The sequence below is a fragment of the Pagrus pagrus genome, assembly GCF_965226575.1.
Source record: "Pagrus pagrus genome assembly, chromosome: 1".
Taxonomy (NCBI): Eukaryota; Metazoa; Chordata; class Actinopteri; order Spariformes; family Sparidae; genus Pagrus; species Pagrus pagrus.
In genome coordinates, this window is record NC_140185.1 from 25,144,165 (window position 1) to 25,287,763 (window position 143,599).

General features: G+C 40.8%; 9 protein-coding genes and 1 long non-coding RNA gene across 12 annotated transcripts in view; 8 read left to right on the forward strand and 2 right to left on the reverse strand.

Annotated features, from left to right (window-relative positions):
- Positions 1-16,407: 16,407 nt before the first annotated feature.
- Positions 16,408-26,202, reverse strand: kif7 (kinesin family member 7). 2 transcript variants are annotated; one of them, XM_084351637.1, is made up of 20 exons: positions 26,086-26,202; positions 24,626-25,018; positions 24,330-24,515; positions 23,830-24,229; positions 23,381-23,728; positions 23,054-23,246; positions 22,799-22,954; positions 22,402-22,560; positions 22,159-22,304; positions 21,908-22,029; positions 21,006-21,161; positions 20,708-20,913; positions 20,326-20,523; positions 19,671-19,796; positions 19,271-19,447; positions 18,963-19,178; positions 18,515-18,721; positions 18,185-18,383; positions 17,780-17,941; positions 16,408-17,183 (listed from the first exon to the last, which is right to left on the reverse strand). In XM_084351637.1, the coding sequence occupies exons 2-20, from the start codon at positions 24,954-24,956 to the stop codon at positions 16,798-16,800; spliced, it is 4,074 nt and encodes a 1,357-aa protein (XP_084207763.1). In that variant the 5' UTR covers positions 24,957-25,018; positions 26,086-26,202; the 3' UTR covers positions 16,408-16,797. The 2 variants fall into 2 exon arrangements, with proteins under 2 accessions (XP_084207763.1, XP_084207762.1); XM_084351636.1 differs by having other exon boundaries at positions 24,330-24,527.
- LOC311256537 lies at positions 25,631-34,397 on the forward strand. The gene is made up of 3 exons (XR_014622505.1): positions 25,631-26,047; positions 32,927-32,975; positions 34,305-34,397. It is a non-coding gene; the product is annotated as an uncharacterized lncRNA (long non-coding RNA).
- Positions 33,402-40,633, reverse strand: LOC311256529 (fibulin-7-like). Its single transcript, XM_084351649.1, has 8 exons — positions 40,445-40,633; positions 38,331-38,490; positions 38,068-38,238; positions 37,340-37,465; positions 35,732-35,917; positions 35,509-35,646; positions 34,757-34,892; positions 33,402-34,664 (listed from the first exon to the last, which is right to left on the reverse strand). Exons 1-8 carry the CDS (start codon positions 40,529-40,531, stop codon positions 34,301-34,303), a joined length of 1,368 nt encoding a protein of 455 aa, XP_084207775.1. The 5' UTR covers positions 40,532-40,633; the 3' UTR covers positions 33,402-34,300.
- A 4,137-nt stretch (positions 40,634-44,770) lies between these two features.
- Positions 44,771-57,282, forward strand: LOC311271088 (C-type lectin domain family 18 member A-like). The gene is made up of 12 exons (XM_084376536.1): positions 44,771-44,905; positions 45,885-45,976; positions 50,085-50,318; positions 50,437-50,534; positions 51,024-51,145; positions 52,293-52,400; positions 52,514-52,606; positions 53,089-53,195; positions 53,317-53,446; positions 53,600-53,696; positions 54,205-54,296; positions 57,151-57,282. The coding sequence occupies exons 1-12, from the start codon at positions 44,779-44,781 to the stop codon at positions 57,186-57,188; spliced, it is 1,338 nt and encodes a 445-aa protein (XP_084232662.1). The 5' UTR covers positions 44,771-44,778; the 3' UTR covers positions 57,189-57,282.
- Positions 57,283-81,534: 24,252 nt separating this feature from the next.
- LOC311255775 (heterogeneous nuclear ribonucleoprotein C-like) lies at positions 81,535-124,127 on the forward strand. Of its 2 annotated transcripts, XM_084350424.1 has the most exons (7): positions 81,535-81,706; positions 88,497-88,572; positions 113,955-114,005; positions 118,401-118,573; positions 119,618-119,731; positions 120,879-121,036; positions 121,921-124,127. In XM_084350424.1, exons 1-7 carry the CDS (start codon positions 81,685-81,687, stop codon positions 121,957-121,959), a joined length of 633 nt encoding a protein of 210 aa, XP_084206550.1. In that variant the 5' UTR covers positions 81,535-81,684; the 3' UTR covers positions 121,960-124,127. The 2 variants fall into 2 exon arrangements, with proteins under 2 accessions (XP_084206550.1, XP_084206551.1); XM_084350425.1 differs by lacking the exon at positions 113,955-114,005.
- Positions 124,128-125,449: 1,322 nt separating this feature from the next.
- On the forward strand, positions 125,450-127,246 carry uraha (urate (5-hydroxyiso-) hydrolase a). Its single transcript, XM_084377056.1, has 4 exons — positions 125,450-125,522; positions 126,449-126,588; positions 126,714-126,849; positions 126,995-127,246. Exons 1-4 carry the CDS (start codon positions 125,469-125,471, stop codon positions 127,082-127,084), a joined length of 420 nt encoding a protein of 139 aa, XP_084233182.1. The 5' UTR covers positions 125,450-125,468; the 3' UTR covers positions 127,085-127,246.
- A 694-nt stretch (positions 127,247-127,940) lies between these two features.
- pdcd5 (programmed cell death 5) lies at positions 127,941-131,575 on the forward strand. The gene is made up of 6 exons (XM_084361591.1): positions 127,941-128,133; positions 129,639-129,679; positions 129,959-130,020; positions 130,281-130,372; positions 130,468-130,539; positions 130,625-131,575. The coding sequence occupies exons 1-6, from the start codon at positions 128,068-128,070 to the stop codon at positions 130,670-130,672; spliced, it is 381 nt and encodes a 126-aa protein (XP_084217717.1). The 5' UTR covers positions 127,941-128,067; the 3' UTR covers positions 130,673-131,575.
- Positions 131,576-132,627: 1,052 nt separating this feature from the next.
- Positions 132,628-136,713, forward strand: mvda (mevalonate (diphospho) decarboxylase a). Its single transcript, XM_084352653.1, has 10 exons — positions 132,628-132,828; positions 133,022-133,092; positions 133,554-133,668; positions 133,757-133,894; positions 134,044-134,243; positions 134,422-134,496; positions 134,672-134,890; positions 135,135-135,250; positions 135,500-135,608; positions 136,059-136,713. Exons 1-10 carry the CDS (start codon positions 132,768-132,770, stop codon positions 136,137-136,139), a joined length of 1,185 nt encoding a protein of 394 aa, XP_084208779.1. The 5' UTR covers positions 132,628-132,767; the 3' UTR covers positions 136,140-136,713.
- A 1,002-nt stretch (positions 136,714-137,715) lies between these two features.
- On the forward strand, positions 137,716-140,455 carry cyba (cytochrome b-245, alpha polypeptide). Its single transcript, XM_084350744.1, has 6 exons — positions 137,716-137,901; positions 138,278-138,347; positions 138,958-139,032; positions 139,143-139,226; positions 139,345-139,426; positions 139,633-140,455. The coding sequence occupies exons 1-6, from the start codon at positions 137,844-137,846 to the stop codon at positions 139,819-139,821; spliced, it is 558 nt and encodes a 185-aa protein (XP_084206870.1). The 5' UTR covers positions 137,716-137,843; the 3' UTR covers positions 139,822-140,455.
- A 2,294-nt stretch (positions 140,456-142,749) lies between these two features.
- The window catches only part of tcf25 (TCF25 ribosome quality control complex subunit), an 18,378-nt gene continuing 17,528 nt past the window's right edge, over positions 142,750-143,599 (forward strand). Inside the window, exon 1 of the mRNA XM_084357030.1 lies at positions 142,750-143,078. Coding sequence (XP_084213156.1) covers positions 142,854-143,078 — 225 coding nt within the window. The 5' untranslated portion in view covers positions 142,750-142,853. The remainder of the gene's footprint in view (positions 143,079-143,599) is intronic.

Consider the following 143,599-nt stretch of genomic DNA (forward strand, 5'->3'; position numbering starts at 1 on the left):
ATCATTGAAAATATTGGTAATTCACAGTTTTATACTTTGTTAAAGCCCCAAATCAGCACCTACAGCTGCTCAGAGTTTCTCTACATCATATATATGAACATAATTATGTACTGATGCATGTGAGACAGCCTCAGTCTGTTTCACCATATTATTCTTCAGCTTTCTACCCTTGATTTTCATCTTCTTCTCAATCAAAAGGCTGAATAATAAAAGGAAAAAAACTTTTTTCTAATTATATGGAATTGAGGCTTATTTAGCTGCTGAAAAGGACCTTGTAGTGCCACAGCAGCCCCTTAAATTTGCCAAAGAAGGAGCAGTGCTGATGAGGTGAGAAGCGGAGAATGCCTAAAACAAACTGCAGAGGGGCTCCAGCAAAACAGCCAGGGGCTTAAGATATATTAAATTACCATGATTGGGACTTAAGGCATGGTTAAAGCCTGTTTGAGAGGCTGGGGAGCCTCAAAGCAGAGCTATTCATGTCTGGGGAGCTGGGTCAATAGGTTGGGGAAGTTCACAGGACCTGATTCTATTCTTATGCAAACGTGGAGTACAAGACCTAAAGCTCAGTGAGTTGGAAGATATAAATGACGGGACAATCATCTGCAGCCCTCCACAGACACAAACCTGGTCTACAGCTGCCTGCTCGTCATTCATGAGGCAGGGCGCCGACGTCTGAGTTCACCCTAGACGTCTCACTTTCCACTTCAAGAGAGAAACATACATGATGATGTTACTGAGTGCCACAGTTTGTCACATTTACACAAGTATTAAATCCAGCCTGTCTCGTGGAAAATGTGGCCCATAGTTCTGTGTAAAATATGGGACGTCAGGGTGAGTATTAGGTTATTTGTGTGTAATAACAGCACATAAAAATCGTGCTTTGTTCTCTGCAGAACAGCCCGAAAATTAATTTCTCAGCTTCTGGTGAGTAATGCGACCTCCAGTGACTACGACCACAATAGACAACATCTATCTCTATCTGCTGAGCAGAATTAATGGGTGAATACACACTGAGTGCCGTGAGAGAGAAACACCTGCAGCCAGCAGCTCACGAGTTCCTCCAGTCAGCTCGCTCTGACACCAGCTTCACATGCATCACTCTCGTCTCTGCAGATCATTTTTTATATGAAATGAGAAGGAATGGTTCATTCATTGTGATTGTGAATGATTAATGTGATGAAATAAAGAGAAAGTGTATTGTTATCACCAAATGTGATTGTTGGACTTGTTATTACAAAACTATAGGCTTTAATATGCTGCTATAACAGCCTCCACTCTTCACTCTGAACATTTTGGGTCCCATTTAGCCTCAAGAACATCAGGGAGGTCCAACACTGATGTTTCTTGATCAGGTCTGGTTTGTTCAAGTTCATGTTTAATGGAGTTAAGGTCAGGACTCCATGGAGGCCAGTCAAGTTCATGCACACCAAACTTTAAACACTTTGGATCCCTCTTTATGTTTTGTGATATTGAAACAGCACATGTCCTTTCAAAGACTGTTGTCACAAAGTTAGAAGCTGTTTAAAATAAAACTTTTCTTTGACTGGAACTAATAAACTAAACAATTAATAAGAGTTAGTCAGGGGCTGAACACTGTCCAGGACAGGACCCTAATCAAAAACATTAATAAATGTTGCTTTATATTATAAACAAATTCTGATAGTGAATACACACATTTATGGGTATCACTTTATCAAACCTAAGTTAATAGTTATTTGTCTGTTAACATCAATGAAACGCTTTATAAACCACCTATTAAACAATTGTAAAGGTTTATAAACATTAGTTGTGGCTGTCCAAAAAATGTTTATAAATGACTACACAGTCTTTATTAACCATTTACAAATTACTATAAACATCAGTTCAAATAATTCCTTCAGCAATTGTTGTTAACCAATAACTTAAGTTTGATTAACTATAAATAAACCTTTTATTCATCATTATTATTATGAAGGGTTGTATGTATGTGATCGTATAAAAATACTGGTGGACTCTTAGTGGCTCATTGCAAATTCATTTCAATGACACGAACTGTCTGTTTATGTTTATAATGTTTATTGTTATTCTTATGTCGTGTATCGGTTGTGTTGACACTGTCTGTGAACCTCTCTGTAAAACCTTCCAATCCAAATTCAATACATTTAGATGAAGAAAGACAGAAAAACTGAGCTTGACCTTTGACTCCTCTAAAAGGCCCTGGGGACACACTCACACCACTTTACTCACAAAACAAGTCTTTCCCCGCTGACATAAAATGCTCTATCAGGATGTGTGAACACAGGCCGACCTCCTACGCGACTATCACACAGTGTGCGAGCAGAGTGCTGTTAAAACGGACACATGTGAGGAAGACGAACTTGTCCGTCAGCTTGTGCCGGGTCAAGTTGGGTCCCAGGAGAGTGAAAGGTCATGATCCCGTCTGTCCTGCAGCAGGTTGGGGCTCTCCGGACACGATGTCTTCACAATGCGATGGACAGTTTACTATCAACTCAGACAGGCCACATGGAGTCTCCACGTGTGAGTCAGACTCCTGTCGTGTTATTAAAAGCAACAGTTGGTATATCATCACTGTAACTCTTAATTAGGCCTATGCTGTTTATTTCTAGCGTTATTTGTCTATTTTATAGTCTTATTAGGATAAAATCTCAATCAGTGAAATCACATTTTTTATCAAACTTGTAAAGGATATGACAAAACATGGAGACAAAGTACGACTGAGCTGAACAAGTTAGTGCGACACAACTTTATAATCACCTTCATTTGAGTCAAGACTTTACATTTAACCATTGCTTTGTTGTTATATTTGCCATTTATGTGAGCTAAATTTATTGTCCTCCTGTTCACCTGTTAACTGGTTCACTTAGTTTATTTTTATTATCAAAAAAAATTGTCTCCTTACTTCTTCTGCCATAGTCTGGTGTTTGTCAAAGAGATTTAATACAGCGCTGCATTGCAAACAATGTGCAACTGTCATTGACTCAATGTGTCTTCATGCACTTTTTCAACCATGGTGTGCTGCCTCTGTCCAAGGTGCTGACTGAGACCAGCCTTTATGAACTGTTTTAACCTGGTAAATAATAACACACTCATATTTCATCCAACATTCATTTTATTTAGCAAATTTGAAATGCCTTTTATACAACTCACAAATAATCTATTACAAAGACAAAAAAAAATTAATAATATTTTGGCAGGAGCAAATCAAAGGTCTAATGACAGTATAGCTGAAGATTTTCTTTTTATTACAAAAATACCTTTCCTGTGCAAAAGGTCAGTGTCAGGACATTAGTCACTTTTATTTCTATAGCCCAAAATCACAATCACATTGCCTCAGTGGGTTTTACAATCTGTGAACGACGACCTCTGTCTCCTCTGTCCACAGACCCTCGATTAAGGAAAAGTAAGGAAGGTAAGAGTAAGGAAAAACCCAGAAAAAAACCTCAGAAAGAGTTCAAAGAGTTTACAAATTTCATTGACAGAATATCTGATACAAGAGATTATATAAAATATAGTGAAGGATGTGGATCCAGGACGACTGAGCAGGTCAAGGCGTCGCCCCACATGTGATATAAGTTACATCTGAAGTCCATGTGGCAGATAACACTGTCATTGCTGCTCCAGTGATCATCAGCCATTAACACACTGACAGAAGCTCCGGAGATCCTCCACAGCGTGGTGGCATCAGCTTCATCCTGATCCTCTTCTGGAAAAAAGACAAAAAAAAAAAAAAGAGAAATAAAAATGAGCTCTGTGACTGAACATTTCCTTTGTGTGCAGGTACAGCCAGATAAAAGGACTCCATTTACACTTTTCCTTAACTGGTTGCATCATCTCTGTAATGAAGTTCAGGGGGTAGCTCAATCCGTCCTGCAGCCATGCCTCCGCCAGATTCACCAAATTATATTTAAAGAGGCTCCTGGACAATTTAATCCCACTGGGAGACATGCTAAGACCCTTTCTTCGCCAATTTTCACCCTCTCTCTTATTCAAGCCTCCTCTTTCTTCCTGCAGCTCCACAATGCAGGATCGTGCTTTACTGCTTTTTTTTTCATGTTCTCTCATATCTTTTCTCAGTATGGCTGCCACCCCCAAACCCCTCCGACAGCGTGCAGTTTATGCAAATGATCAGCCTTTCATGCTCAAAGTTGAATGAGACCTCAACAAAATCTCTCTCTCTCTCTCTCTCTCTCTCTCTCTCACACACACACACACACACACATGGTTTAAAAATGTACTCAGGCATCATTGTTCTTTTTTACTTCAGTGTTTGTTTTTTAATTTGAAATCCTTTACTTGATTGCACAACCCTAGGTGGGCGTAATGAGGCGGAGCCCGTAGAGGAGAGGAAAATGAGGAAGTGTGTGTGTGTGTGTGTGTGTGTGTGTGTGTGGGTGTGTGTGGGTGGAAGTGTAGGTGAAAAGTGATGTTGCCTGAATGCAAGGATGGACACAAAAGTTAGGAGTTGGTTGGGGAGGAAGAGAGAGGCGTGAGGATAATGAATGTGAAATTTTGTGGTGTTCCCAGGGTCTGGGTGGTGTTTGAAAGGCCTGAGGGGGGAGGCGGTTGCAAGGGGGGAGGGGGGGAGTGCCCCTGTGCCCAGCTGTTGGGGGGAACCTGTCTCTCTCTCTCTCCCTCTCTGACAGGCTGTCCTTTTCACCAGCACATAGCCAGGCCGTCCAGCCTGCTGCCATAACAACACCACAGCCCCTCTGTCATAGTAACGCCATGCAGTGGCTGCAGAGCACCGGGGGGAGAGGGAGGGAGCGAGGGAGGGAGGAGGAGTTTGTGGGGGAGGAACGACAGAAGTGAATGAGGAGTCGAGACATTTCTACCCCTGTGAACTTGAACTTGACTGACAGTCTGAACGACTGGCGGGGGTGAATGGAAATCCATTCCTCAGAGACTTTGTTCTCTGGTTTGGTTCCCAAGAATCTCCTCGATGTTATGTCAAAAAATCTGCTGCGTAAGTCATGTTTTATCATCGTAAACACAACTTATTATTAACACGACTTTAGCTTGATTTGTAGCTAATCTGGGAACATTTAAATCGAGATTAGTTAATTAAAATTCTCCAGAATTTTTTTTTTTTTTTTTTTTGTCAAATAAAAACAGAAAAATAAAGATTTCAACACAAATTAAATTGAAGTTATTATAACATTTTCTTAGAATGAAATTAAAAACCTACCTACCTACCCTATGACTAATGATAATAACAATGTAATAATAATGATAATAATAAAGGAAATATTAAGAACATATTATCAATATATATTATATATTATTACACATCTTATACTATGTAGTCAAGTGGTGTCTGCTTTATATATACACGGCTTACAAAACACTCTACAAGACATTTTGAGCTACAGCTCAATAAAAATATGCCTAATATTTTTTAACGCTCAGTGTTTATCTCCATCTTTATGCCTCAGGCTGTGACATCACTGATGTGCTTGTTTGCTCGGGCCTAAAGCCGATGAATGGCGACTGGTCCACATCAGGGGTCTTAGCTGCTCAGACCCACTCGACCATGGGAAAAAAGGAGCTGTGAAAGGTCCCCTGTCGCTGTTACAAAGCCAAGAACAAGCCATAGCAGGATAATCGTGTGTATCCCCAGATTAAGACGGGATCGCAGCTGTGGGAGGGAGAGGAGGCTGCAGGGGACGTAAAACACACAACCTCCCACCTTCAGGAGAGCTCACAGTCGTTCCTGCTCCACACAGGTTCTGGTCGACCAGGACAGACATGCCTGTCTCATTATAAACAAAATAACTGTGTATGAATATTTAAAAATGTGATACAGTATATGAATGTATCTTGGATTCTAGAGATTTTCAGGATCTAGGATTTGTAGCATTGAGCCATTTTAAAGGTCCAATTAGTAAGAAAGTTGATTTTTGAGTCTCGTTCCCACCTGGTCAAATACTGATGCTTTGGGATTGTAGATCGGGTCAGCCGCCTTCTCAAATGTCACAAGATGGGAATTTTATTATTTTCATTTTTTTCAACCTGCTCTCAAGAGACAGTGGAACAATTCTCATATCAAGAGTGCCCAAGTTTAAAATGTATATTAACTTTTGAGTTCGATGCATAAAAACGTATTTATACTGTGTTTTATTTTGATTTAATTAACATTTTTGTTTGCTGGACAAGCGTTTGTTGTTTATGACTACACCAAACCAAACATTAGGGACGATCACATCTTCGAGAATTGTTCGGACTTGGCAGAAAACTGTGTTCCACTGAGTCCCCTCTGGTAATATCAATCAAGTAGGAAACACATCTGACACAATGGCCACAGTCTCTTTCATTAACATTAGCTCTGGCATGAGACCACACGCTCAGAGAGAGAGAGAGAGAGAGAGAGAGAGAGAGAGAGAGTCACTCACAGACATAAAGGGGCAGGAAGACAAAGGGACAACTTTTCCAGGAGACACTCTCATGGCTGCAGCGTTAATGCAGGCATCTGCCACTGTCTGGTCTGACGCGACATTCCCACCTCACTGCCCAGGGTTTACTGCAGCGAACCTCTCACATGCACAATGTTGGGGAGAAGAAGTGGCGGACCTTTGTCAAGTGCTCCCTTTCACAAAGCAGCCATTGTGGAGCGGAGCCAGGATCAGAATGATAATGTGGACCCTGACTACTGTTTACCAACAGGGTCTCCTGCAGCTGCAGTGCACAGCAGCGACCTGCAGCCTCTCAGAGGGCTGCACTGTGCTCCTGCATCCTCACAGTACTTTACATGTGAGCAGCTCACTGTGTGTTCGTCCACTGACGTCTCTTAAATCAAATGAGAGTTTTTCCTCGAGGATTATTTTCAAGAGATTCTTTAATGACGTAAGAAATCATTTAAAACTTGCAACACGGACTATTAAAGATCTTATTTCTCTTCGAGGGATTCAACTATCTGACTAAAACTATATTTATTTTCCTGGCACTTGAAAATACAATATAAAGCCTACTGTATACAAATAAATCAGTATTTTCAGAAACTAAATGTTTAAATCTCCTGTGGTTGTTTTCGATTACACAAGAATGATTTTGATTCAAGTTTACAAAACACACACACACACACACACAGAAATGTTTGAATCTTGGAATAAAATGCTTTTTTAAACGAGCTAACAAGGCTGATTTACACATGTGCTCTCATACAGTATGTTGCTGTATGAGCTCATATTATCACTCAGCTTCACACCTGCCCCTCCCCCCGCAGCCGCTGGTCTAATTACAGCCTGGTGTCTAATAAAGGAACAGTTCCCCCTTTTATTTCCCGAGCCTCGGTGCTGACTGTTAAAATCAACACTTGTCGTCGTCGTGAGGAGAAAACAACGACATTTAAACAGAGATTGTTGCATAAAAGTCGGAGGGGGTGTGGAAGACAACAGGCCAGCAGCATTATACGTCAGATTATAAAACACTGTGGAGTTTTTTATGAGAACACTGTTCTCACTGTATTTAGCCTTTTCAGTACAGGTCTCTTTTTCTGCATCTCTTTATTGTTTTAAATGACATAAGAACAAACAGTTCACTGAGATCATGTCCATGGAGATTTTGGGGAAGCCTTGGAGTCATTTGTTTGCAATTAAGAATGTAAATGTGGTGGGGTTTTTATAGGCTGTTTCCAGGATTTTTACACTTCATATATTTGAATATAACAACATGTAAGCCAACACAAATTGAATAAATGATAAAGGATTTTATATTCCCCCACCAGAATTCAAATCTGAGACAGTTTTCATATATATCCTTCCTTTATATTTCAAAACAAAAATGACCAATGAACAAATTATGATACAAATTTTGGTGGGTCTGTTGCCAGAGGAGACACAAGATTTCAGTATTTCTGAAACCTGCTTTTATTAATCCAGATATGGATATTTTACAGGCTTAACTAGTAATGTGTATTTACTTAAAGGCACTGCACCTTTTCTCCTGCTTTAATTGAGGCCTCTACAGCCCCTGCATCCTAAAAAAAGACAAGCTCATGTCTCATTAGAAAACGTACGTGCTGCCCCTTTTCAAAAAATCCTCCACGTCGATAGAATTCAACCATAAATGCTATCGTGTGAATTTCCTCCCTGTGTAACATAAACACAGACCTTGGTGTTGTTGTGCAGACACGCTGGTGCTGCTGCGCCTTTAAATACTCTCTCTGCTCCCTCGTTTCTATGCAATTATGTTAATATGCAGAGCTTGTCTGGCTCCTATTCATTATCGGCTGGAGTTGCGTGATTGTTTCCTTTATTTCCCATCTTTGTAAGGCCACTCTTGGATTTTTTTTTTTTTTTTTTGCAGGCCTGCTTTTATCCCACAGCGATGGTCTGGCAGAGAGACCAACAGAGAGCGCTCATGTCGGATAAAGACTTTCCTGCGAGAAGCGTTTCTGTTTGCAGCACGTTGTCATGTGAGCTTCAACACTGCGGATAAAACAGCAGTAAGTGGCATACCATCCCCGAGGCTGGGTTTGTCAAATAATCCAGGTTATTTACCTCTTTTTCCTTATATCTGATTAATTATATGGAAGTGTTAGTCCACCTGAGACAATTAAGGCCACTAATGGAGCTCAGCTAAACCCTGCCTGTCCCTGCGTGACATCATCATCATCAACATCTCTGTTCAACAACATCACGGAAAGAAACAAAAAGAGGGAGTTGTTTTTACTGTACACATCAGAGTGTGCAGGCAGTGAAGGCGAGGAGGAAACACGGACAAATTAAAGGGAAGGTTATTATTTATCTTTTTTCACTACTATAAATCTGTATTAATCAGCCCTTCAGTTCTGCTAAATGCTTTGTGTCTCTCCAGCCTTTACTTTAATTCATGTTTATTGATGAATTAACGGAAAAAACCACGTATTGCTGTTTCCACCTCTCTGTGCTTTGATCCAGATTTCATTTTAGATCTTATCTTATTTATTTATTTTTTAAAAGATAAATGTAAATCCATTCCACATAATAAATGATAACAGATTTAATAAGACATTTACGGACTGAAGGCCCGTTATTGTTGTTGTTGTTGTTGTTGTTTTGGCCTTTAATTCTCTGCCAGAAAGAAAGAGGAGGACTCTATCAGACAGAAGCTTCATATAAGGGCCTTATTTAAGGCCTAAGAAGGCACATTTATCTGGGCCAGTATATGTTTAATTAATAGACTATTGCTCCAATAAATTATTTCAATGTAAGCTAACAATATTCTGAACTATTTACTAGAAACTTGTCTTTTGTTTTTTTGTTAATGAAACAAACACATTGGTTTTATTTAATTCACTATTTATTTATTTAATGTTTTTTAAGTGCCTGCTTCTTCTCCATTAAAATTATTGATCTATTTATTTTATAACTTTCATGTGAAGGGGTGAATGGTGACACTGCCTCTGAATTATGATTGCAGGTAGTTCCTATCATTTTTTAATCACCTCACAATGTCCAGAGTTTGGAAGAAACACACAAGGCTGATTAGATATCTGTGAATGTATTCATTTATTTATTTTTAATCGGTCTTGCTTTGTATAACCCCGACAGACAACAATTATTTTAACTTGTACGATCTGAGTCCGGGTTTTAATTTTAGAGGTAGTTTTTTTTAAAGAGCTGCCTAATATCTTTTATATCAAAGGTTAAGTGTAGCTACAACGTGTTGTTGTAAACTCGACTTAACTAATTGGACTAACAGGTCTTTCTACCTGATTATTTCCCCTCTCTTGACATTAGTGGAGAGTCAGGTGTGCAGGAATGTTCCAGCAGCTTTACTGTGGCCAAATGTCATGAGATTATCCACCACCGAATCACTCATTTACTCACTCACTGTTCAATTACAGTAGCAGTTAGATGTACGCTGACTCATTGATTGGCCTTTAAAAGGGCTCAGTAATGTGACCTCACTAATTAACTTCATCTTGACCACACGAGAGCGGAGACGTGCATCGTAAGATTAAAGACGGGGAGGCTTAAAGAGGGACTGATCAGGGTCTGATAGCTAACGATGGAGCAATTAATGCGGCCCTGCTACATGCCAACACAACCATTTTATAGAGGCAGCGGGGAGACTCCGTCAAGATGGCTTCCTTATAGACAACATGATGTCCTGGCAGTGAAGGAGGCTGAGCTCTAACCTGCACAGTCCGACATGTGTCTTCACCGCAGGGAAAAAAGGCCTTTTTTACAGAGGGAAGATGTCACAGTGATGGACGTTTAGATTCAGGAAAATTCCTTTTTTCTAAATTTGCATTTGTTTGTTTTTTTTGTTTTCAGGATATAACTGCTGTGTAATGTGTGACTGTTGATCAAACACTGACTGAAAAAACATTAAAATTGAGTGTCATTCAAATTAAATGATGTTTTCTGTTTGATTAAAAATAAAGGAATTGTCACAATAATAATAATAATTATCTCTTTTAACACTAGAAAAGGGGGGTGTTTATGTCCGTGGTTATTTTGAGCATTTCGCTAAGAAGACACAAGCAGACACTTTCTTTTCTTGCTTTTCTTGTGCTGTAAGTGTTTCGGTCAGATATTTTAATTTATGTTAATAGGCAGGACTAGGGAAGCAATGTGAGGCTGTCTGTGTTTGTTATTTAACAGCTGAAATAGTGGGTGGGCAAACCGTTTGCTTTATCTTTTTTTTGTGGTGCAGCAAAAATCTAATTCCAGTGAAAAGGACTAAATTCCTGCGCACACTTTCTACCTCTTCGTTGATGCATTCATTAAAAAAAACGTTGACGTCTCAGTCACAAAGACCCGTTTAAAAATCTTGAGCCGGGCTGACAATCGGTTAGTTATAAATCTTACAAAGTAATGCCCATAAGGAGCCTCACATATTGTATTCTTACTCTCTGCATCATGGTTAAAGGCAGCAAAAGTACGGGGACATTCGATATAATTATTCCAAGACATTAAAGGTTTAATAACATGCTAGGAATTTTGCAGATAAAAAGCCTAATTTATATTTCAATTTAGACCGGATATTCAATCTAAAGCGTGGAGTTTATCATGGCAGGAGGGAAAATGAGCAGTTCACTTAAAAGTTTTAAATTGTTTTAGTTTTCCTCTACAGAGACTTTAGTGACATCAGAAACTGTGTGTGTGTGTAAAGGAAGTGTAGGATTTTTTATAACTTTCAAAACTATTCTCTCTCTCTCTTTAAAAAAAAAAGTCTGAATAATTATTCACATTTTCTCTGTGGTCAAGGATGACGAAAAAAAAAAATCTCGCATAAAGAAAAAAAGGGAAACTGTAATTATTATCATGTCAGAAAAAAGGTTTTGGGCCTTAGTGTAAGTTAGGGCGTATTAAACATGAGATGTGTGTTAATTATTGATATTTCGAAAGACTCAACAAGAGACCAACTTTAAGCAACTTGTGAAATTCAGTGGAATGAGATATTTACTGTGTCAGCGGGCCTACAGGGGACATTTTCAGTGTGCACAGAAACAGAAAGTATAAAAATATGAATGTATTTTTGATCTATGTTTGTCCGTCTCATTGTGACGAGGGCTGCAACTGAACACTATTTTCATTATTGATTACTCTCGTTCAAAATATGTGAGAAAATGGAGAGAAATGCCCAAAACAATTTCCCTGAAGCCACATATAATGTTAACGAAATGCTTATTTTGTCCAAGAGCATAAAGATATTCAATTTAGCAGCAAATTCTCCAAAATGAGGAGCTACAATTGAATTAATCAGTCATCGAAACAGTTGCTTGTTTTGCTGTTCATTGACTAAATCAGCTGAATCCCCATCAGCTTTTATTTTCATGTCCAGGTGAACAAAACGTCTCAGATTTTCATAACCTACCTGAAAAGACGTCGTGTCCTCCTGTGCGTGTGTTTTTCTTTTTCTTTGATCGCACGAATGCAGGAAGTTGAAGGTTTGGAGGTCATTCCTACTTTCGGTTATCTAGCTTTATGATGGATGATTAACACTCATACAGCTAGATAACCAAAGACAGGAACAGGCTCCGCTGTTTGCAGCAAAATGTAAGTCTGCAGCTTCCTGGAGACAAAGAAAGTTATTATGGAGTTAATGCAGGTTTAATTACAGGCTTCATTTAACACAGCAGGGGCTTCAACTGGAGATTTCGACATTAACCTTAAAATTTCTTCAGCGACTAAACCAGTTTTTTAAGCTTTCAAATAAAACAGAGGTCGTTTTTACATGAAAATACACAGTTGTAACCTTTGAAATACTGTAGATGATACCGATCACCAAGATAATTACATGTAAAGTACACAAACATTTTCAGTTGTAAAACGTTTTAGATTAAACAACTTAAATTGAATAGGTAGATTTAGCAGCATTTTTGGTAATGCTGAAGTTGTCGGTTTTCTGACTTTTTGAAAGTAAAGTTTATTTTACAGTTTATCAGTGTGTGCTCACTAATTGTAGTTAATTCCTAAATACAGTGGACTAACTAAATAACTAAATATGCTTCATGCAAAAAGTGAGACAGTGTGACAAACTATGACGTTTACAAGCAGCTCTATTAGTATTTTACACTCCTCATGAAAACTCCCCCGGCTTTACTCTGAGAAAACAATCACGCTTTAACATTTGAATCAACTCACACATGACGTTTTCTCATAAACCTCGACTCTAAAGAATCTGCTTAACAATCACTATAAAGCCTATAAGACGTGGACACACTCAGGTTGACCTACAGGCCTCAGTGCTCAGGCCTTGTAATTTCTACAATCACATTTTCATCTGTTTTTACAGCCACACGTTGCTGTGACATAACTTCATTATTACATAGTGAACACTGGACATTAAAGTGAATTTACATTTCGTTGTTTATCAAGAAATAAGCCAATAATTCTTAAAAATGCAACATAAATGTGTCACTATATTTATATTACAATCTATACTTTAATATAATAACCTCATGATGAACTCACGCCTTTCTTTGTCAGTACGTCTGACGTCAGTTAGTTATAATTGGGGAGTAGGTGCACTGACAAGGCATGCGTCACTTTCTTTGTATATCAACTCTCACACATATTACTACAATTACCACAGCGTTTTTATGAATTAACATTTTAAAGGCGCAGGAGTCTTGAGACTTTGTCTGCACTGTGTTTATGGCATGTTTGAGACAAGCAGGACACATCCAGAAACCTTCACTGCAGGTGTGAAGTTCCCTTTATTGATCACACAACAGGCCTGTGCACTCACATGATAAACAGCCTGACGTTGTGTGTGTCACACAGGTCACACCAGAGGTTATACATTTTACTACACGAGCCATTTTAATGCGTGAAATGTGAAATATGAACGCAAACGAGGCGCAACGGCTCCCTGTGACTTCATCCGAGGCGTGCGGCTTTGACAATGAACCCTAAATGAAACATGAGACTTGAACGTGACACGTTTAAACAAATACAAGCCTGTCTGTAACATCCTATTCCTCAAACATGTCTAACATGGTAGGCCTGAGAATGAGATGCTTTCATGCACACGTGCCTGTAGATGAAATCTGTGGAAACTAATCAAGAGCATCAAACCCCCCCAAAAAACACTCACTTCCACGTCGTGTGAGACGCTGCTGCCTCCGCGCAGACTGAAAACATCCACATGTGGTGCTGAGGACGGCGGGCAGCGTCATCCGGGCTCCAGATGTGCAGGAGTTTTTTTTTTCTGTGCAGCCTCGCTCTGGCGAACAGGTGAGCGCGTGGATCGGATCGATAAATCCCACACCGATCAGAAATCCTCTGTGTGTTTGTATCCGTGATCGGGATCCAGCAGGTCCGCTGCTTTCCCTTCAGACGAGCAGAGGTGTGTGTGTGTGTGTGTGTGTGATGGCCTCTCATCCGCAGTGTGTGTGTGTGTGTGTGTGTGTGTTTTCCTTTAGTCCGAGCTCTTGAGGATGTGTTGTGCCCCCTGACAGAGCCTCCAGTGATCTCCTCTCACCTCCTCTCTGCCTTTTTCTCCAAACGCTTCCTCCCCCCCACCGGCGGCGCTGACGTCACACCGACGACAAGTTGCTGTCAACCAATCGGATGCGTCCGCCCCGTGTGTGTATGTGCGAGTTTTTTGGGGGGGTGCAGTGGTGTGGCACACACACAGGATGATATTGTTGTCGGTCAAATTACCGATGCAACGGTTTAAATTCTGCTTCTACAAGAAACAGGAGCTTTTTCTTCATTGACGGTTGAATTAGTTTGAGTTTATTTAGCGTGTTGTCATGTCAACATGTGATGGTATTGTGTCGTTATGTGGTTCAAGTTATTCCTATTTAACTCAGAGGATGGAATAATTTATTTAAAAGGAAATCAGGCAACATTTAATGAGCCAACTTTAATAAAGAGAAATAGAAATGATGGGCTGTCAGTCATCTGTTCCCAAATACTTAAAGCCACTATGTGGAATTAAAAAATGTCTGACTCTGGTGCCCCCCAGTGGTAGTAAAGTGTGGCAGACAACACCGCACAGTTAGACTCAATTATGAATGCATTTCCAACTAATATTCATTTTCAGCCTTTAGCTCCGACTGAAGTGTCATTGAGATTAAAAAGACAGGCAGACCAGATGTATGACAAACACAACAGTTAAACTACTGAGTAATAAAACATCTAAACATTCATCGACATTAAACACATCTACTGACGTCTTGCTTCCAAGTAGCCGGGTTTAGAATAACAGCAAGTCCTACCTAGTTACACGTGGTCTTCACCCCTTTTTCACTGGCTTATCCATGTTTAACAGCACATGACAACTGTTGGTTGATATGCATTATAGCCCTGAGCCAGAAATTTGTATCAGGTCACCCGGTGCTTGTGGTGTGTGAGTGTGTTCCCATGCCTGGCCAGATAGAAACAGCATCAAAAACCCAAAGTCATTTTAGAAATAAAAAACACTAGCCTTGAGAAACAATACGTGTTCTTATTATATACGGTCCAACCTATTATCTGCAAAACAAAGAGAAAAAATGATTTAAGAGCATAAGACCATTAAGGACCACACCCATCTTCAAACTTGGCCTTTGAAGCTCAAAACTGTTTCTGTGTTTGCCATGATTACACACACACAAGGAGGATGCACTCACCTCGAGGCAGTTATGACAATAATCTCCTAGGATACACTGTACCCCACCTCCTCTGTTGCTTCTGAGTGTTCAGAGTCCTGAAACCAGATCTTCACTCTCAGCTGGGCTGGATCATCTCTGTCCAAGACTTCCTTGCGGACCTCCAAGACCAGACCTGTTTATGATGCAAAGAACTGATGTTGGAACGATATTATCAAACCACTATTAGATTATCTGTTGCAAAACCTTTTTTATTCCATTAGTGTGATTATTTTCCCCACTTATGGTACCCATTGAGCTCAATTTAACGAAGTTATCATTAAATCAGCTCTGTCCAAAATCAGCAATAACACTTGAACCTCCTCTTAATCTGTTTTTGTTTTTAAAAGACAAGAGTTTTTTACATTTTTTTTATTAAGTATAGAATAAGAATCCAGTGTCATTTCAGAGAAAACAACTGTTGCTTGACCTTCATGGAGATGAGTCAGAAACGTGACAGACTCATGGGAAACACTGAGGATATACTGCCCTCTACTGCTCAGATCGTGTCCACACTCCAGCCTCACACACTCAATTTCCTCTGAACAGTAAGTTCTGCAAGTACTTCGTCTATATTGCAAACTGAGATTGTGAACCAGGGGGTTTAAAAAATATGGGTTTGTTCACCACTATTATTACTCTGTGTCATCTATTGGGGGAACACTCATGCAGTATGTTTTGAAACTACAAAAGGTATAATTTAATGTTAAATTATGGTATAATGTTGACACAGTCAACAAGGTAGTTGTAGGCTATAATTTAAAGTATGCTAAATTAGCTTTGCATTTTATCCATTTATTTACAGACAACAATCACTGGGTTACTTTGATACTGAAGAAAACATAAAATCATCAAGATTCTCAATTAAGTTCTGTCACAAAAAGTGTCTTGTTCTATGATTTCTTAGCAAAGTTATGGTTGTTTATGGCATGACATTTGAGATAGGGATCTACTCTGGAAGTATAAATCATTATGTCGACTCTTTAAGTAATTCAGAATGAAAAGATGCATGTTTTTGATGTTCCAGGTAGCATTATTCATCATCTCTTCAGATTAAAAGGTATGCTGATTGAAATGAGGAGTGTCCGCCATCATTTCCTTTTTCTTTTATCTCCTTTGTGAGTTTCCCTCCTAGACGAGGACTTCAATAATGAGCTGCAGCCTCCACCCTTGCACTACTGATGACAGCTGCACTTAAACCTTCACCACGCCAACACTAATGTAATATATCACAGCAGATTTGAAGCGTCATCTACATCAACTGTGATAACATCCAACCTGACCATCGATTTCTAAAGGATAACAGGGCAAATGGAAACGGAAGAAATCAGAGCTTCATGTTAACATTTCTGAAAAGCTTTAATTGAAAACAAAAACAAAAACTGAAGACCGAGATGGAAGACAAAAACATTTTAATATAAAATACTGTAGGTCAAGACACTACATGATTAGAGAGTAAGAGAATCTCATTCTGTATTGATGCAAATGATTCACCACGTATTGACTTTCCTGGTTGGGAAGACCATATTCCTACCAGCTAATGTATGATGGAAACGTAAACTTTAGTAAAAGTGCTTCATACAAAAATCAGTGGGTGTCTTTGTTCATTAAAAACTTTATATACAAGTACAAAAATTGGAATGAGAGACAGATAATACAGAAAATATTTTAGAAACCACAGTAAAAGAAAATCAATGTGAAAGGTCTGAAGTAACACAAAACACTGATTTTCAGACAGGATTCTTTCGTACGTCAATGAATGCATTGTTTGAAGTCAGTGGTCCGACGTTGAGGCTGGAGCGGCGGGACTCTCGACGAGACTTAACCACAGGCAGGCCGCCCCAGGAACCCACACCAGTTTGAACTACACGGTTAACAGGAGCGTCGCCAGCCGCTGGGAGCCACAGCTCCTCCATGACAGCGGGTTCCTCCGTGGGGAGAGAAGAGCGTCTCCATGTGGACGGGAGAGGGGTGTTCACCAGCTCGCGCATTTCCTCCCTGGATCTGGAAGGGTTCGCAGACTGACCCATCAATCTGCCCCCTGGGCTGTCCTCGGGGCAGCGGTGCAGCTTCTCCATGCTGCCGATGCCTGCTGGTTTACCTTCAGAGGCCACAACTGAGAGACAACACCAGACTTGAGTGCTACTACTCTGAGCCAACTGAATGTCAACACAGACGTCAAGACAGATCTGAGGGCCAAATAGATTGTCAAAGAAATAAGATGTTCGACTCTCTATATGTCTCTGAAATAACCTTTCTAATCTGTGACAAACTGAACTGAAAAGAACCGGTGTGCTTGGTGGAAATGAACCCACTGACATAATTTTATTCTGTTGAACATTTGTGTAAAATTTTGTGATAATCAGCATATGAATTATTGGGTTATGGCCAAAAAACAACTTCATCCTTTTACCTCCAAATTCTAATGAATTCGTCCTTAAGTCTAACTGGACACTTGTGCTAAATCTGAAGGAAGTGTTCCTGAGATACTGCGTTTAATAACCGCATACAGACGGATGTACAACCTGGAAACATCATGCCACCAGCAAGTGTTGACACTGCCCTGGAGTCATAACAGTATTTACAAAACGCAAAGTATGGCTTAATAACACAAATATCTGAAGTCCTCTTGCTGCAAGCTGTAAACACAATGATTACCATAATCATAGATATCATAAGCAACAAACACTTTGATCTAATAATACCATTTACCTTTAGTATGCTCCTTTGGTTGGTTGGCTGACCCACAGAGCTCCCTAAGTTTGTTGCTCAGTTCCACATTTGCCGCCTTGTAGTGGCTCAGCTCCTTGCTGAGGTTATGGATCCATCCCTCATACTGCCGCTGCCTTCCTGCCAGGCCCTCGTCTATTTGCTCTGTGGAGGACATTTAAAGGTAAGTAGGAGAGTGCTCAGAAATGACCAATAACTTTACATGACTTTCTGCACTTCAGTCCAACTTATATTCTCTTTGTAAACCTAACGTATATCCATTGTAGACAAATGATTGAGCAATTCATTTCAAATGGTGCTAGAAGATAAACACGTGCAGGAAATCTTTGGTTTTTTTGGAGGAGATAAGAAATTGTTTTATTCATAGTAAGTCCAAGTGAGCCGCACCTCGACACTGCTGCAATAAAAGCTGCACGCTCCTCTCATGCTCCTTCTGCTGTTGTGTGAGCCGGCGATCTGTGTCGAGCTGTGTGCGGTCGAGGGCGTTCTCCAACCACTGCACCAGCCTCTGCTGATCATCCAACTGCATCTCGAGCTCGGCCAGGGCAAGTTGTAGCTTACGCTCCTCCTCACGCAGAGACACCACCTACGGGAGACATTTATACATATTCTCTTCAGCATAAATATTGCAGAGATTAGCCACAAGGAGTTACGTGCCTCAAGTAGGTGAGAAGACAGATTAAAAATGCAGAATCTCAGGTTCTGTGTTGCACAGACCTTGTCAAAGTATTTGCACAGCAGAGCTCTGGTCTCAGAGGCAGACAGGTAACTGAGTTTGGCCATTAGGTTCATCTCCCACTGCGACAGCATACTGGCAGATGCCCTCAGCTGTCTCTGCCTCTGAGTGATGGCCTCATTCTTGTACTCAATGGCTGCATCCAGAGCCTCGATCGCCTCGTCAAACTGGAACAGTGTTCGCTCCTCCTAGAAACATCAGAGAGAAGAGGTGGGTTTCATGAGAATATTCACACAAACATTTAAGTTCATATTGTTGCCATGTGAGAGCTAAATAAATGTTTGCAGCACAGCAATACCAAAAAATTCTTTCTCTGCCACAAAATTAAAAACATGTTCGTCTGTCAGTGCTATGAAGACACAACAACGTATCCTATTCACTGTTGAGGACATAAAGTCTCAAGTATTGAACCCTGGAGTAATGTCTGACCTCAGGTGAGAGCAGGTTACCCTGCCGCAGCTTATCGTCCAGCTCCACTCTTTGTTTCAGCAGTGAGTCTTTCTCTTGACGCAGGTTAGAGATCTCTTGCCGAATCTGTTGTGAGTCTTGAGCACTGCCGCTGCGAAGAAGACCGTTCCTCTCACTCAGCTCTTGCTCAAGTGTCTCAATACGGCCTGTAAGTGTCACCAGGTCTTTACTCAAGGCCTAGAGTAAATAAAAGAAAATAAAAAAAAAAAATTTTTAGTATTTGCCAGTTTCCTGTATCACCTCATTTAATTGTTTGTGGTTGTTAATACCTGACTGGAGCGGAGCCTCTTGGTCTCCAGGCCGCTGCGTTCCTGTAGCAGAGCTTCTTTCTTGGCCAGGATTTCCTCTCGTTTAGTGAGTTCTCCTTCCAGATCTTCCAGCCCTCTCCTCTGTTCCAGTACCCGCTCCATTTCCTCATCCAGCCAGCGTTTTTGTTCCTCAATCTTCTGCTCACAGCCAGTCAAGACACACGAGGTTGCATCATGCAAATAAACAGACACACAAACTGAAGTGACAGGGGAGTGACAAGCAAAATTCAAACATCTCTTAAAATAAAATAAAAAACCCAAAAAATTCTGCATTTAAGATCAAACTATCATGTGTTTAATTTTCTTCTGGGATTTACAGCCAGTTTGTTTTCTATGAATTCAAAGTTAGTTTTTGTCCCACCTGTTGTTCTTCTAGTGAGATGACAGAGCCGTTACTGCCGCTGCGTCTCTGCCTCTGGAAGGCAGCGATCTCCTCTGTTTTTATTCTCAGGATCTTTTGCTGCTGCTCGTTCTTTATCTCGAGCTCCTACAGAAGCAATGGAAGAAAGGAAGATGGGTCAAATAGAGGACCAATATCAAACACAGTGATCTCTCCCTTAAAGAAATAACATTAATTTGGCATACAGTATACTTTTGATGAGTAGCGGTAACAATTTCCAATAACTGAAGTGGCCTTGGAGAGTAAATTGTTGTTTTAATCACTTTTCAGGTTGGACTGCTGGACTTGTTCAGACTGTTCAACTCAAGCACTACATGAACAGTCACTTTCCACCCACTTGTTTGCTTTTGTAAATACCTTGTGTTTTTCTATTTATTTTCTATTTAATATTCCTATGCATATTTTTCTGATTCTTACTTCGTACTGTTGCACCTCAAGCTTATGTAACGTGTGAATTTCCCCGTAGTGGGATAAATAAAGACAATCTTAATCTTACACTGGAGAGCAATGCTGCTACTAAAGTTTAAGCTCGGTGTTGAAGTATTTGACACAATTTAGACACGAAATATTATTTCTAAACACATTGAGCCCCCTCTGCGGGATTGGCCTGAGGTACCTTGACTCTGTGAGTTCTTCGTTGCATCTCGGTCTCCAGACGTCGTTTCTGCTGACTTTCCTGGCGCAGGCGCTTCTGCAGCTGCTCCTGCTGCTGCCTCATACTCTGAACACTTCGCTCCAGCTCTAACACTCGACGTTCGCTCTGGGCAGGAAGGTTAGCGAGACGAGCGGTATCCCTCTGACGCTGACTGAGAACCTGATATGAAAAACACATTTTGCTTTACAGAAGTTCAAATGTGCAGTACCAGGACCACATAGAAGAATACTTAAAAGAAAGTGTTTCGCATCTTAGCTTGTTTTGTTTCTTGGATGCAAATCAACATCACTCAAACTATAGTTGTCTGTTGCCTATGTGTTCTACAGAGGTGTGAAAGTCAAACCTGAACTTTGCTTTGAGCTGCAGCTATCTTCCTGCGACATTCCTGTGCTCTGGTCTTGTCTGTTGTGCTGATCTCTCTCTCTTGCTTCTCTAGATCCTGCAGCTGCCGCTGGGCCTCCTGCAGCTCCTGTCGAGCCTGCACAGCTTCGCTCTCCAGGGCCGTGATCTTATGGCTGTACTCCTTGTTCAGGGCCTGAGCATCCTTACCTAAAAAAACATCCCCCACAAGCAATTGTTTTACAGAAAGACATGGAAGAGAACCTCAATTTTGGGAAAGTTGCTGAGATTGAAATTTCTACCTGTTTTGACCAGCTCCTTGATAAGTTCTTCCTTCATGCGAATGGTGACAGAGAGCTCCCGGATCTTCTGCTGTGCCTGATGAAGTCCCCACTCAGAAACGCCTTCAAAACTTTTCAGACTTTCACGCACAGATGTCTCCCCGGTACTGGAGTTGGCTACACAGAGATTTTAGAGAGGACACAAGAGGTCAGCAGGATGGTATGATGAGGAAGTTGACCGAGTTTCAGAGAAATGCCAAGGTTCAAGCCTTCATGTGTGATCTTCCTTTACTAACACAGATCAGTACTGAAGTACTAAAGCAGGTGTAATATGAATCGCGGATCACAGAATAGAGACTAAAACACAGGCAAAAACATTATTACAAGCCTGAGGTTACCCTGACTCTACCTGATCAACGTGTAAACATCTGACTGCAAAAGGAACCAACACAATGCAAAAATAAATTAATTATGATCCCACATGTGGCCGGTGTCTCACTTTCTGAGCAAAACAAAATAATCCAACATTTCTCAAACGTGGAAATGCACATGCTCTGTTCACCAAAAGACTACATGCCTAAACATCAGCAGATCAATGCTGTGTTGTGAGATGCAGTGACAAGTTCCCCACAAACATACGATGCAACACAGGAGAGTACACATGTGGATCAAGATGTTCCTAATAGATTTTAAGCATGTGATTTTTTTCTCTCAAATATTTCACAACTTTGGTAGCATATCACTTTTGCTGTGTAACTGAAAGTGGGATTGTTTTTTTGCAAATTGGATTTTAGATTTTGTGGATATGTAAACAACGTTTCAACAATAAGGTCGCGTAAACAATGTTATGAACATTAGTGTCCCAGTGGATCCTTTCATGTTGACTTAGGAAGGTAGGTATAAACTAAGGTTGTTAGACTTACATGCTTTTCTGGCTAAAGCTGGGTGCTGGTATGGTTCATGCAGCTGAGATATGAGCCCTCTACCACCGACAGCTAGTCCTCCTGACAGCATATCCCTCTTGGTCCACGTCAGGTTTACCTGCCTTTTTACACATAACACAAGCAATGTGCAATTATATTAACACTCCCTCATGTATGCATTATTTATATTATCAACACTTCATTTAAATAGTATTAAGCTACAAGCTATGATTTTTATAAACACAACATACTTGCGTCTCTCCCGGATGAGGTTGAAATGACCGCCCTCGTCTTCTGTGTCCTGCATTTCTTCTCCTCCTGGGAAGTCCTGCTCCTCACAGAGGCTACCATCCTGATCACCACAAGGCCCATTTCCAAAGTAGCCCACTGGACTCACCTGAAACAACACACACATTTTTATTTAACATTTTTTAAAACCATTTTTTAACTTTTACACACCACAGGCTGAAAAACTAGCTCTGCTGGCTGGTTACCTGTCTGTATGTGCCTCCATTCTGACTGTGCTGCATGGAGCCCATGGGGGCCGTGTGAGGCCGTGATCTCAGGTTAAGACCCAGTCCCATCAGCCCTTGTGTGGACAGATGACACTGCATATCTGCTATCAAGTCCTGTTGCTCCTGCAGCTTATCGCTCTGAGACAATCAAATAAGAAACATATCACATGAGGCAACATGAAAATCAGTGTAATATGATGATGACAGCCTGGATTGGGGGACCATCACCCTGCTCCAAAGATGGCTCATATTATGCAGCTAAGCTTGGTTAACCCTGCTGTGACCATGCAATTTAATATAATGAATGTGGCATGCCATGACTAAGCTGCGACACACTGCACTGTCAAAACAATATTAGGATTCCACTGCATCTCACCTGCTGCTTGTATTGCTCCATAGCGTCCTCCAGAGCAGCTAAAAAGTCTGTGTTTTCAATCTCCAACCGCTGGATTTGCGCCTGAAGCTGGACGATACTTTCATCTTTCTCTCGTTCATGCTCATGGCTCCAACTCTCCTCTGCAGCCTCTGGATCCTGGGTAACACATTTATAAACATAACAGTGCTGGACATCTACAATTCCTGAAATTTGACTGAAACATTTTGTTTACTTTGGATTGTGAATGAAACACACCTGGTTCCTTACAGAAGGCCTTCCTCTCCTTAACGCGACGCTGTCCTCAGTGGAGCTGTTCTCAATACCGCTGTCTGGCCCTGAGGCGGTGGTCAGCCCGCTCCGTTCCTCCTCCACTGAGCACAGCCACTCTTTCACTCTCAGGCTCTGTTCTGCCGTCAGAGCCCCTTCACTCTGCAGCTCCCGCAGCAACCTGTGAGTAATAGAAGATTTTGGAGGAAGGAATCAATGTTTCTTTAATCAAAAAACACATCTCACAATCAGAATGTGAGACACATTAAAATATCATGCAGACTTAATTGAACTATAATAATCATCTGCTTTGACCTGTAAGCAGTGTCTGTGCACGTCCTGTAGTGGGCACTCTGGACTTGCAGTCTGCTTATCTCTCCCTCTCCAAGTCGAGGCCTCCTGCTAGGATCAGCGTGAGAAATGATGCGGGTCTCTGAACGCTGGCGGTTTTCGAGGGCTCTGCGAAGGGCCTTGATCTGTTGCTCAAGCCCTTCCACCCGATCCGGCTCTCGCTTGCAGTTGACTGTCGCCCGGTTCTGAATGTTTCTGGCCCTTGTGGCATAGTTTAGCGTATTCAGACTCTCGTCAAAGTCTGAGGAGGATGGGCTGATGCAGGCAATCATCAGTGTTTTTGAATTTCCACCCAAAGAGTCTTTTAGGATCCTAGGTGAAAAAAGGATTATATAAATTCAACCAAAGTGATATTTTACAAGAATTTCTGTTCTGGTATATTAAAATATGTCCTGAACTTATTTAAAATGTACCTTGTGATTTTCGAATCTCTGTACGGTATGTGAGAGCCTTTCCTCTTGGGGTCCCCCAGTGCCCCGATAACATTTCCCAGAGCCAGAAGGCCGCTGTTAATCTGGATACTCTCTTTCAGTCTCTCTCCAGTGTTCCCCGTCCTTAAGATGCGCTCAGACCCTGCCAGGTCAACAAAGTGGAACTTGGAAGACAACATTTGTGGTCCAGAACTTGTAGCAGTCCCATAGAGGCGAGAGCTTCCTCTGCGCTGGTCCATATACACGGTAAAAATGGTGTGCGAGCGGCTGGAGTTCGGATTCATCTGGGTTGCACCAGTGTGCCGGGCTGTGTTTCCTGACTCCAGTAAACTCAACACCTCGTCGAGACCCTCCACTTCACACTCCTTTACCCCACACAGAACTATGAAGTTACACAGACAAAAACATTAAATCTCGATGAGTGCATAAAGTGAAATGCTGCGTAACATTTCATAGCATAACCACAGAAACATGCTTAATACCAATGTTGCCTTTATCCTCCCGGATGTGGATGTCCTTGCTGGCTGTCTCCACCTCCAGTAAGTCCTTGAACTCCTCTTTGTAGACCTCCAGATACGAGATCCGCACAGAGAAGTCTGTGAGGTCATTTTCATCCAGCAGCTTGAAGATATCTGCAACAGCCCTGGGGATGATGCCCTGCTCCTCATCTGTAAAGGAGCCTACAAACACCATCAAAACATCCAGAATTCAGAATAAACAGTGCTGGCAATAATAACTGAAGAGCAAAATAAAATAAAATAAATAACAATTAACTTACAAATATTAGCTTCTCCAATGGTGTACGTCTTGCCGGAGCCTGTCTGGCCATAGGCAAAGACGGTAGCGTTGAAGCCTTGAAAGAAGGCATCTATGAGCGGCTGGACTGACACAGAATAAACCTCCTCTTGATAGCAAGTTTCCTCAAATAGGTAGTCGCAAAGAAAGTGCCGGTCGTGGCCCAGTGTAACCCGACACAGCTCCGAGTCCACAGTGATGCAGCTCTCGTGGCAGTGTAGAAGCTCTTTAGGCAGCAGTGGACGCACTCGAACAGCTACCTGCACTGCAGAATAATCCCCTCTGCCTTGGCCACCGGGCACTTTGGGAGACATTTCTGCCGCACAGCTGGAGCTCTTCGGTGTCCCTCTGCTATGTATGAATCATCTTTGGGCCACTAGAAGGGATAGAAATTATTTGTCACCAAAGGTTGTTTTCCAACATCTCATGCAATATTGCCATGAGTAAGAACGTGACCCATTACGGGATCATGCAATGAACCAACCAAGCAGCTCAAACACACATTTTTTTGGTCAGGTATGCAACAAGTTTTGCTATGAGACCACAAAAATGTTACTTTCAGCTACAGCAGAAGAGGTTGCTATGAATAAAAATGTATACTTTGATTACACAACATCAAAATGTAATATATGAGTATTCTGAAAAGTTATGAGAAACTATTTACAGATGAAATAACCAGAAAAAAAGTCTCACTTTGGCTAACGAAGCAAGTTAAAGGTAATCAAGGTACTTCATCACAACAACTTATTGCCATATAGCTCAACCTGCTCACTGATGTGCAACCATGTCAGCATGTCCCATTACAACAACATGTAAAGCTTCACCTTGCCCTCGCCTGTAAGCGGGGTTAAGGCTTTATATGGTGTTGTGAGGGATGCAGCACATATTGATCTATGAATCACTGCTACATCACTATGAAACTTACTGCACGTTACCGAAAGTAACGTGAGACAACGTGGATCAAGCGTAAAGCTACGGCAGTCTTTAAAATCTGGCAGTCCCACAACTTTGACTTCATAGGTTCACGTTAAAAGGCGTACATTATTACTACAGCTAGATAACTTTTAAAACTCCCATGTTAGCGCCGAGTAACTTATCTCGAGCCTGTTAGCGGCGTTAGCTAGCCTCTGTTTAACAAAGTAAACAGGACCGTTATCCGTGTGACAAACACACGAGCCGTCTTTCTCTTAAACTTCTCGAGAAGCATCCCGACTTCACCCGCTAACCTCGTTTTAGTCGCCCGTTTCCTAGGTTTAAGTTCAGCTAAGCTAAAGTTAGCCAGTTAGCCAGCGGTGCGAACAACAAAATCAAAACATGAGGATGAGGCTGGATGTCGCTGTTTAAGAAGTAGCTGCAACGCGTTACTGCAAGAAAAGACCGTCGTCAAACTGCATGAAGTGACCGGGTGAGTTCATGTAACCACTAATAGTTGACATTACTTACTTTAGTGCGGCAGAAGTTACACCATGGGGTTGAGGATAACACTGGAGTGTTTTTTTTTTTTTTTTTGGAGAATGGAAGTTGAGGGGGGAGCCGAGGGGAGGAGCCCGGGGGAAGCCTGGGCTCAGCGCGGGGCTCAGCTCCGGGCTCCGGGCTCAGGGCTGGGTGTGGTCTGTGGAGCGCATCATGGCTGAGAGGTTAAAGGTGCACTGTGAACATTTGGGGAAGTGCCCTCCTGTCACAGCTTTAAAGCTACAGATTGAATAAAGGACGAGTTCACACCCAAAAATAAAAATTCTGTCATTATCTACTCATAAACTCATAACTCATAAACATTTCTGGAGCTTCACAGCAGAAAAGCGTTGCAGCATTCTTCAGGACCGCTGAAGTAGATGGGGACTGGTGATTTTGATACTAATCGATGATTCAAAATCTTACTTGCAAGAATTGTTTTTTTTTTATTTATTTTGTATTTTTGAGCTCTGGGCCACTCCCAGACCCAATGAAGGTTTTATGTCCTGTCCTGACTGTTTGGAGGGAGTCTGTCCTATCTGGAGCGACATTCTTTGTTATATATACATATATACATATGTGTGTGTGTGTGTGTGTGTGTGTGTGTGTGTGTGTGTGTGTGTGTGTATTGGCTCCGTATTGGCCTAGGTATAGTAATAAATCATGAGTGAAAGACTAATTTTATGTTCTTAGTTACCATCCTGGATTCTTTCAAGTTCTCTGTTTTGTTGTAGGATTTGATAAAAAATGCAAATAGTGATGGTGAGAGTGGACATCCTGTTTTGGTTCTCTGATAAAGTGTGAAGCTCGGGGAGGTGAAAATAGTGATTATATGTCCCAGAAGTCTTAATTCTACTGGAAATCCATCTGGTCCAGGTGATTTATTATTTGGCAATTTGGCAGTTTATTCAGAGCTTTATTGAGTTCTTCAGAGGTAAGAGGTGCATCTAAAATGGTTGCTTGCTCTATAGGTAGTAGAAAAGTATCTGTTTGTAATTGGTTGGGCTTTCATGATCTGAGGAATAAACAATAGTTTGCTATTTTTCAAACACATTTTTTATATCCTGTGGATTCTGGGTCATAAGCGTGGACGGGATAATTGCTTTCTCTTTTTTGAGTTGTATTAGATTTCCCAGATTTATGCTTGATTTGTTACCATATTTAAAATTCCCATCTTTGAGTTGTTGGATAAGGAACTGTGTTTTTGGTTTATGATACTTTCCAGTTGGGTTTGAAGTTGGCTCAGTTAATTTTGTATTTGATTAATGGGGTTATTGGCTTGTGAACCATTTATTTTCTCTAAGGTATTTTCCTGTTCTTGTTGCTGTATGATTAATACGATATGGTCATGCCTCTCTTTGCTGCTTTGCCTGTTTCCAGCACTGATGGTGACATTCCTGGAGAGTCGTTCATCTCCAGAAAGGTTGCCCTCTCTCTTTGAATCAGTGAGTTGAAATCAGGGCTACAAGTGATGTATTGAGAAGCCATTTTGCGGTAGGCTCAGAAAGCTAACTGCTGATCATGAGGAAGATTTATGGGTGTCATTTCTCACAAAAACTGCTGGAAACAGAATAACTTCTCAAAAGTTCTCACCTCAACTATTTATTTGCCCCTTTCAATCATCACCTTCAACTTGTGTCATGTTTAGGCCTGTTCTGACTCAAAGGCACGTATACTGCTCACACTTCAGAGATTGAGTGACATACTGCACCATGAAGCTTTGGTCTGTGAATGTGAAAGGCTATAAATTACTGCCAGGCTTAAGTCCACAGAAAGTACTATTCAATCAAGCAGGGTTCAGCCATTGGGCGTAGACTTGAGCTTGTGTTGCAACGTTATTTCAATATCATGGCAGACAGACAGTGCTGCTCTCGTGCTGTTTCCTAAACATTACAACCTGTGCAATATAAGAGAACAATGATAAGATTACAGAAATGAGGGCAGCCCAATAAGTATGATTTATGTCAATGTGTGTACAGTCACATCAGCACCCAGTAAAATGTGTTTTCCTCTCCAGTTTTCACTATAGCAGAAAGAAAGAAAGAAAGGTTTCATAGTTGTGCTAGTGAACAGGCAGTGTGAGGACTTTAAAGACTCAAAGCTACAAGCCAAAACGATATTGTCATATTATCAAAAATAGCCTCAAAGTTAAAGATGAAGGGAATAATCCTCTATATCACATTTAGTTGTAGAAGAGAGTCATAGCCGAGCACAGAGTTTAATTATCTAATCATAGTTTCAAATCAATTTCAATGACAAACCTTCACTCTGAACTGAAAGAGCGTGGGTCATTTATTAGTTTTTCAGATTCATTCTCAATATGTGTTTTTTGACAAACCTGAATCAGATAAATATAAATATATGAGCCTTAGAAATCTGACCCTATGATTTTAACCAAAGAAACTAAAACAAAACATGTAAAGAATAAGTTTTAACGTGAAGTTAGTCCCACCACAATTTGCAAATGTACTTTGGTATTTTTCCGCTGTGCATGTTACAACCTGAGACCAACCCCATCTCCAAAGTAATGACAGTGAACGTTTCTGTGAGGGAAACAACGTCAGAGCGAGTTCAGCATGTCTCCTCTCGGACCAGCAGGGGGCAGTGTCACACCGTGGTTTACATGCACACCAATAGACTCCTTTGCAATGACTTTGAGACATAAAGAAAAACGTATTCATATTTGACTGAACAATAATGGAGCAAGCATTGAGCTGAGACAGCAGAGAGAAGAAAAGGAAAGCATCCGTGACTTAATGGTGCGAGAGCAGACAGGGTGTCTAATTTATAGGATGATGCATTGAGAAGAGTTTGTAAGAATAACCAGGAAATTGAATTAAAAGTATGCATGTACATGTGACTGTGATATGATGTTGATCATAGAGGAATCAATATCTAAATGTAATTGACCGAATTCAGCTGAACTTCCACTGCAACTGCACAGCAAGACTGTTCATCCTGGGACTTTATCCACTCTCATTCCCACTCTTCATTTCCAACTATCCAGGCACAAAAGCAGACGAGTGTGGCAAAAACATGCCCTTAGCCACATCAAAATATGTTTATGATTATTGTCTTATTTTAACACAGGGTGTCTGTTCTCACAATCTGAATAACTTCTCACCTCAACCATTGAATGGCCCCTTTCAATCTTCACCTTCAGCTTATGTCATGTTTAGGCCTGTTCTGACACACAGGCGCATACAGTGCTCACGCTTTATCACAGATTGAGTGACATACTGCACTAAGACTGTGAATGTGGAAGGTTAATTGAGGTCCCGGCAGGATCCAGCCATTGGGTGTCGAATTGATCTTGAGTTGTGTCATCTTTTCATTATCAGGGCTCAGGGTTTGTCCAGACAGACTCAAGTGATGCACCTGCCTCTGACGTCATAAGTTAATTTTAATGTGCTGTGATTCTTAAATATTACAAACCGTGCAATATGATACAAGAACAATCATATTGATAAGATACAAATTCATCAAGATCAATGAGGGCAGCACATTAAGCATAATTTATGTCAATCTTCAAGATGCTTAGACAAATCTGGACATCAGTAGGAACAGACACAAAAGAAGCAGGACAGTGATCAATGAAAACACCCTCTGTGCGCACAATGCTGTAACATCAAGACCCAGTAAAATCAGATTTTCCTCTGCGGTTTTCTCTATAGCACTAAAACATGTGAACAAATGTTTCATATTTGTGATTGTGAACAGGCACAAAGATGTTTAAAGGATTAAGCTACAAGCTGAAATGTTATCATCATATATTAAAATAGCCTCAAAGCTGAAAATGACATGGCAAAAAATGTATTTTACATTTAGTCATGAACTACACTCACTTCTAAATATTACTAAATAGAGCTTCACTGACAGTTACTGTGCACATGGTCAAGAAAAGGTCTACAGTCATAGTCTGTTTATTGGACGTGTTAGATATTCAAAGCCGCTCTACAGTGCAGACAGTTTTCCAGAGCAAAATGCTTTAAACAAGGCTGGTGTGACTCCGGGAATGTAATACACATGCTCGTTCACACCCTGAGCCACAATAATTACATTTATTCACACAACAAAGACAGATGTGACCTGTTATATTATGGAGGCCTAACAATAACAGATAGAGAGAGAAGAGGTGAACGTTAAACAGGAAAAATGTCCAAATCTTCCTGGTAATAAATGTCGAGGTGGCCACAGAAGTGCTCATTCATTTTTATTGTCGACTGTTGGAATCCTTGTCTTGTAGTTTTTTAGCAGCTTTCATGTAAAGTGTTCATTTCCTGTTTCAATACCTTTTCCACAGTCGGCTTGTACATAATCAAGTACAGTCAGAAAGTATTATGACAGTGATCCTTGTTTGCTCCACTCCGTGTTTCAGCTCAACGATGAAATTGAAGTTGTGTTAGTATCATATGAACAGTGTCGGATATGTGATAGTCATAGTGTGGAGTATACAGCCAATAAAAAAACGCATCACTTTCCTAGTAGCTTTTAATTTGCACTGTAGTAAGCAGTTTTTCGAGATGCCCTGTTATTGCTCATCAACAGATTTTGATCGCTAAACCAAGAAAGTATTGAAAATATGTTTTTTTTTAAGTGAGGCATTTCTCCTTTTTGCTTTTCCTGCTTAATGAATAATTCCAAATGCATCTGTGAATATAAATTCAAATTTCAATGACTCTCTTTAGCACCACTATCAGGCCCATATGCTTGCACATTTAATCATTATAGATGTATTTCTGCAGGCCGATGTTGTGTGGTCAGCTTCAGCCTATGAATGAAACATTTTGTCATTTGAGTTACAAAGCTGTGTGTCATGTCGAGTCAATTTTTATTTGTATTGCACTATTTCACAACAAAAGTTATCTCATAACAGTATCAGTCTTAGAAATCTAACCCTGCGATGTTAACAAATAAACCCAAATTAGGTGAGAAATGAAAGCCTCAATGTAAAGCCTTAATCTGAGCATAAATTGCAGATATACTTTGGTCTTTTTCCACTTTGCTTGGAGCCAAACTGAGACTACACTATATAATAAATGAGTATGCATTGAGCTGAGACAACAGAGAGAAACAGAAACAGCATCAATGTTTTAATAGTGCAAGAGGGAGATAGGGTGTCCACTCCAGCCCACTCCACGATACCATCATATCCTGGCTGCTCAGCACTGAACTGACCTGCAGCACAGGCCTGACCACAACTTCTGTGGGCACTACTGGCATGCCTGTTATCCCCCCTCCCTACCTGCATGCCCACATCAAATGGCCCCGAGCCAAACTGACTGTGAAGTCCTGTCTGCACTCTCCGGAGCCTCGGCAAACCCAGTCACACTCTCCTTTGTTCCATTAAACTTCAGACGAGACCGAGGTATTCCCTTTCAAAAAGTAAGTACCATTGATAACCAGGCCTGCTGTCAAAGAGAGAGTGCTGGTTTCTCATGACCATGCCTCACGACCAGACTGAGATCAGGATATTGATTTCAGTCCAGAACACACTGCAAGCACTCATTAGCAGTTTTTTGTTATCTGTACGGTGTGACTCAGCCGCATTGGAGAGAAATGTATAGAGAGGGTGGTGGTGGTGGAGATGGAGGAGTGGGGTTGGAAGGATGAGAAGCTGGATGTAATGTGATATGGTAGAGGTGCAGCGTAAAGGAGGGGACAGTGAGGGGTGAAACAACACAGACAAAACACCAGATTCAACCCAATTGTCAGAATAAATGTTAGCTAAGTAATTTAAAACTGAGCATTTCTATATGTTGCAACTTTATGTTTGCTTTGGGTGAATTTTCTTTCTTGTCACAACGCTGTGCTTATGCTCTGGTTAGGATCACACACATAAACCCCTTGTTTAGGGTAAGGACAACATCACGGTTTGGCTTAAAATACCTGTTTTGATCAGCATGATCACAGAGGGAGATGGTCTGACTTCCAGTGAAATATACATTAGCTGGTTTTAGTCACCACAAAAAGGGCTGGAAAATGTCCCCTGGTCTCCTTAAAAATATCCAGTGGTGTGACTCGAACTGCCATTTGGCAGCCTTGTTGGCTTATCCCACCACCATCCCCTCCACCCCTGATGTGAAAGGTGGCTAATAAGCATTTTGTGTGCACATGATATGCCACATTTGGTACAAATGTCAACCCTTGGACGTATCTGTGGTTTGTAGAAACTGCTAACATTATATCCGGGCGACCGGGCTGCCAGATCCCAGATCACAGTTTGTATATATTTCTGTCAGTGCCCAAGCACTGCTGCAGGGAAACGCTGACAGGATAAGTTGTAGATAAGTGGAGAAGCTTTTTATTTGGGTGCTGGGATGGGAGCTATGGGAGGACAGGAGCAGAAAAGCAGTCTGGTTGAACTTTGGATTCTGAGTCATCACCTCTCCCAGAGGGGCAAACATAAGGACAGCCCCCCATTCACCTCCTGCTTATTCTTCCATTGCAGAGTGAAGAACAGTGAGAGGTCTATTCTGTGGTGGTAATAAAGACAGCAGTTTTTAATTCAGCCCGCACCCCTCGGCCAGTGACTGACTGACTGGCTGGCGTGAATCGTCCTCTATTCAGCCTTCTCTATTCAGCCATCACTCTCTGTCTGTCTCCCTATCTCCATGCATCTTTTTTCTTCACTCAGCGTGCAATCTCATTTTAGGATCCCATGGCTAGAGCACCCCCCCCACCACCTCCTTCCCCCCGCTGTGGCGTCATCAGTGAGTCTCAGTCACAGTCTGGAGCCCCCTGTGCAACTAAAGACATCCTGTTTGTGTCCAGCGAACCTACACTGTGCCTAACCCTCCACAGATGTACTCATGAGTGGTTTCTTTTTCAGAAAGTTGTGCAAGACCAAGGAGACGATAGATGGCTGCTGCAGCACACAGGTGACACGTTTCATCACACGCATTTAAAATGCTACCATTTCATGAAGGGAAAATCACACACATTACTTGCAGGGTACATGTGACACGTGCTTGTTCTGCAAATTTAAAAGCGAAAGTTATGCATGCACTGTAAGAACACAGTGGCCCTTTGAGCAGCCTGTCTTTGGCTTTCTGTCTGCTGAACAGCACTGCTCTGTACTGCGAGAACTAAAGTGTTTCCCAAACAACCCCTGCTCACATATATCACCGCTTCTATATATATATATATATATATATATATATGTATATATATATATATATATATATATATATATATATATATATCAGACTGCTCTTATTGCATAATTCACAAAGCATAGAGTTCAGTGAATTTAAACAACATTTTAAGCATTTGAAAATAAAACACCACACTTCTAAGGGTTTACATTGTGTTTTAATGACTGTATTGGAGGAAGATATAGTTGTAGTGACACCTTACTATAAATTAAACAAAAAGAGAATTACAAAATCTTCACACGTCATGATTACATGTCCCGCATACATAACATACATTTCGACATAGCTGGACTCTCATTTACAAAAATAGCATTTTCTTTCAGGTTGGACTTGGGATGTTGAATGCTGTTTTACTGTTTGCTGTGTCGTTCACCTCTCCTACACTTCGTGCAATAAATATGTTTTAGGTAATCTGTACGGAACACTTGCTCTTATGGTGAAGTCGACAAACTATACGTCACTCAGTTTTTACTTCTGTAGCTTAATATCAGTGGCCCGAAAGAACCCATATTCAAAAGCATTTATTGCACGTTGCAAGACAGATGTTAATCAATCCATCACTTGAGTCAGGTGATGCTTTAGGATCAAGGATCATCTTTATAGTTGTTGAGACTATACACCAGACAGGTACACAGCAGAACGAAATGCATCCGGCTCACAAATTTATATCAAGGACCTTGAAGTAAGCATTTGTTAATAAGTAATAAGGCCCTTATAAGTCCTCTTTACATTGTTATTAACACCATATATGTTTCATGAACACATAGTAATGTTAATAAGCATCTTTTAATGACTTATAAGAGCCTTATGACCTATTAACTAGTGCTTATTACAAGAACCTAAATACAAAGCCTTACTGAGGGTACACTTTAGCAACCTGGCTGAAACACCTTCTTGAGCAACAGTACAACCAGATTTAAAGATGGCCACCACAATACATCCGATTATCACACATCCATGACCAAATATAGAGTCTTTAGCTAAATCCAGACCAGACTTTTGTTTGGCCTTTGTGCTCTAAGTGTGTTTCCACTTTCACCCCGCTCTTTCTAGAACTCATACTGGGAAACAAACATGGTCACTTTGGTGATGTACCTCCCCAGCTGGACTCGTCTCTCTAGCTCGCTCATCTCCACCTCTGCCTCCAGCGTTGCAGGGCCCTGCACGGGGCTCACCAGCATCAGCTGCCCTGTCACGCGGTCTGAACGCTGGACTGTGAAGTGGCGTCGAGCTTGTTTTCCACCCAGCAGAGAGAAGCGAAGTGTGTCTCCTATTGGGCGCAATGCTGAGACCCTGAACATGACGCGAGGAGCCGACAGGTTGGAGACAACAGCCAGGTAATGGTAGGAGAAGGAGTTTGGGGTCTGAGAACATGCCTTGTTGTCCAAGGGACAGGGGTTACGTTCACAACGCCTGGAAAGAGAAGTGAAAAACTGAAAATCACCCTTATTTGGATAATGGGGAGTTAAGTTGGATATTAAAAAATGATTAAGGATGATGCTCACATAGGCGACGTCTTGACATATGTAGCATTAGGGATTTTAGGGCAGTCCACACGGACACACTGGAAACCACCGTATGTGTTAATGCACATCTGGTCCTTTGTGCAGTTGTTTTGTCTGCTGGCACACTCATCGATGTCTGTGGAAAAAACAACAACAGACACTTTTTAAAACAGAAAGTTAGTTAGTTGTGATATCATTCATACTGTACGCAAAGTAAATCTAACTTCTGGAGATTTTTACATTTTTGATGAAATTTGCAGTTAAATTTACTGAAAAGTTTGTTGTTTTTGCTCCTTAAATCCACTATAGAGGATTTGACAGTCACTGTTTGTAAATAACTGATTCTATGGGCTGGTGAGCCACCATGGGACCGATGGGAGGAGAACTCAGGGATTACTTTTTAACTTTCGGGATTAAAAAGTGGATTTATCTCCACTCCTGTGTATCAACCTGATCTCCACTGACGGGTGTTTAATGTTGACTGATGACTGGAGCTGGAGGGGAAATATACTTTACTTCATGAACGACATTACAGAGAGGAGGGGGTAAAAGGAGAGAGAGAGAACTAGAGTCTCTGGTGAGTGCTGAATTTGTGTGTGCCAACAAAATATATAATATAATAATATAATAATATGCAAAGCTCTGGTCGTTTAAATGCAGAATTCCTATGTATTATATCTATAAGTTATATTGAGGACAGATTTTGAACATTGAAATGAAAAGTAAAACAAAGCTCAGAAGAAGAAAAACACCTTTACAGCTGCGTCCATCGCGGGTCACATTGTATCCGACGGGACAGGAACAACGGTAGCCACCAGCGGTGTTAACACAAGTATGTAAACACAGTCTCCCAGCCTGGCCATTATGAAACAGCTCACATTCATCTATATCTAAAGTGATCAACACACACACAGTTAACATCCTGCATGTAAATGTGTATATCTGATGTAGTTACAGGACACATATTGTTCGTACCAGTGCAAGTGTTGCTGTCCCTGCCAGAGATGGTGTATCCCGGCTCACAGGTGCAGTGGGTGGTCCCCTGCGTTATAGTGCAACGTGATGGACGAACAAAGGGCCCGGTGGTGGCAGCAGGCAAGGTGGAAGCAGCAGCGGTGGCTGGGGAGGTGGCGGCAGAGGTGTTTGTGATGGTGACAAAGACTGAATGAGGAGGACAGGAAGGAGAAGAAGTAAGCTGCTGTAGAGTGTTTTCATTCCCTGCTGTAATACTTTCAGTGCAGCAGCTGTGTATAGGCTCAGTTCAATCAGTGAGTCATTAATAGAAAATGTGTGACAGGCATTGTTGATGTGACATTGTGGAGTGAGACAGAGTCAGTCACAACTGCCAGTATCAAATGGAATTAAAGAGGAAAGTGACTGAGTTTTATCAGCATAAAGCTCTCGTATATTGCTTTGAGCAAGAAAAGTCGCCATTTTTCAGTCCATCAGAGTATTGTGAGCTTTAATCTGATGTGCAGCTCCTCTACTTGTGTAAATTCAACAGTGGCCATGTCATGAAAAAGACAACAACAACTATATGCTTATGATTCATGTATTACAGTTGGAGGTTTTATACTACCAACTTGTAAGAATTCCCATTTTGTCAAATACTGACTCTTTGGCGGCTGACCTGACCTGCCATCCTAAAGCATCAGTATTTGATAAGATGGGAATGAGACACTTTCCACTCAGTACATATCATTATCAAAGTTTTAAACCAATTTAAGGAATCTTATCAATACGGTTTGGATTCATAATGTGTTTAAGTCTAAAAAGGACTTTTAGTTGATGTTTTACCGCCCCAGGGAGGAGAGGAAGAGAGATGGAATAAGAGACATGCTAATTGAGCTTTGACATAAGTCTGCTCCTGACTACGGTCCGGTCACAGGGAAATGACATGAACAAAACTGAACCAAACAACAGGAAATCAGAGACTGTTGTGCCCACATCTATACAGAGACCATAACAAAACACTGCATATTAAGCTGTTGCACTCCATGGTCGAGTGTAGGACTCTGGCAGGTTGTGGAGAAGATGACTATGTGTTTACGTCATTGATGCTCGTTGCTCAAAGGCAGTACAGACAGCAATACCCTGATGTCAAACTTTTAATGTGAAGATCCAGACCATATTATCACCATCATCTTTTTGCTGCTTTATTATCAATACATTATCAATACATTATTATTATTACGCATTTGAGGTGATCCACAGTAACAAACTGTATGTTAGTGTGAAACTATTTTAAAACAAGAGAAATACAAAACAAACTCAGGCACCAGCTGCCTATCAACCATCATCGTCTTGGACTTAAGGCTGGAATTCAATAAAACCTACTTTGTGGTAGCACCGACGTGTATTGGCACTGGCCGATGTAATCTCCTTTAGCAGACTGGGAGGATTTGGATACTAGCCTGTAAATAATGTGCTCTCCAGTGAAGTACTTGTCAAATGTTCAGTAGGTCTTAATATTGAACATTTGGTATGAAAACAGTGCTACATGTTACCTAGATGTGAACAGCTATACGGCTGTGAGGCGAAACTATGTGTGTGTGGTCTGAGTACGTAGTGCATAACACCTACATGTTGGCACAGGGCTCTGACAGGTGGCTCCAGACCAGCCTTTGGCACAGACACAAGAGAACTGGTTCACTTCATCCACACATGTCCCACCGTTCGAGCAAGGAGAGGACACACACTCATTGATGTCTGAGGGAAAAGGCAAAACGAGGGGTTATACGAGGAAACTCCGCTGCGGCATCTGAACCTTTAAGAGAGGACATATGCAACCAAATATCTCTGATGCTGAAAGATAAAAGAACGTGACATCATGGTATATGTATGTTAGAGAGGGAATAAGGATAAAATGGGAGCAGATGAGTTGATATGAGGGGCAGGCGAAGAGTAGCGGACGTCCTGTCTTGATCAAACAGCCTTTGAGCTGTTATCTTAAAGTCAGCGAGCTGTCAGACGATGGCTGGGGACGAGGTTGGAATATCGCATGTCACAGCATTCAATAAGCTCTCTGAACGACGACCAAAGTACATAAAGAGGAAATATGATCATGGGTCACATATGAAATGTATCTCTACATGGAAAAACGTTGGTGACATGCATAAAGCACAAAAAGAGGAGCGAGCAGGAGAGGTTACAAAGAGGACGATGACAGGGTTGTAAAAAGTGATCAGTGGGTTAGATAACAGCGTCAGATTGAAGAAGAGGAGAGACACTGGTGGAAAGAAGATGAGGAGGAGGCAGTGGAGAGAGTGACCACCACAGTGAGGACAGGTGGATCAGTGCTTGTCTCTTACCTCTGCAGGTAGTCTGCTGGCCACTCCAGCTCAGGCTTTCCTGACAAAACCTGCTCTCTGATCCTACAAGATCATAACCGGGGTCACACAGAAAGTGAACCTCATGGCCCACGCTGTGTGACTTGCCAAGTTTTCTCCCATTGGTGGGTGCATCCAGTTTCGGGCAGGTACCTGTTGGAAAAGTAGAGGCTGATAAAAAAAAACAAAAAAAAAACGAAGCAAAATGGCAGATATTCAACCATCGTTCTGATGGTTTTGCTTACTGTTGGTGGCTCTTGTAGTCTGTTTTGCTGCGTTGCTCTGCAGCAGGTTTATTTTCTTCTTCAGGTTGCGAAGACTCTGCAAGTACGAGGCTTCATGGGCTGAGAGGAGCTTCTGGACCTGCTTCAGAGAGCCTTGAATTTCCTGTCTACTAGGACAGTCCTGGAACAAAACAAAGGACGATTAATGTCATTAGGTGTGGATTCACGTTTCAAAACAACTTGCTCAAAGCTGTAATTCACTGACAAAAAGAAAAAATCTATATTAGAGTGTATTAATCATCTTTACGATATGACATGATATGATATGATTTGATATTGCTCTATATGTAGTGCTACTGTTTGGATGTTGAAAGCTACAGATGTTGTGGTGAAACTATTTATGAATTTTCTTACAAAGCAGCGCTGTTTAGCTGAATTTATGAAGACAGAAAAGCTATTCCTCTGGCTCAAGCAGGTTAAAAATAAATATTTGTCAACATGAAAAAGAGACCGCAGCCACAAGGACCACAGGCCAGTGATGTCATTGATGTATTAGCTGGAGAGCCAACTTTCCGTTCGCTCCAACATTTCCATTCATTTACAAGATTTAAAACGATGCTGAAGATTTTTGAGCTTTATTTTTGGCAACTAACCACACATTCACCTTTTCAACACACTAAATCGCTCAGTCATCCTCATCAGTTTCCAGCCACCACATTCCCTTTCATAAATTACACCTGTTTGTTTTTCCGCGTGCATACTCTTGACTGTTGCTGAAAGGACAGAAACATTCTGATCGCCTCAAACACCTACTGATATCTGAGGTTAAACTACAAAACTAAATCTATCGCTTCATTACTCAATTGTTCAAGTAGATGGTTTAATTAAAGGCAAAACAGACGTCCGCTCCTCTGTATGTAAACAAATAAAGGTCCGCTGAAGGAGTGCACTTGAGGCCCTGTGCAGCAGCACAGAGGCCGGGCTGTTATGTGAGTGAGTAAATGCAGCAGGATCAGAGTATGTTTTCCTGTGCAAGCAGGAACCTCCTCCTCTCAAAGCTAGATACTGTAACTCAGTCATAACACTCTGAAGGTAATCAGTTACTATTCTTGTGATGTGGCGGTGACACTGTCTGGAGTCGGAGTTATGTAACTGAAATCAGCAGAAGCTATTTGGCTTGCATTACGTGGAATCACTTGCTCTTTATGATGTGGTGGATTTGGAGCTCGGGGTCAGTCAGTCAGGTATATACACCCACAGCATAAACATCACCTGTGTCACAACCTCCCTTTCTATTGGCTGGAGGGGCGAGGGAGTGGCACTGTTTTCTATCCTCGTCCTCGCCTTCATTCAACAGCATCACCCTGTCCTCTCATGCATGTTTTCAGACAACCAATTAGTGTTTTCGTCCAGCCGGGGTTATGTAAGAAGAGTCAATATTTGTTGAAAACACCTTTCTGATTTGGACAGGGTTTGGAGGGACTTCAGTCGGTCGGGGTGGGTTGGCTGGTGTTTATAGTGTAGTTGTCAAAGGCCTCTTTCTGCCCGCACTGAGCAACATTTCACATGGCTCCATGTTAACTGGGTGACAGGGTGTAGGAGGCATGCAACACTGGAGCTCAAGATTACAGTACAGTACGACGAAATTGAATTCTTCTAAATGTGCAACAACTTTGAAATACTAAAATGCAACTTAAAACAGACCTAAACCATGTGTTTATAAACACATAAACATTCTGGACATCTCTCAGAAACACAAAAGGACATGCATGCAAAGGCAGATGCAGTGTTCTGTATCACAAAGTCTCTGAATCAAACATCTGGCAGGATTGCAGCAAAGCACCACTTAGAGATATTGAGTGCATTCATTCACTGAATCCTCTTGTTCCTGTAGCTTGCATGCAAAGTGAAGGTGCGTCAAGGTTTGCTCTGTCAAAAACATTCGATGTGATGCAAAGCAAGGACATTCACAGCAGGACCTGTTATGTACTTACAGTAAGAGGAGAGAGGAGCCAGATTTGTGCAGTTTTCCAAGCCATGAATGGTAGTTAATGAATCAGCTCACTGGGTATAAAAGGCTCTGTCTTTGTAAGCATGTTTCAAGGCTTTCAGCTTGAGACATTGCACTCACTCACCTGCCCAAAAGTAGGATGGAGCGAGCAGAAACACAGCAAGGTGGTGACAATCACAGTTGGCGCAAGCATGTTTCCACTGATCCCCATGCAGTCGACGATCGGTCCTCAAATGTGTGGAAAGGTGCAGGCGGTGTGAACTTTGTGCGTGCGCAGGGACTCCAGGTGAGAGAGTGACCACGGTCGGCAGTGGAAAAGCTGCTGCAGCAAACCGCTGAGGAATGTTGGGTTTACTCTTCAGCAGCCAATCAGGGAAAGAGACTTCAGGAGAAATGTGGCCACATTATGATCCCTTTACTTAACTTGGTTGCACTTCCTCTCTGTATCTTGTTTGTGGAGAAGTGGAAGAAAACTGAACTGCAGCATGCACGATCCATCCAGAAATATGTGTATGGCACTTTGACCAGTTTGAAAAAGGTACTAACACAAATCTTCACAACTCAGATTTAGAGCCTGATGTTTTCTGATGTTATTAAAGGCCTGTTTACAGGAAGGATATTTGTAAATGTTGTTCATTATATTTAGATTAAAAAATAATACTACTAAACATTCACTCAGCTGAAATCTGTCAGCTGAACTTGCTATCAGATTGCTGCATTTGTCGGCAGTGATAGACATCATGATCATTGTCAGTGATGGAGAGAAGCTGCAGAGAGGCTGTGCCCTCTACAGGAATGCATTCACACATGCATTCCTGTGCTTTATATTAGTTGCACTGAACTAAACCACACACATTTTTCTCAGGTTGCATCATGACAATAGACAGTAGGGGTCAGGAGATACGATAAAGATGAAAGGTAATCTTCTTCTTCTTCTTCTTCTTCCCTTACCCCTTTTTCAAACCATATACCACCACTTCATCAGAAGAGTCCCACCCAGCTCCCTCTTTCTGTTTTGAAACTCAGCGCCCTTCACAGTTGGACAGAACTTTATTTGTGCTAGGGGGGAAATTTCTGTGCAGCAGTAGCAGTACAATGTAAGAGTGTATATACTGTTGTGATGAAACAGCAGTCGGTACAAAAAGACAACATTATAAAACATGAAAAAAAGAAAAGAAAGCCAGAACAGTAAATATAAAAGTTTAGTAAAAGTTTTGTTCCAGTTTATTTCAGGCGTGTGTTTGCTCACTTCAGTTCAGTTTTAATTGGTTAAAATGTTCAGGTTGAGGCAAATTTTTACTAGATTTCCGTAATTTATTTTAAACAAAGTATGTCTTTATTATTATGATATGGGGGTATTTGTCAGGGGCAAGATTTAAGAAGCTCAGAAACAACAACAACACTTTGTTTGAGAAATTGAGAAATTGAGAAAGACTGAAACCAAAGACATTCCTGTATCTTTATTTATTTTATTTTTGGTGGTTTTGTAGTTTTACAATATTGTTTAAATGTGCAATATGTCAGGATTGTCTGAACAAGGTCACTCCAAATAGATAGGGGGCAGCATATGACCAGTGTAACCGCTAACTGCTGCTAACTGTAGCTGCTGTTAGCTAGCTATCTTAGTTAGTAGTGGTCCAGAAAGCTAGCAGTCCAGACTGGGAGGTTGGAGTGGTATTAAAAGATGGGATGGGCTGGGGTTAGCTGGTTAGCATGCTAACTGCAGAAGATGCCACTGCAACACAATCGGTTTCTGTCTTTGACTTATTGTTATCACATCCTGTTGATAATTAAGGGATGTTTATTTCGGTTAACTAAAAAGAAAAAAATAGACCTAGTTTTAGTTTTCAGTTTAATGTTTTGTTTATATTAATTTACTACTGTTGCCAATGGAGGAAGTGAAACTGCATTGATTCTACAGACAAATCTGTCATTGTGGAGAATCAGATCATTTAAATGAAACTGTAAGGACATGATTGTGAGTTTGCAGCTAAACCGTGCTGCGGAAGAACAAACATTTACTGTGTGGATGTCCTGCGTGTGTGTGCAGCCGACAGCGCTGCAGTTCAAAGAGTAATGAGGAGGCTCAGGCTCTTGAGTGCTGCTTTGAGCTCAGTCTGAAAGGAGCTTACAGCGTTCCTTTGGTTGTTGGATTCACCTGAAATCATCTTGGTGGGTGGCTGTGTCTGACTGAACCCAGTTCAGACTGTGTTTGGCTCAGCAAGGGTCAGACAGTCCCCTGCTGATGCAGCAAAATCAGAGAGATAAGAAATAACTGGGCAGCCTGCGGACAGAATCCTCAGTACAGAATACACTCGGCCCACAGGGGAGACAAACAAGTGGGAGTCTATTGTGTTGTGCTGCAGCCATCTCCAGACTCTGAGTCATCCCAACAATGTGCGAATCATGATTCATGCTTCCCACTCTGGGTCCGGAAAAAAAAAAAAAAGATATTGTCACCCCGTTTAAAACCAGACAGCTTCATCCTGTGCCTCTCCACACTCACACCTGTCTGGTCATTTTGTACAACTTCAAGTTCTGCCGCCTCACATTCTGCTGCACTTGAATATCTGAAAAATATCACGCTGAAAAATAATATAAAAAACTTAACTCTTGCACCTCAGTCTGCCCCTAAAGCTTCATCCAGTGACTCATCTGAATGACAGACACCAGTCTCTCAAAACAAACTTCTCCTCATTTAACAGTGATGAACACTCATGCTTCACAAAGAGAAAAAGCTCTCTGTTAGTCATCAGGGAATGATGATAGAGATGATTCAACTATATGTCTTTGACCACAATGGCTGGCTGGCACTAATAACACACTTGCGTACGGGTGTGTGTGTCTGTGTGTGTGTGTGTGTGTGTGTGTGTGTGTGTGTGTGTGTGTGTGTGTGTGTGTGAATGGTGAAATAGAAAAACGGACAAGGTTATTAAAAAAACTGTGTTTAATGAATGTGTGTTGTACGGGTGGCTGAAAATTTATTTTTATTTTTGTGGAGTATTTATCTGTATCTTCTGTCTTATTAAGCACATTGAGTTTACCAGTGTATGAAATGATACAAAATAAAACTGGACTGTCTGTGTTGGAAAGTAGGCTTAGTATGTAATTTATATTTGTACTCAAGTAAGCACAGCTGTGAGATATTTGTACTTAACTTGAGCATTTCCTGCTTTTTGTTATTACTTTGTTACATGGATTGGTGACATTTTAGAGCAAACACTTCACACTTAAATCTATTTCAAAAGTAAAAGCATAATATAGCGCAGAGAGGAAGTTTCTGTGGTTCAGTCGTGTAATTTATTTAAAGCTGTTTTTGTTCCAAAACAGACATTGTCCAGGATCAAAAATACTTTGCCCTAAATATTGATGAAAACTTTATTTTAGGTCAATCTGAACTTTCTATAATTTCCTCCATGAAGTGATGGAAATTAACTAAGTACTACTGTATTTGGATACCTTTAGAAATTCAAGGTTCTTGTTCTTTACTTGAGTGTTTCCATTTTCTGCTACTTTATACTTTATATTTTATACTATACAAATATTGTACATTGTACTCCACTACATTTGTTCTTCAGCTTTAATTTCTAGTTACTTTTCAGATTACAACCCAGTGAAAACCAGGTCGGCCTCTCATCTCAAAATTTGTTCAATTTCAATTAAGGTTTAATTTCTTTTTTTAATTTAAGTGTTTGTTTATTAGCTGAGAAAATTCTCCTACAAAAGAAAAGATAAAAATAATATATTACAAAGCTTGGATTAGATGTTAACAGTGATGGAACGTAACCAGGTACATTCATTTTCCATTTTCTGCCCCTTCATACTTCCACTCCAATACATTTATTTGATAACTTTAGTTACAAGTTACCTTTGTTCAGGGCCAATACAGAGCATTTTTAAATTAATTTATTTATCGACATTGGATTCTGATAATCAAAAAAATGCTGTATATTGGATCCAATAATCAGTCGACCCAGAGTATACAGTATATACAACATACATGTAAATATGTATAATGCACTTTTAATACTTAAGTGCATTTAATATCAGATACTTTAAGACTCTTACTCAAGCAGGCTACTATCTATATATGTGATATATCTATGATGTGTTGCTGTAGGTTAAACTACCCAACAGCAAAACATTTAATAATAAAACACTGATTGGGGCCATTTTTCTGCAGATTTTACTTTTAAGTACGTTTTTTCTGATAATACACTTCAGTTCTGACTGTTGGCGTTTTACTTGTAGTGGTTTCACAGTGCAGTATTGCTTCTTTTACTTGAGTAAAGTACCTGAGTACTGCAGTGAGTCTACAGTCCTTGCAGGGAGAGGGAGCCCTCTGTGAATAGAGACATGTGCGCTGCGCTGAAGTGGAAAGAGGGAGGAGAAGATGAGGGAGGCAGTGCAGAGGAGAGCGCGCGGCCACTGTTGTTAGAGACTCTTCAGGAGTTCACAATGGAGTCTGTCACTGCTTCACGGTGTGTGGATCTGCTGCTCGTTTTGTCTCTGCTGCCTCTGTTTATCTGTGCGAACCGGATTATCAGCTCATCACCGGACCTGCACAAGTCCTCCAGCACCGCCGGTAAAAAACACACTACAAGTCAGGTGTCAGTTGTCCAGACATTAACTCCATTAACTTGCACACAAAACAAAATGTGTTTTTCAAGATAGCATGTGATGAGAAAACCTAAATTCTATTGTTTAACCTGTGTTAGATCATGTAGCTGTCCTGTAGGCTGTGGACTCAAGTGGACTTTTTCTTAGCTGTCCACATCCATCTGGCAGGGCATCAACAGACAAACTTTTCTGTCACTGTCTGCAGTGCTCCTTTGCCAAAATTATTAACCCATCTCTGGAGCTGACATGCTACTCTTGAAATGTGCTCAGATGTAATAAGTAACTTTAAGGTGGAGAGTGAATTTGTTGGCAAACAGATCAAAGTCTAATCTAAAAATGTTGTTAATCCAAAATATGCCTTTATGATTATAATTTAGGGCTTTTTAGGATTTATTCCGCATGACTTCCAAGACTGCAAAGGACGGTGGCTTTAACCTCTTTATGTATAAGCACTATATAAACCTATATGTGTATATAAACAGATAAAGGGACATTTGAATTGATAATTATTTATAGTATCTCCTGCAAAAGCAAGTTTTATATAATTACAACTGTGTTGTATTGTTTTTCTTTATGTATTTATACTGGCATGTTTAAAAAAGGTCGTTAATCATTTCCCAGTGACTTTTTATTTAATGGAGAATTATCAACAGAGAATTTAATGATATAGGTTTAAAACATCCCATGCTTGTTGATGTGTGTTTGTACATTAACAGCTGATTAAGGCTTTTGATTTTAGGTCTCAGTTCAGGACAAAAACTGTAAAACCATTGTTGAGTTTTGTGTGTTTAACCCAACTGACTCTTAAGGTTAGAGTTGTGAGTGAAACTGTAACACACACACGCACTCAAACATCCCGCCAACATATTTGAATTTGGTTGCCATAGAGACAGCAGTAAGAGGTATACTAAATGAGCGTTACTGTTTTTTTTTTTTTCTTCCAGGGCTCGGGGTGAAGGAGCACTCACAGATTGTTGCCCAGCACAATAGGCTGCGCAGCCGAGTCCAGCCCACGGCAGCGAACATGCAAAAAATGGTTTGTGGCATCTATTGTCTGTCTCTACTGTGTGTTTGAATGGTAGGAGCGCTGTGGCGTCAGTGTGAGTTTAAGGCATTTTATCCACATATTGAAAGTCTACAGTCCAGTTAAGCTCAAGTGTTGTGTACTGTAGACTCTCTCCTTCTCCACAAGTGAAAGATATTGGCCGCGTGTTACAAACTTATGCTTCTGAATTCAAACAAGCTCTCAGCTACCCTGGAAAAAAAACAGTAATGATGATGGTGATGGTGCCAGTAATGATCAGACGTGTAGATCTGGATGCGAGCCAGCAGCTCTGAGAGGCCAACAGTGAGAACAACAGTCCAGAAAGTTGTTTCAGTTTCTTTTTCTCACGTTGTTCTCTCTAACTATTGCCGGTACCTTAGCAGCATGGTCACAGGCAAAGCACGGCATTCCTACAATAACCGCTAGTTATTTCACCCAAAGATATTCCTTTTTAAAAAGCAAAATCACCAAACAAAGGCTGGATGAAAAAAGGGTTTTAGTTAAGCTGTCTTCCTTTGTAGTGCCAAGAGTCTGAACAGTGTGAAATACTAGTGTAAGTGCACCATTTGTTCTGCTCTTCTGCAGACTGAGTGATAGAACAAGGCCAAAATCAATTAAGGCTGCAAGCAGCGTTGAAAGGGCTCTTGCACCCCTGCGCGCGAGGGCTTGCTGCAGCTGCGGCCTCGTTGCCGAACATCAACCGCTCAACACGCTTCTGAATTATCATGTGTGTTGGTCACTGTGCGAAAGAGTTTAATGTGACTTCCTGCGCCCCGTTATGTGGAGCTAGAGAAGGACGAATTAGTCAAGTGTATCGAGGGGAGACCACACCCATAAAATATAAATGAAATGATGATTGTCAGAAAAAGGTTTAGTTTCTGTTGCTAGTTGGTGGCACAACCTGTATGACCCCCGATAGGCATGTAGATGTCCTCAGGCCGGGACTCCTAGGAAATGTTTGAAGTTTAGAGCAGATTCAACCATGTGTAGTCGAGCGACGGCAACTTCCTGTTACATGGTGAGTCATAGAAATTTGCAGCGGACCCAAAAATCAAGCTTTACATCTTTACATTGCAGAGGTGTTAAGATTGTCCAGACAAAAAAGTTGCTGGGGCTCTTTAAGGGGCGGAGACAGGGTGATAAAACCAGTAAAAAGGTTGTGGTGAGGTGTTGCTGAATGTGCAGCAATTCTTACTAATAATTTTTCACTCAGGTTTTTCTAATCCCACTTTCTTCAAAACACTCCAGCTAAATCCCCTCCCTATCTTCTTCCATCTATCGCCCTGCCGTACAGTTCTTATCTGCACAACTGTCTCGCCTGCATGTGATTATGACCGCGAGGTAACGACGGATTATGAAATTCACAATGCTCCAGATATCCTCTGGGCCTAATATGAGATTTGTGCCAGGGCAAACTGTCACTTTGTCATAGATTACATCCTCAAAGCCACCCGTACAGACTGAGCCTCTTTCTTCGACTGCTCTTCAGCCTCGCCGAACTGTTCTCAACTGATAAGGCGGTAATGAGAAAAGGAGGATGTGGATAATCATTCTGCATTCACAACTCTGGTATTACAGGTAATTTCCCTGTGAAAACCCTCAGAGGAAGCTTTGCCGAGCTGAAGAGGCATATTAAAGAGCTTTACTGATAAACGTTAAAAGGCTCAAGGCTTCGGCTCTGTTTGTGAATATCTGAATAAGGGCTTTTTTTTTTAACCAAGAAACCAACCAGTGAGCATTGTGGTGAGATTGTGTTGAAGTGATTACAATATAGTCCTTTAGGCTTTGCTTTCAGGCTGAGATAAAATAATCATATTTTAGGAATGAATGATGCGCCTCTCTTTCTTACCCAATGCCCTGTCTGTGGGTTTTCTTTGAGGGCTAAGAAGCTGAGGTCATGCCATCGCTTTCAGAGTTCACATATTGACTTTTGATATGTAAATCATATATCTTGTATTTTATTAATCTCTCTCACAACTTCACACTTTATTTCCACACAGCGTGAATAAAATAGCACAAAGCCAAATATGGGGCTTAATAATTTATCTAATTCAGTATGTGACAATATAGCAGTTGTTGATCGTGGCACAAAGAAGACAAAGCAGTTTAAACACACATCTGTCTCCGTGAGACATTCAAATCCCACAGCTGATGCAACATGACATGCTTTAAAATGAAACGTCTTGGATGAAATATCGCCCGGTGACCTGAAACTCCTCTGGTGGCATCAAAGTGTGACATCAGAGAGCAGAGTGAACAATGAACTCTCCGCCTTTCTGCACAACACTTCAGTGTCAAATCTCCCAAACTCTGTCTAACCACACAGAAAAAGTTGAAAGGTGAAAAGACATTTGACTAGACTCTGTGGATGTTGCATCTTTAATGCACATCAATGTAAGCACACACTGGAATATGATTTAGGAATATGAATTCATTTATAAAGGGTTTATAAGCAGTACATGCACCTTTCTTATGATAAATCCATATTGCATAAAATACCAATTTCTACATAATGTTGCTTTAAGTTTATTTTAGCAGTTTCACATCTCAACCTTTGTGCTTGTACTTTGCTGTTCTTTTATTTTTATTTCATATTTAACCAAGATATAACCCATATTTTCCAAATATAATATTTTCCAAATATAACCCCTTACTTAACTGTAATGGGTTACTAAGTAAAGCATAATAATAAAATTAACTAACTAATAATGACCTCTGATAAAGTCATTAATAACTTATGAACCTTTAATATACTGTAGGCTGTTGAAACTGACCACTCACCTTCAATCATTTGTTTCATTTAATTGACTTATGATATTTTTTATTACAGAACTTGAATCTGAATCAGAATTGGTAAGTGTACACATACAAAGAATTTGACTCCAGTTTACATAACTCTCAGTGAACTACACCGAAATAGACATACAGCTAGAAACAAAGGCAGCGAGACCTGAACAAATAAGTTAAAGGTAAAGAATCAGGAATGGCAAACGGTGCAGCACAGTACTGTACAGCGTGTGCAGAGAAAGTAGGTGTATATACAGTATATTGAAAACACCAATGGCCAACATCATAATAAGTATACACCAAAGAGTCTGTTTTCAAGTCAGTTGTTCTGTGTGTTGTATCAGCAGTGCAAAGAAGCAATAGAAATAGTGCAAACGAATAAAGAATAAATATTGGATAGATATGCGTACACGACGTGGATCCATTATTTATTCTGTAACCTGTAACTTTCCTCATGTTGTTGCCTCTTTATACAGCAAGAGAACCTGAAGCGATGTTTGTACTACAGCAAACATGGCAGAGTGATTGTGGAAAGTTTGTGTTGTTTATTTGAATAAGCCACTGCAAATCTTGGAAAATGTGCCACCAAGTGAAGTGTTTATACAAGTGCAGCACACAATGAGTGTCAGTCTGTGTTTGTTGGCCCTGACATGGACTGGCAGCTTGCCTGCAGTGTCTCTCTGCCTGCTCCCTGAAAAGGACTAAGAGGGTAAAGCAAATCACGTATGCACTATTAGCATTGACCTTCATGCCAAATAGTTTTTCTTTCATCCACTTTTAATCAGACGGTAAGGTACAAGATGACCTCTGTTTCAAGTTTAAGGTGCTTTGAACTTCAAGTACAACGGATCCCAATATTGTGATCATTAAATGAGGCGGGGATGAAAGTTTTCCGTTGGTAATTATTGATGTATTTGCTAATTAATTTTTCATTATTCATGCAGAATTAAACTGCTTAGTTTGCGTCAGTATGAACAAAATGTTGGACGTGCAGGAAAAGTTTTGTGGGCCGTTGTTGGACTAGTGACAAGGTCGTCTGCCAACTTTAAACATTACTGGTCAAATCTGACAGAACTGTACACAATAAAACATAATCTGAGATAAACTGACAAGGAGAAAATTAATTGGGGTTTAATAGATCCCAATCCTGAATAATAATTTACTACAGCTATTGTGCTATTAAGCATAAGAAACTGCCAGAGAAGACCTTAATATGTGGAAAAAAATTCAATTTTCCTTTAACAAGTTTTATTGTAAATTGTTAAATATTAAAGCTGCGAAATAACTTATAATATTATAATCCTCTCTATAGGAGTGGAATGAGAAGTTGGCCTTAGTTGCAAAGGAGCGGGCAGCCTCGTGTCACACAGACGTCGCCCCTCAGCACTCCTCATCCTTCAGTCACATTGGCTGGAACGCACATCTGTCTGCTTACGGTGACGCCTCATTTTCTGACGCCATCGACTCTTGGTTTGAGGAGGGGGAAGATTTTCTCTACTCGACTGGGGAATGTAGAGAGAACACCTCCTGTCAGCACTATACACAGGTATCAACGAGCAGATACAAACTGTACCTGTGTTTATGTGGAGGCGTACTTTTACAGACACCTGAGATGTTTTTATTTGTGTGTGCTGATGTGTGTGTCTGAATTTGTTGTTGTGTAGTTGGTGTGGGCCACTTCGAGTCACGTAGGCTGTGCCAGCCAGCTGTGTCTGAAAGGAGGAGACCTCTTGGAAATGTTTGTCTGTGCATATTTCCCTGGGTAACAATTACAAACTTTTTTAATCCAAAATGAAAATGTTTAAGTCCCCCTCTGGTCAAAAATGTATTTTTCTTCTTGTTTCTATGTTTGAATGTTGATCTTCACTGTGTAGAGTGATGTGTGTGTGAGTTTGACAGTCAGTCCCTCCTTTTCTGTAAAACCCTGTCAGACACAACATTTTTTTTATGTCGCCCTCCTTATCTGAGAACAAAATACTTAGTTCTGAACCAAATACGACAGTTTAATCTTCAGTCCAGCTCACAAATCATTATGTTGCTGAAAACAGCAACACTTGCTGTATACTGTATGCAAGGTTGCAAGTCCCTGCATCTAGAGAGAAAGAGTAATTTTATTTTTTACTAATACTATTTACTTTGTAAAGTCAAGTTCTATGTGGAGATTAATATGGTTTTAGCCCCCCTGCCACTACTCCAGATCTTGTTCGATTGTTTGTATTATGTTCTGCAATATATATTTGTGTTGCTGCAGGGGTAACTGGGAGGTGAACGGTCGGCTGGTGATGCCCTATAAGACGGGGCTGTACTGCTCTCTCTGCACCTCTTCCATGTCGGGCTGCTTTAGACTGTGGGACCATGTGGGTGGATTATGTGGTAAGACTAATATATGCATATATTGTATGTAAATTGCTACAGAACGGAAACAACTTTTGCAGTAATTGGACATTCACATCTTTCTGAGGGAGCACTTAGTCTATAAAATGAATATGTGTCATTAGAGCGTTCCACATAAAACACTGAAACAGACATACAAGTCATTGTATTTGTAATAGATCCACTACTACTGCGTTCTGCTTATGAAATCTTTTCACTTTCCCCCAGACTTTTTTTTTTTTTTGCATGTTTGCCATACTTTTAAATCACTTTTGAAGACTTATTATTTTTTTTTTTATATATAAAATCAGTGTTAAATGTTTAGGTTATTATTTCTTGTTTGAGTTACAGCGTACTGCACTGCTATATTTTAATTGACACATTGTTTTCACATTTATCCTTGGTGTTTATATAGTTTTATGAATCCATTGTTATAGGTGTTCTTCCTCTTCTATCCCTCGTCCCAGCCTGTATATCCATATCTTACTGTGTATTTTATTGGTGTATTTCTGTGCTTGTTGTAAAGCACTGGTTTTGATAAGTGCTATACCAAGAAACTAATAATAATAATAACTAGTTACTAGCCACTATGAGTGGCTACCAGTAGAGCGCATACCTCTGCCAAGGCCCAACAGTCCCCTTTAATTTAATCAGACCTAATCCAATATCCAGTAAAACACATTTGAATCTGCAAGATCCAGATTTTTTATTTGGACCTGCATCAAATTGTGCCCACTCATAGATAACAACCACCTTAACACGCCTGATTTTTTTTCACCAAGATCCATCTTTTAAATTCACGAGAAATTAAGGAAATGATAAAGAATGGGAGAAAAAACTCACTCAACCCTTTGCCCTCCTTCCAAATTTCATGTAAATTCATTCAGCAGTTTTTGTGTAATCCTGCTGAAAAACCAAAAACACAACCTGCTTGGCGGAGGTAATAATAATGATTCATGAAGTATCTGGAGTGTTCCACAATAATATCCTGTGTATATCCTCCACCTAGAATAGTTCTGCCGCAGTGTTGACAGCTTACTGAGCAAAACGATCAGATGTACAATTTCCAGGTGTTCATTTGGCAATGTTTGTGTTTTTTGTGTGTTAATGTGTGTGCTTGTTGGTGTGCATGCACATTTGTTATCAGAGATCCCAAGAAATCCGTGTCGTATGAGCTGCGGTCAGCACGGCCATCTTAACATCTCGTCCTGCAAGTGCAAGTGTGACCCTGGCTTCACCGGACGCCTCTGCCAGGGTACCACTCGTCACCACACACACCTACAGCACATTTTAGTATCAAGCCTCATATTTGAATACCTTAATGTTCAAAGTAGAGAGACAGAGTGTCACCATGCGTCTGTTTTTCAGTTCGGTGCAGCGTGCAGTGTGTACACGGTCGTTTCAAAGAAGAAGAATGCTCTTGCGTGTGTGATGTTGGCTATGGTGGTGCTGAGTGTGCAGGCAAGTGCAGTGCGTTTTATGCTTCTTTGTGTTTTCATACACCTCAGCAATTTGTACTCTGAGAGACAGATTAGATTAATATTCAATATATTAATCATGAACACATACTGCGGAAATCCATCTGGTTGCTGCTAAATTCTGTATTTGTCATAAGGGAGTGTGGTGACATGATAAAAATGTGGTGAAATCGTGGTTATGAGATTTACAGTGTATATCAAGATGAAGTGGCGCAGGTCTGAACCTAATTGTCTCAAAGTATCTCTGTTGATTCATATCTTCTGGTTAAATAAGAAGCAAAAATTGTTTTCTGCAAGTTGATTTTGGTTTCTTTACTAATCTCCCCAAACATAGTTATTCTGCAGATTTCATCCACATTTCCAATTGCACTGGCTTAAAAGATTAGAGTTCATCTGTTCACTAAAGCTGAGCTATGATGCATGGTCAGCGACATCACTGTTCATTTGTGTCTTGTGTCCCGACAGAAAAAGTGCAGTTTCCCTTCCACAGCTGTGATGTGATGGTAGACGGTGACTGCTTCATGGTGTCTTCAGAAGCTGACACCTACTACGGAGCCAAGAGTCGCTGTCAGGTGAGAGCCAGGTGTGTGTTGCCCACTGAGAGAGTGAAACAAGCTCCGCAGCCACAGTACGGCATATAAATCTACATACAAAGACTTCAATTCTGCCTTTTTCTTTTGTTTCAACCACCAGGAACGAGGGGGTATTCTAGCGCACATCCACAATCAGAAGGTTCAGGACATCCTGGCCTTTTATCTCAGCCAGCTGGAGACAAACAACGAGGTCACCAACACTGACTTTGAGACTCGAAACTTCTGGATAGGTGGTTTTTCATCTTGGTCATCCTAATAAATGTTGAAATATTATAATGCTTCCTAACAGCGGCAGACTCTGCTGTTGCTTTGTCCAGATGTACTGCCAGGTGGAGGCTGTTGTGATGCTGCACGGATAAAACAGCAATGTTTTTGCTCCACAGGTTTGACATATAAGCCTCTGAAAGACTCATTTCGCTGGGACACAGGAGAGATCCCTCTATTCAGCAGCTTTGCCTTTGGGCAACCTGACAACCAAGGGTGAGAGACACATTCACTAACAGACATTGGCTGCTGCAATGGAGCTAAACAAAAACACAGAAAAACTAAAAGGAGATCATCTGAAAGGTAGAAAATTACTTATTTGATGGCAGCTGCAGGCTAAGATCATTTCAAGAGAGTATTATAGTTTGGTCTTTAATTTGTTTTCATCTCAGATTTCACCTCAAACAGGATTTTAAATAGCAATTTGTATCAGAAAAAACACAATAGAAATAGCTAACGTCATTATTAAACATACATTTTTATGTGTGAACTAACAAAGACAGTGCAACCTTCACCCTGACCACTAGATGTCTCTGTCTTTCTGTGTCTCCCTCACTAAGGTCATCTATCTATCTATCTATCTATCTATCTATCTATCTATCTGAGCAGTTACATATTTATACAAGTATAAATGAATTCAATTTCACACCGATGTATACAAAATTACAAAAAACTTCTTCTCTGAAAAAGTTTTCTTACTTCCTCCTTCTTTCTCTCTGTCCAGCTTTGGAAACTGTGTGGAGCTGCAGGCATCGAGTGCCTTTAACTGGAACGACCAGCGCTGTAAAACGCACAACCGATACATTTGCCAGCATGGTAAGTCTCCCTCTGTGAGAGGGTGGATGAAAGTGTTGAGGGGGCGGATGTTTTGCACAAATGACCATCCAATGTTCCAGTGCGATCTTCCTGCTGGGAGGCGGCAGTGCTAACCACTGGGCCACTGTGTCACCCTACAAATGTGGTGTGAGGAATATAGTCAATTATAGGAAATGCTGACATACTTTGGGCATAAAAACAAATAGGTTTTTCTCTTGCCTTTGAAAACTACACACATTTTAAGGCATGGTGACTGCATTTCTTCTAATCCAGCAACATGTCCACAGATGACTTGCAAGGGAGGCTGGCTGGTCCTCTTAAATCTCCACTGAAAAAACAACAACAAGAGATTACTTTTAACTTTTGGCATTGAAAGTAGATTTATCTTCACTCCTTTTTATCAATCTGACTCCAGCAGCGAGCAGTGGAGGTGAAAACTAGGGAAACAGGCAGAAGGATATAAAAAACAAGAATCAAAGAATACAAAACATAAACCAAACCAAGTGCAAACCAAGTTAAAAGTGGGGAACAAACACAGCACACACACAGTGGACACCGAGAATAAAACAAGACAGGAGAAACAGAGACCGCAGGAGATGCAGGACTGACGTGGGGAAATAGACGAACGGACAAAGACTAAGGAAAGAACACAGGATTAAATACACAGGGACTAATTAACAAACGAAACACAGGTGTTCACAGAAAAAGTGCGGGAAAGAAACAAAGACAGGAAGTGGAAAGTCACAACATGACACATGAGGATGAATTCTACAAAATAAAACAGGAAACATCTAAACTGAAAACCAAAACCAGGACAATTTGAATGCAGCACTGTTACATAATATATCTCTAAATTATACTTTAGAGCACTGTTATGTCTGTATTAGAGATGACAGTTTAGAGAATACTGGGCACAGTGTAGCTCATGAGCCAAGTGGGCTCCCCGGTCCAATAACTATGTGGATGTTTGTTTACTGGATATGGTTGTTCAAGTTTTTATTTTTTTATGAGAGCAATAAGAGTCAGACTCATCGAGTAAATGTAAGGGCTAGAAAACTAAAGCAGTGTCTGAAAATGGCTAAAATCCGCAAGCTAACAGGTGGTTAGTTCTGCTCTACAACAGAGCCTTTAACATTACACAGAGTGATATGTTTGAGCCTTTAATATAAAAAATATCATGGAGCTTTACACATTTTGTTTTGTTTGGGTGTTTGAAAGGTTCAGATTTAAAAATGGCTGCACTTTAGAGTTATTACCGTCACTCTCAGTACCTGCTGTGCTCTACTGTGTCCAGATAATTAGCATTACCCATTTCACAGCCTCTGTCGCTGATAATCACAGCAGGGTGGAGTGTAAAATGTTAATCCAGTGTGCCCATGAATGAAGCGAACACAACACTGAAGCCTCTGTGTGTGTGTGATCCTGCCTACACATGTAAACATGGCACTCAGTTTAAATCAATGGCACTCAGAGTGCCCGCCATCAAGAGCCCTTGAACGATCAATATACCTCAGCTACACAAAGACCGGCGGTGTTTAGACACACACATACCACTTAGATTGATCGTAAGGAACGAGGTGGCGGCAGATGTTTAGTTTTTCCCACTTGATTGTGTCTTTGCAAGTGGTCGGTGCATAATCTGGTATTGATCACGCAGAGCGATCGGCTCTGAATGTGGTCAGAGTTGCTCGGACAACGTTTTTAACAACCTGCTTTCTGAAATCCTTTTTAATGTCTCTTTGTAGTTTATGTTAGTGTTAAACAGGACCAATAGATCATGATCAAGACAGGGCTGGAGGGTGGGATTATATCAGCTGTAGTTAAGCCACAGTAATATAGAGCTCATTACCAAAGCTAAATGTGAATATTCTTCAGTCATTTTCTCACCCTTCCTTTTGAAATAAAAGCACATTTTTACTGAAGCAACAGAGTGAAATGCATAAATTCAGCTGATTAAAAGCGTGCAGATCCCTCCCTCCCGTCAGAGTAATTTCCAGCCTTCATTGCTGCTTTTGTGTTAATTGGTAATAAAATGATAAGTGGATATCACACAGCCTGAGGCAGACACTAAGCTATGTTTCTCCAGAGTACTGTCTGTGCGTTATGTGTTGCCATCTGCATAAAAAGGAGTCTTCAGTTGTTTGTCTCGCATGTCGTGTTGAACATTATTAACAGTTTATTCACAGTCTGGTTTGGGTAGAATTCAAGAATTACTGCAGATTTTACGACACCAAACACATTTTCTACACACGTCTCTGTATATATGCAGAAGTATGCACAATATGGATTTTTTTCATTTTTGTAGTTAAAGGTGCAGTATGTAGGATTTGGGCAGATTTAGGAGGATCTATTGGCAGAAATGGAATATTTATTATTATGTTTTCATTAGTGTATAATCGCCTTGAAACTAAGAATACTTTTTTGTTACCTTAGAGTGAACCCCTTATATCTGCAGAGGTAGTGGATCTGCTATGTTGCACCGCCATATTTCTACAGTAGCCCAAAATGGATGAACCAAATACTGACTCACAAGACTAATTTTAGTGTTCTTGTTTTTTGTGTTTTTCTTGAGACGAGGGGTATTTAGCTGGTTGTGATCTGCAACCTCACAGCTAGATACCACAAAATTCTACACTTCTTCAACAATTCTGGTTTTAAAGCTGCATACCGCTACCTACTGTATCTGAGTGTGTAGATGCTGCGCTTTTTCAGTCAATGAAAGCAATTTGGCTTTGTGTCATCGACTCGTATTATCAACCCATAACATAATTTCCCCATTATCTATGCATGTGCATGTGCATCCATACATGTTTGCATTGTTTATGTCATGTGTGTGTTCACGTGTACTTCACAGCTGCAGAGCACATTGCCCGGTGGGAGGACGGCAGGTGAAACTGTTCATGAAGTTCGCATCGCATGTTCGTTGTGCCAGCGGCCGCGGTTGTTCAATGTTTTGTCATTCATTGCACCAATGGACCAATGTAGTTTAGATGTACTGTATATACTGTACATGTTGTAATGTTAAATGTTTTATGTGTTTTATCATTAAATCAAACTGTTTCATTCTCTGCAAATATCTTGTGAGAGATCAGCTTCAGTTCGAACGAAAGGGCTGCCATTCACTGTCACACATCTCTGCTCGTTTCTCTTGTATCTCTCCATCCTCCGGCCTCGTGTGACCTCCAAATCGATTTAGTCAGCCGTCATTAAAGGACGTCTGAGTTCTCCTGATGCTGCTTGAAGGAGTGAGGAGAAAGAAAAGAGAAGTACTCTTGAGGTGATGACTGCGGGCTGCCTCCAAACCGCATCATTTGTCCAATAACGGTGGTCACAGGACAAAAAACAGAAAGAAACATAAACAACACTAAAGCAAAGAACCTGTATGTTCTTGGTACGTAAAAGCAGCATAGCAGACTTAAACACACAGGGGCTAATCAACAAATTAAACACAGGTGCGGAGAGAAAAAGGGCAGGAAAGAGACAAAGACAGGAAGTGTCACCCATGGAGAGGTTTTGAACGTAAAACAGGAAATGACAAAAATAACACACTTTATAAAGTTCCCGTCAACCTCAGCTGTACTTTTAGTACTTTGGTTACCTCAACCTTTTTCAAATCAACATGTTAGCATTGTCATTGTGAGCATGCTGATGTTAGCATTTAGCTCAAAGCACTGCCGAATATAGTACACAGTAGACTAACAGAGCTGGTAGCAGGGCTGCCGACTCTTAATCTAATTATTTGACACTTTTAACCTGAGAAACTTTCAAATACTTCAAAGGCAGAAAGACCCTCAGCACCTCTCATAATGGTCTGACCCCCAGAAAATATTCCCTTGACCCTTAGATAATTGTGCAAAAGAGAAAAAGAGGGTATGTATTTTTAAAGATAGAGAATGGATAGGAGTAGTTACAACAGGATATGGAATTTAGTTTGAAGAGCAGGTGAATTATTCTTCAAGAGATAACTGTTTTGTCACATGTACCAGATGGGCACCAGAGAGAAGAAAAATAGCCATTCAGTGAGCAATACAGTAGAGAGTGCTGTGTTTCATAACGTGACCCGATTTCTCGCTCTGATCACCTACAACTTAATAATTAGACGTTGAGAGCAGCAAAGTGGGAAGTTTGATTCAAAGAAATGGCACAAAAGGTACCTCAAATAATTTTCTGACTGCCACTGTGATACATTTTTACATATGCAGCTGTGTATGGGGTTTTTGTTGGGGCCGGAGGCAGTAGAACAGTTTTAAGGTAATTATTTACAACGAAAGCTGGGAAGTGAAACACACAGGTGAGCAGGTGGAGCTGCAGGCTGAGCAGAGAGACGCTGAGGGTACTGCACGTGAGCTAGGAGAAAACACGAGCATGAGACAAAAATCCAACAGGGACACTAGAAATACACAGATAGCAAAAAACTCAAGAGAAGAGAACGGGTACAGTCACCAAAGGACCATGGAACAATCTGGCACAGGAGTAGTGAGGAGACCGGGTTGGTATAGCAGGAGTAGGTGAGATGATGACATGCAGGTGCGTCTCTCCGCTGCAGCAGTCACGCCCATGGACACAGACACATACTAGGGAGGAGCAGGTGAGGGAGACAGGAGGGGGGAAGACAGACGGCTGAACCGTGACACTGGGGCTCTTGTATTCACTTGTACAATGATTTGGACATGAAAAAGACACTGTGAGTGATTTTACAAAAAAAAGGATAAAATTCCCCCTTTTTTCCCAAATAACATTAGTGATACTAAATCCTGGTCCAAATAATCATGAAAAACTGTGGAAGGAAATTTCCATATGTTGACAGATTGATTCAGCACCTTGGACAGCGAATGTTTCTGTCACAGTAATGCCTCTATCAAAATGTTTACTTTCTTGTGGACGAACTGCAATGGAAATGCAAAATGTATATCAGAACACACGCATACTAATTAGATCACAGGGTTCTGCATCAGGTATGTTGAGGATGCCTTCGGTCTGTGGCAAAATCGAAACCTGAAGGGAGGCGGTAGATTCACCTGACATCTGTCAGAATAACACACGTCAGTTCAGCAAACAGATTCCTCAAGGTGTTTCTGAATCGCCCACAGCGCTCACTAACACAGTGACTCAGCAGCCAGCGAGGAAACCGCATCTGTCTGCATGCAGAGGTCACAAGTAACTGACTCCAGAGGAGACAACATGTAACAACAGAACAATAACGAGCATGAAAGTAGAAGTTAAACAAGACTGGAGGTCTTCAAGTATACTTGAAGTATAAATTGGTTAAATTTTTCTTGTTAACCTCACACAGCTGTTTACCTTAACATCCAGTAAAAAGCTCAATAGAAATGTAATTGTAAACTGTATAACATTTTATTTGATCGTAGCATTCACTTACAGCAAGGATCGTCTAAATACATCTGGCAAAATATGCACATAAAGAATAAGGTCAGAGCAACAGAGCACAAAAAATAAGGGTGCGTTTGTAAATAGTATCCCTCAGTGTCAGAGCGCACGCTGATACAAACTGGTGAATTAACGGAAATAATTAGATTTCCTTTTATGTGTGTATAATGTTAAGCTAACCTCGACCTAGCCTGCATTTGTAGATCTGATTGTTATAGGCATGTTTTGTTCAGTATTGTGTCTCATCAACTTGTCAGGGTCTTGCACAAGTGGCTTTTCATTTTGTATTACATCGATTGGAAAAGTTTATCATTCATCCACTTGACCCGTACACATTCATTTTGGTGTAGAGCTTCAGTATAAATACTACAAGTTGTGGTCTTATAGGGATTATGTACCAGACTATTTCTACCAGGTAATAGCAAAGCGTTTCCCCCTGTTTCTGGTATTTATGCTAAGCTAAGCTAACTGCCTCCAGGCTCCAGCTTTATCCACAGACAGGTCAGTCTTCTCGTCTGACTCTCACCATGAAAGCAAACGTGGATTCGAAGGATTCTTTAATAGTTGTCAAATGCATTTCCTGCTTCTCTGTGTCACTCGAATGACTGATGTTTACATTGAGTAAAAAATTCAAACCCAAGACTCATCACTGTGTACAAACTCTGCCTGATATATTTGGTATCCTTTGGAAAGTTCTGGGCCTCTTCTAGATTATGAAACACATTTCTGTTGGTTTGAACCATTTGTCGCTGCACTACATGCATTTGTTTGGGATTGTAGATATTTTTTTTTACATTTATTTCGTTTCGATGTGGAACAACCATTATTATTTGGCCACGCAGTGTGTCACTAAGTGAGATGTGCTGTATTCTAAACTTTTCTGCTGATGTGTTGGTTCATGGCAGCCTCTCTAAACAAAGTGTGTCCTGAATGTGTTTGTGTGTGTGTCTGTCTGTGAGTGTGTACTGGCTGTGTGTGAATCTTCGCCTCTCAGACGCGGTGCTCGCGCAGCTTCCTGCTGGTCTCATGGTGCCCCCTGATAAGCTGGTGCTGCAGAGGGTTTCAGAATGGCGCTAGTGGCAGTGGAATTAGCTTCCATTGTCATGATAATGACAGTGATACTCTTGCCCCATCCCCGACTCAGACCAGCCATTGTATGGAAACAGGAATGCAATTTCTCCTGCAGCGGCAACCGACAATCCTCTGTGAGAGTGAAAGGTCCCTAAATGACTCTCCATTCAGGCGAGGCTGAGGGGCCAGCAGCCAATTAAAGTGGGAGCAGCAGAACAGCGCCATCTTAAAGACCCAAGGCTGTCTCTAAACACACACATTAAGCAATACCGAGGCACACATACATACACAGACACTCCCATTAGTCACTGTATTTTGCTTTTACAAAGAACATTTAATCCTCCTAAACTATCTTTTGCCTTTCAGACCTGATTCTTTCGGAGGGTAGAGGCAGTTTGTATTAAACAACTCAAGAGGTTTTTTCACAACAATATGTACACAGACTCAGAAACATGAGTTATTGATTTGAAAATGCCTAAATATTTGAGGTGGGGGACAGAGTTCCTGCACAAAGTGGAGAAACTCTCCACCACCATCCATCATGTTTAAACTCTTTGCTGGTGTTTATGGTATCAGACAGTCTCCTCTGGGTGTTTATCTGGCCGCTGAGGCACGAGTCACGATGGGGGATAAAGAGTTTCCAAAGTGTTCTCGCTACTGAGCTGTGAGTAAAGTTGATGTATGCTGTGGGGCGCCGAGAGCCTCGAGCTGAGAAGAAGCCCATTGAGTCAGATACGTTTGTTTTAAGCAACACGGCTAATAATCACTCAGCGCACTGACGATCACTCAGAGATTCTCCTCAGACTCCTCTTGAACGCCTCGTTTATTCTGCAGCCACCTTCCCTCCAAAACATCGTCTTTCTTTATTTCCACAGCTAATTCAGACCCTTTCTGCGTCCTCTTTAGACAGGTTTTTTTTACAATGTGAAAACATTCTGTTACATTTATTTGAAATATGTAAACACATTTAAATGAATGTTTTCAACAGTTGTAGGATTACCAGCCTTACGAGACAATGCACAATGCTCAGTGAGCAAATGTCTGGGTTGGGAATTGAATATCTCCTTCGTTAAGCATTCTGACTTCAACTTTATGATGAAAAACACTGCATGCTGAAAAATTGAGTCATTTCATTTCACCAATATTAGCTGTTTTGGGGGAAATGCAAACACATACAAGTCAAGTTGGCTCAGTTTTATTTATTCATCATCAACATATACTATAACATCACCCGAGGAGCCTAAAAGCCAGGAGAACTTAGAAAAGAAATAGTTTGTGGAACAGAAACAGTTACGTCAAGAATAAAAGAAAAAACTAAAGGGAGAAGTTGGCCAGCTGATGGACTTCTACTGGAGTACACTGGCACCTCTTTGTGTTTTTTTTGCATGCTGTCTTGTGTGTGAAATGCCAAAGTGTAAAACCTTTGCCATACTCATTTTTCTCATGTATTCTGTCTACTTCTGTTTGCCAGTCCTTGAATAGTAAATCTAAGCGCTGTATCGTAGGCAACTGGACTTGTTTCTGAACTGTCTGAACTGAAACGGGCCCAGTTGCCTACGATACAGCACTTAGAATTACCATGACCTGGATGACTCAGAACCTTCATCAACTTGAATAGTTACTCTGTTTTTCCACTGACAGCATGGAGAATGTTAGTTTTCTAATCATCAGTCCCCTGCAAAGACCAAAACCAGGGCTGAATTTATTCCAAAATAACACCAAACAATTGCACCAATTGCTCATGTTTTGAACATCCCGAGGGGAACAGACTTAGACCCAACACCAGCGCTCTCCACCGAGTTAATGCCCGTCTCTTTGGTCTAGCTTTACTTTGGTTTCTATCAGTCTCCCTCTTCCCCTTTCTTTGCCTCCTCCATCAGCAGGTTATTCTTCTTTTTGCAGCGTTTCCTTAGTTATTCCAGTTGCTCCACCGTTACCTGGGGATAGCAACCAGGGAAAACAATGCCTCTTCCTGTTTTGGTTGCACAATGGCAATGACCCACTTCCTTCGTGCTGTAATTTGTCGTGGTTGGTTCACAAGGGGCCAATCTATACACAACCAATCTATTTTCTACAGCTATTACACTGCAATCCGTGTTTACTCTAGAATGAGAAGTCAAATCAAATATGTTCTCTATTGCCGGTTTAAGTAATGGTCGCAAATAACCACAATGCCCAGCTGTTTAAGGAAATCATTAGTTTCTTTAAATAAAATAAGCTGTGTATTTGTGACCAATTGGTAAAGATTAACATCTTCAGTATATGACCACAGATAGTGTTGAGAGAAAAACGCATTGTTCATTTTTTTGTTGATGTTAGATTTGTGAACAAATTGTTCTTTGTGAACGACGAAGTTAATCAAGTTAACTTGATTCACAAACAACAGTTGCTCGTGAGTCCTTTCCTAGTGGCAGGTGAATGAGGCGAACCAGGCTGCTTTAAAGAACCGATCTTAGTCATCACCTGGAGAAAGGTGTTCCCTCCTGATATTTCCAGTTTGATGATGTCAGAGGGAAATATGACAGCCACGCTGAAACAAGTCAGTCATTAACAGGGACTTCACGAAAATAGAGCAATTGGGCACAAGTTCAGTTGGCTTTTAGTGATATGTTGGCTAATATGCATTTGAGGCTAGCAACAGACACCAGGCTTAAAAGATCCATCCATCAGATGATATTACAAGAGGAGGATTTAGATGAAAGCTCTCATCAGACAGCAGCATTTTTTTTTTATTATTCTAAATAGGGCTCTTATGTGCTTAAGCATCCTTTGATAGTCATTGAAGGCTGCAATCAGTCTCCAATTATCACTCTTTACATCTCAATGAGGAAATCCAGCTGCACTGTAGGACGCGATGATACAGCAGGAGGAGTAAAGTGTTTATGAGGAGAGGTAGATGATACTTAGAGACAGAATTACAGGGTGATTTCTAATCATCTGAACAAATCAAGTAAGGATTGCACTAAGTACTCGCTTTCTGTCTCCACCTGCTCGTGTCCTCTGTTTACTGGAGCTGGGACAGTGTTTGTTCCCTGTAGTGGTTTCTGAGTGTTGGCATTGGCATTTCTCTTTTGATGCTCGACTGAAAGCAAATAACATGAAAGCATTCAAAGAGCATCTATTGCGTGAGTGAGATTGAATTACGATTATGGACTCCATTTAATTATTTCTCTGAGCCAATTACGTTTCTCTAACTTCTTTCTCCAAAACTCAGATGGACAAAGACACGCGTTGGTTTTCGGGAAAGACACATAAAACACACTTATCAGAGTTTCAGATACAATTTTACATCAAACCAATATTCAGTCTAGTCAGAGCACTGCAGTGATTATTCTGCCCGTCCTCAATCACCATTAAACCATTATTTCTCCGTCCTTTATCTACACGATGCCCTCTCTCTCTCTCCCTCTGTCTGTCTCTCTCTCTCTCTGTCTCCACCGCTTGCTTTGTCTTTTTCATTTTCTCTTTTCAGTGCAGTCAGTATTGAGCGGCCCACAGCATTTGGATGCAAGATGAACTTTGATAAGAGTTAATGAGAACGCAGCATTGTACGGGGAGAGAATGGCTGGGGCTACACTCAAGAGCCTCCTCACCAGGAAATGGACCGTAAAGCACCGCAGCCACCCACTCCTCCGGGTTTGGAGGAGGAGAAGACGAGAGGAGAGGAGAGTCAGAGGAAGACAATAGAATAGACCAGGGAAAAGAAGGGCATGAAGGAATGGAAGAAAAGGAAATAGGCACATATAAGGAGCCCATGGTACAAATATAATCAAATCAACAAAAGGGTTTGTGTTGTTGGTGAAAAAAACACAGCAAATGAGTCCTCTTTGATGCCACTATATGTAAAACATGATAAAATGCCCTCTACAATAGCCTAATGTGCAAGAAAACATGAGAACATATCCTCCAAAGTGCCCTGGAGAGAAAATGAGATAAAGTGCCATATTGAATGACCTACATGTTAGAGACTCTGTTGGCTTTTACATGTATATTCCTCTAAATGGCTAAAAGTTAATGGTTCCCTTTGTGTTTTTATTACAGAGGTGTTGTAGTTATACTTCTGAGTCACATAATAAAACAATTCATAAAACTGATGCTCCACAGAAAGCCCAAGTCTTCCCCTGAACATAATGACTTTGCTGCATTATATTCGGTATAACTCAACTTTCATTGTATTGCGCTCAGCAACTGTTTGTCTTACTGGAGTAAGATTACACTCCAAACAAAACCAAGCAACAGCAAACATTGAATTGTTCTTTATATATCAATATCCATTTCAGTGTGTTTTCACTCTTCCAGCCAAAATCCACAATGTTCAGCTGCAAATGTTGTTATTGCTGGCCACCGCAATGTAAAATCATTTTAAGTTATGTTCGACTTCAAAATGTAACTTCTCCTGCTGCCTTACAAACGTGAGTTAAGTCAACTGTTCCACCCAACATAGTATACAGGGCGACAAAGGGGGTGCGACAAAGTCCAGGATGGGCCTTGTGCATCTGTATGAGACACTGAGTGGTTTGAGAAAGCAGTGTCAGTGTTCGATGATCTGGGCTGAGCACATGTTGAGTGGTTGCATGGTTAACCGAGCTACATACAGTAGCTAACAGAAAGTAAAAGCCTCCAGGGTGAGAGCCGGGCTTTGAAGACAACTGTCGTAGTGGCCAAACTGTGTAATTACAACGTCACGTGAGGCGCTGGGGCCCAAAAACACTTTTTCTCATAAGCTTACATTGTGAAAGAAGCTGCTGTGAAACGGTGGGTACATTTTTTGAGCGTCACAACCCCCACAAAATGACTTGTTTCACTATAATTTTAACAATTTGTCCCAAAAAGAATTGGGATAGTCTTGAAGAGCCGCAAGATTAAATCATGTAAACTCTATTCAATTTCGCTGCTGCTAAACCGGAAGTTGGGTCAACAGAAGACCCGGGAATTTTTTGTATACATACTGTATATATACATATATTTTCCTTGTGAGTATGAATTCAACAGTTGGCCGATTCTTACATACAGCACCTTTAATTTAATTTGTCTCTTTTGTAAAAGAGATTATAATCTCAATGTGACTTCCCGGTGAAATAAAAGTTATTTACAATTAATATATAAATAAAAGTTACAATTCTGTATTGTAAAGATATTAACACACTGGCTTCAAGAAGTAAAAATAGTATGCACAATACCCATAGAGAATTGAAATGTGCGACATATACGTGAACAAAAGATTTTAAATTAAAAGATCCTTTAGAAGCTGTAAAGTTGCTGTTTCCACTGATAACCAGGAGTAGCGCAAATTATGTTGGTACAACTGTTTTTTATTTGCTCACCATTGTTCCCCTTTGGGACATGATGTGTTTTTAGAGCTCAAAAAGGTTTTCTTGTAATTGCCAAGAAGAGGGTCTTTCTCCGTGCATCCTGAATGACTACAGCACACACAATTTATTTATATATTATTACAATTTAATTTGGTGTGTGCTTATATTCCTGTAAAGTACACAGTCTTGTACATTTGGGTTTTCCTATGTTTTAATGCTCCTAATCTTTTATTATAAGGTCATGTCTTATAGCTGGCCGAACAGCGTGAAAGATTCACATTTCACAGTTCAATGCTTAAAATGCTATAAAGGATTTTTCTGAGAAGGAAATGAGAAAATGAAATGAAATGACTAGGAAGCTTATTTTCAGAATCCTCACAGACATGTCACATTTTGAGCCTAATAAAACAAAATGACAGTGTGCCTTGGAAGCCGGCCATCCTGGATCTTTTTTTGGCTTATGTGTTACAAAAGACCTTGACCACCTACTGCTGCCTCTTGAAAACAGAAAACAAACAGGAAAGCAATGTTCCCAAAGATAGCTAACCGATGATTATGTTTTTTGTTGCATCTCAAACACATTTTGGGAGTGATTTTATTTTACACTGGCTGTTGCAGTGTTAGAAAACTTTCCCACTAAAGTTTGGCTTGGTAGTGTAGACTGTTCTCTAAAGAAAGGATCAGTTAGAGTAAATTATTAAGGCTGGATCTGAGATCACAATTCCCAATCGTCCCTCTCCTCAATCTTTGAAACTCGCCTTTGCTCAAAGACTTCCAACGCTGGAAGTGAAAATTCTCACCCTGTTTGAGGAAATAGCTTCTGGGAGAAGATCTAGATAACTTTGAGTCTAAAAGTATCGATTTTAGAGAAGTCTGCTCCTCAGAGTTACTTGACTTTCTGAACGTTGAACTGTAGCCACTTTAAAAGGTTTAATTTCTTAATGATCCAGTATGTAGGGGTTAGGGGAATGTAGAAGGATGTATAGACAGAAACGGAATATAATATTCATAAATATGTTTTTATTAGTTTAATCACCTGAAGTTAACATCACATCTGCACTGAGTGATTCGATCGCAAGATTCCTGGACCAGACTGACTTTCTTAACCTGCAAATCTTAGCAGCAGTGTCTGGTTCAACGAAGCATTCAACTAGTAACCGCAATATTCCCAGACTCCCTTATAAATCTGTTGATTTTAAGAGTTGTTGTTGAATTCTTGTAAAGTCAGCATTAAATGCAAAACATTAGGATGTTTCTTTCTTTGTAGAAAGTGTTGGCTCTATGTCTAATGTGTGTCTTGCCTCCCAACATTTAGCATCTACACACAATTAATGACGGAAGACAACATTTTATTGACCATAAACGTGTCAAATTTGTCAAATTCAGTAACCAGTAACCAATATAAGGCAACTGCTCCGACGCCCATGGAGAAAGTCCCCCTATTTGCATATAGAGCGGGAAAGTGTTAACCCTTTATACAAACAGAGGGAGCAGGTCCTGGTCCATGGATTCCACCATGTTGCACCGCCATGTTTCTACAGTAGCCCATAGGGGACAAACCAAACACTATCTGTACAGAGGGGGAGCACCTTTACAATTTTTTGCCTTTTTATTGGCCGACGTAGGTGAGGGTGAGACAAGCAGTATTGTTTCTCGCAATCTGCAACTTTAATTCTTTAATTCTTCTTAATATATTTTCTATTTTACATGTGTGTTTTATTTGTGGTGTTTTTTTTAACAGATTCACCTCGATAGTTTCTTTAGCGTTCACGAGATGTGATGTATTTTAGCATTTTGTGTTGTGTTGTATAGTGTCCTGTATATTTTGTTGTACTGCCAACAAAATTGATTCAGTGTATCATGCAATGACAGTTAAATAAACATCTCTTCATACCCTTCATGGACCATATATAGAAGAGAAGACAAAAAGGGATGCTAGGAGAAGGATTAGGCAGAGGAACCAACAAAAGGAACATGAGAAAAATATTAATATAATAAGGGATGAAATGAAATCTGATTTGGGAGGCCCAGAGGGGATTATAAGATGTGGGTGAAAATAAGATATTAAAGACTAAATAATGTAAAGCAGTGGCAGTACTTGACAATAGTGGAGCCTCCGCCATCCTCCGCCGATGAGCAGGGTCCCTAATAGCAAGAGGAGAGGAGAGGAAGAGATCAGGAGGCAAGAGTGGAACATCTTGAGGAGGCTGCTGATAAATGAATAAATAAAGAGTTAAGAGGGGAGAGGGCTTCTCAAGGATGTCATATCTTAATTGAAAATGACAGCTTCAATTAAAAATGTAATCATTCTGTCCGTTTTCTAATTAAAAGCGAAACGACTGATAGTTTTGACTCATTAACTTCAAAGAGTGATGCAGCCTGACAGAGTGGGGGAAGTGTGTCATGCGCTGAATGGAGAGAGGAGCAAGCAGACGAGAAGCGGTGCAGGGGATGAAGAGGGCCGATGTGGCGGGTGGGGGATAATCGGCTACAATGACACTCTGTTAGAGAGACCCTCGGTCAGTGGACGAGTGGTTAAATGATAATAACCAGGAAGAAGAGAAGAAGTGACTATTCAGTACTGTCATGAAGGTTGTTAGGCCTGACAAAAAAAAAAGCAGAGAGAGCTCACAGCAGTAAGTGACAATTATTTTTTTCAAAAAGCGCAGCCTCTTCGTCACCACTGCTTCTCTGAACTAACAGCCAACACTGATTCAATCTCCTAACAAGCTGAGGAGACCCACACACTGATCTGTAGCTCATTACCTGAGTCACTTATTTGATGCTGTCATCAGGAGGAGGCCATCTCAGGTCCAATCCAACTGGTGGGGATTTGTTCACTGTCTGTGAGGATGACTGAATTGTCAAACAAGCTACAAGACAACACACACAACACATGACGAAAGAAGTTCTTAGCAGATTTGACCCAAAAAAGGGCTAATTATTTATTTATTTATTTTAAATTTAGCTTTATGTTTAACTCGTGGGTAGCCAGGAGGATGAAATAAGTTTTGATTGGTTAAACCGTTTTAATTGGTCATCTGTCGGAAGCACAAATGAAGCTCAGTGTGTCTCTCTTTCTTGCTCTTGCTCTCTTCCCACTTCTTAATCAGCTGATTATGTGTTTACTCTTCTGTTCTAGTTAAACCACCCAGGTTCTGCCACGATTAAATCAAACAATCATATCCATATCCCATCACCACCACCAGTGTCTAGGCTCCAATGGGGGTGGGGTTTTTATACCTCAAAGCTTCACCCTCCATCTTGAACTATAAAGGACGTCACGATGGGGCCTAATCGCCAAGGACTCATTTTTCTCATCCGGTGTGCACATTGCAAAAAATATTTATTCATTCAAAACTAAGTATCTCCTGATTGAACAAGGTTTAATCACATTTTACTTTATAGTGGCTTTGGGGAACATGCTAGCAAACAGTGGCTTACCCATCCATCAGATAAACACAAGGGCACATATTTCACTGTTGGTGGGGAAAACCTCAGGGTTGTACCAGCATGTTAAAAGGCACAGCTACTAACTACCAACATAGGCTGCCACAGTAACATAATGTACAAAAAAAAAAAATCTTTGTATAAATCTGTTTTGTTCTATTGTGTAGTAGAAATAAACTTACTACTACTTACTGGAGGTCAGCCACCACCACCACTAATGTAGAGAGACTGCTCCACAGATGCTTGTAGCGAGCAGTAAAGGCCCTGACACACCAAACTGACATGAAATAACTACTTGCGGCGAAGGAATGCCACAAAGACCACAGCCGGTGGCCAACAAGCATGTACTGTACATCCTGCGCCTGCATGAAAGGAAAAACCTCTCTGTGGCTATACAAACCATTGTTATGATTAAGCAGCATTTTTTGACACCACTGCTTATAATCAATAATATGTCTGATAAAAAACAGTAAATGGCACTGGTGAAGAGGCGGAGGAGAGAAATAAGAAATCATGAATACAACAGCGACAGGCTCAAGGGGCTTTCCCTTTTTTTCCGTTTTTCTTTTCTTGCACTGATCCGCTTACCTGAAGCTGAAGTGGTTTCTCTCACTGACGAGCCACGGCAGATTTTACATGCTCAATCAGCCAAAAAGCTGTAGACAAGGGCCGTCCAGTGTGGAACACACCGCAGTGACTAAAGGCTTGTAAACTCACTGAAAGCCCCGACAGATGACCGTCAGCCTGGTGTGTCAGGGCCTTAATGTGTGTGGAGGTGCAGGTTGGTATAGTGGACCAAACCCGATGAGGCATATGAAGGGGGAACCGAATCTTTTAAAACCTAAAAACACATTGTTTTCCATCTATAATTAGCACAAGTGTTTGTATTGCATGTTATTGCATTATTTAAAATGATATTTTTATAATGATAGGCTGTTGAGGGGGACTCTGGTGTATGGATACACAGCAACTTTAACATTCATTTGCTGATATATGTCCAGAATTAGTATGAGCTTTACCAACCTACAGTATGAATCTGACTCTTTAGTGGCTAAATGCTCCACTATGTTCCCCAGCTAGTTGCTAACTTTGGGCCATTTAGGGATATGCAACAGCTGCCCGCTGCTGATGGAAATTACACTAATGAGAGCAGTGGGAACGAACCAATACAGAAAAGTTGTGGGCGGAAAATATGTAAAGAGTATTACTGATGTCAGTCAGGCTTATACAGGATGTTATATTTTCCTATTTAAAATATTAATCTGAATATGGAAGGAACACCATAATATTGATGCACACAGACACACACACACACACACACACAGAAAAATAATTTGTGTCTAAGCAGTTTCGTCCAGTCATTTGTATGAATCGTGATTGCTTTGGTTTCTTCTCAGTAACATCAGTCTTGGTCTGTCTCACACAGTCTGAGACACTTCGATCGTCGTGAAAAGGCGTGTTATCAGACAAAGATGCACCGTGTCTCTCTCTGTTTCATTCCCTTTGATTTCTCAGCCCTAATACCTTGAACAGCCACCTCTTTATCACATATAAAAGCAACTTATTGATTTTTTACTTTGCTCGGTAAAAATCCATCAGAGAGCAACAGAGAGGAAAACAATACAATAAGCAAAATGCATTTTCATATACGTCTTTATATTCAGAAACAAATTAACTCGACAGAAGTACGATTTTAGATCAGTGCCACTAAAAGTTTCACTCTGCTTCGTTTGTAAAACTTTATTCATCCGAGGAAGCTTTTCTGAACTTGTTTGCTCTTTTTTATGATCCTTTCTGCTTCACGTACATTCAGTTACAAACACATTTGTCTGGTACTTGATGCTGAGCAGCTCCGGAGCAACAGAGGAGAGAGGTGGGCTGTGTAAATAGTCTTGTTCACTTTGCCAATGTGATATGTTTGGCTGTTTAATAGCATTTCCAACACTTGGACTGACATAACCTTTGCTGCACTGTTAGTAAAACCATTTTTTTGGAGTGATCGCCACAAATAGATTATCCCAGTGCTCAGAAATATTTAAGCAACTCTAGCAGCTCATTGGCTGATATGGATCTATTCTGTACAAATGTGCATTGAAATTGCAAATAATATGTTAAATCAGTAAATACTATTGCAAATTCAGCAATTTACTGACAAACTGACACAATATTTGAATAGAAAGAAAGGAATAACTGGACGTATTACCTTTGCCTAATTTACAAGATAGTTTAATCGACTGAGAATTTCTCGTGGACTGTTTCACAAAGTTTGTAAAGTTTTCCCTAACTCAACAACTCAGAAAACTGCATGATTGTTTAAGGGAGTCTGGTACTGATGCAGCCACCTCAAGTTACCTCATGTGCAGGTTTTGCTCCGGAGGACAGAGATCTGATCTCAGTGAGGAAAATGAGGATAATCTCATTGTTTCTTAACATAACTGGATACAGATATACACAATTTTATGGCTGTTAGAGCATTTCAAAACACTAAAATCACAAAAAAACCTTTTCTGGACACGGTTAAAACTGTGTTATTTTGTTGAATAATCCAGGCTTGAACAATTATAACACTGAGGTTATCATTAAGCTTTGTTGCACATACAAGTTTAAGTGGAAAAACTTCTTCCCACGCCAGCAGCTGTTCTCATCTCTCTCTGACAACAACCTTGTTTACCCTCCGTGCTGGCTGTTAGGGGAGGGGTGGCTCTGGCCTTCACTTGCTGCACAAATTTTCCCGTCCAGATTTCGTACTGTGTTAACCTCACAAGCTTGTTTCTCTAACTATCAGAGTCCAGCCGCTCTAACATACCCTCTGGTCAGCTTGTCTGTACTTAGTCCTTTATGTACAACACTACTCTGAATGTCTTGCTTGCATGAATTTGATGCATATGATGTTGACCCCACTCAAAGACCAAAATACCACGTATACACTGCCCACACACACATCCACACAGCCTGCAGCATTGTCAAACAAAAATGGGCCTATATAGCAGGGAAAAGCCTGACACGGTGCCAAAACACTGTCCTCTTGCCTGAAATTGAACCTGATGGGTGATCATTCACAACAAATGCAGGAAACATGTCGTTAAACCATTAGCTTGCATTATGTTTCTACATAAGATAAGTAGAAAACAAGGTTGGACTGACCTTCATCTGCCCTGACACACAGATAACTTTAGAGAACAAGAGAGAGCGGAGACAAAATAACTATAATAGTCAGTAATTATCTGGTTAAGTGTCAGTTGCAGGCCAGAGAAAATCACCAGAAACTCGATGCTCAACAGTCATCGAGTCCATCATCTATTTATTCTTCTCTCTACAGCACAAGTAGAGTGGAGCCTAATCTGCCCTGCAGCTAACATCAGTTTCAGTTTGTGCTTTGCAGAGTATCTTCAAGGATGAAAGTCAAAGTTTGGCGAAGATAGTTGGTTACAGACTTGGTATTTGTATGAGCAGCTATAACCACCATTTTCTACATTACAGTCTCTTCAGCTGCTTTTTGTAGCTGAAGCAGGCAGCTGTTTTCAGTATAAAAGCTCTAAAATCTCACTTGAATTACCTGCTCGGCATCCAACAGCAGACAGACACAGTTATAATCTACTGTGGCTGATGAACAAAGAGGAACATTTAGCTAGTGAGACAAGAAAAGTTGTTTAATTCCAACTCCTACTGTACATATAAAGCCAAAGGTCAAATGTATGTGCTCTCACTGCACCGTCCATAACACAACAAGGGGGTCAAGGAATTGAATCCCGGCTGTCCCAGGTCCTTTCAGCATGGAGCTCATATATTCTTCTGCCTGGCGCCCCAGTTTCTTCCCATCATTTGACGTCAGGCTTCATATTTCCATCCGGTAATTTTTCTTCTTCTCTATTATAGGAACCACAGGGGCTTGTTGAATTCAAATGCTCACCGACACATGCCTTGACCCTGAGTCTCCATCCCTGGCTTCCTAGATGCTCCCGCATTTCAAAGACTCTGCTCAACCCTCGTTCATCCCTCAACCCCAATCATCCATCCAACACCACCCTCATTCTATCTACTTTTATGCTATACAATTATGTGGTCTTTGTGAGTGAAGTCTCAGGGATCAGGCTGAGGAGGGACACATGAAGGAAACAGATGACCAGGAACACAGGTTACAAAATAAAACAGGAAATCAACAAACCGTGCCTGGTGGCAAAATAGAATAGTGAAAGCTAGATTTAAAGGAATCCAATTTAAATGCAGATGGTCATTATTTTATAGTCATTACATTGGGCATTCAACATTAACTTCATAATGATGAGTTACAAAAACTTGTCTATGGCCAGTTTAAGTAACTGTCATTGCTCTCACCTAAAATTGGGTGAATTGTCCAGAGCAGATTATATTTTCAGGTCATACCCCATGCAGTAAACACCAGAATAATTTACTTTTTCATTGTGCTTTTGCAAAATAATGTGCACATTATATGTATGTCAGCTCTATCTAGATTCTGGAGTGGATGTGTCTGTATGCAGTATGTAATAAAGGTCAGTTACATCTCTACGTTCTGCAGAAATTTGTTCTGTTGCACAACGATATGTATTTCTGTAGCATCTGGAAAGACGACAGTGACGACAGCAACGTTAACATACATGAGGGCAAATATCTTGCAATCATGCCTCCTAATGTTTCTAATCTGACTCATTTTCATGTTTCGCCTGTAGTGTTTTGTTCTTGACTGGGTTTTTTGTCTATTTTTCAGCGCTCTGATTTCTGTCAGGCTCTCTGGCTGACGCAGAAACATCTGGTTAGTTAAGAGGGTTTTTTTTTTCCCCGTCACAGCTCGGCAGTCCGAGTGAACAAGGCTATCCCTGACGCAGAAAGATAGGGCTGTGGGGGATGATGAATGGGGCTGTTTGAGAATGCTACTCAGTCCAACCGCATCCTCCATCGCGTCTGTCTCAATAAACTAGGAAGGAAAGTGGCGCTAATGCAAAGTTAGCTGAGTTTTACACTCTCGCCATCTCTGAACATAATTGAATCCTCCGCCTAATTGTTCATCAGTGACTGGCCAATAGAAGTTGGATTTTCCTCTGAGGAACCTGCACTGCTGCTCGCTTTCTTTGTTCAATACATCACAATTTTGGATACGGCGTACAGTCGGTGCGTTTATTCTGTATCCGAGAGATGCTCCAGGGAGAGACGGCCCCATCCAAAACTGAGATCAAACTGGATGGAGGAGACACTGTTGTCTCACATTCAAGTCACCAGGATCAAAAACCAAGTCCTAACAACAAAGACACATTCTGATTCTTTGTTTTGCCGGACTGTGCACAAAGCAGAAATAAGATTTGACTCCAAGGTTCCTCTATTAAATCCAGATTTTGAAACTTTAACATACTTTAAACTGAAACTGAATCATTTGTCGCAATAATAACGTATATCTTTCCACATACTGGATGATAAAAGACACACTGGTGCTGAAGAATGTTTTTTATTGACCAAGAGAGTCTGTTAAGTGTAATAGCTGAGTGCCGGCAGCAAAGCAGAGTGAATGAGATGCCAGTTAAAGCTTTGCGAAATGTGAAGCTGGCCGCAGGCTCTTATCATCAGCCCGGCCAAATCACACTGCTGCCACAGTTACCTAATGCTCGGGTGAGGGGAAATCTCACCACCTGGGCACTGTCACACTGATGGAGCCCTTCCTGATTTATTCACCACCGATCACACATACAGGTATCTGTGCACACACAAACAGGCATGTATGTGCGTGCATCCACACTCAAACACAATGCAGGCACATTGGTTCAGACCTGGGCTGTAGCTCTCTGTCCAATTGAGTTTGCAGGTCCAGTAGCAGAACATAATGAGGTTTTCACACTGAGACACTCCAGCTCGAGAGAGTGGCGGGGGAGGACGCTGTGAGGGGGAGTCAGTGGGTGTGACACAGAGAAGGGGAAGGAAAGAGAAAAGGCACTCAATGATAATGTATGAGCTGTCTGTAGTGCTCTATGGTGGGGGAAAAGAGTGCAGTGACGCATTTAAAAAGAAGATTATCATGTCAAGATACAGTGATACCTCGGTGAACACTGATTCTCATTGGGTGGTGGTGAATACTCAAAGTTGCTAATCAGAAGAGGAGGGTGTGTGTGGGCCATGTTCTCTTATGAACTAATCAAGTTTAGCTAAGCCCGTCTAAGAATTTATGTTAATTTACCACGTCTATACACAACAAAATGTGTCAAAAGTTAAGTGAGCATCCTGTGGAAACACAGTATTCCTGTAAAATCATGATTTTGCCTATCATTAGATTACTGTACAACACCTCTGACAGCCAACACAATTATTTTACCACATTAATCAACTGTCAGCTGCAAATCCAACACTTAAACAAGCATAGGCAGCTACACGCAGTAGGCGATTTGAGCGGGGACGCCATCCGCCACCCAGAGTCTCTGGCACTAGCGGAACAGGAAACTCACAGACCGATTGCATGTGTTGTTAATCAATCACGTGACACTACCTAGCCAATCAAATGTGTGTGTGTGTTGCGTGAAGAATTGTGATTCGAGACACAGGCAAGAAAAGAGATGGGAGGACAACAGTCACAGAAAATGGACAGCGAAAGCAGCTTTTAATCAAAAATGGACTCTTGCTTGTTCGTTTTTACCAGGGGCAGTTCAAAATCTGTGACTCATAGCTGAGACAGTGAAGATTATGAAAAGTGGAACGTGAATTGCCACTGCAAACACACCCACTCAAATTTGAACTGAGGGCGCAGGAAAGAAAATGTTTTATACGGCACTAAATTGTACCACACGTTAGAAATTACCTTGGACCTTGGCTTGAGGGAATTGTTTCTAACTGGACCTCCTTGGATTAATTCTCCTTTCTCCTAATCCCACCATAGTGTCGGTTTCACCCTGTTGCAATTTAACAGATGACCAACTGGAACAATGGTAGCTTGACCCAGCCCTGTGCAGTTTGTCTCATATCCAGATTGGTTAACTCAAAGCATTGGTATTTGACGACCAGGGATCAAGACTCAACAATATCTCTCTCTCCAGAATAGCCTTCTGCACCTTAAGCCTGTCTTACCAAAGGAAAAAAAAATGCTGTAAGGAGCACTTAGAGTGTAAGTACAGGGTCATCAGGTGGGGACCCTTTCAATAGATGGTGTAACACTGAAATGGCCGTCATGGCCGCTACAGTACGTACATGTAGGAGTTACAGGTTGCTTTCAGGAAACTCCATAAATCAAAGAGAATTGAGGTTGTTGGGTCTGTTTGCGATGTAGTTTCGAGTCTCTGCCTTGAAGTTACATAGCACAGAAAAAAAGTGATGGGGGGTGGTGACATTAAAATGATTAGGACGCTGTTATTTCAAGGTGAAAGAGCTACATGTAGTTGCTTTAAAAAGCAAGTATGGTTAGTAGTAAATACAGCACATCAGGAAGCAAAAAACACCTTCTGTTTCAATCTCTAGTTTTGAGTGAGCTGTACTGTTTTTATGATATTAGCATTTTGTTATTTTGTCTTTTTGTTTTTACCACAATGGATGTCAACTAGAAAATCTGTAATAAATTAGATGTTTTTTGGAGTTTGTGATAAACAAATATCCCTGTGCTATCAGAAGCTCATACTGAGCTCTACACTTTTGATATCTTATTTTCAGGCTCTCTCTTCAACCAATTTGCATTTCAATCTTTATGAGAATTCAGCTGTGACTTGGCTTTAAATTACTCTGCCTCTGAATGCAGCAGCAGCAGTTAGCGGCTCCAGTATGAATGAGAACAAGAATCTTAGTTATCAGTCTAGTACTGACTTCTCAAGATCCATCACATATCCAGCAAAACTGCAACCTGTTTTTCTACACTTGAGTTTCCATGCAGGAAATGTGTTAACGTTTTCTGGAGGGCCTAAATAACCAGCCAGTTTTTCTATCTTATTTTCAGTCATTACTGGCTGACTGCTGAACCTCAGCATGGCTGCCTGCCTCCTCGTGAGAGTTCATCAACAATATATAGCCCACAGCCGGGTATATGCTTTGCTATGTGGTCAATTTGTCAGTTGGCTAAGCACAGCTTGAGTACGTCAGCTAAAACAAACCTATTTCTGCAGTCATAGCCTACAGTTTCAACATAAATGCATAGGTATTACAAGAATACCTCTATAGGAAATAATAGAACAGTAGTTAGTAGTTAAGTAGCTATGTTTGTCAATACCTTTGTTGGGACATAACAGAACTGAAATAATAGTCTGTTAATTTCCATAACTGCTCGTACTTCCTAATATAAATCTATTCATCAGCTAAGCTCCTGTACATCAGCTCCAGTTTGTTTTTTTCTCTTGCACTCAGAGCTCTTCCATGTTCCCTCATTATTTCCCTCTGGTTTATTGTGTCCATATTTGCTCTGTTCCCTGTACTTTTAAAGTCATTCCAACTGTTTCCTCAGCCCGCAGGCTACTCTTCTCTCTCGTTGCTTCTGCCCTCCCCCTCAGCCCTTTCAGTGTAGGTGAGTCAGTCAGCTGGGCTGCATCAAGGCGGGTTCTGCTCCACTACCTCTTTCTCTCCCCACTGTCCCTCCCTCCCTCACCCTCCTCGCCTCTCTGCTGTTTCCCTTTTCAATACCTCTGATAGCTGACAGTGAACCCAAATGCACCTCGACTATAAAGTCACACAGCGCAGTCTAGGAAGTTATAAATAGTGGGTATGTCTTGTACAGATTTAACACAGAACTGTCTGTGCATGCTCCTAATAACCAGGCTTAGCTGGAAATATGAAGCGAAAGGGAAGTCATATTTTCACCTAGTACAAACCTTAAATTAGTTTTTCTCTTCCTGATAGGCTTCGACATTATCTGAGTGTTTGTACTGTGTGTTTTCACTGAGATCATACCACACACAAAAAGCAGCTTTTCTGTCTGTCCGTCAGTGGTTAACACTGGGTGATCACCTTTGACTGAAACTATTGCAGTGCCCGTTCAAAACATGCTGTTCAGCACAGATTATCTGGCAATGTGAGGGGTTTACCGATCCAGTCATCAGGGCCGCGGCGATAATGTCAAACACGTTTGATATTTATGATTTAACAAGGGTACTTTCCGCGCCGGACCACAACAACCAATGAGTGAGGCATCCCGGAGCAGCTGACGGTGTTGCTAAGCAGCGGTTAACATTCTAGCCCATGAGGCTAACATTAGCTAGCATACTACTGTTGACAGACACTTAAAATCTCACCTCCAGTTCTCGGTGAAGAATAGATCACCTGTGGTGACCCAATCTCCTCACTCCTCCAGAGTAAGTCAACCATCTGCTTTTATTTTCCAAGTTTTTGTTTATGTCTGCTTCCCCATGAGATCACGTGAGGGGGGTCATGTGAGTACAGCTTCAGTTTGCTGAGAGCCGAAGCCATGTCGTCGCTATTGCACAGAACAGTGTCTGCTGTTTATTCAAATTTTGTTAATATTGAACGTGCTGCAAACCAGATTGCTCCAAATTTAACACTGCGCTGCCTTGGGTCCGCAGCAACAAACCTGCCGAGTGTGAAGTAGATCGGATGAATGGTTGTTGAGATATGCGAATAACGTACAGACAGACAGAGATTCCTTGTTTTATAGCTCGATAAATGTGGCATCATCTTTGGATCCAGCTTTTCCAATACGCCCATGCTGGGCTGCTGTGACTATACTGGCATCTTCAGCCTTTCTTGTTGATACTACAGAGCATATTACAAGAATTTAGCCACAAATGCTCAGTCTCCCCATTCAGTCAGAGCTCATAAGAAAATCATACTGCGATTTTATCCTCATGTTCTTTATCCAAGCATTACATATTACATCAAATAGAAATACTGACCAAGTCAGTTAGTTAGTTAGTTACAACCTGTGTTTAAAGGGAATGTCCATAATATATTATCTCTTTATGCAAAAATTGCATGTTTGCCAAAATGGCTCTTTCTGGACTCAAATATTTCATTGATTCTCATGGAAGCTTGGTTTACGTATCGACATATAAACGTAATAACTAACTGCTGAATCTAATTGTACCCATCAGCATTACAATCACAAACAAACTATTCTTCATTTCTAACTCAGTGCTATTGTATCTGCTTAGGCTGACGGCTGATTTAGCTCTTTGTTGCTCTACTGAAAGTGCAGTAATCCAAGGGTTAACAGTTTATTAATGCAATTGTGCCTGAGTTAAGTGTAGTGTGAAAAGAGGTAATAATCATTTTAGAGTTGACTAAGATTAAAGTTTGGCTTACAGCCAGTCTTACCCTGTGTTGGTTGTTAAAGAAGCTAATTAAACCCACATGAAAGCCTCTCCTCAGGAGCCAGAAAGATTAAACACCCTCAGGTGTATTCTCTCTTCAACTGCAGCACAACAAAAAATGGAGCACCGATTAAACGGCATGTGTACAGAGCGATTCTGCTGGGTGAGTTTTCAGTTGCGGCATTAATTATAATCAAGATCTCACTGATGGAAATAATATTGTAATATGCAATAACAGTGATACAACTGGAGATTCAGTTTCTGTTTACATGCAGCTCACCTTTTCAACATAGTTTAGTGAGGAGATTAAGTCACTGTTTGTCTGTTTCCATCTTATTAATGCATATTAGCTAATCAAATATACTGCAGTGAGACAGCAAATGTTGTACTTGTCGTTAATCTCTCCATCTCCCAATTTACATCATCACACTGGACATGTGTGTGTGTGTACACACATGCTATTATATACATGCTAGTCTCAGAATGATAATTTTAATTAATGCTCCATCAGCCGATTATTTTTACAATTGAAAATTGTTTAGGTTAGAAAATGTCAAAACAGTGTGAAAGATGCTCATGATCATGATTTCCCAGAGCCCAAAGTGACGTCTTCAAATTCCTTCTTTTGACCAGAAGAAGCTATTTTCATGTATGAATAACAAAGAATAGCAGCAAATCTGATCAGAAAGTGAAACCAGCAACTGTTTGACATTACTGGTTGAAAAATGAATAAAATGATGGTAAAACTGTAAGAAAACCAGAAAGAAAGAGCAAAATCTTGTAAGTGAAAAAAACCCTTCCCCCTCCCTTCAGGGCACTCCTCCATGAACGCGCACTCCCATACTACTCAGATTGCTCCATAGCTCTCGCTGGCCAGCAGGGGGCGCTCTCTTAGCTTTTTAAGTCAAATAAATACACAAGCAAGCAACTCTGTTAACGCCAGAATGCCACAATCATTTAAACGCAAGCAAAATAGCCATCACAAAATGTACCTCAGTCCAAACCCGCTGCCTAGAAGGACAGTCACTCCTTACAGCTGTCGGTGTGTGCTTTGTGCTAAATGGGTCAGCTTGGCTCAGGTGCTGTGTGCTTTGTGCTACTGAGTTAGCTGCTGAACAACAGTCCGTCACTAGCACTGCTGCTCAGTCATTCTTCAGGTCAGGGGGAGTGTGCTCAGTGCTGCTGAACAACAGGCTCAGGGACAATGAGACAATTGCAACAGCAACAGTTACTGGATTTTTCGATTTTATTTGTCCAAACATTTGCTTTATTAATTACTGGCGGGATGCTGAGAGATTTTCTACAAATAAAACATAAAATGCTTCTAGGGTAACTTACCATCATTAATACATAAATGACTTTTATAAAACATGTCAGGTCTCCCTTTTCCCGTCTGCAAGTGTGCGCATGTATCATTTACTTTCTATGACTATATAGTCTATATAGACTTTGCACATCATCAGTGTGAAGTGGAGCTAGTGCACAGCTGTTTCTTCAGGTTTCCTGCGTGTGTATTAAGATACAGACACACTTGCACACACTCCGGCAGCTTTCTCTTCGCCTGGCTGGAATTTGTAAGCCCTGAGCTCCAGCCAAGCTCCTGTTGCTGAGGGGAAACCAGCTGCACACTCGTCCAATCCTCCTGCCAGTTCTCCTGCTCATGGAACAGCTCACTGCACCCCTGTCCACCCCTGCCAAAGGAAAACATTTGGTACATCCCATCGGTGCTTCTCTAGCTGGTTTGTTACTGACTCAGTAGTATCACAGCAGTCAGCCAAACGACAGCCTGAATATACACACACACACGCACAGACACGCACACCCACAGCAGGAGTGAGGACGTAAAAAGAGTGAGTTACAAGAGAGAAGCGAAGAAATCCTCAGCGAGCATCTCTTCTCTCAGTCTCCTGGTTGTTTGGCATCCCTGATATGACCCTGTTCAGCCCCAGATGTGAGTATACAGGGGTTTATCCCTACGTGTGTGTGTTCATGCATGTGTTAGTGGTTGTTTGCATGCAGCACTGTGTTTCTGAAAGACAACATTTTCCACTGTGCCTCTCATTTCTTTTGCTCCCCCCTCCCATCCTCTGCCTTTCCCTCTACAAGCCTTTCTTCTCATAGACTCAGCCTGTGTTTGCTCGTCTGAATCCCAGGTTCCTTCTCACTTTTGCCTCATAGCTGTTTTTTTTTTTTCTGGCTCTCTCCCTACCTACACATTGATCCAGTCAGATGGTGGTTTGGGAAAAGATCTGTGAGATGTTTGAGATTATGATGTAAACATTAAGCATTAAAAGGTCTTTCTGGTGTGTGCTAGAATAATATATTTGTTCAGGTCTTTCTGACAACTTCATGCGCAGACCAAAACTGCATACGACCAAAGCTCAACCTGTCTCTCCCATTGGCAAGGTCAGCTCGTGAGATGGGAATGTCTAAAGGCTTAATTATGCCGTAGTCCTGCTGTCTGGCAACGGACTAAAGCATATGTTTTCTTTGTCTTCAGCTGTAGAATGAGTCGTGCACCGCTTTTGTGAACAATTCCCAATCAGGGCACTTTAACAGACAGGCAGGCAGAGCGGCTACACCTCCTCTCAACTTCCACACTACTTTAAAAACAGCACTCTACTCACAAAGCTGCATGTCTGCTGGGAAAGTAAAGGCTTCAGAAGAGTTCAATCCAGACAGTGAAAGCAAAACTCATCTTGGGCTCTCTCTGTGATGTGGGATCCTTTCAGGATGTATAACTCAGATCATGTAAAGTCATGGTAGTACTGTTTCTACTCGCTTTAACTCCCTTTTCACTGAGGTGGTGTATAGATTTAGTCTTTCTTTGAGGCACACAACAACATGACATCAATTCCCTATCTTTTCTATCTGCTTTCTTTATTTGTTAGTGTTATAATCCATGTTTATGTTGACAGTGATGCCTGAGATTACACACAAGAGTGGAAACTAAAGCTTCATGGTCGCCGCTTGGCTCCAAGTGTGACCCGAGGTCAGTTGCAGTGCAGCAAATGAAGACGATACATGACAGAGTGCAGAGCCTGTCAGCAAGATGCATGCACGCTGTGATTCTGTATCCGCACTTGACAAACTATCCTCTCTTCATATGTAGGGTGCCAGACTAAGGCCTATGTGTCCTCTTTTCTGATCTAGAACACTTTTGCACAGCAGATTGCAAACAGGAAGTGTGACAACAGACCGCAGATGATCCAATTAATCACAGCTTTAAGGCAAGAATACAAGTGGAACGTTTTATATGAGGAGCAGGTCAAACTCAGGTGAAGAAATGTATCCGGCACAATCAACTAAAAAATGTGTCATTCTTTATAGCAAACAGCGTTTTATCTTGACAACTTTGTTCTCAGCTAAGATATGAAAGGTTTATAGCTTTTAGCAGCATCCTGACCAATTAGATTTAAATAAGTGGTAGTCATAAAGGGACAGTTAAATATATTTTTCACCAAGGTATGAAATAGTTTCCTAAATCTGCCACAGCCAGTTAAATTGAAATCAATTTTGCAGTCTCTGTTGTCCTAGTTAAAATGATTGTCGCAAAGGCGTTTAGTCATAATTGCACAATTGTCTTTTTGTGTGGAAAGATGTGTGAACGTTGAATATTCTTAGATTGACATACCACTGAAAATAGACGTGTCAGTCATCAGCGCAAGTGTTTCTGTTCTGTTCTGAAATTAGTTGTTTGATTCAGACATTAATTGAAAAATATCTAAAAAAAAAAACAAAACAAAAGTTAGGATGCGGCTCAGCCCATCGCGTGGCAAATTACAGAAGCGGGGGGAAAGAAAATGATGATAGCAGATGGGAAATTAAGTGGTGGTTTTATCCGATCATCTCCCACACAGCAGTGACGTCAAAGTACACAGATTAATACAACGTAAATTATATTTTCTGATACGCATTACCGTGTTAGCTATTCAAGGCAAATTATGTTGGCCTTTTTCCAAACTGCAGAAAAGCGTGTGTGTGTTTGCACATGTGGTTGTGCAGGAGCCTCTTGCCAGAAAGTCTGTGAACATAAATTACATGCAGTGCACGAACCCTTCCGCAGAGTCTGACAGTCTCAATGTTTATTCTTGAGTTTTACTGTTGCATACATGAATCACCTGAAGCCTGACTATGAGTAAAAGAGAATTAGTAAAATACTTAACAGACCCCTGCAGAGAAGATGTCTCTTTAGCGTAGACAGGGAGGTGAAAGTGCAGATTCAGACAGAGAGGCTTTCCTGCAGCTGGTGGGAGTTCAAGGACACTTCAGCAGGGTGGATGCTGACTGACTGGGGTCTTCAAAGGCCGTCCGGTCAGCCGTACCTCTCGGGCCTCCTGTGGAGACTCTGAATAATTTAGAGTAAGAAAGGCTTTTCCACGTTGGTGCTGTGTTGTTGTGTTTCCAGGTAGTGTGATTAAGCCGGCTCTCACTTTGGCTCGGTATGAAGCGACACTCTGGCACTCGGCCTGACATCCGCTGATACAAAGCACAGCGACAGACTGTAGACCGAGGCAGAGGCTGAGGCTTTACAACTCATTATGGTTGATTGCATGTGACCTTGATGTGTCCTCTGGTGGCCCTCGCTTCTATTTTACAAACATACGATTTGTTAGATTGTACTGCTGTTTGTTTTCTGTATGATCTATCTCTGCTGTTTTTAGCTGGAGTCTCTTGGGCTTGTCCCTGATTCAGCTGGTCTGTAATGAGAATCTTGAAACACAACCCATGATAATGATACGATCACCATTCATGCAATTTTGCGATATGCAAAATTGTCTCTAATGCATCCAAACATCTGTGTTACTAAAGAGGAAAACAAACCACTGGAACCCCAAAATAATCAGAAATAAAAGGGTTGAGAACAAATGCATTATACTATTCCTGTCGTTTTCACATGGTGTTATGGACAATTGAGATAAAACAATGTACAGGGGTGCAAACCTGAGCTGTTTCAACACACATAAAATGAAACCATTTTATTATACCTTTAAAAAATAATCAATTTTGTAGCCAAATGCCTTTTTCCTTGCTTTTCAGCTAAACAAACACTGCATGAAAAGAGGGATTTTCGGCAGTAAGCGGCACTGTTGATTGCCCTGGAAATCCAGATTAGCAATCTGTTTTTTCATGCAGGGAAAAATCTACATTTTAAAAATGTTGTAAAATGAAAATAATTATTTTTAAAAAGGCACAAATGACAAAGTAACAGTAACACTTACTTTGACACCCCCATTTAGCCTTTTATATAAACATTGAATGAAATTAATGTATAACACATTTTAACAAAGTTGTCGCAAAGTCCTCATAGGCAAATCTTGCAACTTGGCAGCCATCTTGGCAACGCCCTGGACAGTTATTTCAGGCTAACAAGACCAGGCCTCTATCTTAAAGAATGGGGAGAGAGTGAGATCATCACTTTTAATGGTCACCTGGACATTAAATCTGCATAAAAAGCTTAAAAAGTTAATTTTGTGACACCAACTTCTTTTACGGCTCAATCCAGAGTGGAGACCCCAAAGGAGTTTGATGTCTCATCTGTGAATAACCTGAGATTGCTTCGTAATCCTTCTCATTCCCCTCCCTCCATGCTTATTCACCAAATTGGTTGAAGCTGTCGTGAATCTCAACGGTGCGCTCCCGTCAATGCAACAACGCGATTGGCTGATATCTTTCCTGGTTCGGCTGCTATAAAGCACGCTATTGGCTTCCAGAAGGAAAACCTGACATACAGCCACCATCTCTGGCGTCACAGACTTTTCTATTCAAATTGCTTTGAGTGGTGTATCTTCTCTCTGGTTGAAAGCAGATGTGTTTCATTTATTTATTTATCAGAAACAGCTGCAATAATATAAAATATATCTTCATGGGAGAAGATAATAATTTTTGAACAAATGCTGCATATTAACCTTTACATACAGCTGCATTGTTATAAACCATTTATGAATTGTTAATGAAGTGCTAATAAAAGCCATATAAGAGGGTTAGAGTAAAGATATAAATAATGGGAGGGGGAAAATGAATAATTGCGTAACAGCAGCAAACATTAATCACCATTATCATCACATTCATCATCGACACAGTCAACACAATTACTGAGCATAATGTGGGTTATCATCGCAGACATGAAATGATATTTATATAGGTCTCAGTGTTTAAGTAGCCAAGTGGGGAAAAAAAGAACAGCTCAGAGTCTGCAGTAAAGGAGGAGAAAGCCTGCAATGAAGACGCACGTTTTACCGTATAGGATTTTGTTAACCAAATAGCGGTCTGACTACCTCCTGAGGTTTTGCTCCTGTGGAGCGAGACAACTGTGCTCAGCAGCCTCCTCCACCCTCTTCCTGTGTAATGGCTCCTTCACGCAGTCAATCATGCAGTTGTCACGTTGCTCAGCAAACACATCATAAAACTCAGTTTCCTTTCCTTCTGCCCTGCAATCACTTCAGCACCAATCTGTGTAGATGAGGAACTGTCCAACTGTCTGTTTTTAGAGATTATTTGCCTCATTAGGTTTCAATCTTTTGTCATCGCAGATAAACTTTCATACACTGGTGAATGAAATGTGTGGCCTTTTTAGTGGTTTTATCTTCGATACAATAACGTGAAAAATATCAATATTTGATATTTGATACAACAGGGCAAAACTGTCACAACATTGAGGGCATATAATTGTAGATTTTTATAAAAATATAAATATAACAAGGCTTGTGTGGTATGTGTGAAGCACAACAGCTTATACATTTATTTACTTGTGGAGAAGGTGGGGCTGTGCTGCACTACAATGGTGTGTGTGTCCACTCCACAAAAAATGCAGCCAACGATACTGTGAATATGAGAAATGAAACCATTTCAAATATTCAGAATCAATATGTCTTGATATTTTGATACTTTTGTATCACTAGAGGTATTCTGACAAATCTAGTAATCAGAGTGGATTTACAGAAACATTTGTAATGATGACGTTTTAATAAATTGTGCCATTTTCTGGTCTTAGATGCTTCATTACAACTTTCTGAAGTAGTTTTAGACTGTTTTTCCTGAACAATTAATGCCTCTACTTGTTCTGGCATTATATTATAAGTTAAAGAAGACATATTATGCTCATTGTCAGGTTCATATTGTATTCTGGGTTACTATAAGAATAGGTTTACATGCTTTAATGCTAAAAAAAAAAACACATTAAGTTTCTAAGATCCCCCCCCCCTCCAGAATACCCAGTCTGCTCTGATTGGTCAGCCCACAAACGCCTGAGCCAGCTCTGCTCACCATGTTACCAGTTGGCTCTGTCCTGTTGTCATCTTCCAGGTAGTTTCCCTTCTACCGGGAATATAGCCATTCATTATGCAGATGTGTGACATGATGACGTAGTGTGATGTCAAGAAGTGAACTACTGACAGCTCAGGCCCTTCAGGAACAGTGTTTTCTGTGGAGGAGAGGAGCTCCAGATTGCGTGGACTTTGGGCTTTTTAATGTTCAAGATCTTTAACATGCACAAGAACCTATAAAACACTGATAGAAAGGGAAACAACAAAAACGCATAATAGGTCTCCTTTAAACATCCATATAACAGAGAAATGCAGTTACATTATTTGAGCTGAATTTAGCCTCTATCTTGTAACTGTAACTGGTGTGTTTTCTTGAGCTGGGCTCCCTCAGTAAACAGATTTAAATCTCAAGTGGCTTCCTGTTCGAATAAAAGTGGAATAAATAAAATAAATCATACGTATCATTAGATGAAAAAATATGTTTGCTAAACTTATCAAAATACCAGTTATATCCCACCAAAACTTCCACTTGAATGCTGTTTGAAGTATTCACAAAACATCCCCATCCGATTTTCTGTTTGGTTTATATTCCTGTGTGCATGCATCACGGCTCAGGCAGGTAATGGTTAAGGTGTCAGCAGCAGGGGCCAGTTCCTCATCAGCAGAGAAGCCAACCAGCAGGTCACTGTTTGACTATAAACTGTCAGAAAATTATCCCTGCTGCGGGAGGTAAAGGCACATACACGTGTATGAATTTCTTTTCACACATTCAAACCCGTACTTAATTAATTGTAGCCTCCAGCCATTTGACAGTCACGCTGTGTGAGTGTATGTGCAGCTGGCCCAGTCACACTCCATTCGCCACCCATCTGTCCATGTCAGACCGGCCCCCTCTCCTCTCCTTCCCTCTCCTATCCTCACCTCCTCTTTTTACTCCTTCACTTTTCCCTCTCTCCTACACTCACCTTTGGTAAATCACCGCTGAGCTGTCCTGTAATCAACATGGCTGTTGGTTAATTGGTCCATTGGACCATGTGCTTAAGAGGTGTTTGCAGGAGAGACGCAGGAAGACAGAGAGAGATGGGGTTTGGCTTCTGAGACAAGTCTGAAGCTGCACCATGCAGGTTTTTGATGTGCGCTTGCAGACGAGAGACAAAAATGGAGGTGAACAGCTGGCTCGGAGTGGCAGAAGCAATCAACGGAGAGTGATAGATGCGTGTGAAAATCAGCAACTGTCAGTCTGAGCCGGCCCTTTAGTCATTATCGTGTCAAATGATGACAACAACTACAACAGTTTAGCTTAATTTTACTCAAATTAAGAGTGAACTAAGGTGTTAGATCAACATGAGTAGACACTGTGCAGGGTTTACAGGTTAGTTACTCTGAATCTGAACACTCCACTCTGTGCTTGGTACCCATTGCTGTGATGCTCTTTACTGTATCACTACACAATTAATTGGTCGCTCTTCTGCGCAGACATGAGCATGAGTGGAGAGTTGAAGTCCAGCCGCTCCAGGGCAGCGAGTAAGAGGGCCAGCAACACCACTTACGGGTGAGTACGAACCCCACCCCACACACACACACACACACACACACACAGACACACACACACACACATTCCCACCCCCACACACTCAGAGATAATCACACGCTCTATTATTTGCTGCAGCCCTTTATCTGTAACTCAATAGCTGCACCTCAGCGTTGCAATCAATGCAGCATTATTCGTTATTAGCTTCATACCAGCCGTGTATGTTAGCTGCTATCGATTTTGGCCACAGGTGCTGTCTCCATCAGTCAATGTTTTAATCTATCTGTTGATGTAGTGCACACATATGATTGTGGCTGATTACTGTTTATTGCAGGCGGTTCAATACTGGAGTGCAGAGCTACACTAACATTACCCGTGTGCTCAGATAGCGGGTGGTGGGAATGGAGGGCAGTGGGGGAGAAGAGTGTGTGTGTGTGTGTGTGTGGGCTTGTTTAAATTCATTCATGCCTTCATTACTCTTACCTCCAACTCTCTCCTTGAACTGCATCTCTTACTGGAGCTGCAGCTCTGTAAGCTGGAGCTCCTCTAATGAGCATGAACCACAGAAAGAACTGCGTGCGTTTGTGTGTGTGTGCATGGGTGTGTTTAAGATGATTCTCATTTCCTGTGCTGCATTTCATTGTATTCAGAACTAGAAAAAAAAAAAAAATCGTCCGACATGGAAAAGTGCAACAGAATGGTCATCTGAGTTGGAAATTTGGGAAAAATCCACCTAGCGTGACCTCACCGACATAAACACACATGACATCGTGTTGTGAAACTTGCTGCATCAACAACTTTGTAGTCGTCATTTTAATTTCTATTCAGTTGATTTATGCCTGATAGAAGTCTTTGTGAGCATGCAGTCTTCTTTTAAAGGCGCCATATGTAGGAATGTTACTTTCTGAACTAAAAATATCAATACAGTATGAAGTCTACAAAGTTTGGATGCTAACCAGCTCCCGGCCTGAAATGCTCCTCCTTCCGATGGTCCATAGCTCCTATGCTAGTAGTATAACAGACCCCAGTCAGCTAATAGGATCGCTAACTGAGCTAACTAGCTAACAGCAGCTACAGTTATCAGCAGTTAGGGGTAATTCTGGTGATACACTGCCCCCAATAGGGTGCTGTAGGAATGACATAATTTTATAGGCCAACCCGGTTGTTAGCATCTTATCACACAATTACTATACACATTTTTTTATGAATTGATCAATCTACAAGTTGTAAAGTTAGAGTGAGAATAGTTTGCAAAAGTTTGAAACAACAGACTAGTGAGTAGATGAGTGTCCGTGTTCAGCATGATGACGTTTAATGTCCCTGATCAATTCTGTAGTCGCATTTAGCCACTTGCTAGCAACCGCCGTTTTTAAGACACATAAGCGCTTTATTATTCAATTGTGGGATATTTCATGATGTATTTTATGTTGTAAACAAAACAGGCATTTAAAAGAAACCCATTCAAACAACTCATAGACTTTGAGACAAGGGAACCGGATGTGCAAAAATGCTAACCGACTCATTACTACAGCACTGTTTGTTTGGAGTGTGAATTTTGCGAAGGTGGTCAATTCTATAATATTGCACCTTTAAGTGTGTTATCTGTGATTTCAGCTGCTGTAGTTGCTTGTGAAGTTCACAGACTTTCCATTCGAACATCCGTTTGCTGCTGGCGTCCGTGTTTAACCAAGCACATGCTGTGAGACGCATTTAGATTGGAAGTCGAGAATACCGACTCGGAAATATCGACTTCCGACTTGCAATGGATTGCATCAATAGCTCTTATCCCACCGACTCTGACAGTGCATTTGCTCCTACATGTCCTCTGGAAATCCATATAATGTCCTTTATACAACAAAGGAAGTGGAAACAATAGGCAGGGTTCTTAAAAAGCACCACTTCATCAGAAAAGAGAAAGATAAATGTAAGTATTTAAACATACATGTAGCTCCAGCTACCTAATAATAAAATGGTGAAAAGCTGCAACAACACAGGCACACAAGGCTTTTTGCTGACAATGGAGATGGTGAGAGGAGAGATACTCACATTAAAGTAACGGGAATAAACACAATGAATAATAAATAAATACTTTGCAGGACATCCACCCTAGGACAAAATGCAAAATAGGTACGAAAACAAACCAGAATAGGAAATTAATATTAACAGATGTGATTATATTAATGCCGACTTGTTTGTCCCCCGTCTAATCAGCAAATCTCATTTTTCTCCATAACTGGGACTCCACATATGTTTCCAACTCTATTCCTCCATTCCTCCATTCCTGGCAGCTCCATTTACTGTCCCTCGAAGTATGTAAAAGGTATAAATACTGCAGCATGGAACATTTTATATTATGTTCCCAGCGTGTCCTTCAAAACAGTTAATCCAGCTTTCTGCCTGCTCTCCCTCCTCCTCCTCCTCCTCCTCCTCCCCCCCTTCCCCCACTCCCTCTGACCATCTCTGCCTAAACCTTTAACCGCCTCACGTTATTTACCCATTCCACCATGTAGTTATTCAACAGCGTGCAGCCATGCATTAATGAGGTTAGTCATACAACAGACACACACACATAATGACTAACCACAAATGGAACACACCTGAGGTATCAGCCCTGATATATTCCAGGCCTGCCTGATTTTTCACAGAGATGACACGGACTTTAAGCAGACCAACTCGGCTTCCTGTGGCCATTTATGGTCACATCCAGTCGAATTAATGAAGCTCAGAACCTGTGTTGACAGAACAGACCTTCAGCCATGCTGGCAGCACTGTAAGGCTTAATCAGGCACAGAGATGCTGTGAGCTAAATGCTAACATCAGCATGCTAACGTGCTCACAGTGACATTGCTGACATGCCGATGCTGGGTAGGTATAACGTTGACCACGATCACCATCTTAGTTTAGCATGTCAGCATGCAAATTTTTGCTAATTAGCACAAACCACCCATGAACTTACTGTTACTGTTAAGACCTGAATACAGCGGAGCCGCTCAGCCTCCCTTTTTTAATTTTGCCTAGTGGCCGCTTGCACTAATGCAAAGTAAAAATTCCCCTGAAGCCCAAAAAGCATTTCCTTTAAAAAAGACATTGACAGGACGCCTTGAAATGCAAACAAGCTGTATTATAACTCTGTCCGTTATGATTTGTTTATCCATGGAGGTTTTATATTTGTTAAATTTTAATCGAGCCAAGATAAAGTATTTAAATATCTGTTACATAATCACAATATAAAGTCTAGGGTGGGCAGGATCGAGGGTGGATCCAGCAGTAGAAACACTGCTGTGCATATTCAGTGGGCTGCATATCCAGGAAGTAAATCCAGAAGGCTAGAAAACTTTTTTTTGTGTATGCGCCAAGAGAGCAGTTCGCGTTGGATTGAATAGGCGCCATCTTTGCATCCGGTATCCAGCTCTTCTTATGAATCTATGAAACCAACAAGTACAGCAGAGGCTGATGCATTGCAAAATTATGGCAATCCATCAATAGTTCTTGAGAAATTACTATTAAAAACACAAATGAACACCTCATTGTGGCACTCGGGCAGGAACACCAAAGTGTTAAAATACTTCACCTGGACGCTATTCATTTTTGTACGCAAATCTATGAAGTAGATGTTGAGATATTTCCCAGTCTGTGAGATCACCAAAGTCACTAGGGTTAATCCTCTGGGCACCATTAATGTCTCGACATTTCATGGTGACCCATTTTAAAGCTGTTAAGATATTTCAGTCTGGACCAAAATGGGCTGACAAACGAACATCGCCATCATTAGAGCCACACCACGACAGCACTCATGTGTACGTAATGTAAAACTGCAAACATAAAAAGTGAATAAATTGGGTTTGTGTTTATTTGAAGGCAGCATCTGACAGTGTTATTCTTCTCCCTTCATAGCACCACATAGATTTTGAGTCCTCGGGAAAGTGAGAGAAATGAAATATAAGACAAACCAATCTACATGATCATTTCCCGCAAACGGAAACTACAGTACAGCTAAAGTCACAAATGTAAATCATGTCGAGACAGCCACCAAAAACCTCTCTGTCCAGACTCCAATAATCCTGTTCTGTGCTGCTGGCAGCAGTGTGCCCCGATCCTCCCTCCTCCCACTCTTCTCACAGAGCTGGCCAACAAACACTACTGCCTGTGGCCTAGATTACTTTGTGAGCTAACTTTCCAACTCATGTCAAGACGCTGAAGCAACGTAATCTGCTCATGCTCACCGTACGGGTTGCCACCATTTCTGAATTGTCATTCCAAGGAAGTTGGATTATCAATTCACATTCTATCCAGTTAAACAAAGAAAACAAAATTATGAATGTCTTTTGTCATTTCTTGCCTCATGATAGTTAGCACAATGTATTCCCCTTCTCCCTCTCCTCCCGCTGCCTCCCCCTCACGTCTCCACCCACGCCATTTGCTTCAGAGTGACCCTGGCGACATCAGGGTTTTGTCATCATTTATCGCCAGTGCTTTCTTACAGTCACAGGTCTCCTCTAGCTTGGCAGACCCCAGCTGTGGATGGAGGGATGGGGGAGAAAGAGTGGCAAGTGTTTCACGGCCCAGATGCTGCTGCAGCCGCGGCCTCTTTGTGCTCCAGTGCACTGCATACAAAAGCTCAGTGTACTGTGTGGCCTCTGTAAAGGGGCTCAGGTGCCAGACGAAGAGCCCCAGAGGTGTATGTGCGTGTGTGCAACCCACTCGGTGGAATAAATGTTGGCATTGTATATTTCTGTAAACCATGGATATGTTGAAACTTGACATTTCTTTATGTTGCAATTTTATGTTTTATTGTCAGCTCTCTTCTTATGGTCTGTTTAGGTTTAGGCATAAAAAACTCTTTGCTAGGGTTAGGAAAACATCACGTTTTGGCTGAAAATACCTGTTTTGGTTGCAACAATCGTGGCTGAAAATGATCCGAGGTCTCGTTAAAAACACCCGGTTTTGACGCCACAAACATTGTCACGATGTCTCCTTAAAAATACCCTGCAGTATCACACTTACAAATGTTGAAACGCAGTCTTGAACTGACGTACGTAGACTATCACACGCACAAATACAAACATATCAGTGGTAGGCAGAAAACGTTAACTGACAACATTTTATCCTGAGGACCGGGCTGTTCTCTGCCATTCTCCTGTACTTGTGTCTCAGTGAAGAAGAGGCTGACCTGAACACGGAGCGACTGAGCATCTGGTATTTTCGGCTGCGCTTCATTCTTGTCATATTCTCTCATCTGTTTTAATTATCAGAGGGGCTGGTCATGGAGGAGTCTGAGTTAGGATGGAAACGATGCAGTGGGCCCATCTGTCATATAGGCTCAAAGAGGCTAACGAGGGCAGGACAGGTGGAGGCATCAGGGTGTGAGCTCTGCAGTTGCCCGTTGAGCAGCGGGTGATGGTGTCCTATCTGTGTCTGCCACAACTTAAGGACTAATCTGATAGCAGAAATTACAAAGATAGAGGTGAGGGTGACAGGAAATTGGTCACATAAGTGGGCTAAGGCAGCTGACAAAGATCATCCTGGTTTATTACTACTTGGGCCTCTCTCTGGCTAAACGATTGTCTGACCACTTGTTTGTTACCCCCATCAGACTTTGTTAGATGCCTCTGTGTACGGAGGACTGAAACTGCCAAAATAAAAAATAAGAAAGTATAAAAAATATGTGAATATGCCTTTAAATGCACCAAAAATAATACTAAAAACATTGCCATTAATTGATTTATAAAATGTGACGTGAATTGATATTTCTGTTTTAATTTGCTTCTGTATTTATTTACCTTTGTCTTAAATCCCCTATTTATTTACTTTCCCATTTATTTTCCCATTTCATTTATTTATTTATTCATTTTACAAATGAGTTTATGTATTTATGCAGAACTTGCAAAATGCAAAGAGGGAAGAATGCAGAAATAAATACTAATTAATGCAGGAATTAATACATTTAAAAATGAATAAATGAATGAATAAGTTGAAAATTAAATGGGTAAGTACATAAATAGGGGAATTAATACAAAGGCAAATAAATACAGAAGAAAATTAAAAGCCAAATATCAATTTGTCACATTTGCTAGTAATATTATTTTTCTTATACTAAACAGAATTGAATTTATTTATTGAGCCATTTGTTTGTTTTTTTTGTATTCATTTTTGATTTTGGTAGTTTGTGCTCCATTGTTAATGTAATGTTACTGTCACCGACAGAAATTATGACAAACACTTTGAGAATAAACACATACTGTAGGTTGTAATGAACCAGAATGATCCTTTAAAGGCATTATGGCAGTTTTGGGAACAGATATGTAAACTGTACCTTCTATTATCAAAACAGCCATAATGCCATATGCAGCTTTTCTTTTTTTTTTTTTTAACTGAGGTTGTATTTTCAGTCACATCTCCCTCCATCTTATCTCATCTCTTGTTCCCAGCCACACTTGTCACGTATTTTGTCATTTGATTTGTATGTGTGTATCTGGCCTGAGGCTCGTCTGGCTGACATCTGTAAAACCCCCACGAGCAGTGAAAAAGCAAAGGTCAAACGGAGGCAATCTGCAGTCGAGAAAGTTCACCCGTTTTTATGAATGACCTCTTTCTGCCGGACATTTTTCTGTGACATCATTCTGATTGTCACAACACAGCTGTCTGCCAGCTGTTATGACACCCACCCACAGCTAAATCTGTACGCACACACAACATCATGATCATCTTTTAGAAATGACATAAGCAGTATTCAAAAAGAGGGCGTTGCATAATGCATAATGGGTAACAGACTGGCAGATATTGACTCATATTTATTGAAAAAAGCATTTTAAAGCTTGTAAAAACACAAAAATACACAAATGTGAAAAAGATGCAACATAGACGTTGGTCTGCACTTTGTTTTCTTCCCAGTGTAGATGTCGGGTTGTGATGTAAAATGTGCAGAGGTGATCCATGCAGGATTTAATAACTGGGGATGTGTGATTTGTGACTCTCAGGACGTAAAAGTAGTTGTCCTCTGTTTGCTGACTTGGCTAGAAATCTTTTAGCATGATATCTGATAGTTTCTGATATATTTTCAGAAAAATCGACTAATAAAAGAAAACAGGGAGAAATGTGGAGGGGGAAAAATCACCTAATTCAGCATGGCTGTAGTTTGGGTTGTTCATTTATTGTATATTGAAAAGCACTTCAGAGAATACTCCCGTTCACAGTGATGGATTTCTCACCATTTAGTTTCTCCTCACAAATAGCGAGGCCGTTCTGCTTATGTCTGCACTTTTGTAAAATGAAGTTAAATGAAGTGTGGAGAGAGTTCTAGACCTGCGTGTCAGTGTTTTCATTTACAGTAGCAATGTTGTTTCAACCATGTCAGACACCATGTGGCCAATCAGATCCTGTGACTCACTGCAGAGCAAGCATGAAACCTGTTCCCCACACATTTATCAGGGAGTGATTCGGCTCGCGCCCAGATCAATACAGCAGGATTCTGTGTGTGGTTTCAAATAAATATATACATGTGAATGAAAGCATGACCTGTGCCACAGATGCCTTTTGCATTGCAGATTCGATTGTTGTGAATGAGAGCGTGCGGCTCCTTCGAATGGATTAAGATAAGATACATTTTTATCGACCCCGAGCAGAAAAATGAGGTTGCAGCAGCACAATGATAGAAAAAAGTACAGATATGTAAAGAAAGAAGAAAAAAATGGTAAAGGTTATAATAAAGTTATATCAAACTAACAACTAGAATACGAGATAGAAACTGTACAAGAGCATTTGGAGTCAAAATTACGGGTGAGGTGTGGTTAATAGCAGCAGAGTCTATGATAACAGACACAGTAATGATTTCTCTTGTGTTTCCTTACATATATACACTAACTTCAAAAAGTATTTAACTGCTGGAAAGATGGCCCTCGCATTAAACTGGGCTGCCTATGCAGTAGAAAGATGATTATTTTTTAAATTAGTGCTATGTGACAAAAAAAAAATCTTTATGTCCATGGATGCTTGTGGTCTGTAGTTGATACAACAGCCCTACAATCAGCCAGATGATGCATTTTATGTCATTCAGAGGATTTTTGCCAGAAAAAGAGTGCAGGGCTCTCGGTGCAGGCAAAATGGATAGAAATTTAGCATTGTTCGTTTGCATAAACTACCAGAACTGTAGTAATTCAAAGCTGCAAAACTGAAGAGTTGCTATTTCATGATCTTAACTGTACAGAATCAGCGGCACTTCATGCAATTTCTATTATATGAACTGACAACAGATTTAAAATGAGAACCACTAAAATGCTCTTACACAAGGAAGCTGAGGAAGCCTGGGGAGTTAAAACAGCTTTAAACAGATTGAAAATGCTTTTAACAAAGTACTGTTGGATCATCGAACAGCACCTGAATACACACAGAATTGGGGCGTCTGCCTCAAGCGCTTCAGAAAGAGACGATCCGATCAGCACGTCCACTTTACGCAGCGACTGACCAGATGTGCGGATGTGATTTAAACTGCTTTCTTAAGCTCTCTTTTTTATACTTCCTCCAACCTTTTCTGTCTCTTCTCGTGTTCCTTTGAGGAGAGACTGTCCGTTAGTGTTTGCCCTCACCTCCATTTGTACAATTCATCACATCTCACCGCTCTCCACAACGGCAGACTTTTCACCTCACCTTGTCTTTAATCGTGTTCGTATGCACTCGTTAGTTTGAACCCAGCATCCTCACTCACCTTCCCTAAGTGAGACGTGCAAGAAAGAGCCTGGCCGAGGTGTCAGTTTTTTCAGCCTGCTAACTATTCATCAATGCCGACTGTACCTTCCCCTTCCACTTCAGCATCAATTTTACAGTGTAAGTGCCGTTTTCATGTCCGCGGCCAGCTTTTCCCCTTCTGTCCTCTGTCGGCATTCTCTGTGCTTGGATGCACAGACGATGTGCTGTCTGGAGTCCGTTCCTGAGAGAGATGATGGGGGCTACTGTAGGTAAAGGTCAGTGCAGTCAGAGGTGGATGTAATGCTGGGGAAAAGGTCACTGTGTGCAGACGAGGGAGGAGAGTGCATCCGCTGGTTTAAGGGCTACTGCCCGAGCCCTTTGAGACAACAGAGAATAAGTGAAGATAGGAGACAGGTGGATAGAGAGAGAGAGAGGGTAGTGGCAAAGGAGGGAGAGAGTGATATGGTTTCTGTAGACATGATGTTCTGTGGAGAAAGGTCATGAGGCAGCGGTGGTGGTGACACCAATAGCTGAGGGCATGATAGCAAGAATGACCAGGATCTCATAACTAAGACGAAATATATAGTTATCTACCCATTTCACTGTGTGTGTGTTTGTGTGTGTGTGTGTATCCGTATATTCTGTGTGCATTACCAAACCAGATGAGTTATCTGGCCTGTCCTGAAGGCTTATCACTCTGCAGAGGTCGGTCCCTCTGCTAATGAAGTCATCGCTATCCCTCGACGCTGGGAGGAGAAAAGTAAGAGAAGCAGGTGGGAGCGGGAGAAACGGAGGCACGGAAAAAGGATTGATGCAAAAGGGTGAAAGTCGCGGAGGGTGTAAAAAACAGCACAGAGGACGAGTGTGAAACAATTGAAAGGGAGAGGAGAAGATAGGAGGGGGAAAGAGGGAGAGAAAGAACAACAGTCAGGGAGAGTGAGGGGTGAAGAAAGCGAAGGAGGGAAAAGCAAGTGAGCACTGCACTGCGTGTCATTGGCCCCCTGGCGTGAACAATCCATCTCAAATTGATCTTCCAGCTCGGCCCAGCAGGGCATTCTGAATCAATCTCAAATTGATCTCTGTGCCAGAGGTCGGGAAAACTAGCAGTGGAGCTTATCAGAAATATAGTGGTGCTGGGAGGATCTGACAGGGAAACTTATCACACTGCACAACAGGAAATGGGCTCTGAGCCCCCGGGGCAGCAAGAGGACGAGCCTTCTCCCTGTACACACACACACACACACACACACACACACACATGATACACACACACACACACACACACAGATTCAATGTCTCTCCGTGTACCCAACACACCCATACACTGACACATGCTCCCCAGTGTTCGGCACAGTACAGAGAGGCGACACTGTGCATAGACACATTAACAAATACGCTCACACGCACACTTTGAAGGCGTCAGTACACACCCACAGGCTACGTCAAAAAATAAAAAAGTTTGTCAGCACAATATGTCAATACATTTTAAGTTAGACAGGTGAGATTTGAGGCCCGGAGCTCTTAATAACTTATAACACATTTAATGTGTCCTCAGCAAGGCTGTGTGAAAGGCCCGAGGAAGGACGATCAATACCGGCTCGCATTTAGACCGTCAGTCAGCTTAGGGGAGCAAGCTGCCTCTCCGGGCCCAGTAAAAAATAAACCCAGATAAACAATTGTTCAAATGTGACTTTCGCCACACAGTGTCTCTGGAAACACTTACAATCCAGCCCAAGAAGTGCAGGAGCTCTTCACACACATGCCACAGCTTCCTAAGCATGATGAATGTGCACTCATAAACTTATTAACCAGTGAAAAATCATCTGGCTGCTGGTATTTTGTAGACTCCATCGTTGTGTTATTACTGCCTAGTGACCAGTGTTCCCATTTATGTTTCTTTGCGGTGCTTTTTCTCACTTTTCATCGCCGCTCGCGTCACCAGATTGAAGCTGACAGCAACTTTACAGAGCACCACCAGAGACCGGGACAAACAGAAAACTAACTCAAAGTTCATTTTGATGACAGAGAGCGCCGCAGAGTGACACAGAGATTGGGGCGAGAGGGGGAATACAGGCAATGAGAGACTGCAGTGTAAAAAATAAAAAATAAAAAATAAAAAACAGAGAGGAAGGGAGGGGTGTCTTTGAGCATGTCAGCGTTCGGGAGGCAGCAGGAGCCTTTTCTGTGGTCTGGACTGGAAAAGCTCTCTGTCAGCACAGAGGGGTAATGGGGGTTAGCAGGGTGAATAGGGGGAGTGAAGATGAGCGTGAGAGTATATAAATAAGTGTGAGTGTGTGGGTGCAAATGGTATTACAATATATCAGTGACCTCAGTGGCCTCGGGTTTACAGTGAAATAACGAGGACACATACATGTATGCATGCTGGGATGCTGATTTAAAGACAGATCGTTAAGTGGACGCCCTGTTGGGACTCGATCTTCCTCCGCCTTGTTGCCCAGCGCACTAGCACTATTTTATGCTGAATATTTCATTCAGCAAAAACAAGCCAGGCCGTTTTTTGACCCTTGGTCTCCATGAGGGACACACACATGCACACACATAGACCTCTGAGTCACCTCCCTGCGGCTTTATGCTCCATTTATTCTCTCGGTCTCACCTGTGATACCTACTGATGAATGCCCTTCAAGTTCAACACTCTCTCACCGCCCCCACAACAGTGTTGTGCATGTTCACGAGAACTCAAAGTTCAGTTCGCAGAAATTAGAACAATAGTTCATTCTTCTTCTGCTTCTTCTTCTTCTTCTTCTTCTTCTTCTTCTTCTTCTTCTTCTTCTTCTTCTACCTTTTAAACAACCTGCTCCAAGCTATTCTTCTGCAATAGAACCTCTTACTTACCAGCCCCTGTTATAAAAGTAAGAGGTTACATCAATGTATCGCTTTTAGCACTAAAAAAGTTAAATTAATGCTTTACTCATATACAAATATTTTATACACTACATAGTAAGCATCTCTGGAAAGCTGCATGTTAAAAAGCCATATTTTTGCTCATACCGTTAATGCTAATGAGACCTCTGGTGCGATCATATTCTTTTTTCTGTATCTCTCCTGTTTTACTTTTCGATTATTAAAATTACTTATCCATTTTCTATGTTGAAAACGGTTATAGGTGTTGTAACACTATTGTTAGCAGTCCACCCACAGTCTCATGATGCCTTGGGTTGAGTCTGTCGTGTCTTAATGAGACTTCATTAGGCTTCACTATGTCGCCCACCACTTTATTTGTAAAGAACTTAAGCTTCTGGGCATTGATTACTCGATATGAAAAGTTCCTCTGTTCATTTTTATAATGCCTAGTCGTATTGATGAGCCTCATTAACTTTGTGCAGGAGTTAACGATGCTCACAAGCACGAGCAGGGTTACGTGTAGTTCAGCATTTATCAAAAATATGAGCGCTTTCTTGCACAACCCTGCCCCACACCTCTGTTTTTTTGTTTTTTTTTACATTACATATGTACGAGTGATTGGAATGCAAAACTTCTGGAGATTAGAAAGAAGTAAACTTAGCACCTACCACCCCTGTAGCATTTTGTTCAGCTGCTTAACTCTTGGATCTCCTTAAATCTCTGCTAATGGCTGCTTTTCTGCAGCCGCAGCAGCAGCCCATTTAGTTTTTGTCTGAGCTGCACAAACACAATGTCTTCAAGCCGTACACTTGACATCTCCTCACTTTTAATTTCTCTGCCTCTTTCAATCTCTATGCTAACAACAGCCAGGCAGATACAGGGAGGTTGTTGACTTAGCATAGCTAATGTTAGCTGAGGTTAAAGTTTTGTCCAGTGAGGATGGCACACTGCAGTCTGAGGTTGACTCTGTAAATGTCAGTCCTGTCGATCACAGTTAAAACCACAGACAGCTCTCGTGAGGGCCTTTCTGAATGGCAGCTTATTATTTGCCCCAGATATCCGCTAAATGTTCAGATCCTCACTCGCTGTCCGTGGAGAGAGCTGGATTTGTTTGCTCCGTGGCTGGATGACATAGTCTAACTAGACACAGCGACATACACACTCAGAGCCTTGCTATCTTTATGACAGCGTCTTGTCTTTTTTACTTTTCTTTTGGTCGCGAGCAAAGAAGTTAATTTTAGCTCGGTGTACCCGTGCTGCTTTGCCCTTCATGCAGTTGAGCTGAAGTGACTTTTAGCTTTTAATTCTTCAATAATTTCAGGACAACAGCATAGTTCAGGACACGAAAACGATGCAGGGGCTTGACAGAGTTGAAAAGGCTGGAAGGATTAATTACTTTGAGGCAGCCCCGGGTAACCTTTTAACTTTGCGCTCTAAGTCGGTTTTGACGGGGATAGTCGCCCCTGTTAGAGGAAGTGTCTCGATAGCTGTGCTCCTCATGCTCTTTACGGGTAATGGGTGGAGGGGAGGGGTCCCTGTGAGTGCCCTGGATGTCACTTGTCACCTTACCGCTGCGTAATGCTGCTAATTAGCACTAAATAGCCTGAACTCTAAAATTTCCAATTACTTCTCCCAGCGAGACCCTGAGCTTTTGATGAATGGCACCAAGCTTAAGCAGTCGGCCCTCCTGGAGAGAAGCCACACATATACAAAGACGAACACGCACTGCATCACTAACAGGCAGATGACATGTTAAGCAGGCTGCGTTTGCAACTTCAACCTCGATTGCAAAAAAGTTGGGACACGAAAATAAGAATGGAAACTTTTGCAAACAATGTTCAGTGACAACGGTTTTAAGTGTTCCCAAGCTCGTGGAGACAATCATGGGTTTCAAACTTTCAACGAAAGGTGAGGACCCAATGGCAGGTAAAGAAACAAAAGTGAACTTTAATGAAATAAGATGAAGTCCAAGAATTAAAAAAGCAGGCAACAAAACTGACAAAAGCAGGAAGGGGTGAATCTACAGAAACCAAAAGAGAAATACAGAAACTAAACAAAGAACAAACCATGATAAAGCTTCAATTTAATTCAATTGAATTGCAAAACACAACCCGCAACACATAGTGGCTAGGTTTACATGCACACAATATTCCAGTTTTTGCCCTTATTCTGAAAAAGACAATATTGTAATGACCTGTTTACATGGCAAATAAAATATGAATATTCCACTAATATTCCCATTTACATGCAGCCGTACATACATGACGCACGTCCTAAATTCACTTCCTTTTTCAAACAGCAGTCATGTATACCCTCGTTGTCAAGAAGAACAGACTCGGACTCTTACAAACTATGCAGCTGACCGCATGCCGTAAACAGGCAAGAGCGCAAACTGCCGTGAAAACCCCAACTGAGGCACATGTCTTAATTGGTACATTCGGAGTAAAAATTAATTAGGAATATTGGAATAACGGAATATGCTGTTTACATGACCTGTAACAAATTCTGAATATGTTGTAAACAAACCTAGTGAAGCCGCAAACAAAACAGAGAATGCACTGACATGATGAACTGACAAAAAGAGAGTGAAAGACTCTAAACACTGAGATACAAACTAAACTAAGAAGAGGCAGAGCAACACAGGTGAGCAGGAAGTGGAAAGTCACCAGACACACAATATAAAACATGAAGTAACTAAACCAAAAACCCAAACCCTGATACCAACAACAAGCTTTAATTGAAAAGACCTTTACAAAGCTGTTAAAAAAAAAAAAGAAGTAGCATCGTTGGTTAATTTTGTTATGTGTTGAGTTTTATGCAGATGGTTCCAAGTCACGCAGAAGAATTGGACTTATCCCACTCCAAACACTCAGCCTCCAGCGGGATTAGGCCACATTGTCGACACTGCTTCTACAGCACATACACATCGAGCTAAATCCACAGCTATCTACATATGCGCATATTTATGTGTTGCAGACATACCTACACCCACATACTGAGCGTGCACACGCACACAGACACCAGAGCACACACACAGACTGATTATACTGTGTGTCGTTCAGTGATTTAAATGCAGAGGTTGAAGTTTTTGTCTATGTGATCTTTTTTTTTTAAATGTATTTTTAGCCTTGCTTTGTATTTCTGTGTCAGACAGAGGCCAGCCAAAACCTAGCACCTGATCAGACTGGATTATTTCAAGTATTTTTACTGTGGCAACAAAACATTACAGTATTATTCAAATATTCACATCCTGCCCTGCGAGAGTGCTAAATGAGCAATTTATTTAAACACTCTTTGGGCTTTTAATCACAGTGAACACCTGTAACACCGTCTGATTTGAAAGGCAGATTATGTTAATCTGTTGTTTAGACAGTCTGGGCCCATTTACAGGGAGCTCCTCTCCTGTCCTGTGCTTTTTGTCCTCCACACAATACTGATGGGGCTTTTCCACTTTTGACCAAGCCGAGTCAAACTGCTGATTTGTGTTACTGTAACCAGTTTTAACGCGCCACATGAGGAGCCGAACCGTTCCTGGGATGGACTCAAGCAGGCTGGGGTGATGTCTTGCGACCAGCGACATCCCCCGTCTTCCCCTCAAACAAGCCTGCGCTGCGATTGCAAGACTCATGTCTGTGCCCTGCCCTGACTCACGTTGATTCATTGCAGGGATGACGTCTTGCTCTTTCTCTTCCTTTCTAAACTCTAATATGAGGCACTGAAATTTGGCACTGTTTGATCTGTTGTGAATTGGTTCTCAGTAGTTCTCAGTTGGTACCCTTAAAGGTACTAAGATCAGTACCCAGCCAAGGTTGAGGAGCTTCTGTTGAGTCTTTAAACTCCTCAGTTGGTGTGTGACTAAAGCACTGAGGACATTGAGGTTTAATAGTTACAGACTGTAATGACTTCTGTCCCTTGCGGAAAAACATTTAAAGCGTTGTCTTTTATGACTTAGTTGTGTCAAACAGACATTCTTCACGCATCAAGTGACAATGAATCTGTCAGCCCTCCATCATTGTTTGCTGGTAATGATGCTAAAAACACCAACTGTTTCCAACCGTGACATTCTCTGGCTGCTCGGCTGGTCAAACAGTAACCATACAACGCTGCACCACGCCTCGTCCCTGCCAGGGCTGATCCCAGTCAGTCAGGAATGTCCACACCCTGACAGCTGTAGGGCAATCTGACTCATTCCTCTCTCTGTCCCCGTCCTCCTTGCCTCTTTAACAAACGCTCCACTCATCCCCCTTCGCTGTCCTCTCCACTTTATCCACTCTTGTTTGAAAGCTTTGGCGAGGTGGCACTGTCTCCTACTGCTATTTGAGTGTTACTTTACACCTATATGAGGGAACAGAAGGATGTATTCTGATGGACAAATGGTCCAGAGGGCCAAAGATGGTCCTAAGGGACGCTCTTTATTGAATTTCCTGTTCCCCGCCCGTTGTCTGTTGTGTTCTGCCTGCCATGGTCCTGCTCCAGTCCTGGCTCCTGTTCAATGCCTTATTGATGCAGCAGCACTCCGCAGCTCCTCTCTATCAATGCGCTGCTCTTCTGCTCCTTTTTCTGACGGTGTGGCTGCAATCAAACCTAAAAGGCTGTCAACCAGTCAGAGCTACTTAAACTAAAGTGAGGAAGGACGAGTGCAATCTCATACATAACCCTTATCTATGAACTTCTATTTCTCAGGCTGAGTAAATTGCTCTCAGGCCATAATTTAACCTTGATGCATGTAGGATAGAAATTTACGAGCCCCTTGAGTTACGATTGCTCTAGTAACCCCTCATGTTCTGGGCCTGTAGCTGTATATCACCATCCTGCAGTACATACAGTACATCCAATGCAATGATGCAGACCAACGGGCCAAGCAGTAATGGATGTCAAGGAGCAGATTACATGGTGATGTGTTATTGATCGGTCACTATCCTGCACACGTCATTGATTAAAGCAGCCGAGTGTGTGATCACTGCATGTTTAAGTAGGTTCTCTGGAAATAATGAAGATGCTCTTTGTCAAATGTTAATTCTCCCTCAGGAGGAGATGTTAAAGCTGACTGTGTCTCTGTGTTGGCAACATGGATTGAATCTTCTATAAAGATGTAGGTCTTTTTATACAACGATATCGAGATAAATCATGAACATGGATTAGAGGAATCTTTTACAGATAAATAACCAGCTGGGAATGTCAGATAATGTCAGATGGGGAAATCAAGGACCTTCATTAACCCAGTGATTCCAATATAAGTTTATCGTCTTTTTGTGAGTCTCAAACGTAAAATTAAACATGTTCTCACGTACAACTCGTAAAATATGGCAGCTTTGGTCAGTAACCCTGAGCTTCAAGCTATGACGCTCTACTCACCTCTAGTGACAGCTTTGCAGTGGTCAAGTAATCAGGATCAAATATGCAAAATCTAGTTAGACTGGGATGGGAGGAGATTTCACATGTTATGAGTTTCAGACTGTTAACGTCGTGGAAACGATTGTAGTTTGGTTAGGTTTAGGCACCAAAAGCTACTCAGTCAGATTTAGATAAAGATCATGTTTGAGTTAAAGTAAGTATGCTAGAAATGTGAGTTGATGTGGCTACAAAGAACAATTATTTGTTGATTCTGGTGGTCCCTGTCGACAAAACACATTATCATCACTGCCGCCTCCTGTCATAAGGATCTTGCAGGATGCATGGCAATTATAACCAATTAAAGACTCCTGGCAGTGTGTTAAAGTTACGCAACAAATGTAACTTTAGTCAACTTTAACTTTTAACACACATGACTCAACCCCAGGTATATATATCACTATAATATCATTATCGTAAATTCTTTTGGCCACCATAATCGTCCAGTGAAAACCTGATTTGGTGACAGAGTGACCAATCCAATCTTCCCAGCCACCTCCTTGTACTTATTCTCGCTCTATATACCACTATGCTAGAGGGGCGCCTCCAGAAATGATGCTAGAGGGTTTACATACAGCATCATAGTTTAAGGTGTAGGGCCACTAAGGCCAAGTTGCCTTATTTGATGCATTGAGCTGAAAACAGGCTGGTACAACCCCAACCACAGAGCTGATGTATGTAGCTAAGATAAAATAATTTTCTGGCAAACAAATAACATAAATAATATGAATTCATTTGAAATAGTACAAGGTTTGATTGTTGTGATTATCTGTGTCTGTGAAAGCGTGTATTGAATGTATCTGAAGCATCGCTCATGTGCATTATACAAAAAAAAAACACAAGAAAGACTCGGAGGAAGAAATAGTGAATGTGAGTAAAATGGAGAGAGTAACAGTGACAGTGATTAAATGAAAGGGAAAGAGGGAGTAGATTAGCTCAGAGTCTGTCCTTAGAGAGCGTCTGAGAGGGAGAACGAGCTGCCAGCACTCCCTTCATCTTCCCCTCCTCCCCCATCAAAGCCTCTCTGCTCTCATCTTGATCATACTCACCCCTAACATCCCGTGGTCTCTCTTTCTTCTCCTTCTCTCTCTGTCTCTCCCCTAATTGTCGATCCATGAACACAAATGTAGTCTTCTCATTTTTTGGCTTGGCTGGAAGAAAAAAATCCCACTGCACCGTTTTTACACGCAGTAATCTCATTTCTTCCTGACTGCATGCTGTTGTTAGTGTCTCTGTGTAGGTGTGGGTTGTGTTTCAATGTGTTCTCCTTTGATTATACTGTTGTTTTTGTCGTATTTCACCGTGACTCTGGATAGAAGGCCACTAGTAAACGCATCCTTTGTTTTCAGGTTTTAGTGAAGACGCTTTTCATTTTCTTTACTGCCCAAGGCCATGGAAAATATCTGTTTCTGATTAAACAACTTTTTTTTTCTTTTCATTTTTTTGCCATGCTCTCTAGAACAATACATACAAGTGTTTTCTGATGCCACTATCAACAGGATGGCATCATACTGTTTGTCAGTGACTTCCAAAACCATTACAGATAACAATTTAATACATTAAAACAGGGAGACCAACATGAAAAACACTGTTACCTTGAATTAACTGCTCTGGTTTGACAGATTGTTGGGAACATTTGGGATTAAATAAGTAAGTAAATAAAAAAATATATGAATAAAAATTATATTATAAAAAGAATTATATACAAGCTTCAAAAGAAGTCAAAGTGGATTGTTAATAGAAAGCAGGAAATGATGAGTAGTCGACCCTTTTAGAAATGTGACATTTTGTTGAGCCTTTAGTCCACACCAGCCTCCTCCATCTGCCTACTGAGTGGCTCTACACAAAGTCACATGTCCTTGTTTGTCTGCAACGGACCCTTGAGGACTGTCAGGTGAATGTAATATAGTTTTTGGACATTTGCTGAAACCACAGTTGTGCTAGTTTTTTATTGTCTCTTCTGATTGGCCGGCATGTGCGTGTTTCAGTTTTACTGTATATAAAAACACACAGCTGCTCTCTGCACTCTGCTCACCTTTTGTCATGTAATTGCAAGAAGATTTCACGGCTGGTTTTGTAGTGAGCTGGCCTCATCTGGGTCATTTTGCACTCTTCAGTCTGGCAGTCTGTCCTAAGGTTTCATCAGCTGAATTTCTTATCATGTCTCATTGCACTCAACTTTGACTTATGCACGGTAACAACCTCTTTTGACCTTTTCGTTTCCATCACAAGAGATATGGAGCTCAGGGAGTCCCTGCGGGGCCTTTAAGGGGCAGTGAAACTCAGAGGGAACATGGAAAGGTTAGTAACCAGCAAGTGTCTTGGTCTGTTATTCAGTCAGATCTTCCTCACATTTTTCTGCCCTCCAACCCATTAGCATCTCTCATGTATCCGCATGCTGCCTATTTATCTGTGTTGCCCTGGGCACACAAGACAAAAGAGTGCAAACCATCTTCTTATCTTCTTCTTCTTATCTTCTTGTCTTATCTTTCTATGTTTATTGAATTAAGACGAGGAAGCTTTAAACTTTGCTATCACACAAAAGATGCAAAAGATTATAACAAGTTAGATTAAACAGGAATAATATAAACAAAACAGGAATTACATCAATATGAAAAAGTGAAGCAATAAAAACACGACACGTTGGATGATATCGAAAGCTGTTTGGACACTGGAAAAAAATCAAACAATCTAAATGTACTTCACTCTGTAGTAGGCTACTATTTAATAGGTAATTACTGGAGTTTTATATTTCATTTTAAACTCTACTGGTAGGTAATAGAGACAGGCCATTGGAGTAAAGTGCTCCCAGTGCTTTCTCTTTGTACGAAGATGAGCTGCAGTGTTTTGAAGCAGCTGAAGGCGAAGCTGCCGCTCCTTGGCTCAGGGAAGCACATGGAGAATTACAGTAATCTAAGCGTGAAGACACAAAAGCATGGATTAATTTCTCAGCACTTTAAAGGAGGGGAGATGTCTCATGCGAGAATTATTTTTTAACAGGAGAAAGCATGACTGAACAAGTTTGTTAATATGTGTGAAAAAAATCTGACAGGAATTAAGGGATGTAACAGCCAAAGAAAAAGGAGCCAATCTGCATCGTCTGATGTTGATTCTCACTCTGTTTTTATTGCCCGTATTATTTCTGCAGCTGTTCTGTTTTGTCGCTCTGTTCGTATTGCAAATCAGGGAAAAAGTCACAAGTGGGTGTCTACATTTTGACAATAATCTGTCAGAAAAACTCATTGGAGAGCAGATTTTAATTTGAATAGCAGATTTATTGGTAGCACACCATGACCATATTTACACTAAGAAGAACATGATCAATTGTAGACTTCACTCACAGTCTGCCTGCATTTGCTCGTATGACTGATGGTGTGACAACAAGTGACATATGGAAAAAAGGGTTATATTAAAATTGTAGGCACACAAATAACATGAGACTTCCATTAATAAATAACCACAGTGCATGCTGGGATCTTACCTACACAACAACACCCACTGGAATGCTATAATAGGAAACACTTTGCTGCTTACTTTACCTACTCTGTCAGCTTTTATCAGACAGAAGTTTGTGAATGATGATGTAAATTTAAATTGGAAAAAAAAAAAGTGCCTGTACTCTCTTTATTCACATGTTGTCTGGCACATAATCACATATAAACCTGATCTTTATAAAAACCTATTTAATTCTGCAACAATGAAAGTAAAAGGACCATAGACTTGCATGATGATCTACAGGGCAGTTTGTGTTTCTGTTTGTGTGTCTACTCATCTCTGAGGAATAGGATATTTAAAAACGCAATCACAAACAGCATTGACAAAGATGATCTGTTTTAGAGGAAATGGAACAGATGCCAAAACAATCACCGCAGATTGCCAGCTGGCTGCAGATGTACAGAGGCTGTGTCCTCACCGCAGCAGCCCAGGATACGAATGCGGCCTGCGGCCCTTTGCTGCATGTTATCCCCCCTCTCTCTCTCCCATTTCCTGTCTAAACCCTCATGTCATGTCAAATAAAGGCCTAAAAAAGTGAAGGTATAAGTCGTGTGAGGGAGATAAGCTGGGTTTCTATATGTCTTCTTCTTTCTGAGGCTTGTGCTGCTTCATTTGTATAAATTATTTTGTCTCTTTTGTGCACAATTTCAAAATGCATCTGTATGCTGACGACACCATTTTATCCTGCTTTGCTTATTCCAAACAAAAAGCCCCATAAAGTAGTCCTGGTTTCCTGGTGGTTGGTTTAGACTATGTGGCGCTCTCAGTCCTCCATCCCTGTGGTGGATTTGTTAGGTCAGGTAGGCAAACGGCGAGTTTTGTCACCTTTTTTTTGGTTTTAACTCTAACTAGTTGTTACAAAGGTTAGAATCACAATTCTATTAAATTCAAGCTCTCCTCCTTGTCCATAAACAGTTCATGGATCATGCTGTAAGGAATCATTTCACTATTCTGCTCAAATTGATTCACAACTGCTGATGAATGTTAAACTCACACCTGCATTTTATGTGATCTGCAATTCATGCTTGTGCTTAAAACTGTTGCTTCAGGAACGCTGCAGAACTGATTTTGGATTGATGTCTACTGTTAGCACGGTCAATAATCTGCAGAGCCACATAAAAATCCCCCTTCTGTTATCTCAGTACCGTTCTCAATAACCTTCCTTATCTGCTTCTGCCATTTTTAACTAAAACTGCATTCTGTCCATCTGTATTCTCAAAGGAGCTTGAAGCAGTCGTGAAACAGTCTGTCCTAATTATAAATGTAAATGTAAATCAATGACCATCACATTTTTTGAAGGAGAGTGGATAATAGGTGTTGAAATTAAGTAACTGGAACTAATTTTCTTTCCCTGCAACAAGCATGCTTTACAAATCTTTGTACTATGCATGACGAATGATGTCAAATTGTTATTCTATGTCATTAATTACGGGACATTTTAGCTTCATGGATTATGTGACTATAGTATAACTGAGTATATCTGAGTGTGTGCGCACACCTAATTTCCTGCGGTCGTGAATGTGTGGGAACATAACGTATGTACATGTGCAAGTAAAAAAAGAAAAGGATTAATTTGTCATTAGCTACTGCGAAGAAAAAAACATTCACCTTAAGAGATAAAAAAGGTGCAGAAGATTAAAGCAGGTGTTCTTCATTTGAAACAGACTTTTGCTATTTTTAGCTTCAATCTACTCAGTAACTCTTTCATGTTGGGCTTAAACTTACCTTCTGCTTTTTTCAGTGGTAAAAGCGATGCACTGTAACTAACATCACATGTGGTTTCCTTCAGGCAAGAGCTGACATTCTGTCATTAATTTGTACTAAAATTTGTATATATTATATTAACTTCTATCTTATTTTAACTGTCCGGTCTGAAAGCTTAACAAAGAACGGTTGACAACGTTGGGAATTGAGTGAAAAGGGAGACAAAAGACTACAGCAGTGATTATTTATCACCAAAAATGTCACCACAATCAGCAAAACAAGATTCTCACAGAAAATGTCACTTTGATTCATTGTCAGTGAAATTTAAATAGCATCTGTCAAGGCTCTAAGCCAATTGAACTACATCTCTAATAATTCATCTCACGCACACACACACACACACACACACACACACACACACACACACACACACACCTTGGAGGTTCTTTCATAGATTCAGCCGCTGTGAAAATGATGGTTTTCTGCCTTCGGTGGGTGTTGAGTGTGCATGTTGGAGGAAATCTCTGGGATGCTTTGTTCACAAAAGGCAGCTTTAAAAAAAAAGCAGAATACACACACACACACACACACACACGCACACACACACACACACTCTCTCTCACACACACGCACAGGCACGCTGAGACTGAGATGATTTATAGCCGGCCATGTCTAATGGATTGCCTTGGCACTTGAGAAATTATGAAAAGAAATTAATTAGCCTTTAGTGACCCTGCTGTCCATCTGCCTCCCTCTCTCTCTCTCTTTCTCTCTCTCTCTCTCGCTCACACTCACACTCACTCACACAAACACAGAGCTAAAACACACACACGCAGTGACCCAGGCACTTGGCTGCTCACTTGTAATTACAGTCTAAATGGTCTGTGCTTACCTGTCACAGATTTATCGTCACTAAATCATACTTATGTCATATTATTATTGTAGCACGGTGACCCGACCATTGTTACAAAATGACTAACCAAATATTTATCATTCAACATTCAGTGGTTAAATGGCAAGTAATTGATGCAAATTACCTGTTAACATATCAACATATACATATAACGATTTCATTATCCTTTATCTTCAACAGTGATGCACAGTGCATCAATTAGCATTAAGCATTAATTAGTATATAACAGAGGAAATATGTACCCTGGTGCCCTGTGCTTCAGTTACAGCTACAGTTAGCGGGCAGTTAGCAGCCAATTTAGTGGCCAGTGTTTACATATTGCACCTTTAAGTGATACAGTTTAAGTGATTATATGACTGAAATGCAAAAATTACTCGTATAATGATGAGAGAAAAAAATATATACTTAAAATATTAAAAAGTATAGAAATATGCTAAGTAAAATAATGACAAATGAGCCAACAGCAATGATATGATAAAAAAAGGTAAGGTTACAAAAAGTTGATGTGAAAAAAGTGATTTAACAAATGATATTTACTCTGTCACAGAACCGGTGAACGGCAAACACAGAGAGCAGCAGCTTTGTTCCTCCTCACTGAGGATTCGGTGAATAGCTGTTATATTCTGTCTCGCTTTGTGCTGAATTCACTTAGAGAACAGGAAGCTCCGCTCAGCTGAGGAGGTATTGTTTCTCTCGTCCTCCTGCCTCTCAGTGTGTCCCCAACCTGTACAGGATATAAAAGGAGGACTCACTAGGAATGCCCTACATGCTTTTGCTTCCAAGATTTTTCAACCGTTTCGACAAAATGAGCTAAAACATCATGTAGACCTCCTCAACTTCTAACAGGATAACAGCAGACTTGAATTGAAATCACACTTTCGATTTTTGGCAAGTGTCCAGCCACGAGTTATGACTTATTTTGTGCTTTCCTGTTTCCTGAGCTCTGAAAACCAGCTGGTACGAGACAGAAGAGTAACGCTGGAGGAGAGGTGATTACGGTCCACTCCAAAATAAGTCTACACTTCAGATCCAGAGACCTGCACACAAGCACGAACAGAAGTTGAGAGGTTTTCGCTTCTCACAACCAGAGTACACGTGTGTTATTCTGATGGAGAAGTGTTTGGTTTAGTCCTCAGCTAACATACAAAAAAAACCACATATATTCTTTGAGACAAGGTGGACGAGTACAACCAGGAGAATCACCGTTTCCCTGAGCAGCAGATAAACAGATGGCGAGGACTGCGGGTGTGTTAGTTTCCAAAAATATGTTGAAATATTCTGCAAAATTACTTTAATTCAACCCAGTTGCCAGAATACATTTTGGCATTGTACAGTAAATCTAACTGGGGATATGTTGAAACTTGATTTTTATTTTAAGACCAGAAGATATTACTGTAGTGAATAATTTGTGATGCATTCTGTGCTTAGTGATGGTTTGTGTTGGAAGACAAAAGTCACCCAGAAAACCCGATGTTTGCACAAAAATCGTATTGTGTTTGGAGGATGGATAAACATGGAAAAATAGCGTTGAATAAAGATGATTAACCTTTCAGATCAATCTGAAGACTGCCTATGGTTAGCATATTCCACATTTTAGCGCAAGTGTGTCACGCGGTGTGGGACTAGCACTGGTCGGTTCTTGTTCTTCAGTTGGTCTCGTCCTGCCTTGATTTTGGTCTTGCCTTGGTCCCAATGCACTGTGGTCTTGGTCTCAATGCCCAAAGTCTTGGTCTTGTCTTGGGATGGAGGGGATGAATCAGCATGAGAGACAAAGAGAGACAGAGGGAGGGTGAGCAACATGAAGGGATTATTAGCGACTCTGTGTGAGGATTAGTCTGGAATGCTGAGGTCTGACACACCACAATGTGATCTCGTTCTGGCTTAGTGTCACTCCTCTCTCCTCCACTTCCTCTGCTCTGTTCTGCAGGTACCCAGCAGCTACCATCCCATATAAGTTCACTCCTGTCACATCGCTCACCTGCCTCTGATTCTCCGTCTCTCATACTGTATGCACACTCACATACATGCCTCACTGAGCTCACACATGGAGGCGCTCAGTGAGTGTTACAGTTGGCAAACGGGACAATTTCTATGGATTTTCCACCTTGGATGCTGCAGCAGAACAAATCCAGTGTCTTTTTCTGGCTGGCTGGAGATCATGAACGCTGCATTCTTTCCAGATGAAGTGATTGTACCATGCAACCGTGTTGAGACTCACATTTACACGCTGACTCACTAACTGGGATTTCTGTTTAAGTGAAATATCCGATAGCGCCAGCAAAAGCGCATCACGTAGTTTGGGCAAATACTTTACTAACCACGTCCTCCGTCTCTGTCTCCACCTGTCCTGCAGATCTGAGTTAGACCTGGACTATGACAGCTACCACGAGGACTACTATGACAGGTACTGTCAGAAAGCTACGCCTGGCAGCTCACACGCCTTATTGCTTGTCTGTGTGTCACACGAGGCTAAAGGGAAAGAGGCTAAAGTGGATTCTTCATCTTTGTTGTCCCCGATAGTCTCTGCTCCCCGTCGCTGTCTGCCACACAGCTGTCAGTCATCCTGTCTTTGCCTATAATGGTGCCTGTTACTGCTCAACAGCCAAGCGCTCACTCATCACGCTCACACACAGACACACAGATGTGCCCACACACCTAAAGGTATATGTTTTTCTACATATAGAGTTGCACACTTACTGGGAAGACACATGTATTGTGGATGTGTGATGTAAGCTCCCATTTGAGCACCGTAACTTAAACTTAATTTTTTTAATCACTTATTTAAAGGAAAAATTACAGTTAACATGACATGAAGACATTTTTTTTATTGAATTAAATAAAATTTAATTGGATCCCTTTAGTAAATGGTTGCACATATTTTCAGCAAATTTGTAGCTATTATCTTTCCCAAAAGAAATTGGCTTCTCAATAATAATAATTAAAAAAAAAAACAACAACAACTCTGATTCAAATTTGTTTTTTAAACGTTAAATACAAATATTGTAACAGAATAATTGCATTTTATATCTGGGGACAATTTTCATCCAGGATCCCAAACATAATGGTTAACAGCGCAAATCTAAAATGGATGTTGAGTGGAATTTTTTTAGATATTGGTCCACTGACTTGCAAAATGCAGACATAGGGGGAAAACAATTCTCATTAGAGAATCTGCATAATGGTGACTGTTCAATGTTAAACGTGTTAAGTTGTGCCTCAGTAGGAGGGACTTCACAGTGAAGTAGGGGACATCTTGTGTCCAGCGATTAAACTCATCAAATGGAAATCTGAAATTTTTAATGAGGGAGAAGGAGCAGGTGCCATGTGCTAATTATCTGTTTTTTTCCCTCCAAAACCATGTCAGACACACATTAGAGAATTTGTGTGTATGCCTTAAAGGTGCAGTATGTGACTTTTTCAGCCCATCCTCATGAGAAAAACAACCAGGAAAGAGAGGTCGACTGTGAAAGCAGCTTATTAAGGCCCCGATATTTATTGTCTGTGTTGAACTTTTTATCATACAATTCTGATATGTTCCTTTCCCTGTTCATCTCACCCTAACAGTGACAGAAAAAAAGCCCTCTTTAAATCACTGCCGAACATGTCTGTCTCTGATGTGAACATGTCACTGGTCACAGGCCGTTGTTCTCACTAAATTTGCAGTTTCTACCAGCTGCCAGATCCGGTTAAGAAACAACCACACATTAGACTTACATAATGCCTCTTAAAAACACTGACATTGAGGGTTTTGTTTGAGACTTATCATGAACTCTTCGCTCAGCTTGCAGTGTGTGATTACCTCCTCATGTTACTGAACACACTCTTATTCAGTGTACGGTTGAGTGCGGCAGTGAGGTAGGCGATGTAGTCTGCTCCGCTCCGACTGGCTCTGTGTTATTGGACCTCCACTGAAATTGCGCAGGGACCGTCCTCCATCCCCCAGGCCTCGCTCATAAACACTCCACTCAGCACATCTGAATAAAAGAAGGCGGTCACATTGTACACACACACACACACACACACACATATCGATGCTCTGTTGCTCTGAGTATTATCTGTCATCTTTTCTTTGTGTTTTTTTTCATGTGGTTTGCCTTGCTCGGCATTTTTCTCTCTTTGCTCAGGGGGGAACACTCACCACTGATTTTCAATTTGTTTTTAACACAGTGCATGATTATTCCCCATGCTGCTGGCTAGCACGACTGACAGCTGTGTGTGCGCGTGTGGGAATGAAAGTGTGTGTGCGCATATTTATATTCCTGCGCACATGTGTTTGCCTCGAGGTGTGTGAATGCGTGGGGGACTGTATGTGTGCGTTTTGTTTCCGTGTTTGTTTGTGCGCATCAATATGTGGCAAAGAGAGAAATGACTGTTTTTGTCCGCCGTCCTCTTGTGCGAACACGAAGGAAAAGTGTCTTTCAGCACACAGATAACAGCTCGAGCTGACAAAGCTGCTTTCCGTGTGGGGTCTAATCCATAGAGACAAACACTCACTCTCACACACACTCACACACTTTTCTGTAATCCTCACTCGTCTACAGTCATTCATTGTCTGAGCCTCCATTCTCACAGATGACACTTCAAAGCTGGTGTAACAACACATTGTCTATATGCCCCTGCAAACTGCTCTAAAGGACTTTAAACTCCCATAAGTCTTTGGTCTCTGTGTCTCCACACATGGACAATGCTCAAAGCCTCTAATCTCACACGCTTATGGTGGCCTATACACTTCATCCTTACGTGACATTGTGATGTGTGTGTGTCTGTGTGTGGGAGACTGTGCAGAAATCTCTGTATGAAGTGGAGAGGCTTCACAGAATACAAACCAGTAGAAAACAAAACTTTTCAGGAAGCCTGGCTGAAGTCTGACTGACTGGCTAACAACAGCTCAATCAGTAAATCTACATCAACATCCGACTCCAAGTCCTTGCAGCTGACAGCTTGCTTCCCGGTTGTTTGGCTTGTGATATACAGCAGAAGAGCTTTTCACAGATTTTGGCATACAGAAACCATTTAGGCTGTGCTCAGACTGTCCTCGATCCAGGTATATCCAGATTGTGACTAAATCCAGTTGAGATTGATCGCCATCGCCACAAAGCATCATCATGCTCCTAAAATTACTCTGAATTGAAAACTTGCCACAAGGTTTTATTATCTGCAGGTCTTAAAGGAGAATACTCTTTAGAGCTCAGCCCTTTAGGTTTACATATTTTGTTGTGTAAATGACTAATAGGTACAAAAAGTTTTTGAAATGTTCTACTAGTTTGTGACATAGGCTGCAATGGCTGCAACATAATCCTTTAGGGCATCTTCAACCATCAAAGTATGTCCATATGGATGCTAATTTTAAGCAATTTCAATAGTTGATGATCAGCTGCCTTAACAATTTATCATTGCGTTTGATACGACAGTTTTCTGGCTCTACTGCTTCTCTGATGTTGCCTTTAGCTTTAAAAAGTTTTTTTTTTTAAAGCACAGATTACAGTTCCTTCAAAAAAGGCCTGGAAAGGTGTCTAAAGGTCTTAAATCTTATTTGCAAAGGTCTTGAATATTTTTCTCCTCCCTGCTGTTGACATTAGTTACAACATTTATTTGTGTATGGGCTCACACTGCCAGGAGATGTTAAACTGCAAGTTAGTGAGACTGGTGTGACAGAGGGCTGATCAGTCGTTTTTTGGAGTTTCAGTCAGCACAACCAGCCCTGAAGCAAACACCGTCGCTACATTGCGCTACAGCAGCTAGGGAGCTCATCGTCTCATAAAGGGCAGGTATAGATTTTAGCAAAAATGTGCATTAACTTAGTTAATCCATCCATCAATTTCCTGCTAATTACTCAGATCAGAGCCAGGTTAATTGATTAATTATAGCAGGAATTATTATTATATACACCAGGCCTCATTGTCCACACTTGTTTTTGTCATTCTTTGGTGAAAAATGCCTCACATTCCCGTCTGTTTGCTATTAAGAAGGTCATTTTCTGAGCCCACAAAATGGTGCCGTGATGAAGTAGAAACATTAGGATGATCACTAATAGATCTGATTGCTCTAGTTCCCACGTTTCCCGCAGCTGTGCTCGTAGGCGATTGGCTAGCTTTGATCCCGTAGCTGTATTTCACCTGCTCATTGGATCAGTGACCGTTGAGGTCAGATGTGAGGTTAAATCACTCTCGGCCCGAATCACAACAAACGACTCTATTTCTACTGAAACCTGCACACACAAACACTCAGTGTCATTTCTGTAAGCGCTATAGAGTTTGACTGTGATACACCCCCTGTCACCAGCACTACTAGCCTGGCGGGGAGCTATTGATTGGCCCTGACAGAACCAATTACATTCAGTGACAGATAGAGACATGGAGCTGTCCACAGGGAGGTGGGGACGCCGGCGCGAGAGGGAAACGGAGATGGAAAGTAAAAGACAAAAGAACATTGAATATAAATATCTATATTTATCTGTGAGATGTTTGAACAGATGCTTTTTCTTCATGTTTTTTTTCATCCTCCTCTTTTGTCCAGCTTGTACCGTGTGAGTGTACTGTACATACTGATACCAAAACAAAGTTCTTGATGCATCATTTTAACGTTCTGACCTGTCAAAAGCTGTCTACCTGAATAAAATACAGCAAGACATTTTCTACCAAAGACTGAATTATCAGTCACTAACCTGATATTTGATTCCAGCTTTCAGTTGTTTATAAAGTTACTCTGTGCTACAGACAAAAACAAGCTTGTTCGGCTGCTGGCAGCTCAAATTAAGAGTTAAACAGTTAAGTCTTTGAAAAATCTTCTGAATTTCCAGGGTGTATGACTACCAGCGTGTGCCAGCATCCCTGTCTCCCCTGCCTCCCCTGGGACCCAGTCTGGCCAAGCGTTCCCGTTCCTCCTCCTACTCCAGTGGCCACAGACGCAGCCGAGACAGAACCCACTCCAAAAGCTCCAGAGCCCACTCCACTAGTTCATCCGCAGCCAAGTGTGAGTAATATGGATGGACGAAGTCACCAAAAGAAGGGATGCATTAGATGCTGCAGATTTAAACCATTTGACTCCCTGTAAGAAAGATCTAATGCTTTAAAGCTCTGATCACTCAGCATAATTATACCTGTTGCTTCTCATCCTTTTAGTGTAACAGACCAAATATCCTCTTTGTAGTTTACTGAAGTCAACAGATTTGACTTCTTTTTTTCCTGATGCTGCTCTGCGGAGACGAAACGATGCAGCTGGAAAAATTAGCTGTATTCAAACCGTGGCTGCATGACACCTAAATGTGAGCCTGAGAAGAAGTTATAACATCAAAGATAATGCAAACAGTGCACAGCTTCTTCTATTTCTTCTTCTGCTCCTTCTTCTTCTTCTTCTTCTACTTCATCTTCTTCTTCTTCTTCTTCTTCTGCTCCTTCTTCTTCTTCTTCTTCTTCTTCACAGTTGCATTTTTTAAAAAGTAATAGACATTTTGAGAAATGAGTTAGATGACATGGTTGATACCACTGTCATATCTGTACATATCATACCTACACCCAACAACAAGCTAGCTTAGCTTAGCATAAAGGTGGGCACAGGTTGCCTGGCTTGCAGGTTTTGGTTTTTGGGGGGGTTATCTAACTACTTTTTGTCTGGGCATAGCGACCCCCTATAGTCTTCGCCAGGTAACCTCAGCGTGACGACATGACCCCAGTAGTTAAACAAATTAAATATTACATTTTAATTCGCTTTCGAGGTTCTCATAGGTGGATTCTGTTACATTTGGACAGAGCCAGGCTAGCTGTTTCCCCTTCTTTCCAGACCCTTATACTAAGTTAAGCTAACCACCTGCTAGGGGTAGCTTCATAGTCAACATACAAACATGAGAGTGGTACTAATCACCTCATCTAACCCTCTGAAAGGGAAAAAAACAATATGTCTAACTACTCCTTTAAAGCTGTATCCCCTGTGGTTTAAACCCTAAAGAAATGCTCAGGTTGTGTAGTTTCCGAATGTCCCTTACATTCTCACACTCTCCCTCTCCCTCTCTCCCTGCAGTGGGCATGGAGGAGTTGCAGGTGATTAAAAAGGAGCTGACTCTGATAAAGACACAGATCGATGGGCTGCTTGACAGTCTTGACAGGATGGACACACAGAGGAATGACCACAAAGGTGAGACACTCATTCACAAAGACAGTGGAGGCAGGTAGCTGTGAGATCGAATGATAGATAATCTATTCGCACATCAGGAACATTTTAAGGCGTCTCCGGCGATATGCCACTTTCCGATTTCTGCTTGATTAGCTCCACCAGTCACAACCCCAATCAAAATGATTCAGGATATGTGCTGCAGGGAAACCGGGGGGGTTGGAATGCACTGCACCACCAGAGCCACTCCTATTTTACCTGACAAATCAATTATTTCCCTCCAGTCAGGATCTTTTTATAAAGTCGAATCAGGGCTGAAATCAAATGGAGTGGGGGCGTCGTGATTTATGGTGGTGAGAAGATTGTGGAACATGCTGAACAAACAGTGTAGTTGAAGTAACTGACTGATGAAGCTTCAGAAAACTGACGAATATGAGGGACTGAGAAAAACAGCAGATCAGCGTACATGGCAGGAAGAGCTGCTGCTGCCCTCCTGTGGGCATTTGAACACAATACAGTTACTGCACCTGCCAACAAGAGCAACAGCCCAGACAAGGCTTTATTATCCTTCCTGAGGAAATTGGTTTTTACTGGAATCTTAATTAAACTGATCCTGAACTGAAACAGTTCACACCACTCACCGCCTTCCTAAGATTTAAATCCTCAGTCGCTGCTACACTTAAACGTTCTCGCTCAATCCAAGAAAACAAAGACAGCACTTTACCCATGAACCTAGAAGTCAGGCTGAGTATACAAATAGAGAGTGTACTAAAAGGAGAATGTGTCCTGTGGCTACTACAGTAAAGCTGTGTATGTGCACTCTTTCAGGAAAGTATGTATGCACGAGTGTGTTCTATCTACTTTGAATGACCTTGAGCGATTGATAGCTCTCATTCATATATTAATTTATCTCCAGCTCTACTTGATTCCCCCGTCTCTCAGCTTTGCTGTCTCTCGCCTTCCTCCTCTCTATCTCCTCATCTGTCCTTCGTCCTGTCACTCCCACTCTTGTTTCCTGCCTGTCATCCAGCACAAAATCAGTGGGATGTGCGCGGACGTTTTAGTCTTTGAACCACGGTAAACATGCATTTTCCTCACACTCCTGTCCAAAACGGAGCAGGACCAAACTGCTTTCAATAAACTAATGCATGTGTTCACTCCTGTGTTATAGGGTCTCCCCTGAGAGAGGACAGTCCAGCTGGCTCGCCGTACGCTCTGTCTGCCAGCAGCCCTGAGCACTCCCTCTCCTCCCTCTCTCCTCCCAGCTCCCGCCATCGAATCCACAGGGAGAGCCCCGACCTGAGGGAGCCTGAGGATGACCACCACACGGTAAATGCACCTCAAAGTCTGTGCACTCTTGTTCAGGAGTGACTAAACAGGGCCTCATTTTGTCAATAAAAATATAGTAACTTGTCTAAAAGTAAAACAATACGTAGTACATGGGAAAACTACTACCATTTTAAATGCTATTTAATGAGATTATTTTAAAGGAGACATATACAGGTAATGCTCATTTACAGGTCCATCATTTTATCTTGGATTACTACTGTGAAGAGGTTCACATTCTCCTCTCATACCGTCCACTGCTGCAGCTCTGTATTTAGCCCCTGTCTCTTCAAGGCCCCTCCTTCCAAATACCCAGTCTGCTGTGATTGGTCAGCTCACACATGCCTGACCCAGGACCGCTAACAACAACAACAACAAAGCAGCTGTGCATCTGCTGTGTTATTCCTACATCCCAAATAGTCGCAAGGCATACAATTATGCAAATGTGTGACATGGTGACATAGTGTGATGTCACAAAGTCACAAAATAATGGTGACGAAGCATTTCAGGAGCAGTGTTTTCTTTGGGAGAGAGGAGCTTTTGTTGGTGCGGACTGTGACGTTTTTAACTTTCAAGGTCTTTAACATACACTAGAACAAATATAAGACACTAAAGGAAAGGGGAAAAAAGCATAATAAAAAAATGAAATAAAATGTTTAGGCTGTAAAATGACACAGACAAGATAAGCAGATGTTTCTGCTTTGAGGAGGAAACTTTACTGCTGAGACTCCAGTATTGTGAAATCAATTTATGCTTGCACGATTAAATTTCACTTAGTCATTCTGAGCTCGCAGTTTAATGAAATGTCTCTCTGTTTTATCTTTGTCTGTCTATCTGACTGACTGACTGATTGTCTGCCTGTCTGTCTGTCTGACTGACTGTCACAGATGAGCAATCACAGCTCTGACCCCGAGGAGGAAATATGAAGGAGGAAAATGAGAAGACGTAGACGATGTGGATTACGTGCCAAACATGGAGGAAGAGAACAACCACCACCAAGCCAACACCCATATAAGAGGCTCAGCTTCCCTCCAACAGGGTGTACATATCAGATAACACAATGCGTTTAATTGTATCACAGTGATCACACTTTGAAGTGGAACAAAAACACTGACACACGTGACGTGCACAGCAAGAATGTGCACATGATTGAGAAGAATTTGTTTTGTCGGACTCCGAGAGAGAGGGATCTTATCCAGAGAGTAATTATAAAGGACACCTGGAAGCACGGTGGTAAATTAAACTTTTTATAATCCTGCCTAAGCAGTGGGTTTGCACGAACACAAATATTCCAGTATTAATCCACATATTGCTGTATTAATCCAAATGAGACAATAGAGCTCTCTGATTAAAACATTATGTAAGCAGCTTACCAGTTTATCCTTTTCAAATTAAAAGCCTCCCACTGAAACAGGCAGCATATGTCAGTATCAGACTATACATGCAGTAATCATTTACGTTTAGCTGGAGGTGCTATAATGTCTCTGCTTCTCCACCACTTTTACTCCCAGGAAAGAAACGGCAAAAGGAAACAGCATTCAAGGAAGTGTTGGATTTCTGTTTATGAGGAATCTTTAAAGGAGTAATTTGTAAAATTTGACCAGAATCTTTGTTTAAAACATTCAAAAAATGAACTAACACTATCAACAGAGTGTGAAGAAACAACAGCGCTGATGTTTCAAAGACGTGTACTGTATGTACTGTGTTGCTGAGATGTCTACTGAAGTTAGCATGCTAGCCACTTAGCGCATCCTTTTTCATAATACCGGCGAGAGGTTATAGTCCGTTATAGTCCGATACATCATACATGAACAAAATGAACTCACAAAATGTCAAAAAAACACATTCATCTCTTCTGTTTTCCTCACTAAACAGAAAAATACAACCGTACACCTTCTGAATTCACATTCCTCTCTTTTGAGGGAACTAAGTCGAGCTTAATTGCCCTGATAACTCATTGTAAAACACACACAAACTCAGCATTAACTAAATAAAACTCACCAACACAGTCTGGTTTGTCCTTCCACAATCCCCTCAAGGTAGGTCGAAATAAATCCCCGCCTGCCATTCCTTGTTATCCCCAAAGTCATAGTCTTGGTCAGAGCCACCGTAAATCATCACCGTGCTGTATCATCTGTTGATGGAGGCTGTGTTCAGTCCCAGTTTGGTGTCCAGCCGTGTTCACGCTCACATCAGGTGGCCAAATCCAGTTGAGCTGGATCCCATTGCCCTTGGTGACTCTCACTTTATCTGAGGTCCCGTTCCAGACAAACTCTAGGGCCAATGGCTCCACAGCTAACTGAGCCATGAGCTAATTAGCTTATTGTAGCTAACTACAGCCAAGGACAGATAGCAAAGAGCAGCAGTCATTGGTTACTCTGGTGATATGCTGCTTCAAATTCTGGCAATATTCTACAAATTACACATTTAAGATAGCATGGATGGTTATAAATGGTGTAAACCTCTTACCTTAATATTATTAGCATTTCAGAATAAGGCTGAACTGGAATATTGTGTGCATGCACTGTTAAATTAAAACCCCCTCAGTGGATCTCAAAGTATTTTGAAGAACCTTGAAATCTGTCAAATTTGATCCTTCAGGAGGGCTTTTTATCAACTCTCGGCTCATTTTATTATACTTCTAAGATATCAGTACTTGGCAATTCAAATGAAATCACAGTGATCCTTGAGAGTCTGAATGGTCAGACTGCTGATTCAGAAGAGAAGCAGGTTGTTTCATCGGTGTGTTACATCTGTGTGTGTGTGTGACTCTCTGAAAGAAATATTCTACAGATGACCTTGATGTGTCATACCAAGTGTTACAACTCTCTTCCACCATGTATTTGGCACTTTGAGACATGCAAAGGCCCAGGTCAGTGTGTAATATTGTGTATTATTGTAAACTTTACTGTAATTGTTGAACTGTCTGATTTTATTCTTGCTTTAGGACTACTCATATGTTTTTTAAAGAAAACAACGATGTTATTATAATTCTTATGGTGTTAAATGTTTTTGTTTGCATTCTTAAGATAAGCCAAGTGGAAATACTCATTGTCACAGTAGTAAAAGTATTTTCATATTGAGTATAAATACAGTTTGTGTGAGTGTGTTTTTATTCTGGAAGACCATGATACACACAAAGGAAAAGAGTGAAAGGAAAAATCAGACAATACAATACATGCACAGAACAGAGGAAAACGTATCGTGGTAAATATCACTTCGCTTGCAGACTTTGCAGAGTGGACTGCTAGTTTATGTGATCGCATTGTCTTTGAACCCACAACATTTTCCTCAGTGCATGGATGGTTGGACCAAAGGTCAGTTGGGCCCTCAGGCTAAATTGTGCACAGTATCATCCACACTGTGTGCCTGGTGAAGAAGGAAACCACCAACTATACCCCGACTCAGAATGCATCAGTTTCCACCCGACATGACAGCCGGCACAAAAACAGATAAATAGATAGATCTGTACGCAGACTGGGATTTAAAAAGGAAGAAAAGATACAGCAGTCCTCCCAAAATCATGCCACAGAAGTGTCCTATAAATCATGTTACAGACCTTTTTTTGAATGTTTTATCTAAAAATAGTAGAAACACCAAAATGAAGCACATGGGATAAAATTAAATACTACAGAGTCTCGGTAATGACTGTATCATGGCACAAATTTACTCGCATCAATAACAATGTGACTGATTAATGAGCGAGCAGAAACACAACCTAAATATGGGGGATTGTAGTTACTTGATGAGACCATTCTCAGTCAACAAAGCATGATCAGAAATAGAAGATCATTTTCAAAGATCAAGGTCACTGTGACCTCACAAAACACATCTTGGGCTCAACAATTAATATGACAACATTTTACACGAACGTCTAATAGTATAAAATGATGAGGTTATGATATTTTCTATCCCTAAAATCACAGGGAATCAAAGCATGGCAGTCTGCTTTAACTCTCAGCATTGTTTAATTTATTAACTGAGCTTGTTGTCAATGTTTAGCCTTAAAAAGATCCCTGTAATGTTACATTTGGCGGAAGCATCACAGCACGTGTGTCATCTGATTTTTTTGTGGAATTCAAGCAGGAAGTTGTGGGTCGTGTATTCAGGGTTCACTAACCCAGCAGTCAAACTTGTGAATATCAGAAAATAAAACAGGCTTCCTTTAAACTCCTTTCATTAAATTCCTCTGCCTTCACTTGATCATCCATTTCCACATAGTTCAAAGTGTGACAAAAGGAGCTCTTGCACAACGAGTCTTCTGTTGACTAAAGGATAAGCACATGTGTACTGAATGTCATACCGAATAGGACAGTGACCACTGTGAACTGCCAGATAGCAATGTGACAAAAACCTGATGCCGTTAAATAAACCATAAAATTGAATTTATTGGTTAAAACTGCTGACCCGGGTTGGATTTTACTCATCAGTGCACATGAGCGCATACAGGCTGCAGCAACTCAAGGGTCATATTTTGCCTGAAAATAAGGTAAGAACCAAACTTACAATGAAAATTAAATTAATCATTAAGTTTTTGATTCAAAAGACCACTTGTTAAGTGATAAAGTGTGACGTGCAATATTTTGCATTGCACCATCATACAAATTTTATAACAACTATGTATTCATGAACTCTGGCTGTGGAGATATTTTGTGAAAAGTGAGAGAAGCTACAACAGAAGCAGTCAATAGTTCAGTTTGTGAAACAACAAATCATTTCATTTAATATTGTTCAAATTAGGCAACTAATTCAAAGTCTAAATCCAGAGCTTCTACTTACCAACAACTACATTGTACCATAGCTATTAAAGGTAATTACATACCCAGGATTTAGACTTAGTATTGATTGAGTATTACACCTTGTTTTTAGAATATGCATGTTATTTTTTATTCAATATTTCAAGTTACAATGAATGAAAAAACAAAAAAATCTGCATTGGAAAATAAATCAGCAGTTTTATCAATGTTGTTTGGAAGCAAAATTTTCACTTTGTGCACCTAAATAACATATAACATATACATTCATTGTTTCTATATATTCTTTTTCTTTAGCTCAGTTTTGAAGGTTGTTCTTTAAATGCCTAACTTTTGATCAGGAGCACAGGTTTAAAATGCATATACATGTCAAAAATACTACTTAGTTTATAATACTTTAAGTTTTAGTTTATAACACAGTAATTGTTTGAAAACTTTGATAGAGCTGTCATATACGGTATAGGATTAAGTCATTTTCATTCAGTAATGTTTTTACTGTATCCTGCTAAATTGGGATAAACTGCCAACAATAATTAAACACTGTTTGAACTACAAATATGTTTTTGCCAATAGTCAACAGCAGAGTTTTTAATATTGCGGTCTGATTTGTTCTTTCAGATTTAAGATGATCCATCTATAATCTTGCTTCCTTGTTTTGTAGATCACAGCAATGGCAGGCTCACCTAGTCCTCTGACCACCCATGTGCTGAACACTGGAATGGGCGTCCCTGGCTCAAACATGGCCCTCAGTCTTTGTCGCCAAGACCCCTCGACTAACGTCTGGAGTTTGATAACCACTGGGTAAAAAACAGAGGACAACTGGAAATATACAAAATATCAAACACATAGTAACAAAGTATTAAAAGCTTAAATATCACTACTGGACATCTTTCCCGGTAGGTCTTAACCACATTGTGTCTCAACAGGACCACTAATGATGATGGACGTTGTCCAGGACTCATCACAAAAGAAACGTTTACACCTGGAGTGTATAGAATTCATTTTGAGACTGCTCAGTACTGGGAGAGTTTAGGAGAGACGTGCTTTTACCCGTATGTTGAGGTGAGGAACTGTTGTGTCTTCACGTTGACATCCTCAACTTCCATTCTCAGGCTGCTGCAGCTTCTTCTTTACTCGTGAATTTGTGTCTTCATTTAACCTGCGATGATAATGACAACCCTCTTTTATGTTTGTTGTTTTGATGCAGATTGTCTTCACTATAAACAACCCCGGCCAAAAGTACCACATTCCCTTGCTCCTGAGTCGTTTCTCTTATAGTACATACAGAGGAAGCTAGAGAGCAGGTGCGATGATGCTCCTAAGGCACAGAGCATCCATCTCTTGATAAGCTGAACTGTCCAGCTCCACTTGAATTACTCTTTTGAATAATGATGTTATAATCAATATAACTTGTTTGCAATTAAATATTAAACAGAAACCTGAGGTGTTTATTGTCAAATGTGTTTTCTTTTTGTAAGCACGCATGTGAATCCATCTGATTAACTTTTTTCAAAGCACCATCTCTCTTTCCGTAACTGAGTGAAGTTCACATCTTGTATAAAAACCATTGAATAAATGCAATTAACTGTACTCTGTTCTCAAAAAGAAGCGCACACACAGCTCTGTTAATAGCTACCTGACATTTTTAAAGGTGCACTAGCTACATAGTTTGGGGAAATGAACAGAAGTCAAAAATCTGCATTGACTGATTTTCATGACTGAATAAACCGAGTTAACAAACAAGTCAAAGGACAACTCAATTTCATACTGTTTTACTTTGTATATATTTGCAGGACCCTCCCTAGAAGCCACCTTTCTAGCTTCCACCATTGTCGTGTCAACCTTATTCTTCTCTGAGGGCTTGATTATTCAGTTATGGAGATAAATTAATAGTCTTTATCATTATTACCTCATTAATATTTTAAATATTACTCTTCTGAGTTCGAATTTCTTGTCCAAAACTACACAGTGCACTTCTAAGGCTAATCCCATTCTTAACAGTTTTACATATATGTCAAAAAATATTACATAAATCGCTTTATAATATGAAAAAAGTCATATTTCGACAAATTCATACATTCATCACAACTTTCTCTTCACTGTGATCCACTCTCCCTCTGCGCTCGATTGCTTCAGCCTGAGCGTCAGATCGGTTTATCACGTGTCGATTGCTCTCCCCTGAGCTCGGTAGGGCCTTGTTCTGATGGGAGTTTAGGGTGCGTTATATTACGTTACCACATCATTTTTCAGTCTTTTGGGGATCTATTACTTGAGTAAACCATGGCGGACGACGAACTGGACGCAATTAGGCGGCAAAGGATGGCGGAACTTCAGGCAAAGCACGGGGTAAGAACAAAACGCGAGCTCGGAAGCGTGTTTGCGGCCGCCTTATAAGGAGATGCTGAGTTCAGTCTGCTGCTAGCTAGTGTGGCTAAACCAGTCACCACAGGTCAACTAAACTGTCACCCCGAATATGTATAGCTCAAAAGCGAGAGCCGTAGCTGATGTAAAATAGGTGTAATTAACTCAGGAGTTAGCGAGAAGAATCACAGTAATAGCCAGCATCACCTCACTGGCACTGCTAGCTTTGTGTCAGCTCACACCCCTCTGACAATGACAGCGTTAGCAAAGCAAACGTGTGTCATAAAAAAATGTACCTATGGCCATATTCACAAGTAGATATTAGTAGATTGGTAAGCTCAGTTGGTGTTGAATTTTTCTCTGATGTGACAAAGGCAGGGTAGTATCTTAAACATAAGTATTTCTGTACTTCATAATGAACACATACATGAACTAAATGGTATCTACTGGTGTTAGATGGCAGCAGACATGTATATTTAGTCCATACAAAGCCATAATATGGTATCCTTTATGAGTAAAATGGAAAGATCTAGCTTTCTTGATGCAGATTGTTAAATCAGTGCTGTCAGGGTTTAACTTGTTATGTTAGTGGACCTAAATCTTACACAATGCACACAATGCTCAGCAGATCTCTGATCGATGAATTGGCTGGGCCACTATTTTGAACGATATTAGCTCATCATAGATAAACTGTTATCAGCCTATGTTGTGACAGCTGAGTAACAAGACACTGCAGAACAGACAGGCCAAAGATGAATTGGAGGTAATTTGGAAATGGTGTCACCGTTACATAGTTTGCCCACCAGAGAGTACTGACAAGGTATTTTTGTACTTTATACATGTCCAACTCAGTAGACAGCCCACTATACACTACTCAAAATGAGTTAGAGATATTGGGATAGTTTAGTGTTTCATTTGTTTGTTTATTCTGTAACATATCTGAATGTTTATTTTGTGTTTTGTAAATATTTTTTCTCCCCAAAAATAATGCAACACATTTCATTTGACTTGTATTGCATATATGCAGCCATATCCCAATATCCCTTACTAATATTGAGTAGTGTATATCTCAATCAAGTACTTAATGACTTCATATAAGCGATCTGTATTAAAAAAGATATCTTATATTATACACTTATGTTTAAACATTAATTTTAGCTGATATAGTGTTGTTAGGATCTTATAAACTGTTAGAACTGATTAGTATCTGCCTCAATAATACTGGTACTGGTTGTACATTAGTGCTCAGCGCTCTTGCTCCCTTCATTACCAAACCAAAAATTTCCACAGACTATCAAAATTAGTTTCAGTATTTGTGAAGATTTTTTTTCAGGGTGTGTGGCATGAGACATGAGTCCAGAGATGTCACTTGGCTCCAGCTGTTCCAACATTAAGGGATATTTGCTGGTGTTAAAATGTCTTTCCTTGCAATTAGCTGAATGCACAAATTCAACATATATGTGATGGTTCTGTCTCACATTTTCTTTCAGGATTCTTCTAATAATCAGCAAGGAGAGGAGGCCAAACAAAGGTAAAATGTTTTTATTAATTTAAAAGCTTACTACTGAAAAATATATACTTATATGCAGTACAGTTTATTTTTGAATCAACTAAAGAAGATTGAAAATAAAGTTATGAACACTAGCGGTCATATTAAACATGTCAGTGGAGCTGTGGGACCAAGCCCGTGTTCTGATGCTTGAGATTTTAATAAATGTGTCTTCCTGTTTTCCTTTACTTGGTCTTAGTTCTAGATCCAAACAGTAGCTGGTAGTACTGACGTGGTAACATTGTTATTTGTTATTCACAGAGAAACAGACATGAGGAACTCTATATTGGCTCAAGTTCTTGACCAGTCTGCCCGTGCCAGATGTAAGTGTGTTCTCATATTCATTGTTTACCCTGTCGATCCCTTTGGAAATGACTCATGCTCTTGTTGAACCAAAAGACCTTATTTAAAATACATAATATTTATAGGATTTATTAAGAAATCTAAGTCTCCTCTATCAGTTTTGAATAAGCATCCAGTGATCCATTGACACTATACTGTGTGATGAATAGGTTGTGATGTACTTGTAAATACCCATAACACGTGAACACAATGTGATAAATTTAATTTCCTTTTTTTTCAGTGAGCAATCTTGCTTTGGTGAAGCCTGAGAAGGCCAATGCAGTCGAAAACTATCTCATTCAAATGGCTCGTTTTGGGAAGTTAGGAGGAAAGGTAAGAAAATGTAGCTCTGATGCCTCGACGCACTAATGTTGTCGACGTTCTTCCTCGTGCCAGCAGTGCAATGACTGGGTTTTGTCTTTTGTCAGATTTCAGAGGCGGGCTTGATTGAGATTCTGGAAAAAGTCAGTCAGCAAACGGATAAGAAGACGACTGTCACAGTAAGTTTCACTGAAGTGTCACCTATGTTTGATTCATAATCAGTCACTTGTCCATCTTACAGCACTTGTGCTCTCTACTTGTCAGTTCAACAGACGGAGGGTGATGGACTCAGATGATGAGGATGATTACTAACTCCTAACTGGACCCTCGGAACGCACCAAGAAAAGGCAGCGGGATTTGCTTTACTGGGACTCTGATAGCATCTTTGACTAGCTGAATCCTGGGATGCCACACTAGCTTCTGTGTGTCTCTGGAAACTACATACCAAGAGGGAAGAGCAACAAATTGGGGTTTACATTGCTGCATAAGTGGTGGGGAGTACAATCCACACAGTGTCAAATAAGGTGTTCCTTTGTCATCGAGTTTCTACTAGTTGTACCCCTGGCAGTTTATGACACCGTTTGACTCCTCTACTCCCTCTTAGTGGTTACTCTTTTTTTCACCATGGTTGACTTCTGTTCTTCAAACACAAGAAGCTAGATAAAGTGAAAAATGTACTGCTGCTGGTACATTTTATCTAGACTGCTCTGTGGATATAATACATTGTTCTGTATTCAAGGCCAGCATCCCCATTAGCTCTGGATGTTGCACTTGCATATTTTCTTTTTGCTGACATGTACTTCAAAAGTTTACATAAAAAAAATAATTAAAAAAAGGCCTTAAATTCAAATGTTTGTTTTTTCTAGCGAAACATTAGTGAAATGATCTGTTATTAAAAGGAATATTGTGTTCAACCATTTAGAAAAGGTTTCCATTTTGGGTTTTCACACGTAATAATTCCATTGGGTCAGGGCACACAATTACCACAGCTGTGAATATGTTCAACGCAAGAACAGGAAACTTTGCAGCATCATCACACAGTATCCTCGCCACCAGAGAAAATGTTGACTCACTTTGTTACTTTATGGATGGCTTACTTTTTTTTTTTTTTTATTTGGGAATCAGCAATCATGTTTTGGATTTCAAACAACAGTTAACAGATTCTCAAATGTATCCAACTACTTTTGAAATAAAAAGCATGGAGGAGAAATATGATTTGCTCTGTGTCAAGTCCAATAACACTGTTTCCACAGCCAACACTTGCCACAGTGGAATAAACCAATGGAACAGTTTAAAACCATTGCATGGCTTTGAATTCGCTGCAGTGGGCAGAGCTTTACAGTCGTATTCATTTTTACTAACACTGATGTACAATTTAGCCATATGTTATTACCACTTATAATGCTAACGTTATTGCTTTGCACTTTTGGGTTCCTGCAATGCCAAGTTGAAGAGGACAGACATCTGATTCTATATGAAAAGTAGGAATAAGTGGCTTAATAATTTCCTCATCACCATTGGTGGAAATAGTTTTCAGATCCTTTACTTAAATGAAGCTAACAATACCACTATCAGAAAACGTTCAATGACAAAGGTCCTGCATTTTTAAAAAGTGCTTCATTAAAAGTAAAAGTATTATCCACAATATATACTCAAAGTACTGAATTTAGACTTATTATGTCACCGGAATGGTTTTCAAGCTTATTTTGACTGTATATTGCTTTTTAGTTTAATGTATAGCTTTCTATGTCATAAGGTCATCAAATGTGGCATGTATAACCAGTGTGTCTGTCAAATGAATGTAGTGGAGCAATAAGCTTTTGACAATTTAGCTTTGGAAATTAGTTGTATCATTAATTAGTGTAAAATATATGAAATGGAAATGTTTAAGTATGATTACCTCAGAATTGTGCTGAAGTGCAGTACTATAGTACTACTTTCAACCACCATCACACTGGATTTAAATTGTTTACTTGTACTTATCTTACTGCAGCTTTCATCATTTACAATAAATGTTTTGTTTTTTAATTTAAATTATCCAATCATTATCACTTTTCCTGGACTGTTGTCAGGATTTTATAAACTATTTGAATTTCATATCATCTTGTTGTGGGATGGTCTCTGTCATTGCCCCATTTTCGCACGAGCGTGGTCAGATGACCTCTCATTGGCTATTCCGACTGCTTGATCCAAACGTCTGGGCTGTGATTGGTGGCGGGGTTAGCCATGTGTTCACCATCAGCCAATGGAGAGAGTCCTCGATGAAACACCGTAGTGAGGTTGACTAGTGTTAGCTAAACTGACACTGCTAAACACAGAATAGCCTTGTAGAGGGTATTTCAGGATATTCAGGTAGTTTTATTTATAGAAAAATAGGTTTTCATACACAGCAACGTCTGAGGAGAGCATGGACAAGCCGAAGATAGCGACATGCACCGCTCCTGTGAATATAGCTGTCATAAAATACTGTAAGTATCATGTTTAGCCTCTTGTAGTCACGTTAGGTTTGTAGCTGTTGAACTCAAGGGAAGCTAAATCCTGTCTAATCGTCAATACATGTGTTTCTTGTATGGTGACTTGTGTTGTCTTTCTCTCTGAGTACTGGGCATTAAATGAGTTAATTTAGTGTGTAAGTGTGTATAAAACTTGCTTACCTTTCAGGGGGGAAGAGGGATGAGGAATTAATTCTACCCATTAACTCATCTCTGAGTGTCACACTGCATCAAGACCAGGTAATAACTGCATTATCATCAATCAGCTTTCTAAGTGTGCTTTTCCAAGTGTTATAGTTCCTGTCCAGAGCTGCTAAAGTGAGGTACAGCTGTGTTTTCCTGCCATCATGTAAAGACTGAGTGAATAAAAGTGTAGAAGGAAGCTAATTCAGTTTGTCTTGTCGTGACTTATTTGTGTTGATAGTGTCAGTTCAGATGATCAGTCCTTAAATATTTATATTCACTGTGCATTAGGGCTACCAACAATGGTATAATTAATGGTTGCAGTTTAAATTGCAACAGAAACATTACAAGATCGTAGAAATATTGACTTTGGCCTTGAATTGAGGCTGGATGATGGGTAACATATATACAGCATATATGATGCGCACATATCTTAAGGCTAAAGTTTTCGCATCTGGCATTGTATTAATGATCTGCACTTTGACACACATCTGCCTTGTCTTCCTCCATCTGTTAAGCTGAAAACAACCACAACAGTCGCAACCAGCAGATCATTTCAGGAAGATCGAATATGGCTCAATGGCAAAGAGGAGGATATAACCCATCCGAGACTACAGTCCTGCCTGAGAGAGAGTGAGCGCTGTCTGTTTTATTTCACCCAAAAACTATGTAAGAGGGATTGAAGGTAACCAAGTGATTTTCTTCTGTGTTCTGTATTTAGTTCGACGATTAGCAAGGAAGAGACGTAATGACGGGGACCCCAGTTTGGATTTGTCTCACAAAGTCCACATCTGCTCTGTTAACAACTTCCCCACTGCTGCCGGCCTCGCCTCCTCAGCGGCTGGATTTGCTTGTCTAGGTGAGCTCTGTTTTAATGCATGACTGAGATGACAAGGACTCTAGAGTACAAATGCTTTGCCTATTAGTGCACATTCTTCAATGTACAATATCTATCTCATATTTGATCCAGTCTCCTCTCTTACTCCCTCTTTTGTGCCTGTGCTGCAGTTTACACTCTGGCCCGGGTGTTCGGTGTAGAGGGGGAGTTGTCTGGCATTGCTCGACAGGGCTCAGGCAGCGCATGCCGGAGTATTTATGGAGGGTTTGTCCAGTGGATCATGGGACAGAAAGATGATGGCAAGGACAGTATAGCCCAGCAGGTGGAGCCAGAGACTCACTGGCCTGAGCTCAGAATCCTTGTGCTTGTGGTAGGTCAGGTGCTACATGTATATGGTGAAAGTCAGATACTTGATGTTTTACTTGTATAAATGACAATATCTTGTGTAAAATGTAGAGAAGGCATCATGATTAGTGGCACAGAATGCACTTTTTCATTCAAGATGGTAAAAAAAAATCCAATAAGCCTATTAATGCACTTTGTCACAGGCCAGTGCTGAGAGGAAGCCAGTGGGCAGCACCTCTGGGATGCAAACCAGTGTACAAACAAGCTGTCTCTTAAAGGTAATTTTTTCAAATTCACTTTTTTCATTGTACTAACTGTGTACTGCTGACTTACTCTCTGTTAAAAGTGGAGATTATGTTCATTTACATTGCATTTAAAGCTAACTTACTGTTACTCATCAGAGGGTCTATGTCAATCTTTTCACTGTGTGCATGTGTGTGTGTGTGTGTTTAGCACCGGGCTGAGTCTGTCGTCCCAGGCCGGATGGTAGAGATGATTGAGGCGGTGCGAAGAAAGGACTTTGCTGCATTTGCTGAACTAACCATGAAGGACAGTAACCAGTTCCATGCCACCTGCCTTGACACATACCCTCCCATCTTCTACCTCAACAGTGTGTCTCAACAGGTCATCAGTTTGGTACATCGGTATAACAGACACTACGGGGAGACAAGGGTGAGCAGCTTTACACTTCTGTTTCTGTGAAAGAGCAGAAAATATCGATTTAGCAGTCCTGTTGGCTGTGGTTTAATCCTGCTTTCTGTTTGTTCATTTTTCTCTTGCGTTAGACATTTGTCTCAGTTCATGCAGCTGGGTTTCCGAGCTGGTGTAATGAAGATGTGAAACTTGTGCGGTGGTTTTTAAACCGGGGAACAGAAACACCCTCCCTCTTTACATGTCTATCTTTGTTTCCTTCCAGGTGACCTACACATTTGATGCAGGACCCAATGCTGTAATCTTTATTCTGCAGCAGCATGTTCCTGAGTTTGTTCGGGTGGTTCAACACTTCTTCCCTCCAGAGACCAACGGAGGACAGTGAGTGAATAGCTATCCCTTTCTTAGTTAGCTTTAGTGCCTAGTCTTATGCAAAATTATGCTTGAATGCAAACTACTTAATTTATCTAAAAATATATTTAATTTATATAAATACATTTATACCATAAATACACAACTATAGATGGATGTTTTTTGGCTTCATAGAAGCTGTTTTACACTGTTGTTTATTAAGGTGTGTCTCTCAGCCTCTTTGGGATGACTCATTGATTGTTTCTTCATTCTCTGCAGGTTTATTAAGGGTCTTCCAGTTAAGAGTGCTTCTCTTTCCGAGGAGCTGAAACAGGCTATTGGTCTGGAGCCAATGCCAAAGGGAATAAGCTACGTTATTAGTACAAAGGTACACACCGATGTAATCACTCTGTAGCCCAGTTCCTTTATCAGTTTACTTTAAACAGCAGCTGAAAATCAATGTTATCTGTTGGTGATTTATATGTCTTGGTGTGTCTATCCTAAGGCAGCACAATATAAGCTAGAAAGATGTAATATATTAATCAGCAGATTGCGCGACAAGTTTAGATTTATGTCCACATTTCCTTTTATGTAACATTGTGTTGCACTCCTTCAGTTGAAAAGTGTGGCACACGGTAGTTCCCCTGCTTTACTGATGTTACACTCAGGTTAATAAAGTGTTCAAACGTTTCACTAACAACACTATTTATGTAGGTTATAATTTATTAGAGCAAGCTTTTAAAGTAGATGCATTTGAAGATCATAACACACTCACAGAGGATGAGTCTGATCTTTTGCATTAGTCAGTGACATGACCTCTTCTTGTTTTGTGTTCAAGGCTGGACCAGGCCCTCGTGTTGTGGAGAATCCCGCGCAGCATCTGCTTGGATCTGACGGTTTGCCCAAGGAAGCTGTCTGAAGCTGTAAAGCTCTGAACGGACGAAGTTCTACTGAGCAGCGATAAAGCCGAGATCAAATGTGCATTAGTCACATAGGTTTTTACAAATCACAGCGACAACAGGCAGCTTCCGTTCCATCCTCCTTTAATTATCGAACTGTACTGGTGTGTCTCTCATCTCTTTATCACTTGATATTCTTGCTTGTTCTTGTAGTAGATTTCTCTGGCAGATACCTTTTTATATTTAGCAGTCTGGCTACGGTTGAAAGCAAACGACAACCGTAAGAATCCCAACTTGCATACAAACCCTGATCTCAGTGCTATGAAAAGGCAGAGTAAAAGACCTGGTTCTGTAATGTCACAGTGAAAAGAGAAGAAGAAAAGTACCTAAAAGGACAAAGTATCAGTGCACTGAGTCATGAATACAGTTGATCCTCTGCCCTCTGACTGTGTTTAAGGAGGGTGCATTAATTATTTTTACTTAAACATGTTTTCATTGTTCATCTCATGAAAACATCATCTCAGACAGAAAGCACACACTTAATTGATGTGAATTTTATTCTGTGATAATAAATAAAATATATTTTAGTCAATATGATTGTTTCTTTGCGTTTTCTTTTACCATGCCCAGATTCCAGTAGCTTTTGTAAGAGTTTGTTTCCCTCAGGGACAGACACCAAGAACGACAGAAAGATAAGACAATAACAGTGTTGTTGACTTTAAAGGTGCAGTATGTAAGAATTACAGTTGAAAACATTCAAAACGTAACAAATGTGAGGGAGTGACGTCTGTGTATTACGTGGCAAAGGACATTTAACATGCTACCCAGCCAACCCTATCCCAGTACTCCTGTGCCCGCAGTGAAGCCTAGCCTACATGCTGACACTCTCCCGGTGCTTCAGGCTCCCAGTCTGCTAACAGACTGACTAGCTAACAGCAGTTGGTGGTTACTTTGATGATATGCTGCTCCCTATTAGCACTGAGTGTGAATTCAAGAGGTGGCCATTTTCTTACATATCGCACCGTTAAAAACTATATACTGTGTATAGGCGGCTGCATATATGCCTACCAACAACAACACGTGAAAACCAAGTAAAACTTTACAACTGTGGTGCAGAAAAAATGGCGTCCTCGGGTCCAGCAGCAACCTTGGACGATTTACTGACAAAGATAGGGGGCACTTCCTTGATATGGAAGTATTTCGGCTTCGAAGAGACAGACGTGCAACAATAAAGGTTCTATGTAAGACCTGTATATCAATGTGGTAATGCTCCATCACATGTTTAAATCTATTACACAGTGAATATTGAACTGAAGCTTGACTTAAAAAAAAATTGCAGTTAGATTTTTTCCCCAAATCATTCAGCCCTAGAGTCAACTGTAAAACCCATTAAAAAAAAAAGTTTTTTCCCTAATAAAGAATATAAATGAACTTTGGTTTGATTCAATGACTTCATACACAATGACTTCCCGGAGACAGACAGCAGGTCATGAACCACACCTGCCTGTTTAATCTTTATTTCACCTGTCTGGTGATTGGTCGGCCCCTCCTCTTCCATTGTCGGAAATGACGACTCGTTAAGCCCCGCCCCCCCATCCAGCCTGCTCATCTGCACACCTCACATCACGTAAATACATCTGCTTCCTTGTAGAAACAATCAGAAGTTTGGAGTCGCTCACCTGAGAGTCACAGCCGCGTGCAGAGGGGTCGTTTATCTGAACACGATGGGGAAAATAGAGTGGGCGATGTGGGCCAACGAGCAGGCTCTGGCTTCGGGTCTCAGTGAGTATATCAACTTTATTTTGAGCTGTTTAATGAGTTTCACAAGTTGTATTATTATTACATGAGCAGTTTGACCAAAATTGATTACTTTCACAGGAAATTGGTTTTTTTTTAGCTGTTCCACCAGTTTATTGATGGAGTAAATGCTACTTATTATTTTTTAATTCAGCTTAACACATCGTTTTGATGAAATGTCTGCTCTAATCAGTAATGACAGAAAACACTCATTAATAATACATGAATAAATGAGAAACTGCATTTCAGAGTTAAGTCAATGTACAACTCATAATGGCCCTTTGTCTTAGAGTAGAGGCATGAAAGGTATTTGTATGTTTGGCTTAAGTTTTAATTTACTCTTCCTGTTTCCTCGTTTCAGTTCTCCTCACTGGAGGCATTGTGGGGGTGGCTGGACAGTTCAGAGGCTGGCAGTTTGCTGCTTATGCAGTGTATCCTTCATACTTTGAACAAACCAAAGTCAGATTTAAAGAAGTGACACTCAAATTGTCTCTGAAAATCTCCAATATCCACTTTTCTGAGTCCCCCTTCAAAGATCTGCTATCATCAATCTGACATTTCTTAACCAAAACTGGAGTTTATGCAGAAGAAAATTGTAGCTTTGCACCTTTATGGCTGTTCTGGCAGCCTTTCAGTAAAATAACGCGAGAATTAATGAATGAAAAGCTAAAAGTTAAGATGTGATCTACTGTAGGTAACTACGATGTAAGCCTAGGGGAGTAGAGTGGAAGTTGAAGCCACTAGTAATTACTTATTTACATTAATGCTTGAACCCATATATAGGAAGTCTCAAATGTGTCTGCTACCATTTGTATACATTACATTTTACATCAGTGAAAACACAACATGGTAAACATAGTTTTTCCATCTCGCATACTTTACATTCTGTGCAAATTTAATCCTTTGCATCAGAAGCCGTCGATCCAGTCATCCTTTCCTTTCCTACTGAACATGTTTTGTTATTGTTTTGAACATCATCTCATAGTTTTATGTGACTTAGTGAAATCATGTAAGATGAAAACAGCCTTGACAGATAACCAGTGCTGCTGGGGTGTTTGTGTGCCTACTTGAATATCCCAGAAGCAAGAGGACCAAGGGCACGAGTGTGGAGAGACCGTGAGTGATGTCACTGTCATATAATTCAACATGTAGTCTTCACTTTAATGAGCATGTTCAGTGATGAAGCAACGCTTATCACCCAATCTTGTCCCTTGTTTTTCCCTCAGGGGCCAATACTGCTTCACAGTGTGTGTTAAACTCTTCGGGCCACTGACGAGGAACTACTATGTCAGAGCATTTATACATGCTGCGTGAGTCCATTAAGTCAGCCGCTTGTCTTTCGCAGGGCAGCATTCTTCTCATTCATAGTTACGCCAAGTATTGTCATGACTGTCCTTTGTCCTGATAATCTCTGTCTGTCTTTAATAGTATCTGTGTACCTGGAGGTTTTATGCTTGCTACCGTCCTCGGATGTGTCTGCCTGGGCATTGCCAGCATCATCTACTTGGTGGTAAGTTGGAAACTTTTACGACAGTTTTAGTTGTGGAAGGAAGTGGCTAGTTGGAGGAAACAAGGAAATGGCAACAAGGAAGACATTGTTTGTTTATTGGTACCTCTTTTGAGACATCACCCTGCGGTTGTGCAACCTGACCGGTCAGGGGTGTGGCTAGCCGATCATTACTGACTTGCTTTCCTTGTCACCTTCCTTGTTTCCAGGCAGCAATCCGAGGTGAGCACTGGGAGCCCATTCTTCCAAGGAAAGAGACCCGGATGCCAGTTGCAGAGAGCATCAAGAACCCCCCTCAGAATCCACCACCAAGACCTCCCGCGGAGACCCGCAGGAAACGGGTGGACGACCTGGAGGACGCAGCCTATGACAACCCCATCTCTATCACTGACGAGTAGCCGGTCCACCGCCCCATCCTCTGTGTCTCTGCCTGCATGACCCATCACAACCAGTTACAGTGGGGGCGTCACCAGACTCCGGACAAGTGAAGAGTTTTCTGAAGTTTAGTGAAGCGAGGGGCTGGGATACATGTTGGGTCCACTCCTTCATACCTCAACCTGCAGAGAAACGTCTTGAGAACACAGAAGAATGTTTCTTAGCAGGAACTGAGAATTAAAAATCCAGGGTAAAGTAAATGTTTTACTTTTGAATAAAAAAAAAAAACCCAGGCCATAAGAGATTCATGTAAATACTATCGCTGCTACATGGCAACTAAATACAGACAAGTCAAACACTGTCAAGTCAAAAGATTGTAGGTGATGTTTCGACTGCTGTTACAAAAGAGCAAACCAATACTTGTCTTCTGCATCAAACACCATATATATTTTTAATCTGTCTTGACTTGACTATATTGTGTTGCCATGCATAAATCTTAGGGTATATTGTTTTATGTATATACACTCTGTTTGTCCCTGATCATACATGACTTCACGACATATTAGCACATTTGTATGTGGCTGATATTAGACATCGATTATTGGGTTTTTTTCTGTACTTTGCTGTTTTGTAAATAAATCCCCTCTGCACCCTGAATCACGACCTGTCTTGGGTTTGTACTTTCATAGGTCTTCTTTTACAAGCTTCCTTTGGAAAATATTTTAAGCAATGACATTTGCAACTTCCTTCTTTCGCAAACGCACTGAATTTCAAGACTTCAGAATTTCCCTATCTCATCTCAAGCTCCTCTTGTGACATTGTCATCCTTTGTTTGCTTGCAATGGGAAAAAACGGCACATTAACACGTCTGACATAACAGGCGGTTGTCGATCAAGTTCTGCAAGTCGGTCTCATTTCTTGTCTTAATGTCTCTCTTTATGTTGGCTACACCTGTTAAGCATCTGGAGTGTATGTTGAAACCACTGAAGTGCAGTGATACTTCCTCATTTTAGTTTGTGGGGTAGTTACATGAGACACACCACCAATGTGCAATACTTCTTGGATTTACAGTATTTTTTTCTCACCTCTATGTTATACTTCAAACATACGTCAAACAAGGTCATTTACAATCTGGTTTGTTTGGTTTGCTGATAATAACAAGATAAGAAATGCAATCTGGTGTATTTTCCAATCGTAGTGCTGAGCCCATATCGATAAAAGTCATTGAAAGATGATCTGTACCATTCAGGCAGTTTTAATCAGGTTGATGCTGCCACCTCCTGGAGCACAAGAGAACTACAAACTGAACTGATGGCAAAGTGAAGCAAAACAAGTTCATGTAGGCTATACAGATAAATTAATACTCTGCAGCTGTTTCAAATAAAATGACCTACAAAGTTAACTTTAAAAGAAATTTAAAAATCAAATTTCAAAACAAATTTCTATGAGATACAATATCAAAGTGCGGCAAAGAAAAAGCCAATTTGGAATGACTGTAAGATGTGAAAGAAATTATATGATATGCCCAAATAAGTTTTATGGGATGAGATAATAAAAAAAGATCCAATAAACTTTTAATGCTTGCTAGAACCAAGAGAAAAGAATATTTTTGATGTAATTCAAATAGAAAAGGAAACTATGCCATTCTCAGAACTTAAAGGGGCTCTGTGGAGAACAACAAAAGTTATATTTGCACGTAGCGTTAATCAACAAAACTCATCGTGTGATTCCTTGAGGTGTAAGGAATGTGTCATGTTCATTTATTTCCTTATAAAACATTTGCAAAGCCTGTTTTGAAGCTTCTACCAGGAACATTTGTTTTTTGTTGATTCTGGCAGCCCTGGTGAACAAAAGATAACAATGTTGAAACAAAGGAAACTTGTTTTAGTGCAGTGCCCCAACACCATCTTCTTTTCTTGGCAACAGTACTCCGTTTAGCTGCTTTACTTATCACTTTCTGTCAGGGCCGTAGACAGGATTTTAGAAATACTGAGGTCATGCCAGCCACCCATCCATTGAGAACCTTTTAAACACTATAGTATAAATCTCTGCATTTCTCTGCATTTTGAAGGGACCAATAATCACTTACGAAATAACATCAGTGGCAGCACATTGATGAAAACTGGAAGCAGATCAAGAAGATAAGAACACTTAAGGCCAATTTTGACTTAAATTTTGATTTAAATAAAGTTATTTAAACTTATATCTTTGCTCAAAATACACTTTATAACACTTTATAATAACTATCATTAATAAATGGTGAATTTGTAGTTAATTAGATTTAGTTCAGTAATAATAATATTCAGTAGTTACGTACTGTTTAGAATAAATGGAATGGTTCATAAAACATGTATTGAGCAATTGTAAAGGTTAAAAACATCAGTTTCAACTCTGTAATGGCCATCAAATAATGTTCATAAATGAACTACACAGTATGTATAAGCCATTTACATTGAAGTATTAAGTATAATGAACATCAACTGCAACTTTCCAAGAAACAACTGCTAATAAATAGTTTATAAAGCATTTCATTGCTTTGTTAACAGTTAAGTAACTATTAACTAAACTTAACTACAAATTTGCCATTTTCAATTAAATATAAAAGTTCATTTTAATGATATGATAGCTGTCATAAAGTGTATATATGTATATGAGGATATCAAAGACCCATTAAAAATACAGAGGACATGACCTCAGTGTCGGCTCTGCTTTCTCTGATTAGCCTCTTTTATTTATATTTTAACGGATTTGTTTATTTATTTTTTCCTGAGCAAAAATAGTAAAAAGAAATTGGACACGTTGTTGATGAATGTGACTGGACCCTGTAAAACTAAAGATATGCTCCTGCAAATGAACAAATAGTTATTGATGCAATTTCTCCTCCGTCCTGCAGGGGGCAGCATCACACTCAGAGGTGTTGAAACACTTCGAAGAAGAAGAAACGGAAACCAATGGAATTGACCCTCATTGCCTTGGTTTGTTGTGTCTGTCAGCTCCCCTGAAAACTGTTTTAATCGCGATTATTGACGTGTATGTGCGACACGAGTAGTGTAAAATGTCTAGCCGAGCTCTGCGAAGGCTCAAAGGGAAACAGCGGGGCCAGGAGGCCTTGGACTGCGGGGATTTAACTTTGGGTGACAGCCCGGAGGAGGAGCAGGCTGCGGCTGAAGAGGAGCAGCTGGACACGGCTAATGTTTCTCCCCAGACTGTAGGGAAAGGAAGCGGCCGAAAGGCAAAGAAAAACAAGGCTCAGAAAAACTTCAGCAACATTTATGAGTTGGTAAGGTGACGGTGTGACTCCCCTATTTTCATGTTAAAGAGTCGTTAGTGTTTCCTCCCAGTAAATGCTGTAACGTGTCTGTTAGCTCTCTGTGGATGAACCTTGCTCACACAGGCTAACCTTGTGACGTTAGCTAATTTCTCTGCTTATTAAACTAAACATTTTACTGCAGGTTACAGTTAGCTAGCTAAAAAATGTGGCTATGACACGTGGAAAATCTATGGGAAGCAATCTACATCACCAACCTGTGGAAAACACTGATAATCAAGGGTCCAGTGGACTGTAACTTACAACAGGCATGTTTACTAGCATGTTATTAAAGTGACAGAAAATGGACACTCATATATACATATTGCACAATATCCAATTTACCTCTACAGGTTTTTTTTTCTTCTTTTAACTGAGGTAAAGACAGTTATCTTGGCTATTAAGTGATGATCCTATTTTGGACAGATGTGGCTTTGAATGTAAAAGTTCACACAACCTTATGAAGTCAAGTTGATTGTGGATTTGTTCAGCCC

Coding starts and splice junctions, on each gene's coding strand:
- uraha (XM_084377056.1), top strand. CDS start 125,469: ATGAGCGCATACAGGCTGCAGCAACTCAAGGGTCATATTTTGCCTGAA. Junction 126,589..126,713: donor TGGAGTTTGATAACCACTGG/GTAAAAAACAGA, acceptor GTGTCTCAACAG/GACCACTAATGATGATGGAC. Junction 126,850..126,994: donor GCTTTTACCCGTATGTTGAG/GTGAGGAACTGT, acceptor GTTTTGATGCAG/ATTGTCTTCACTATAAACAA.
- cyba (XM_084350744.1), top strand. CDS start 137,844: ATGGGGAAAATAGAGTGGGCGATGTGGGCCAACGAGCAGGCTCTGGCT. Junction 137,902..138,277: donor GGCTCTGGCTTCGGGTCTCA/GTGAGTATATCA, acceptor TCCTCGTTTCAG/TTCTCCTCACTGGAGGCATT. Junction 139,427..139,632: donor CCAGCATCATCTACTTGGTG/GTAAGTTGGAAA, acceptor CCTTGTTTCCAG/GCAGCAATCCGAGGTGAGCA.
- LOC311271088 (XM_084376536.1), top strand. CDS start 44,779: ATGGAGTCTGTCACTGCTTCACGGTGTGTGGATCTGCTGCTCGTTTTG. Junction 50,535..51,023: donor GTCTGTGCATATTTCCCTGG/GTAACAATTACA, acceptor GTGTTGCTGCAG/GGGTAACTGGGAGGTGAACG. Junction 54,297..57,150: donor CCGATACATTTGCCAGCATG/GTAAGTCTCCCT, acceptor TGTACTTCACAG/CTGCAGAGCACATTGCCCGG.
- LOC311255775 (XM_084350424.1), top strand. CDS start 81,685: ATGACCCTGTTCAGCCCCAGAT. Junction 114,006..118,400: donor CACGAGGACTACTATGACAG/GTACTGTCAGAA, acceptor CTGAATTTCCAG/GGTGTATGACTACCAGCGTG. Junction 119,732..120,878: donor ACAGAGGAATGACCACAAAG/GTGAGACACTCA, acceptor CCTGTGTTATAG/GGTCTCCCCTGAGAGAGGAC.
- mvda (XM_084352653.1), top strand. CDS start 132,768: ATGGACAAGCCGAAGATAGCGACATGCACCGCTCCTGTGAATATAGCT. Junction 133,093..133,553: donor TCACACTGCATCAAGACCAG/GTAATAACTGCA, acceptor CCATCTGTTAAG/CTGAAAACAACCACAACAGT. Junction 135,251..135,499: donor CCAGAGACCAACGGAGGACA/GTGAGTGAATAG, acceptor CATTCTCTGCAG/GTTTATTAAGGGTCTTCCAG.
- LOC311256529 (XM_084351649.1), bottom strand. CDS start 40,531: ATGGGGATCAGTGGAAACATGCTTGCGCCAACTGTGATTGTCACCACC. Junction 37,466..38,067: donor CCAGCAGACTACCTGCAGAG/GTAAGAGACAAG, acceptor CTTTTCCCTCAG/ACATCAATGAGTGTGTGTCC. Junction 34,893..35,508: donor CGATGGACGCAGCTGTAAAG/GTGTTTTTCTTC, acceptor TTTTTTCCACAG/ACATCGATGAGTGTGCCAGC.
- kif7 (XM_084351636.1), bottom strand. CDS start 24,956: ATGTCTCCCAAAGTGCCCGGTGGCCAAGGCAGAGGGGATTATTCTGCA. Junction 20,914..21,005: donor CAAGGAGCTGGTCAAAACAG/GTAGAAATTTCA, acceptor ATGTTTTTTTAG/GTAAGGATGCTCAGGCCCTG. Junction 20,524..20,707: donor CAGCTCAAAGCAAAGTTCAG/GTTTGACTTTCA, acceptor TTTTCATATCAG/GTTCTCAGTCAGCGTCAGAG.
- pdcd5 (XM_084361591.1), top strand. CDS start 128,068: ATGGCGGACGACGAACTGGACGCAATTAGGCGGCAAAGGATGGCGGAA. Junction 128,134..129,638: donor AACTTCAGGCAAAGCACGGG/GTAAGAACAAAA, acceptor ATTTTCTTTCAG/GATTCTTCTAATAATCAGCA. Junction 129,680..129,958: donor GGAGAGGAGGCCAAACAAAG/GTAAAATGTTTT, acceptor TGTTATTCACAG/AGAAACAGACATGAGGAACT.